Here is a 144179-nt window from a genome sequence, read left to right on the forward strand (position 1 = left end):
CCTCTTTTTTTTCTTGATCAGTCTCATTAGAGGCCTTTTTCCTTAATAATTTTTTTTGAAGAACTAAATATTTGGGTTTGTTGTCCTTCTCTTTTTTGTTCTTTCTTTTTTATTGACTTCTTCTCTGAAACCTATATCCCTTGAAGTACATGTGTGATGAGTTATTTAGAACATTTAATTCTGCTATAGAAGACAAAGAAAGTAAATGAGAAGTATGAATAATAAGTAGATTAGTAACCTGTGAGCTATATTAGATGTAGAATAATTTGAATGGAGCATATGTGTGTTTAACATAGACTATAAGATATGGAGGGACGACAAGGCACCAAGTATTTAAGATCACTAAAGATACCAAGGCATACAAACCCCAGTATTAGTGATACTGTACATATACATTAGGCTTCTAAGACATTCAGTGGTCATGAGATTAAATATGCCATCAATGGTGACATCTATTGTAGTTCCTGTTGTCCTCTGCCCAAGAAATGAAGATAAAACCCATAGCTGTTAATTATGGTAATTGGCAAGCTACAATTGTAGCCATGAGTACTTAGTCTTGCATCTGTCTGGTGGATCAAGTACCATATGTTGGCTCTAGGCATCTTTCCTATTCTGTGCCTCACTGCTCAAACCTCAACTCTGGTCTTCATATCTATGGGAATATATGGCCCAGAGAAGAAATGCAAACACTAAGGATTCAGGTAGTATGGTTAGTCTATTTTGCTGTACTCTATTCTAAGATCTTCTTCTCTAAATTTCTCATTGAGTGTTTTCAGCTGATTAAAAAAAACTGCATGATTTGAGCAATCTTAATTTGGCCTATAAACCTTTGTGGGGCATGAATTCTGAGATATCTTGCCTGATAGAGTATATGGAAAATACCATTGCCTCAAGGGACTTTCTCACATAACATTTTCTTCTTATGTTGTTTTGCTTTCATTCTGTAGCTCACCCTCTTATTTCTTCTTGGATAAATGTGTCTAAAGTTTAAGTGTCCTTCCCATTACCCAGTGGGGACCACAGCACTGGTTTGGACCATGACTCTGCACACGGGCTAGAAAAGTATATGGGACCTTATGCTCACCTTCCTTACTTGTATCAAATGATGACCAATGTACTGATCATCCATCCCTTTGCTCAAGGAAGGAGGTGGCTTAAATAACTAATTTAGGTTGGGAAAAAAAAAAAAGTCTAAGTGTCCTTCAAAGAACTGCTTTAGGTATGTCTCATAAATTTAAAAGTAATATGATACTAATATAAGTCAGTCACCATTCTATAATTTTTAAGACGTTATAGTAAAATATTTATTATTTCCAACATCAGACTCCTCAACCTATAACTTTGTTATTAATTTCTAATTATATTGCTTTATGGTCTGAGATCTTCTGAATGGTATTAATCATTTGGAATAAATACAGATTTTCTTTATGATCTTAAAGATGGCTATTTTTTGTAAACATTCTGTCTATACTCAAAAAGAATTCAGGTTTCCTGTTTGTTGAGCATAGCTAATATATTTTCAATAGGTTGAGTTTGGGTAGTTATATTTTCCAGATATTTTTGTAACACTTGTAATATTTGCTTTACCTATCAGATTCTGAAGCAGGTGTGTTAAAATTATCAACTACAACTGGTAAATTGCCTATTTCTTCCTGAAGTTCTTTCAGTATTGATGTATTTTGAAGCTGTATTTTAGGGTACATATGAGTTTATGATGGTTATAATCTTCTTGTGCAATTATTTCTTTTATTAGTACATAATTTTCTTTCTGTTCTTTATGATTTTTTTGTTTTGAATTCTATTTAGTCTGATATTAAGAGATGACCCCACATTTCTCTGGGTTTATATTTCCCTAGCATAACTTTTCCCACCCATTTCCAAACTTTTGTTTTCTTTTTGTCTTGTGTGTGTCACATTGTGGGGCTTTATTTTTTTAAATCTAATATGAGATTCTCTGTTATTAATTGGTGACCACAACCACTTTATTATAATGTTATATTATGACTATTTCATACATTTAGAGACCCATACTCATGTTTATTTACCCATATTGCGTTCTTAATTATCCCAATCTTTATCCTCCCTGCCCCTTCACAGAGCACCAATAAAAGAAAAAAAGCTTTAGCTTGTTTGATTATCATGTTGATCTTGTCCCAATCTTGTCAACATCAATACGGATTTTAGTGTGGGGTATTTATTTGTTAATATTTAACTTTTCTTATCTGAGTCTCTTATCTTTCTTTAATTCTGGAGAATTAAAAAAAAATATTTTTTCAAGTATTTCCTCTTCCCCATTATATGTTTTTGGTCTCCTTCTGGGATTCCTGTTGTCTAACATTGGCACTTCTACCTCTGTATCTCAGTTTTTCTTTTCTATTTTCTATCTCTTTATTCTTTACTGCATCCTTTGGGGGAGATTCCTAGTCAGATCCTCTTACTTACTAATGTCCATCTTACTAATTAACTGTTATTCATTTCAATTATTGCACGTAGAGTTATTTATTTCAGCTATTGCATTTTTCATAAATAGTATTCCCCTGGGTTCTTTTATATTATTTCTTGTTTCTTTCTGTATTGCTAATAATTTTTATTTATGCCCATCAATATATGTTTTCAAGCTTATTTGGAATTTTTCATCAGCATTTCCTAATCACTCTGTATACTATTGTATCTCTATTGTATACTTTGTTCAGTTTGTTGGCCTTCCTTTGGAATGGTTGTATTTCTGAGATGTCTAATTGTCTTGGCCGAGGAGTTCCTGTTTTTGGAGTAAATAGTCTCTAATGTCTTTTGGGGAGTAGCCAAAGACCAAGTCATGGCTTTGTGGATCCTGGTGAATTTAAGGAGAATGGAGGGAGTGAGCCCCAGGGTAAAGATCTAGTCACCTTGGAGTATCCTAGATACTTTCCTGTGCTGCTACTCTACCTGGACAACTTATACCTGGTCACTGCCCCTCATCCCACCCCACCCCCGTGTTATAACCTGCCAGTCTTGTGGTGTTGGAGAAGAAGGAAGGGCAGGAGTGAATGCCCAGTTTGGCTGCTTAGTGCATACTTATTTGTTTTCATGAACTCCTTACTCCTTTAGGGCTTTTGTGCTGCCCTGAGAGTGTTCTGTGGACACTGGTACCAGCAGGGGGCCTATTGCTGTAGGTGATGTCCCAGAGCGATGAGAAGTTGAAGACCAGAACATAATAAAACTCTTTCCTCTATCCTATTCTTTATTGCAGTGGCCTCCAGCTGTTCTCTAGACTGCTCTCCCCCCCTTCCTCAAAATATACACTCATTTGAGAAGCCTAGAGTTTCATTTTTATTTTTTTTTTCCTTTTCCTTTTTCTCCCCCCACCATTAAATACTAATTCCTGAAATGCATGTGTCCCCTCTGTTTCTGTAGCTTCTCCAGGGTTGATGTCTGGAGTTGGAGCTAGCAGCCCCCCTAACTAGTTTGCCCTCTTGGCTGACCCTATAGTTCCCCATGCCTCTATCTTCCCCACTCTTTGCCTCCCTTCATCACCTAGCACTGAGTTCTATGGGTGAATGTATGTTCATGGTCTTTACTGTCCTGTCAGTTCAGGCCTCCATTCTTGAAAATCAGTACATGGAAGTCTGCCTACAAACAGTCTGCAGACCTCAAGTTAGGCCTGGTGTGTCACTGAGAGTTTCCCAAAGCATGTTTTGTCTCCCAAATATCTGAAATGGAAAAGCACCAAACCAGCACTGTATGTGAAAAAATCTCTGGATAGAAAAAGAAGTCATCACTATAGAAAGAAACCCTTTAAACTATAGAAATATGCACTTCATCTAAAATCCACTCATATTTGAAGGAATCTGTGGACCATGAATTAATTTTGGACCAAAGAAGATACATATTGTGAACTGTTTCCATCCTCTCAATCAACAGGAGACAACAATCTGGTAGAGTTAAGAGGGAAAGAGTCTTACTTTGGTAAGTGTAGGATGGTGCAGTAGGGCCAACCAAGACGACCATTTAAAAAGCAAAGGCACTGCGCACTCTGGATTCAGATCCTAGCCTGGCCACTTAGTAATCAGGTGACTGTGGTGGATGCATGATTTAACTTCTTTTTCACTTAGCTTTCTCATCACTAAAATGGGGTTAAAAACAGGTTCAGTTGTTACAAAGAGTAGGTACGCTAATGTCTGTAAGTCTATTCTTTTTTTTTTTTTTTGAGAGAGAGAGAGCGTGTGTGTGTGTGTGTGTGTGTGCGCACGAGCAGGGGTGGGGAAGAGAGAGGGAGAGAGTGAGAATCCCAAGCAAGCCCCATGCTGTCAGCACAGAGCCTATCACAGGGCTTTGATCCCACGAACTGTGAGGTCATGACCTGAGTTGAAATCAAGAGTTGGACACTCAACCTACTGAGCCACTCAGGCACCCCATAAATCTATTCATATTGACTATAGTTTTTCAGTGATTGGTGTTCCTTTCTTTTCTTCTTGTTCTTGTCCTTCTTCTTCTTTTTCTTTTTTTTTTTTTTTTTTTTCATTTTATTTATTTGAGAGAGAGAGAGACCGTGTGAGCAGGGAGGGGCAGAGGGAGACAGAGAATCTCAAGCAGGCTCCATGCTCAGTGTGGAGCCCAACATGGGGCTCAGTCCCACAACCCTGGGATCATGACCTGAGCCAAAATCAAAAGGTGGATGCTCAACTGAATGAGCTCAACTGACCAAGCCACCCAGCCTCCGCTCTTTATTCTTTTCTTCTTAAATCATCTCTATGCAAGGAATGTTCTCTATAACATTAAGCCCCCATGACAATAACCCTCTTGTGATGACAGCATGCAGAAGCTGTAATGCATGGGCACAGCAGGGAAATGCTTGCAGCCCTGGGAGTAACCACCCACCCTGCTGTACACACATTTCAAGAGTTTGCAGCTGGGTGTATGTTTAGGTGCAGGGTCTCTGTGTGAGACTGGTGCACTAGTTTTGATTAGCCAGTCTGGCAGGAGTGGATGGAGACAGATTTCCTGACATTATATTTTGAACATATTTTTCCCCTCCCCTCATTAAAGACATCTCAACTGGTTTTACTGAATTTCTATTCAGCGCTTCACTTGTAATACTCTGAGATTTTATTTGGCAGCAATTTCTCCAAATAAAATAGGAAGTCTCTTCAGTAAAGGAGATTACAGGGACATGCAGTGGCATTGCTGGTCAGTCAGCCAAGAGCTGGGGCACAGTTTGAGTCTCAGTGAAAGCATTTCTGGAAAGTTAGAGAGAAGGCATTGAATTTCTGTGAGGGGAGGAAATGGACACTATTCAGTGACCTAAGAGACTGGCCAATGAGACTGGTCAATGCTTAAGATAATAAAAAATCTCTGAAATCTTTCAGAGATGCTCACTAATCTCAATGGGGCAATAATATATGATGTTAGAAAATCTTCCCAAGTTGAACTGTGTTTTCTCTCCTTTGAGGCTTCATACTATTCATAAGTATTAAACACATGTAAATTCTATATCCAGAAGAACAGACATAATCAGAAAGATAGTTCTTCATTTTCAAATGTCGGTTTTCTACCTTGCTTGACTCTCACAAGCACACATTATCATTCTTTCTTTTATGCTTCTAGTTATTGTTACCCCATGTTTGCCCCACTGCTGCACATACACACAAGGTATCTATGGATTAGTTCAGTAAAATCAATTTTATGTAAACTTAAACTAGGAGGGAGGCATCTTGTCTACTCTTTCAAAATAACAAATGGACCTTCCTTCTGAGTTTATCTGCTTGCTTTTCTAAATATGGCTTCTGATTTTCTCTCTTCATGAATATGCTTATTTGAAAGTCTGAAGTGTTAACTCCCCGATAATAAGTCTAGCCAATGGAAGAATCACTGTTTTAGACCTGGTTCTTGAGAAAATGAGTCCTTGCTAGGTATTTATGCAGAGATCTTGTTCTGAGAATGTTTCTTGTAACTTGAGCTGTCCTGCCCAGTACTAATAAGGAGGAAAGGTCACATTCAGCTACCAGTTCCAACCACATTTGTCCCATTGTTCTCCCACCCCAAAGATATCCATGGTTATGGTTTTAGGGTCATGGTTGACTTGGCAGGTTTTGATACATACCATTGACCCAGGAAAGAAGCAGTCACCACTGCAAAGAAACTTTGCCCTGATAACTATGATAAATAAATATTTGTCATAGAGTTAAATGGAAGGTGTGTGAAATGCCTGTTGAATCAATGATAATGAATGAAGGAATGAATGAGAAAGTCTGGAGCCTCATGACAATAGCATTTCTGTTATTTCTTTCTCAACATCTTTCCTCTTTTAAGAACCATGATATCTATGTGTACCCAAAGGCCTATTTGGGATCTTTTTGTAGTAGGGATCAAAGCAGGTGGGCAGCTGACCACCTGAGTTCAGGTTGCCTGCTGAAGAATCAGGTTTTATGGTATGATGGAAAATTCCTTTTGTTTTTCAGGATCTCAAGGGTAATAATATTCATCTGTATTGCCTATTGGGACACAAAGAGTAAGATATAGCCCTTATGTATCTTTTCTGAAAAAGTTCTCCAGCTCTTATGAGGACAATAGTTGAACTGCACAGAACCTACAGATGGCTCCTGTCCCCCATTATTAGTCTGTCACAGTTCTAATTTCATCCTCATCTTTCCATTTCATGCTTTCCAGATATGAAAACCTTTCCAGTGGTGGCCTTTATGCATTCTAATGACATGTAGTTAGTTGCCTTTTATCCTGCCTTAGTCTCTCTCCAAAACTATATTAAAAATCAATGATCGTAACAATTCTAATGATCTGATGTGATATTGGACAGTTTCAAGTCTCGTCCCAGAATAATGAAAAAAAAAAGTCAAGAACAATAAAAGGATTTGATACTTTTTGCCCTAGATTTCTTTGCTGTGCTTCCCAAACTTATGCAATATAGATCAAAGGTTGTGTGTGGTTTTTGTATTATCAAGGGAATGAGAGCTGTACTTTGGAGTTTATAGTCAAATTGAAGATGTTAGATGATCACACTGACAAAGGCAATAATCTCGATGTTTTTGCACATAAGTTTTCTAACCTATGCTTTTGGATTATCTTTCCCCCTCTTGTAACACAAACTAAATGGGATGTTAGCAGCCCATGGCTGAAATGAAAAACAAACAAACAAAAAAACAAAAAAACCCACAAAACTGAACATGGAATGAGCAGGAGACAAGATGAATGTAATGAAAGATGAAGAATATATTTCTTTAGAAAAATAGGCACATATACATCTTTTTGCTTTTAACATACTCTGTATTAATTTATAGATATACATAGCGTAAGCATTTCACATCATTTTGGCACTGTGTACAATTCTACGGAAAGCTGTGTTGTTTTTCAGCCCGTACTATAATAGCACAATAATGTCTAGAATATTTAGCAATATATTATCACATTTGTACTAGAGCTGCCTCAAATACTCTGTTTTCCATGTTTGTAAACGAAAATAGGAACACCACTACATAAACACTGTGATTGAAAAAATACCTTCTTTTCAGTTCCTCCTTTACATTCAGTAAAGGAGGCTTAAGCCACTTTAGTATCCAAAATACATTTTCACTGAAGGAATATAATTTTTCTTCGGGTGCACTAAATATGTAACCAGAACAAATCAACTTTTTGTTTTCCCACAACTAGATCACCTCTGAAAGGCAGTGGCATCAAGGACATAGATGAGACTTGAGATTTGGAGGGTTTTGGTGGATCTCTTCATTTAGCACAAAACTAAATGATGGTGACTCGGATTACTGTTGCAAATTCACAAATGAATTTCAGGTGCCAGCAATGATAACTGGTTTATTCAGGGATTTTTAAGGATTTTATACTGAGGAAGTGAAGAGAGACGTGGGAATATAATATTGGGTTTTCAGAAGAACCTCTACTTTCATTTTAAATGAACTGGTAGATGGTCAAACTTGTAGCAGTTACTTTTCCTCCTCCTGTCTTGCTAATAGTAGCAAACAAGAGGTCAACTACAAACTGATTTCTAATTAGCCCTACTGAATCTTCCCGGAAAAGTCGGAGATCTTGTTAAGCTTTGAAGCTGGGTGGAAGGCAGTTAATGGATTTATATGGAGTCTTTTAATTACCAGTCTTAAACAAATTTATCTTTTACTGCTAGATAGCACCCAAGGGCAAGAGGTAATCTGCTTTATAAACCTTAGAGTGATTTGCTTTATAAATCCTGGAGCTTAGGAAAGTGGAAAACTCTCTTTAAAGAGAATATTCTCTTCCACTAGAAATTATATTTTTGGCAGTTTTGTGAAAAATTTAGTGATGGATTCTTTGTGACCTCCCAGTGGATAAATGTCAAGGACCAAAGCATATTCAACATGAAGGCCAGCTCCTTCAGCAGTTAGACCTGTTCGGTGGACAAGATTATCCAAAACCAAACTGAGTGTATGATATTAATAAACCAATTAACAAGGTGGCCCATCTAATGTTTTGAGCAAATTGACTCTAAACTTCTTTTTCATTCAGAGCATTACACCTTCCTGCCAAATGCAAGTCTGTCCCCCGACATTCTTAGTCATCTCTATATTAGAAAGCCACTCGGTCTTGCAGAGGTCATGTAATTTGTGCGGTTTACATTGTGTGGATGGTAAAACATCTGAGTAATATTGGAATTGGTTGAAATAAAAAAATTAAAAATCAGATCCATAGCCAAATACGGAAATATTCTAATTCAAAGTCTAGAGTTAAAAAGAAAAGTAGTGACCGTGATTTTGATTTTTCAAAGTTATAAATGGCTCAAGATTAACAAGGAGCACCCTGTTTCTGAACTAGGTCAATTTAGTTGTGTTTCTCTTGGATACTTTGCTTGCATTACTATGACATCTGCATCTCGGTCCTAGATGAAAGATGGAGATCACAAGTGATGCAGTGGGAGACCCCATTCCTAGACTGTCTCCCACAGCAATAGTACCAAGGATAACTTTCTCCAGATTTACTATGGACAAATTCACTTAATAATTCTTCACGAATGATATGCTCAGCTCCTGGGAGGATGGGGATCACTTTAAACACATGGTCTGTCTGTCTCCCAGGAAATGAAGGCTCAGTGATCACGATGTAAGCTTCACATTCAAGCGGATGACTCTTGCTCAATGATCTCCAAAGCGATGACCTCTGCACCCTCCTCGCCCAGGTTGTTGGCGGCTTCGTTCCTGGGCTCCTGATGGCAGATGTAAACCGGGATGTCGCCGGCTTCAGCTGCGGCTGCGGCAGCGGCTGCAGCAGCGGCTGCAGCGTTGGCAGCAGAGCGGCGGGGGTTCCTGCTCCCCCAGCGCTGATCCCACTGGGTTTTGAATTGGGCCCAGTGGCGCTTCACGGTGGTTTGGACCTGGAAGAGAAGAGGTGACCTTGTTTTCGTATAATTGTCAGAAAGGACCTGAGCTGTTTATGAGTGAGCACAATTCTAGGAGCTCATCAGAGGTTAAAGGAGATCGAATCGTAATTCTGATCCAAAGGACTGTGCAGGATGTGCTCTGGTTGGGGAACATACCATCTTGGCAGAAGAATTTACAAACTGGAGAAGTGAGTTGCTTGCCTAAGCTACCACTGGCAAGGTCATTTGCTCTTTTGAGTAAAAGTCTGTTCTTTAGCTCTTCTACCCAATCAATGAAATTTGACTTGGTTTCATACCCAATATGGTATACATGTCATATCAGAGGAAAAGATTTTGAGAAGTTTTTATCTGCTACCACCTCTGGTAAGGCAGAAACTTTCATCTAAACCTACACATTATTGGTCATGATGGAAACCATTGCACAGTTCTGGGTTTTATGATAATGACTTCATACTGTTGATTTTCCTTTCTCCAACATGGCTTGAGAGCGGATGTGCGAGGTAAAACTCTGGTTAATGGAGTGACAAGCTTTTAAGAATAAAATTTCAATCTCTTTCTATTGAGAAACTTCTAGTACGTAAATAAACTCATCAAACATACTTTATAAATATGATAAACTCTATCTTGAGCACAAGGGAGAAGATGCTAAAGTCAGAAAGTTCTAAATTTGAAAATTACAGTAAGCATAGCTGAAAACAACACAGACGATAATGTTGCTTCCCTAGCTCTGCATTCTACAGAACTGAATTCAATTTAGTAGTTAAGTTAATCTTTTCTGTTGTCTTCTAGCATACAGTGTTTACACATATGCTCCAAAGACTGTGCTCTTTGGGTTTGAGTTCCAGTTTGTTGACTCCATGGTTGTTGTTGTTGTTTTTTTCTTTCTTAGGCTTTTCTCCTTTTTAAAAAGGAGATCATGACACTAATTCAGAGTTATGAGTAAGATTTATTGGGGTTATTTAAATCACCTAGTATGGTGCTGGTGCATAGCAGCAGTAATTCCCTACTTTTTCTCCTGTTCTGTCCCCACGTTGACTCCTCTCCTATACCCACCATCTCCAAGGATTTCCCAGACAATGTGGCTGGATTTGAGAGAGTCAAGTGTCTCTCTTAATATTATCTAGCACTTAATAAAGACCTAGCTCTTTATTAAGGCTATTTGCTGGTTGAAAACTGATTCATGTAAGTGTTTTGCCTCCTATGGTTGTAAGCAAATCAGTAGAAGAGGTACAAATGTCAGCTGTAATATATATATAGAGAGAAAAGGATGGATTGGAGCCATGGAAGAGGTACAGGTGAGGAAGAACAGAACAGTAAAGAAGAAAAGCAGTTAGGACAGTGCTGAATAACTGAGTATTGACTAGTTTGTTAACCCTCTGAGACATTTCTGTCTAGAGGTCAAGACACAAAGAGAAGACGAAGCCTGAAAGATTAGGTCCGTTTATTTCTAATTGAAACCATATACTCCTTCACACACTATGGTTTCCTGCACTCAGCTAGTGCCATTCAAAATAGCAGTAGGGAGACATGCTCCAGATAGGCTGAACTTGATCACGGTTATTCTTTTCAGAAGGAATTCAGTCCACACCCTAGGTGACCTGAAATCTTGGCCTCATGGGTTTGTCCTTTAGCTATTTACCAAAAATGCCTCCATTTCAGTCACTCGGCCAGGCACAGATAGAAGGGATTCGGGTCCCGTAAGAGCACTCAGACGCCAGGAACAGAGCTGCCATCAGGCAGAAGTGGAAGATTCCCATCCATCATTCTACTGCGTTTGCCTGAGTTGGCTCATCTCTCTGCCAAAGTGGTTTTAAGCCACTTATTGCTTTGACCCTGATTCTCCAATATTAACAAACTGCTGGTCTCTCTCCACCAGCTATATGGTTTCTTCCCATCAGGCCTCTATTCACTGTGTTCCCTCTGACTGGAATGCCCCTCCCCCCACCCTTCACTAACACCAAAACTTGTGTTTTCAGGACTCAATTCTGTTTCCCTGGAAACTTTTCTTAACCTTCTAATACAGAGTTAGGAGTCTCTTCTGTGCTCTTGTTGCACTCATTCTCCATTCATTATTGCTCTTGCGACATTATATTATAATGCTTGGTATGTCTCCCTCTCCTCCTGTGTGTGTGTGTGTGCATGTGTGTGTGTAGTGTCTATTAAGTCTAGGTCCTTAAATGTTTTAAATGCCAGGTTCATAATCTAGGAACCATCAAATGCCCTGTTGAGGAAATAGGAAATACATTGTTTCAGCATATTTTTGGAGAAGCGATGTCCCCAGACAAAGGGAACTGATAGTTTCTGTGGATTCAGCATCTCTCAAATACCAACATTGTCTTTATAACTAAAACTTACACCAATATTTAGAAGTATCCAAGGCAGACAGTGTAAGTTTAGAGTGAGTTTGTAAAAGTGCCAGCAGACAAAAAAAAAAGTCTTTGTTTTTTCTCACCTGTTCTTTTAAAATAATCCCCTTTGGAGTGCCCATGCATTTTAATGAAGTACCCTGTGTAAATGAGGCCAAAGGGTTTGAGACCTATTTCATGTTTTTAATATTATTATTACAGAAATGTTCATAGCCTTCTATAATTGCATTCCTGAATTATAAACCTGTTCTTTTGTGTGAAGATGACAATCTGCTTCAATTTGTAAACCACACATATAAGAATAGGCCCTTAACAGGATGTAAAAGACACTTGAATAATTATAGTTTAATAGGGCAATTATCTCCTACAATACCACAGGTTAGGCTTGATGCTGCTTTGATCACATGAATAAGGGCATTGAATCTGATTGAAAAAAACAGGGAGACTTTTCATTGCTCCTGAAAAGCATCAGAAATGTTAGAAGAGGCCAATGGGATAAATATACAAAGTTTGAATTGTATAAATTCATCACTCATTCTAAAAGCAATTAACACAGATCACTTTACATTTTCCCTAATTATATCAATTTATTTATTGCCACCTTTAAAAATAGAGCCCTGGACTGAGGGTTTGAAGACATAATTATTGCACCTGGCTCTACTATTAACCATCTATATAAGGCTGGTACATTTGGGCCTCAGTTTCTACATTTGTGAAAAAGAAAATCAGGTTGCAATCTTCATGGTTGGACTTAAATGCTTTTATCCTTGGCCTTGGTTTTGCTTAAATTCAGTATAAGCACCAGCAGTTATATACTGTTGAATGGAAGGTGGGATTTCTCCCAGGGAGTTTTGATTCAATGGATGAAAAGATTTTCAAAATTCCTCCCTCATGCCTTCCCTTGTTGATGCCACAACTGAATAGACCTGCTGCCATCTAAATTTAAGATTAAAAATCATGAGTTTTAAAAACACTTTAAATCCACTGGGAAGTTAAAAAGTAACTATATGCTTTAAATGCTTTTATATGACTTTTTGAAGCTGGATCTCTATTAACTCCTGTTAATTAGATGCTGAGGGGGACTTCTGAATATTATTCATAAAGTTGCCACTGATATTTTTTTCATCCTTTGGGAGCATTATCTTTACTAGTCTTTATCTTACAGAATTTACATGTTTTACAGTTTGAGGTAATTGGGTACTGCAAGATTATAAGATCAAGGTTTTCTAATTCCCTTTCACTACCTACTTTCCTATGTTTGGGGAAGCTTTCCTGTTCTAGAAGGCAAAAATAAATAAATATCATCTATAATAAGGTTAATATTTTTGAAAATATTTAACTATTGTGTTTCTTAAATAACATTACCCTACAACCCTCTCATTCATTAAGTGAAGGTCATTCATTGCTTGAAGAACAAATTAGATTTTGTTTAGAGTAGGTTCACCAAGTGTATTCTCTGATCAGCAGCATCAGCATCACCTGGAAAATGGTTATAAATGCAAATTCTCAGGCCCCATTCTTGTCCTACTAAATAGGAAACTCTTCTGGTTGGGGCCAACCACTCTGTGTTTTAACAAATTTTCCAGGTGATTCTGATGCACACTTAAGTTTGAGAACACTGGTCTGGAACAACAACAAGAAAAATCATTGCTTAGCTTTGAGTCTCCAAGCTGACTTTCTTGAGTCTCTAGAAGGACAAGCTTTGAAAACCAGGTTTTATGGAGTGAGAATTTCTAAATAGAAAAGCTTACCTTTGCATTGAAGTGAAAGCCTTACTTCTCTGAAAACAGAATTTTACTAAAAGCCATAGTACAGAGAACACACAGGATGTGACATAGGGAGAGTTCCTTGCAGACAGGAAGGGGAGTGGGGAGCCCAAAACCCTTCTAAGCCCCAGAGGAAGAGAAGAGAGAAATACAGAGACACAAAGGACCTTGCATTTCCCCTTCATGGGGGAAATACCTGGGGACATGGGGAGAAGAAAGAAAGCAGGAATAACAGAAACACCCCAATATAATAAATCTTGCTCTTATGATTTTGAAAGCACAGTTCTAGAAATTGATAGCCCCATAAAGAAGTCCCACATTTGGCTTGGTACCATGTCCAACTTGGTGCCTGAGCAGTGGCTATGACATTAGCTGAAGACAGATTCACAGGCCCTTCTCAGTGTGAAGAAAGGAGGCTGACTTCCCAGGCTCCTCAGGTGGCTCCTCAGAAAACTGGTGTAATCAGAACAGGGGCAGGGCCTGGTCAAGGAGACTACAGAGTAAAATGATCTCTAGGGTCCTCAGTAGTGAGGGGAGCCACCATGAGTTTCAACAGGGGGTGCTAGCATAATGTCAGTTTTCGCACACTCCAATCTTAAACTGAAATCTTCCTCATCATGCTAGTTTGATCTACAAACTATTTTAGCCATAATGCATGGACAATAGCAAGAAACATGAAAAAGGGAGAACATTCACTGTGTTGTTAGTGCTCTCTCAATTTTTAAGCTGTGGCTTGGAAACATTTGAGTATCTTTATAGCTGTGATCATCTTTTTGAGGTCCCTTAGATAGTTAATAATTTATTGAAATTGGATGGTCAATGTCCACACTCTTGGAAGACTTGTAGGAACTATTTGATCCATAAGCACGCTCTCATGGTTACCTCCTGATTCCTACTACTGTAATTCTCCAAATTCCTTTCCTGCTTCTAGTCTTTTCATCCTATCTGATCCATTTGCATAACAGGAATCGCTGATAACATACAGATAAAAAATAAAAACAAAAACTTCAATCTTCACAATCTAACTGACATATTAACCCCGGAAATCTCTTAACATTCTGGTAGGCAAAGCCCAATCCCAACTCTGTCTCAGATGCAGCTGCAAGAATTTCCTGCAGGTTCAAGTGCCCTGCCTGTGTTTCAGGTTGTTCACAGAGGGCCTTGCTGAGATCCACAGGCCTAAAATTCATGGGGCTGTGACATTACATTTGACACAGTAAACAATTTCTATCTTATTAGAAATGTCACACTTGTAGCTTCTCCTGGTAAGAGAATCTTAATTAAAATGGAGACAGTTTCTTTACTTCAAAAAGCAGAGATAACATACTCAAATGAACTAGAAACATTCAATTGTTCAGGAGCACTCCTCAGCTTGCTTTCTATGCCTGACACTCCCAAGACAGCATCATGGTTAAAACATAGTAAGTACTGAGGTATTTTTACAAACTAGAGGATTTTGCAATCCTCTAATGTTTTCAAGGCATGCCCCTTCTGAATATGGTTTTTATATTAGCCCTATATGGGTATTGCTTTAGATGGGAAAATTTATTTTGTATGGCACCTGTAACAACTCAGAAGACAGAGACATACATTCACAGAAACTGATTAAAGATAAGGTGACATACATTCACAGAAACTGATTAAAGATAAGGTGACCTAAGCCCTATTTATTTTTTTATTAGTTTTTGCTATTCTTCAAACAAATGAACAACAAAACAAAACAAAACAAAACAAAAAACAAAGGAAGAGAGACACTTTAACAGCTGGCAGCAGAAAGATGTCTTTTCATTTCTATCCCAGGCCTTCAGTCTAGCCCACAGCAATAGTGAATACATAATATATTTTTGTTGAATGAAGGAATGAGTTTATGGATGAATGGACGAAGGGAGGAATAAAATGTACCAATTAAAAAGGAGAATGAGAATGACAAAAATCCCACGATGCAATGTCGAGGTTGGAGATAAATAATAGGTCACAAAACAGCAAAATATTATAGGTGCTCACTATTTAACTGAAGAAATAAAGAATGGAGAATCAATTAAATGTTAATTGATTATGGTTAGAAAACCATTCTCGTTTGTAATAGAAAAATAATATTTTTGTTTATCTCTTAACAAAATCTGATTTGCCTTGGTATAGAATTATTCTTAATAGGAATTAATGTAAAATTATAAAAAATAATTGTGCATTAAAATTCATGTGGTATATAACTAGAGAACATACGCCAACAAATCTCCAGGGAGGAATCATGGACATATTATAGAGCAGTGGAAGAGGCAGTTCATTTAATTAAGAATCAGGAAATTTGGGTTCTAGTCACCGTTATACAATATACAACTATGACTGTGACATTGTGCGAGTCACATGTTCTTCCTGGAGTGTAGACTTCTCACCTAAAAAATGAGGCAGCTTACAAACCATGTTTCTTGAAGCCCTGGATATTCTGTGGTACAAGTTTAAGCAGCTCCACTTTTTTTTAAATTCAAGTATAATTAACATATGTGTTGGCAGGATTTCATTCTTTTTTATGGCTGAGTAATATTCCATTGTATGTATATGCCAGATCTTCTTTATCCATTCATCCATCAATGGATACTCAGGCTGCTTCCATATCTTGGCTATTGTAAATAATGCTGCTATAAACTTAAGGTTGGACTTATCTCTTTGAATTAGTGTTTTCATTTTCTTTGGGTAAATAGCCAGTAGTAGAATTACTGGATTATATGATATTTATATTTTTAATTTTCCAAGGAGCCACCATACTGTTTTTCCACAGTGGTTCCACCAGTTTGCTTTCCCAGGGACAGTAAGCAGGGGCATTTTTATGCTTTACAGTTGGGGTCCCAGGAGAGATTTCATTGGAAGAAAGGGAACTCTGACTAACTCCCCCCACCCCTGAAAACACTGGCCATATGGATCTCTAGATTTTACTGATCTAAATATTCAGATAATAAATTACTTATTTGAGAATGCTTTTTGAGTCTTAACTTCAGGGTTGTTTTCAAAATGTTGAATAAGTGATATGACACCGGCACCAAACAATGGGAAAAAAAAAAGTGACGAAGCAGGACAAATTGGCTGGATATTGGTTTTGCTTTAGTGAGCAGTTGGGTTTTCCAAAGGAATGGGAGCATGACTTCTCCTACTATGGGAATCCAGAATAGCTTTCACGATTCCTGCTCAAGGAACTGACTAACTTAAGGTGCCATCCAAGGAAATCAGAACTTAGCTGCCTGTCTGGATAGTATCTGCAATTGTACCATAGAAACACAGATAAGATGCAGCTTCAAGTAATGGAAAAAACATGATTCCTCAAGTCATGAAACCCTGCGAGGTCAACTATAGAAGTGAGAGCAAATGAAATGTGTACAGAAATCCTTTGGGAACTGTAAAGTGCTGGCTTTATATAAATGAGTGATGGTATTATGTGAAATGCATGCTTACCTCGTTGTTGCAGAAGCAGTAAATCACGGCAACGAAGAATCCCTTAAAAAAGGAGGAAAAATAGAATTGAAGTTATTTTTCTGTGCATTATGTTATTTAGGAATCAATATAAATAGCCTGGAGAGGAACATTTCACTGTTTCAACAGCAAGTGAAGGCTCAAGAAAAGATAATTACAGCACTCATATTCAGTGTTTTATTACAAGAATATTCCATTTTAAAGGGATATAGCTTCCAGCTTGGGGTCCAGTGGAGGCATTTCATACTGATATAAACATGTGCTTCTCTACCCTGTGTTTTCTTGGCATTGGGGACTATGATGATAGAAATCCAGGTTGGGAAACTGACTGACATTGGTGATGTTGATCTTCAAAACTCCCCTTCATGAAGGAAAAACAAATGTGGCCCTCAAAATACTGGAGAGGGGAAGGAAAGGTTGAAAGGATGGTGGGAATAGAAGTTCTGTCCTCAGTACTGTGCAGTGGGCCCATCCCTGGACAAATGTTTGTCCTTAGGAAGATTTGTTCTCAAAGCTCATACTCCCCCTATTTCCTTCTTCAGTTTTGGGATTCAAAAAAAGGGGAAACAGGCAGTGAGAAAGACAGAAGCTGTATCCCTTCCAGGTTGCATATATTTGAAAAGGTCCTTCTAATCATATATGAGGCCTAGAAAAGGGTTCACCTTATGTCAACTAGCTGAGCAAGTAGTTGAATAAATACACTATTGGCTTCTTTACCTGGAAATGGATCAGAGAGTGCATCAGGTAATCATAGATCTTCCCAAGCATCTTGTTGGATGGCCTCCAGGGAAAGACGACAAACTGGATTCCCAGCAGGGGCACCAGGATCAGGGTGGCCCTCACAGCCTTCAGGTACATGTGCGATTCTGCCTCTTGGGTTTCCCTTAGTTTGCTCACAAGCACGCGGACAATGTTGAGCAGGAAGAAGAAATTGACCTGCAAAGATATGATGTTTTGAGGAAATCATCTATGTCAGTACTACTGAAGGGTGCCCACTTTCCTCAGTTCTTGTTTATTCCTGGGAGCAGATGTGACCTCTGCAGGACATGAGGGATGGCTTGTGACATGGTGTAATTTGCTAAGCATTGCTGGGAACATCAGTATGACCAGACCCTTTCAGACCTGAATTAACATTTCTTTTTTTTTTTTTCCAAATGATAAAATATTATTCCTGCATATGTAAATATATTAGGTTCAATTCTAAGGAGGGTGGTTTATTCTTTACTTTGATTTTTACGTTTTTACAAAGGAGCATCATAGATGACACTTTTCGATCTTCCTTTTTGGTCATTGCATTATGAAGATTTTCCCTGTAGGCAAGACTACTTAACCAAGGCTGAAATGAGGACCGAGACATTTATTTGTAAAGTATTTGTAGTGGAGACAGCGAACCCAGCCTTCTTTTCTCTTTCATAACATCTTTTTAAAGACAATCACTTCATTGAGGTATAATGCACATTCAGTAAAATGGAGATTTTTAAGTTTACATTCCAAAAGTTTAGAGAAAGGTATGCACCTGTGTAACAACCACTCCAAACAAGAAAAGAGCATTTTCATCACCCCAGAAAGTTCTCTCCTGCTCCTTTGTGGTCAACAACCCCTCCCCTCCACCTCAAGCAACCACCAATTTCTATTACCATAGAAGTGGAGTATTATATAGTATGTACTTTTTTTGTGTGTGTCTGGCTTCTTTGCTTTGACATATTATCGGTGAGATTCATGCATGTTGGATATATTAACATTTCATTCATTTTTATTGCTGACTAGTACTCTATTATATGGGTAATACAGATAATTTATTAATTCTACTGTTGATGGAAATTGGCATGGTTTCCACAATTTGACTATTATGAATAAGCATGCAATGAATATTTTCATACAAGTCTTTGTGTGGACATATGTTTTCGGTTCTCTTGAACAAGTACCCAGGAGGAGAACTGCCTGTTGACATGGTAAGCATGTATTTAACTTTATAAGAAACTGCCAAACTATTTTTCAAAGAGGTGGCTTCATTATATGTTCCCTCCAGCACTAGATGAGAATTCCAGTTCTCCACCCTTGCCAACACTTGGTATGGTCACTCTTTTTAATATTAGCCATTCTAGTGGCTGCCAAACTACTTTTGGCTATGATGATTAGTTTTGAAACCAAAGTTGTTTTTAAAATTTAATTGATGATTTATTTTTAAATGATTAGAATGATTCTTCAACCTGGAAGAGAAGTAACATGATTACCCCAAAAAAATTCAGTAAAGGAGAGAGACCTTTATTAACAAATAAACTCTTACGAGGTGTTGGAAATATTCAAGACCTACATCGGTGGGTCTTTGTGAGGACTGTCAGGCTGGTAAGTACATCACTGCTCTGGAGGAGGGCAGAAGAAATTGGCTTTGGACTGGAGACACTGGTTACTAATGAATACTTCTTCAGTATGGGAGCAGAACATGGTGTATGACTCAGACTGTTTTTATTTTTCTCATTCGTACCCCAGGAAAATACTGTCTTTGAGGTTGGTGGGAAAACTAATGTCTAAATATTAAATTTGGTGGTTCTGACACTGGTCACCATATAGTAAACGTTGGGTAGAAACAAAGAGCTTGGAAATAGATGCGGATGGTCATATTCTCCACTACCCTAACTTCTTACTAGCCTAGGTGATTTGGGGTGAGTTTACTTGAATCTTTGGGTCTAGTTTTCCTACTGAGTAAGGGTTGCTTTTTGAAGGGTTGCTGTTAGAAACAGCATGGCAGCGTATGAGAAGTGCCTGAAATACGTTAAGTGTCTGCTGAGAGGGAGTTCCAACGATGGCTCATGTACCAAAGATGAAATGAAAGATGGTTTTGTTTGGCAGAGACCAGGGGAAAAGGTGCAGATGGACTCTGCGGTTTTTCACTTTCTTTATCAGAAACATTTTTTATCATTCCTCAGCCCCTTGATCTTTACTTTTAACTAGAAGCATTTAGTTATAGAATTGTTTAAAGCAAAGTTGTAGCATTAAAAACTATATTTTTGTTATTGTGGGTGTAAAAATGAACTTATGCCCTTTCCCCAGTTGTGTTAAATGTTATTTTTTTCATTTGAAGACCCTCAAATAAAGTTGTTACAGATTATCTCACTATAGATTATCATTAAATTAGCCTAATTTTGAAGTTCGAATACACATGCTACATAGATCCGTCTTTACAGAAATCCTCTCAAAGAGGTAACACTTAATAATGGATTTAAAAAGCAATTCTCAACAACAATAACAAAATAAATAAAAAAGCAATTCTCACCACCAGTGCTGCCATGACGGGGCCGTGGATGATGTAAAGCAAATGGGTTTCCACACTCAGCCAGCAGCTAAAAAAAATAAAAAATAAAAAAATAAGGAGGGAGGGAATACATGAATATAAATGCATTTTATTTACAAATATGTTCACTTAAAAACCATCAAAATACTTACTTGTCATTGAAGTACAGCGCCCGAGTAATAGCATGGATAGTGGTCGGAACCAGTGGGAACCCTAAAAATGTGAGAAAGCAGAAATCACACCTAGTGTCTTGTCATAAGCTACAAGTAGGGTTGCATGGAAAATGGTAGTTTATCTTCAAAAACAGTGGCAAATTTTAATGTCTCTGTCAAAAGATTTCCCTGATGTTTTTGCACAAAGTATTGTTGGTCAAACCAGATAAAAATGCTCTTGGTTAGAACATCATGTGTTTTCAGAATTTGGTTAAGAGCATTTCTAGGTAATTAAAAACCTTGTATGAATTATCCAAGATGGTAGGTACATTATTACTCTCACTATGACTATTGTATCATTGTTGTCTGTGGTGGTGGTGATGATGATGACAACTATTAGCTGAGACCAGAAAGCTCTTCACTGAGTGTGAACTGGATTCTGCTATAGAGAGGAGTTGGGTCACCATGGAGGGAAGTGACCTGGGACAGCTTATGGAGGCAATCACCTGAGTGCTCTGAATGCCTCGATGATGTTCATAGTGTTTTTTGTAGGTTTCTTGTGTTTTTGTCTGTTTATATCACATGCATTGATCATGTTTTCTTTCTGTAAGAATACTTCAGAGCAGTACTGCATTCCCTACCCTCTGTAAGTTCTAGCTGCAGAACCCTTATTAAGGCAGCTTACCATCCACTTCCCTGAATAAACTTGAAGGGCTAATAAAAAACAACTTTGAATTTATAAATGGAACAATGGAGGTCGTGACTGGCAATGCATTCTGTCAGGGTACATGTTTTCAAAATTATTTTTCATTCTATCAGTGTAATCTAGAATAAAGTTGTAATTCTTGTAAAACAAAATTTTTTTTTCCTCAGAGGTACCCCTGCCCAACAGAATATTGTTTGATTTGGTTGAGACATTTGTGGGAAGACTTTTTAAAATTATCATCAGATTAAGAAATGTATCTGAGAAGTGGGTTAGACCTCCACACTTTTTTTAATTTTTAAAGAATGCTTGTTTTTGAGGGAGAGAGACAAGAGTGTGGCCAGGGGAGAGGCAGAGAGAGAGAGACAGACAGACAGACAGACAGACAGAATCCAAAGCAGGCTCCAGGCTCTGAGCTGTCAGCACAGAGCCCAATATGGGGCTCAAACTCAGGAACTGCGAGATCATGACCTGAACTGAAGTCGGATGCTCAACCGACCAAGCCACCCAGGTGCCCCTAGACCTCCACACTTATTTTCTGTGAGTTATATGCAAAAACAGCCTCAGCTTCTTAACCCATGAAGCATATAATTCAATAGGGCTACTGATTAAATGCTTGGCCTGGGAGAACTTTGAGTTAGACTATTTGCACAAAATATAGTTGTATTTTATTCACAGCAGTTCTAACATAGCATTTCCCCACTTGGGTTTTAAAAACAGAAATTCATTCTCTGGATTTATTCTGAAACTTACGTTTTAGAATTAAACAGCAGAAGAAGCATATGGAGATCTCACTCTCACCACATAATTTTGGAGAGAGGAAAATGTGTTCCTTAGTGTACAGAGGAGCATAGACCCCATATCTGCTGATTCCTGGTGCTCTTTGCCTTGCTCTAGCCACTGATGTCTCTTTTATGCAGTTTGTTTTCTCCTTCCTCTTCCTCTCATCCCCCGGGCCCCAAGAGCTGTAACAACCCTTCCTTCCACTAAAGTTGGTGAGAGTAAAAATAATCCTTTCTCCCTAGGATTCTTTTTCTAGGGAACTAGATAAATTCTGTGTGTTCATTGTAAAAGTCCATGGGGGGAATTCCTTCTTTGATTTATAACAAGAGGAGAACCAGCAAGGCGAAGAATCAATTTGAAGAGGGTTGTAAAATAAGTGACTTTTCTGAGAGCTAAACTTCACTATTTGAAACTGCTTCAATTTGAGAGAAGTCAACTAGTAAGTGGTCCTGTGCAGATTTGTAAGGGAGTAACCACCAAAAGAAGCATTCTTTCACTTTCTCTTGTAGAGAACTGAACGACCAGGTACTTTTGTCCCAGAGGGTGATGTTCATTATGTCTCTTATGATTTTTAGGATCTGTTCCAGATCCTGGAGTGGTAATATTATTCACAGCTGAAATGAATGGATGGGGTGTGCGTCACCTGGAAACAAAGTTAGGTCTGAGGACATAGCTTTCTTGGGCTAAATCTTCGCTGTTCCACTTTCATACTCTTTTCGAAGCACAGGTTATGCCTTATTTCATGGCATTGTAAAATTTGGGATCTATCATACTGTTTAGGTGTGAAATAATTTCAAAAGGACAATAAAAGTAATATCCAGTGGAAATGCCTTCTCTGCTCCATTAAATTCTTTAAAGATTCTGTGACACTATTTTTCTTGAGAAGTCATTTCAGTTGCACTTTTACTTGTTTTACCCCGACCAAAGATAATACTTGCCTAAAGTTCTAAGACAGAACTATTGCTTTAAAATGCATCATCATGGTTGTCTTTCAGTTTTGTTCTTAGAGATGGTGAAGAGTTTGGTGGAATTATGGAGTGTGTGTGTATGTGTGTGTGTGTAGGGGGAGAGAAAGATAGATTTATGTCTGGCATGCTAAAAAATAATTACATTTTAGAACTTTATTGGTTGACTATCTGTCTTTCCAAACATCTATCTATGGGGAAGTGCAAATCCTCATGCTTTTAAATTGATGATTCTATGCTTACCTTACTGAGTGCAATGTTCCTTAGGATTCCACTTCAATCATTCTGATAAAGTTTTAAGTATTTTCTGATTAAGAAAGGTTAAGGTATTCCATAAACATTTTACTTATATTTATTCCTTTCTTTTTGATACAGCTGAACAGCTTGTTCCTTTTTCCCCTTGAATTGTTTATGCATGTTAAGCAGATGTCTTCATCAAGCTGTCTCTGATGATGTCAAAAGTTTTATAACTAATTCACAATGCATCAGTATGGAAAGAGTAGTTATAAATTGTTCCTTCCAGGGTGCCCTCATCTCTGCTGAATGTCATGGGCAAGAATAAATTTATAGCCTTTTGCTTCCATGGAAAATTTTCTGAGTATGGCAGATAGATGTTTTTGAATAGTCAAAACCAGTACAAGAAATATGCCATAAATTTTATTTCATTGGAAATAAGTAAAATACATCAGACAGAAATGGTCTGCGTGCGTGCGTGTGTGTGTGTGTGTGTGGCAGGCTGGGAGTATAATGTTATTCTCAGGTCTTCAGTTGGAAGTCATCTATCTGACCAGCACCAATCATTACTATTGTGATGATCAGAATTACTATTGGGGGCATTAAACTGTATCCAGTTGATTCCTGGTATGATCATCTTTGGAGGACTAGAAATCTCTGACAAGGTATGTGTGAGGCTGAGAAGGTCAGGGAAAGGTAAGGTCAGCCTTCTGTGGAAGGACACAGCTAAAAGAAAAACATAATAAAAGGCTATTTTGACCTTTGTATTCTGACCTGTTTTGAGGACAAGGAAGAGTAAGAGAACCTAGCACTTGATGTGGGACTGGCAGGATAGTCACAAACTTTCTTTCTAATCTTTCTGGATTTTGTAAGTCACAGAATGAGGGGAGCATGAAGGAGTAGCCCACAAGATGAGGTGGTTTGGGGTGTATTCTATATGGGCTTTCTAGTGCAAAAAAACCCCTCTCCCATTTTTTCTGGATGGGTCACCATCCCCAGACATGTCTGCACTATGTGATTAATATCCCTTTCAAAGTCTTTGACCATGGTTTATTGAACCATGGCTGGCCCCCTAACTTCAGCTGAACCAATCAGATTTTCTTGTCCTGCTATTCACAATTGGGACTTAGAGACGAACATGTATCTAGTGTTTCTGTGTACCTGGAACAGAAAAATGCGAGCTCGGGAAAATTTGGGGTGGCTTGTGTTTACCATGAGGACTGGGGGAGCAGAGATCTTGTGATCTATGTTCTGTAGACAAAGAGAAGTGTTAAAACATATACTTAGAAAAAAAGAGACAAAAGATAGAGGGAGAGTGTTCCCGGTCTTCTGGTCTTAGTGTATAGTTCGTTCAGTAGCTGAGCTGTGTTTCAGATCTTGACTTCTATGAGGTACTCTAGATTCTGATAATTTTTCTCTTTTTGTTTAAATTAGAAAATTGTATTCTCTGTTACTTGCAACCAAAGTGTCATAGCATTATTAGCTCAACAATGAGACTGCCCAAATATCTGCCCTACTAATTCACCATTATAGACTTATTCCATTGGTTTTGGGTCATGTGTTTTGTTAAAGTCCATATACTCCTATTGGGGAGGGTGTTATAGAAACAAATATTGCATAGGGCCAGTCCTGGTGTAGATTATAGAAGATTTTAGGTCACTTATATGACTTCCCAGACACATTTCCATACATTGGTGACAATGCCTGTTGAGTAGGGGTTTAAATACAAAGGGTCATGTTTTTAGAAAGCCTTTGGATTATCTTCTCTCCTCATTAAATTTTTCCTCTCTTATCAATATTTTTAGGGGTCCCCCAAAATGCTGCATTAAAGGGCAGGTTTAATTGAGGACAATCCACAGCCCCTGCTCCAAGAGCCATCGTCACCCTATTAGTGGAGAATAAGAGTAAGCCTTTAGCTCTACAGTCAGGATCCTCCTCTGGTCTGGGAGGTTCACAGGATGTGTCTTTTTTTGATAGCACTGCATGAGTTTTTGTCCCAAAGCTTTTTCCCTCTTCCTGCCTCACTACCTACCCAGTTTCCTTCCACCAGAGTGAGTCATACCTTAGCATACTTGGTGAAGGGGAGAAATTTTAGAGTAGCCTCATGGACCTCAGCACCCTTAGTCAATATGTACAGAAGTGACCATGGTTTAAGCAATCAACCAGAGGCTTTTCAAAGTCATTGCCATGCACTGGTGTCAGGTGGCTCCCCTTGGAGTCCCATGAAATTATTTGTGTCTATTGTTCAGTGGGGCTCTTCTACCTGACTTTTCACTGGAGGAGTTGTTGATGGATTGCTAAGAAGGAATGTTTTTGAGGAAGGGGAGTGGTGCCTGGATGGAGGAGATACAGAATTCAAAATGTGAGACTCTCTACAAACAGGTGATAAATAAAACTGAAGGGAGGATCTAATCATATCTCTCAATCAGAGCATGTTTGTCTGTCTGTTAGCTGGTCTGTTCCCACAGAAACACATAATCATACTCTTCCTTCTCTGCACTGACCCCTGTGCTGGCCACAGTCCATATGAACTTGTTGATGGGCTTCTACCGAGCTCTCTTGGAGACTGAACTCCTGCCCCCACCCGTGTCCCACCATTCCTCACAAGACCTAGGCCCCTGACTCTTCTCTGAGACCAAGAGTAGAAGATTGTAAATATGCAGACAGAAGGGAAGGTGGCTGGAAAAAATACATACCCCAGCCCAAGAGATAATACCAACGCAGGTGTTGCTCCTCAGTGAACACAGCCACCACGATGAGTGTGTGCAGGTAGATTCCCTCACAGAGCATCCAGAAGTAGTTGCATGCCATCATGTACTGGTGAAAAAAGTGCAAAATCTTGCAGCTCAGCTGTCAGAAAGAAATGGAGAAAGTCAGTGGAAGACACTGGCAACGGTCTGACAGTGAACAGAGGGTAAATGCGAAAATGAGCCAAAGTATTAACATTCAGTCTGCAGGGCGTCTCCCCAAGGATCTGTGGACACGCGCCACCTCTATATCCACAAGTCAGAATGATAGTGTGCAGAGCAGTAGTATTACAGGTAAACAGCCATCCAGGGCGATGGAAGCCTACTCCTCAAAATGCTCTTTTCCTATTACATTCTGGTGACTTATATAGACTAGAGAGGTTGATTTCCCTGCAATGTTTCTGAGGCCTATAATTTTTGAGAGCATCCAAGGATTTTTCACGTGGCATTTATGGCCCTTTTTCTGTGGCCAATGAGGCAAATAACCCAGAACTTGTTAGTGATGTTCCTAAAGTTCACTGATCTGTTGGTGAGGTCTCGTTAACAATACAGAGGAGAGAACCAAGTGATACATTTCTCAAAAATGAGCCAGGAGCTATGCTGAACCCAATTGATGTGAGTGATTTTGTTTTCATATGGGAGGCTTAGCTTCTATATTGAGATCCAAATGTTTGGTGCACAGAGATTAGGATAGCAATCTTATTTAGTACTCAGTGCAGATGTAGGAGCCATACCTCTGGGGGAATCAGAGCAGCTACATAGTGTTTTCTGTAGAGAAATAATCATTGCTTCAACTGAATAACAGAATACCCTAAATTATTTCATAGTCACCTTTAGAATAGGGCTTTTCATCTTGGCACCACAGATATTCTGGACTGGATGATTTTTGGTTGTGCTGGCGCTGTCCTATGCGTTATTTGGGTATTTAGCAGTATTCCTGACCTCTGTCCGCTAGATGCCAGTAGCATCCTCCACCCATTCATGAAATCAAAAATGTCTCCAGACATTACCAAATAGAGGAAAATGCCCCTGGTTGAGGAACACTACCCTAGATACCTAAATACCTAGAGTATTTAGTGGTGTTTAACTCTAATAACAATGGCAACAACAACATTTAGCATTTAAGACTTGGGGCATTAGAGATGATTATCTGCATTATTATCTTACCAAATGCCCTGCTTTACATATCACATTTTGAATCTGACCAATTTTGGGCCTTTTTTCACTAAGGAAGGTAGTCATAGCATGACTGTCAGTACTATAGTAACCTTCTTAGGACTACACATTTCTATTTAATGCATAGCAGTAATAATTTATTTACTGACAATCCAATGTGCTCAGTCCTTTTGGGACTCATAGAACATAGGGAAAAGCCAGCTGGGTCCACAAAAAGGCAGATATTGCATTTTCAGAGATAGAAGCAACTTCTGATTCTGTCCAAAGTGGAACAGTAATGCAGAGAATTCAAAACATCAGGTAACCCAAAAGTAATTAATATTTGGCTTAGGAAGGCACTGACTTTTTTTTTTCCATCTGAATGGCTTCCTGATTGGAATTGTTTGATTTAATTTTATATCAGTTTGTATTTGCTACGCAAATACTTGCTATATGCACACGAGACTCAAACATATATTTGAAATAAGAAATTCAGTTGACTCTCACTACTCTTATTTAAAAGCCCTATACCTTCTGGGTCAAGAATTCCAGTGGAGATGTTTTGCCAGCCACCACTTGTGGAGGAAGGGAGAGGAAGAGAATGAATATGACAGCCCTGTGCAAAGATGTGGTTCTGTGTCATCCACAGCAGCTTTGGCTTCAGGTTTTACATACAATCAATTCTCATTACTCACAGTTAGTTATGTTCTATAAAATTGCTGCAAAAACTGATTTAGCAAATGCTGAGCCATTGCTCCTAGGGGAAACAGAGGGTTAGGTTCCTATAAGCCTCTGGTCAAAATATTTTAATCAGCCAATCAATATCTAACTTTGTTTTATATGTTTCTGTTTAAAGACACCTTATTTAATATATATTCTTGATTTGTTAACATTGAACTTATGACCAACAGCACTATAACTTCTGCCTGAGGGAAACTCATCTAGCATACCTATTTTTTCTGTAAGGTGTATCACAGCCAACTTGTACTTAGGAACATGACAACACTTTGGCACTATGCTTGGGGGCTATTTTAAGCAGTGAAATCACCCAACAAAAGCAACAAAGTATGAAAAACATGGCATTTAAATAGACCATGAAAAGGACATTTATGCTATGAGAGATGAAATAAGAAGACAGAGTGTTGCCTTGTTCAACCTCAGCTGGGAATGTGTACGTCAAGTGACTCAGTGTTTTTTTGCTACTTCGTGCATATCTGTAAATGGCCATGGAAGCACTGAGAATATGGATTTTGGACTTATAAATAAATTTTAGCAAGTAGACAAATTTGCAAATATGGATCTGTCAATAATGAGGATCAATTATATTTGGGTTCAGGGTAAGATATTCTTTGGAGGGCAAATGGCTCAAAAGTTCACAAAAATTCTGAAAATGACCAGTCTATTATTTCCCTCCCCCAATTTATCATGGACATGATTGGATATATCTAGATGATGAAATTGATTATTAAAATTTTATAAAATTGGTTACCACTTAGGTCAGTGGTTCATAACTAGGGTTGTTTATCTGTATCACCTGGGGGACACTTACAAAATATGCATAACCAGACCTCATCTCCCTTCTGTATTTTCAAAATATTTTAGGAGTTTCTAATGTAAGTTCCTACTGAAGAATCATGTGCCTGAGATATTCAAGGTCATTCTGTTGCATTCCACAAACATTTACAGAGCACCTAATATGAGCCAGGAACTATACTAACTCTTTGAATATCAAGATGAATAAAGTGTAGTCATATTATCTCTGACTTGATCATAACCTTTCCCTCAAGGATGGGGTGAACCAGGTATTCAACAGACAGACAGGGCTTCTGCTGAGGGTTAGTGCTTCACATCATTCTGGGATAGTTTTCTGCTTAGCAGAATGAGGTATTAAAAGATTCACTCTGAGCTCAAATAAGCTAAATAGCTTTTTGGCTATTTTTCCAGGCTGTGGTCACAATACTATAATTTTGGTTAGAGTAATGATTTCCAAAACTGCAAGACATAATCTATATTCAAATATAACTAGATCACTCCCAAGTAATACAACAAATGTTCCAAGCCAGAAATGTGTGGAATTTGTGAATTATTTTCTATTTTATTTTCTTCATTAATATGGACTACAAAGAGATAATTCTACTGTGAATGATATGCATTCTAAGAAATAAAAGCAATAGTATCTGCTTTGGCTTCAGATAAACCGTTATCACCATTTAGTGTCATTATCTGCTCATAATTCAATAGAACATAAAATTTGTTGAGCAATAATGTCACTATCAAGGGAACAGATCCTACAGTTTTCTTAATTGGGTATACTCATCAGACAAATCTATGTTTCCCATCAAATAGCATGAAGATATTTTATAGTACTGTGATTAAAAATGGAATTGGAATTGCAGAGCAGAAATTTTCTTTAGTCTAATAAATTAAGTCAGCCTCAAAATCCTATAGAAGATACTCAATTGTGGATTTTATTCCAATTGTATCTTTCTTTTTTTATGTTTATTTATTCTGAGAGAGAGAGAGAGAGAGAGAGAGAGAAAGAAAGAAAGAAAGAAAGAGAATCCCAAGTAGGCTCCATGCTGTCAGTGCAGAGGCTGACCGCAGGGCTCTGTCCCATGAGCAGAGAGATCATGACCTGAGCCGAAACCAAGAATCAGAGGCTTAACCCACTGAGCCACTCACGCGCTCCTCCAATTTTATCTTTCAACACACTTAAGAAAATTCTTCCCATATGTACAGCCTGGGAAATATTGTGTGTCAGTGTGTTTAAGAACCATTCAACGGGGGAAAGAATGCCTCCATATGAAAACTGCTTTGGAATTTTTTGTTGTTGTTTTAGAAAAGACCAACCTTACAACAGGTAGTCAGTGTTTTTGAGATGTTCTATTGTGCTGGGACAGGGGAAGGGCTTTGGGTTGAGAAGTAGAAAGGAAATCAGCTATTGCTCCATGGAAGCAATGTAAGCAACAGTGGGTCACAACCTATATCCTACCTTTAAGCCATTGAAAAATCTACCACGAATGAAGAAATCAGGAGACTATAGATGCTGGAGAGGATGTGGAGAAACAGGAACCCTCTTGCACTGTTGGTGGGAATGCAAATTGGTGCAGCCGCTCTGGAAAGCAGTGTGGAGGTTCCTCAGAAAATTAAAAATAGACCTACCCTATGACCCAGCAATAGCACTGCTAGGAATTTATCCAGGGGATACAGGAGTACTGATGCATAGGGGCACCTGTACCCCAATGTTTATAGCGGCACTCTCAACAATAGCCAAATTATGGAAAGAGCCTAAATGTCCATCAACTGATGAATGGATAAAGAAATTGTGGTTTATATACACAATGGAATACTACGTGGCAATGAGAAAAAATGAAATATGGCCTTTTGTAGCAACATGGATGGAACTGGAGAGTGTGATGCTAAGTGAAATAAGCCATACAGAGAAAGACAGATACCATATGGTTTCACTCTTATGTGGATCCTGAGAAACATAACAGAAACCCATGGGGGAGGGGAAGGGAAAAAAAAAAAAATAGGTTAGAGTGGGAGAGAGCCAAAGCATAAGAGACTGTTAAAAACTGAGAACAAACTGAGGGTTGATGGGGGGTGGGAGGGAGGGCAGGGTGGGAGGGAGGGTAGGGTGGGTGATGGGTATTGAGGAGGGAACCTTTTGGGATGAGCACTGGGTGTTGTATGGAAACCAATTTGACAGTAAATTTCATATATTAAAAAAAAAATAAATAAACAAAAAAAAATAAATAAATAAAATAAACAATATAAAAAAAAAAAAAAGAAAAATCTACCACGAACCATTCCTGATACCATTTGCCCTATGGGTATGTTACCAGGTCTAAAAGGGAGCTAGGGAATATCATCTTGCCTCTGAGAACTTATTCCACCATCTTCATGATGTCTGAAATGCCACATAATTTCATTTCTTTAGCTTACGATTGTTTTCCTTATTAAAATGTCACACCTCTGGAAAGGATTGCACATTTTAATCCTATCATTCATAGAAAATTTAGAGTAGAAGAATTGAAGAAATGAAAGGGAAGGAGGGTGGAGGATACTAGGAGGTGCAGATTTGGAATGTGGCATAACAAATGCTTATTACTCTTGTGCTGGAGGAAGGCATTAGGCTGGAAGATTACAGCTGTCAAACATAGATCCTACTTCCAAGAAACTTAGTGTCTTGAAGGGCCAGGGAAGGGCTGCCAAAGGTAAGATTTGTCCACTGGAAACCTTTGGCAAGGGCCAAGCCAACGCATACTTCATTCTCATAATACATTTTATATGTGACCAAAAACTCTCCTCTTTTACAAAAAAAAATACTTGCAATTTCTCTCTTTCATTGATAAAATGGAATATCAGGTGAATAGGTTCAGCTTCTATATTAACTCTATCAAGTCGAAGTTGGCAAGTTTATTCCTAAGTCGTGTTTTAAAGTAGAAATAAAGTTTTGCAGTAGGTTCAGAGTGATTTTGAGTGATTAAGCATGATTATTTATATTTCCCTGAAGCTTCTAAAAATGTTTTCTCATCAGTTCATTTTAGCACAGAAGGAAGGGTGCAAAGTTATATTTACTTGAGCCAGGGAAGAGGAATCGATAAGCAATCTCTAGATAATTTGCTTGAAGGAAAAGACATTAAAAAAAAACAAACCCTGAATAAGAAGGATTTGTGGCCTATATTGGTTAAATTTACCAGGTTAATCTTTTATTAAATTTTACTCAGTGGTCATTTAGATTACATATTGAGTAAACATGTAATTACTGTTAAATATGTGTCTGCCTGATCATCTTTTTGTCTCTGCTGTTTTTTCTATCTCTACCCACAGGATTTAAACCCAGTGATACTTATACAGTAGGTGAGCAGTAGGTGCTAATTAAATCTAAATGAATATGGCTTTGGGTAGTGTTTATAATGTTGTTCATCTGAAAGTATTTTAATTCCTAATTTATTTCTCAACTGCCCAAACAAGAGCTGCTTAATCAAGATTTAACAAATAAATTCCAGGGTCCTTTTTTCCTAACAGACCTATGGTTCTTGCAAATGTCTGCAGGGGTCAGGCTATTGATACCAATAGAAAACTTACAATGCTGGGTGGGATCCCTGGCGGGGTGTGGGGTGCCCTCCTGAACCTGTGATGTTCTTCAAAGTTTTGGGATTTTTAGAAGGTAGCATCCCCAAGGTCAACTATTCCCTGTCATTTATACCCATTAGCCCTGGTACAACAGAGATCTTCAAACTGGGCACAAAAATTCTTTCTGAAAACGCTACCTTTCATCACGATTTGCAGTTTATCTTAATATGTTCCCAGTCTTGAGATAATGTTTCAATAATGTATTTAAAAATACAGTCACCTATAAATGCGGTAGTTTAGTTTTGGTAATATACCTGCTTGTTACTCTTTAACAATGGTTCACCATTTTCAATTATCTACACTACATGTAAATCATCCAGAACTTTTCAAGGCCTTTGAGCTTATTAAAATCCATAGTCACTTGTTTTTCTCATAAGGGAGAAATGCAAGACTTATTTATCAGCTAAATTGAGTTGCATGTGACATTAAGAGGGATGCTCTCCATTGAAGTACTATTTATGGATGCAATTGAAACATTTTTCTACAATGGCCATCTTTCTATGAGACCTATTTAAAAGTATGTCTTTTGCTGCTTCCCTTATCATTTCAATTAAAAGAAAACAGGCTTTTGTCTGAGTCAAATATACTCAGTCTTTTCTCCCCACCCCACCATTCCAAACAGCATTTCTTTAGAAAACACAAAATCAAGAGAAAACATGCTCTCAAATGATTGAAAAAGGTCCTACTTTATGGGCACTTCATCAGTCTACCCCCAACTTTGAGAAAGAATTTTGATTTCAGGATAGTTTTATTATTTTTATTTTTTTATTATTAAAAAAAATTTGGGAGGGCGCCTGGGTGGCTCAGTCTGTTAAGCGTCCGACTTCAGCTCAGGTCATGATCTAATGGTTCGTGGGTTCAAGCCCCGCATCGGGCTCTGTGCTGATGGCTCAGAGCCTGGAGCCTGCTTTGGATTCTGTGTCTCCCTCTCTCTGGCCCTCCCCCACTCACACTCTGTCTCACTCTCTCTCTCAAAAAATAAAGCATTACAAAATTTTTAAAAAAATTTTTTTGACGTTTATTTATGTTTTGAGAGACAGAGCGCAAGTAGGGGAGGAGCAGAGAGAGAGAGGGAGACACAGCATCTGAAGCAGACTCCAGGCTCTGAGCTGTTAGCACAGAGCCCGACACGAGGCTCAAACTCACCAACAGTGAGATCATGACCTGAGCCAAAGTTGGATGCTCAACCAACTGAACCACCCAGGGACCCCTGATTTCAGGATAGTTTTAAAGTATTATTATTGAAGAAGGGTTTTCATAATTAGCTTTTAGTTTTATGTGAAAAAATTTACAAATGTTCCCATTCTCTGTGTTATGATTGGAGGTATGTGTTTATTTCTCATTCATTGTAAACATTATTTTACCCAGTTATAGGACCAAAACAAAATGGGAGATATTGGATCTGATGAGATGAGGGATGTCGAGAAGCATTTTATTTCCCTTACTTAATCATTTGAAGTTGTGGATTGTGTGTTGAGACATATTATGGGAGAATGAGATATGTGAATGTTTTGGTATATAATCAAAGAAAGGTAAATTATTTTACATTTTTAGAGTCAAGGACTTACTTTTTCATCTTTCCTATTGCTCTTCTTTCCTTCTAAAGCAATATCAGTGCTATAAAGTTTCCAAAAAGGCTTAGCGGAAAATTAGTGATGTTATTTATCACTGCCATTGTCTCCCTTTTGTAAGTGGTCCCTTATCATTCTGGAAGCTATTTTTAAGCAAGGAATGAGTTCCCAGCAGAGAAAGACGACCAGAAAAACAACCCAAAGTGTCCTCAAACTTTCATGTGCATAAGCATTTCTGTACAGGAACGTATGTTGTACTTGACAGATGAATTAAGGGATTTTGGAGCATAATTTGATGATTTGCGAATTTTATTTTAATAGGCTAATGTTAATACCCAACACCCCTACTATGATACAACTCCACTATACTGCTTCTCTCTTTAGGCTTTCATTTTAAGGAGAATAATTTGTAAATCTCTAAGTAAAACTTCGTATTCTTTAAATCAATTTCTTTATTAGGTGACTGATTATTTTGTGCTATTAGACATGTCTTCTGTTTCCCCAACCTATCAACCATGGAATTGCATTCCAAATGTGCAAAATTTAGAGGGAGAAATGAGAATGTGTCTCTAGAATGTGATATAAATTATTTATTTTATTTTATTTATTTTTTTTTTAATTTTTTTTTTCAACGTTTTTTATTTTTATTTTTTTGGGGACAGAGAGAGACAGAGCATGAATGGGGGAGGGGCAGAGAGAGAGGGAGACACAGAATCGGAAACAGGCTCCAGGCTCCGAGCCATCAGCCCAGAGCCTGACGCGGGGCTCGAACTCACGGACCGCGAGATCGTGACCTGGCTGAAGTCGGACGCTTAACCGACTGCGCCACCCAGGCGCCCCTAAATTATTTATTTTAAAGGTAGCTTACATCTGGCCTGACCCCTCATGTCTTCAAATTTCAGGTTTCAGTGAAGATTTTCACCTTCTTGTTTTTACCTGAGGTTTTTCCTGCCTATAATATGTCTGCTTTTCAAACTAGCATTTACTTTGCTCTATCACAGGAGTGCAAATTTTCTTTTCTGAGGTGTTTTCATTTCTTTTTTTTAAACAATGTTTATTTATTTATTTTTATTTTTGAGAGAGAGAGAGAAAGAGAGAGAAAGAGAGAGAGAGAGAGGGAGGGAGGGAGAGAGGGAAGGAGAGAATGAGAGTAGGGGAAGGGCAGAGAGAGAAGGACAGAGGATCCAAAGCAGGCTCCATGCTAACAGCACAGAGCCCAACGTGGGACTCAAACTCACATATTGCGACATCAGGACCTGAGCTGAAGTTGGACGCTTAACCGACTGAGTCACTCAGGAGACCCAGGTATTTTTATTTCTAAATGATATTTCTAAATAGTCAAGGTCTCAGTATCTTCCCATGAGGGTGATTTTTGATTACTTTTTTCAGGGCAACTTCTCTGTAGAACTTTTTGTGTAGCTGCAATAGACCTACTCCAAAGAAATGTTTTGTGTCATTTGAGGGTGTGTTTGGATGTGTGGATCAGGAAATACTGGAAAGGTCTGCTTCTGGTTTCTCCGGGGAAACATGTCATATTGGGCCCAGGGCCATTGAAAGAGGGATTTTATACTTTCAGAGTCAATGTGGGGCTTCCTTGGGAGACAGGAGTCAGACCTGTAGGGGCAATGCAGTCTCCTGTGAATGGCTCCCTGGATTAGAACTTTGTCTGTGTTCTAGCCACTTCCACACAGACAGCCAGAACTGTTCACAGATGAAAACTGGGGTGAAACCATCCAGAAGAAGTAGGAGATGGGAAGGAGTGATGAGTAAAAATGCAGAGAAGAAAATCTTTGTAGGAGAGAAATAGGCTAACCACATCTAAAAGCCAAAACAAAAAGGACTCTGATCTTCTAGTTAATTTTGTTGGAGTCTGATAGGTTTCTAGAAATCACATTTCTGTTCTTCTCTGAATGTTCCAGGAAGAGCTGGCCAACATATATATGTACGTCAACAGGGCACCAGCCGGCACTGCATCTCTGGCTTGTTCTGCCTCTTGTAGATCATTCTGTCTTGTGTGGGCACAAACTTTTGGGAAATGGAGGCTCATCTCCCTGATCTTCCCTGAATTATTTGGAACTGGAGTGAACAGTGCTGTGAATTTGTGGGCAAAGTTTTGTTTGTCTACCAGGGAGGATGGATCAAATAAGACTGACATTCGTTTAAGCTGGTAATTTTCCCAGCTCTCTTCTCTTGAAGTGAGAGGGTGATTTTGATACATGGAGAACTAGAAAAGGAATATTGCTTAATTTTTCCTCTTTATCCCTTCATATATCTTACAAGCTTGAAAATTCCCTCTAATCTACTCCTTGATATTGAAGTCGAAAAGGTATGGGTATGAGTTCCTGAAAGCCTCTTATAGTGTACCCCTCCAAAATAGGTTCAGTTCAAATGTAATAACAAAAGAGTATACAGTGGTGATCTTCCTATGGGGGTGATTTTCTCAAATTTTAGCATGCATCAAAAAGCACTGGGAGGGGTTGTTAAAACGCATGTTGTTGGGCCCTACTAATAGAGATTATGATTCCGAGGGTCTAACATAGGACCTGAGATTCTGCATTTCTATCAAGTATCTGGGGATCCTGATGCTGTTTTTCCATGGGCCCCTCTTTGAGTGGATTTAGGGTATAGATGTAATTTCCTCAGTATCTGACTCCTGTTTTAGTTACTTGCTGGCCTTCCAGTGCCGATAATCCTAATTATCTATGTTCCAGGAGACTCACAATGCGGTGGGAGAAGTCCCGACTTTGAGTCACATGTATACTAAAACCTCATGAGGAGAAATTACAGTACTTTTTGTCAAGATGCCAGTGCAGTTGATAAATGGAGGAGCAAAAAGGCACTCATATCAACTTGAAAACTGTCAACTTGTACAGTCTTTAAAGCTAGCTGAATGAAGGAGAAGAATCCCCCAGTCAGAAAGTCAGCATTAAATAACTTTGTAAGGAAGTACCACAATCTTTCTGCAGAGGAATTTCAGGATGTAACATTCTCAATTAAATGCGAGTCTGTCATGCAATTCTGAGCTGATTTCTGATAAAGCTTCAGAGAAAATGAGCTTGAATCTGTGGAACTATAGTCATGATTCAGTGTGTTTAGGGGGGAAAAAGCACTGGAGATAAAAGTCCCATCTAAGATAAGTACATTGGAAGATGACCCACACATTGGCAAAGGAAGTGCTCTGGAAGTATTCAGAAAACAAAGCCATAGTAAACAGAAAAGCAGGATACACACATGATGGAAAAAAAAAAAAAGCCTGTTAGGAATGTGACGAAGGAAAACAAATTAACAACTTGCTACGCTCAAGGGTCTTTCTCTATATGATATAATGAGGATATTATGTCACTCTTCACTAGAAGTTCTCAAGCCATGACTGAGTTAGTTTTATTTTCTCAGACCACCGCTCTTTTGGTTATTTCTGACTTACTAACCTCTAAGTATTTTTTGCATTTGGCTTTTACACTTAGTCCTTTTGGATTTAAGCAAAATTTACAAATGCTCTGTGTTTCCAATCTCCTATGCTATATAACACAGAAATGAAACTAGGTGCACAGTTAGAAAATGACAAGTACTTAAGGCCTCATGGCTGTGGTAACAACTATAATATAAGTAATAATAGATAACATTTGACAGTTGTTATGTGCCAGCCTGGTTTTGAGCATTTTAAGTGTATCAGTTCATTTAACCCTCACACACAACTCTATGAGGAAGGTGCTATCATTATCTCCACTTTACACATTAGGAAAGTGGGTTTCAGTAAATTGCTCAACATTACAGAATAATCTCTAAGTAAGTAGAAGAACTACAGGATTTGAGATCCTCTAAGATCAGCAAGACCAATTTGGAGCAATCCAGCTAAGCACAGCGATTATAGCGATGAACCAACAGGGTTGGTTCAATGTACAAACTCCTTCATACAACCAACAGAGTGGTTCTATCTCAACTAAAAGCTTTTGAGAATAAAATCTATAAGCAGTTCTGCATAAAATGCATGATAACCTTCTCAAAGCAGGGGAAACTAGCTGTAAACGTTGACATGAAGCCTTGCTACACAAACCACATCACAAGGTACCATTTGTAAGTCACTGATTTCCTGTGCAGAGGAACCACCCAGATTGGCCAGATGAGAGAAACTGGAGGTTGGGTTGATGTTTATAGCCATTTTAGTAGTAAATGCTTCAAACCCATATGGGAAACCATATAATCTTGGTTAAAATATCATTTATTGATTTGATGTGTAAGTAAAACAAAATGGCATAAATGACCAGAGTAGGATATTTCATTTCATTACCACATCTTGGCAACATGCTCTCTGCATCATCCCTCAAATCCATCATACTTTTTCATTCCCAATCTAATTTCTTCCACAGGCTACTAAACTGGATAATTCCAATCTAGTTTTACCTGCATTGACCTCTCATCTCAAAAACTCTGCTGTCCCTGTCACCTCTCTCACATGGAGATGCCCTCCCTTGCACCAGTCTCCTCTGGGCTGGGTAGGAGGGTTCTAGTTTCCACCCTGGCTTTCAGCTGTCTCTGGTGCCTTAGATCTCAGCAATCATTCCAAACCTATCTTTCTGTGACTATGATGAAGTTCTGACATAGTCTGGTGGCTCAGCTGTCCTGAACAAATTAGAATTAGAAGAAATCCACTTTGTTTTTCAGACTTTGCTTATATAAGAGGCTATAGAAAATGTGTCTCGATTATTTTGGCTTTTGAAGTGCAAAATGCCCAGATTCCCAGTAAAAACTAATCTCCCTGTATTGTCCCTTTCAGACCCAGATAAAAAGTTCAGAGAGACATTTCTTCCTAGAAAATGACAAGTATGCTGCCAGCTTCCTTTAGATGCAGTAAGAACAATGCTTTTAATTCTGCCTCCTGACTCTACATGAAGATCATCAAATAAGCAGATGGAACAAGAAAATGAAATTTTAGGTATTATGGAAATGAAATACTCAAATGACACAAATGACAATGGGCAATTTTCACATCACTCAATAAACTGAGGCTCTATTCAGCCCTTATTTGTGCCATGAGTTATTTTGAGTTTAACTTTTAAAAAAAGAATGTCAAGGAATGAAATTCTCACCCTTGGTTTTACAGGAGAGAATCTGCCTAACCAAAAAAATTCCAAGGAAAGAAACTAGCTACTTTGATGGGAAAGGGGCTGCAAGTCCGTAGGGATTCCCTACTGAGGAGTGAGAACATTGTTTGCTTTTGCCCCCCAACGAAATAAACTCTTCTAGAAGTAGTGCAACAGCATTTGGGATGATGCAGCCTCCTTTTACAAGAAATAACTTTCTTTTTAATATATTCCCTTGGGCACTGGGAAGGAAAATCTTTTTGCCTCTTAACTGCTGATTCGGTGACCTGAGAATTGGGTCAGAATGAAAAAATAATCTACAACTCTGCTTTTAGTTTGCTTAAGAGAAAAAGTGGGTTTAAAAATTACATATTTTGTTGTTGTTGTTGTTTTTTTAAAGGAGACATACACCTGAATCACAGATAAATGGAATGCTGGCAAATATACTTTAATTTATGACTGTGGTTATTTTTTTATGTTAGTTGTAATTTCAATAGATATATGTAATTGACAATGTCCAATGACTTCTTTTTTTCAAAAATTTCTTGTGCTTTTAAAAATTTTTTTTGGGGGGGTCTATTCTTGGGCTTTTATTATCTCCAGTCTTCTTGGCTATGGAGAACCATAATCTAGTGTTTTCTGGAATGTCACTCTTTCAAGAAAAATGCAATATTTCAAATGATTCATTTAAAGTAACATTTAAATATACAATTTTGCATGTGACTTACTAATATATTGATGACCTGATTCTCGGTGTTTGGATGCTATTTTTTCTGCCTTTTTAAGCAGTGAAGAACTTTACTCTTAGGAAAGATGGGACTTTCCTAGTCAAACTTCTCCTAGTTCTTGTTTATCCCCTGTAAATGTAAATATATCACAATAGGGAAAATTTCTCCCTTCTCAATTCCAGAATTTATAGCTTCAACTGCAATTCAATTTCATTGTCTTTGGATGGGAAACGATACTTAAGAAATTGGGCTTCTCTGAGTGCATTAATGACGGAATATGTGTTTTCAAGGTGAGGTACAGCACAGATTTCAAGACTGTTGTCTCTCTTGGAAATACTAAATAAGCAGTTTCAAGGATGAATAAATAACATAGAAGACATGTCTACTTGAAGGTTGTTTCTTGCCCTTTCTTGAACTTTGCTTAGACAGAGCAGCCCCAAGTTTTGCATACAGAGAGTTGGAGAAAAGATTTAACAAGATCTCACTGGAAAACAATGACTATTTTCAAACAGAAAACATACTAAAACCAAATGACCTAGTTTTTGGTGGGGGGGCAAGTGTATGCTTCACAATTTACAAACATGAATTAATTTTTGTTGTTGTAGTCATTTGTGTTTAGTCAACACTATTTATATATATTTGGTAAAAGGCATGAATTTCCAAATTTTGTTTTATGGAAGAAACAGACTTTTGGAAATGTGAAAGAGGGCACATTGTGTTCACACATTATGACGTTCCCTGTTTCCCACTGTCAGTGGCTTGTTATTGGTGGCTTATTCTCATTTTGTCTAACCTCAGAGGAGAGGAGGCTTCTTTTTCACCCAGACTTTTTGCTCCTGTGTTCTCCGTTAAGAAACCCCACAAACACTTGGAAATAGGTAAACAAAGGACTGAACCCCACATGTTTGGTTGCAATACAACAGCAATGGCTGTTTCCATATGAGGCTTAGTCTATTCGTAGGCATTGTGAAGAAGACGTCATAAATAGCCATCTTCCCCCAATTCTATGAATGTAGTTCAGCTTGAAGACTAAAATTCGAGTTTTGGGTGATCGACAACACTTGATTGATTGGATTAAATTCTGCCTTTCAAGATTTTACAATTTTTCCCTAGGAAGTTTATTCTTGCATAGCTAAAAATAACAAGTCTGTTAGGTTAACAATATATTGATTGGCAGAACCAGGTGCTAGTCATGTCATAAAGATAAACTTCTTTCCATTTTTCAAACTTATGTCATTTTGAGATTGCCTAATGTGTGCAACAGAGCCACCCTCACTCCTCCATACCAGAAGAAAGCTTCCTGTTAATTTCTCTGGCTCTCCTATGCTCACACATTCTCCCAGGAGATGAGCTGTTGAACTGGGTCCCTAAACATCTGCTTATAGGCTTTATTATAGGTTTCTAGGCAAGAGAGAAGCTGCAAGGCAGAGCTGGGCTGACTTGTTGGCTAGGAGGCAGCCTATGCATGGTAACTGGCAGAGCAGATAGACATGTGTGCCCCTAAAGTAGCCTATGAAAGTGAAAACATCCACTGTTAAGAGCCATGAATAGACTAATAAATGGACCAGGGAAGCCAAGTGCAGAGACCTAGGAAGTCAGTTATAGGGCAAGAGTTAGCAGCAACTGTGTGAGCGATCATTTGCAATACTGTGCCTTTGGGAATTTTTAAAAGTTTTCTGCTTCGGGGCATCTTGGTGGATCAGTCAATTGAGCATCTGACTCTTGATTTAGGTTCAGGTCATCATCTCACAGTTCATGGGATCAAGCCCTGTGTTTGGCTCTGTGCTGACAGCATGGAGCCTGCTTGGGATTCTCTCCCTCTCTTTCTGTCCCTTCCATGCTCATGTGCGCATGTGTGCTCTCTCTCCACCCCCCACCCCCCACTCTTGAAATGAAGAAAATAAAGCTTAAAAAATTAAAGCTTTGTGCTACTTTTGGGACTCCAGGACAAGTTCTTGGAAGTAAGCAGGGCAGTTTTTATTTTTCTCGTTGATGGATAAGGTTAAATGGCTTCTGTAATTCAATAGTGAATCCAGAAAAATCCTGAATTTAGACTATTTCAGGAAGATAATAGGTTTAGTATGATTTCACAATGGATGAGAAGCCCCCTACACCCTAGGAGCCAGAGAGAGGGATGGTGGAATGATACAGGGGTATGAAACCCTCACAAGAGAGATGGGACAGAGGTTACTCAAGAATTTACAATACTTCATAACGTGACTGAGTGTTGCTCCCATGATTATTTAGTGACTAAAGTGCCATTTCCAGGCCTACTCCATACAGACTGTAATTTGTCAGGATTTCCACACTTAATGTTGTATGGGAAACCAAAAATTTGAGCCTTTTCTGATGAGAGATGCTTAGTTAATTGCTTTTACATTTTAGTAGGTGTCAGCTTCCCTAATGAAACATAGTATACATGCCCAATTATGGGCAATTACCACTTGGGAATGGCTGAGACTATTTCTTTAAGAACACATCTTCTTAAGGAAATTAATCAAGAGCTCCATGTGGTATATAGGAGAGAGGATGGGATTTGTGTGAGACAGGTCTGGGTTTGAATCCCATCTCTAACTAACCACAGTACAGAGGACACGTCCCTTCACTGAGCCTCAATTTATTCAGTTAATAATGAGAATAATATCCACCCTTTCCTGGGGTCTTGGGAAGACTAAAGGAAATGAAATTATGTTTATTAAAATCAGTTGACATTCAAAAAGTAAACTCATCAAGATGAACCCATTGGGTCACATTCTGTAGGTAAGATAAGACTCTCAGATAACAGATGCCATGATCTTAAGAGATGGACCATCATACCTTTCTGGATATATTCGCACTGCAAAAATTATTAACACTGTGGATTCATTAGAAGCCAAATTAAGCTGCTTTCCCATGCCATGCCACTGTCACACAGGATGCATGCTCTGGGCAGATTTCACGCATTTTTGTCTTTGGGTTGGCAGAACTGTCAAATGCCACTTTTGAAAGATGAGGCTATCTACAGATGCTTGCATAACACAGTTAAGCAGAGAAACAAAAATAAAAATATCCCTTGGTCATTTACTGTGGGCTGAATAGCTTCTGTTCATGCTCTCAAATGCACTCTCCACCCTGCTCCCACTGCCCTGGGCCCAGAGAAACACATCTGTACAACTCCATCCTGGCCTCCTTGCCTTCTGGTTTACGGCTGAGCTCTGTTAATAGGGATCGGCGGCAGAGATTGGGAGCTGAGAGTGAGTGAGTTAGGGGTATTTAAACCCTTTTCACGTTATGCAGACATAGAATATGACAGTATTTATGTGGGTTACTAGAGTAAATGCATAGCAACCCATAGCTAAATTGACTGGCGCAAGCCCAGCCTGGTGTCAGGATGCTAAGGGGAATTACTTTTAAGGACACCTGTAACCCATTAGTGACACACTGGGGCATTGCCTTAGTACACCTCAAATTGCCCATGTTCACAAGATGGGCTCAGTAAACTTCCCACAGATGTGAATGAATTTTTAATTCATAGTAAAAACTCAAGATTTGTTGTATAATTCTTGTTTGGTTATGACTGAATTATTCCCAGCCCTTTACTACTGCATATAGCAATTACTTCCAATAACTATATAGAAGTGATATGTCATGGTTGATGCGAAACTCAACTGTAAAAGTAAATATGATCACACATGTAAACAGTTGCTTCAGTTAAACACAATAGCACCATGTTCACTCTTCATGTGTACTACATCCTTAAGAACAAATCAAAAGCAAATCATGCAGTGTTTACCGGGTCCCTTCTCACAAGCTCTCCGTTGGGTACTACTTCAACCAGGTGGATGATGATAATCATAGAATTCAGAATATAAGTCAGAAACATGTTCTTGTGCAGAGTTACCCTTTGGCAGCCAAGGTTCCTGGAGGAAAAAGTAACAGAAAGCATTAACCGGTGCCAAAAATATTGACATACCTGGAAAAAATTTTTTTTGGTAATATTTGTATTATTTCCTTTAGCAATAGATGAGAGACATATAGAAATAAGTGAGGCTGGTCCCATCTTTAAGACTCATTACTACTTTTCTGCCTGATTTTTAAGAACAGTTTTCTAGTCACGGTAGCTCATAGTTTTCAGTCCTCAGGGTGACTTCATACAATAACTGAAAGAGTGAGTGATAAAATCACTTTTAATTATACCAAATGTCATGAAATTAATTAAGAGAAGGACTCTTACAAGAGAAACCATTAGGGTTTGGAGTGTGCTTCAGATGAAAAGTCGAATATTCATTGATGTAACCAGGCAGAAATTGTGTGGCAAATGGGATAACAGAGCATGAAGTCAGAACCAAGGCTGCCCTTGACAAAGTACTGAATCTGTGTCCTTGACCCATCACAGACACAGACTTTATTAAGTCTCCGTCATTCTTCTCTTTTGCTATTTTTTCCAACGTCTTCGTATTTCTCATATTCCAACTGGAATCAACTCTGTGGTTCTCCCTTTCCACATCCTCCTGATGGTGGAGCTCAGACACAGGCACAGAATTCTACATAGGCTCAAATTTGATCTCATTATAAGGCATATTGTGGTTTGGATCTGATGAAACCCATCCACGTGCCACTGCTTGTTGGCATAGCCATTTCCCACCTTTTGGACACTAAAGAATTTGTTGGAATTTTCATTCCTTTCTCCTCCATTTCATAAGCTTGTACATACGTATTTGTGTGAAGATCACATAAATAAACATTAGTTTGGATATCCTATTCCGCTTTTTGATGCAAATGGAGAGAGTCCTGCAGGATGGCTGTAACAAAATTGGAATGATTATCCAAGAGGAATAAAAATCTTGCATTTACCATAACTGATCCAGTCAAAAAACATTTAGCATAATGTGAAAATCTAAAACATTCAATTAATGATGCCAATGACTGATCATAGTAATTATTCCTAATTCATGGAATAAAGTTAGGATTCCAGGAATTTTGAAAAGGAAATTCTGGGGAAAGATGGAATATGAGAATGGTCTGGCTTTACTTTAACAATGCTTTCCTAAATTTCGAATCAAAAGAAAATGCAATTATCTGTTGTAAAAAGTCGATTTAAGTAATAAGGGCATCTGTTAAAACATATTTTGATTATTGTAACTACATCTTTCAACATTCAGGAAGCACAACCATTAGTAAGTAGTTAACACAGGATATCTTAAATTTTTCAACTTGCTGAGCAGGGATAGAATGCAGAACTTTATATCCAGGAAGGGTTTAGAGAAGAACTGAAACACACGCATGTGCACACACACACACACACACACACACACACACACACAAACACACCCCTGTACTACTTTATTTGACAGCAGAAAACTCTGTTAAATAAACCAAACATAACTTGTTCTATAATAGTACTATAAAAGTAGGTTGCAAATTTAAGGCTTTAAAAAGAAAAAATTACTTATGGGAAACATCATACCCATTTATACTGCATAAACTCTTCAATATTGCAACTGGTACATTAAACCTGTGACCTGCCATTTTGCATATAGTCATAATAGCATTTCATAATTCTTCTCACTGGGGGGCAAATATCTGTGGCCTCATTACTGGATTCTGCCTGCCTTAAACCAACGACACTTGGCATTATCCAGAACTAAAGAGTATGGATAAATGCATCACACAGTGCCGCTGTTCTCATGCCTGGTTTTCTTCTGATCGGGTAGAGTTCAATAATCTGCTGATATACAACATTAGTTTAAAGGACTGGTTAATGCTCAATCTTCTGTGTAAACCAAAAATCGACTTCTTCTACTTCTAGCTTATTACTCCCTGGCCCTTTTATCCTTACTTTATTATTTTTTTCTCTTAAGACCACCTTCTGACATATCATATATTTGTTGATTGCCTGTTATTTTCTCCGTTTCTTTCACTAGAGTGAGAGTGCTAAAGGATTTGTTTTGTGCACCTAGAACAGTGTTTGACACCTTGTAGGCTTGATACTCATGTTTTTTAATTAAAAATCTTTACATAAGAGCAATTTCCTTCTTCAAGCAGTGGCCAGTAGTTTTCCATTATATCAGAGAATTACATTAAGTGCTAGATTGTGTAATATCTTATACTTTGAATCATACTGAACATTTGCCAAGTTCTTACTATAGGTATTAACTACCTAATATTGGACATTATGCTGTTGTTCAACAGTAGCTAAAACCTGTATGTGGTACGGTGTTAATTATATAATGAGAAAATGAAGGTTTAAAGCTGGATAAACTATTAGACTCCAAAGGAAGAATATGACTAGTATATAATAAGAGTTTGTGTCTTAAAGTTTCAATATAATTTCTGCTTATTGAGTTTAAAAAAATTTTATTACACTTACTTGACAACATTTAAACTCAGCTTTTTGAAGCAAGTTAGAGTTACTTTAAATTTATTAAAATTCCTTCAGTAATCTAACACATATCACTGTGTACCCATTTAAAAATCCAACACACATTACCATATGGTTCAGACCTTTGGTAGATACTAGGGATATATGGATGAACAAAACAGCCTCTGCCTTCAGAGACCTTATATGCTAAATAACTGTTTATTTACTCTTATTATGATTACTGCTCTGAAGGAGAGGTATAGGATGCTAAAGAGGGTAACTGAACTTAACATGAGTAATTATGCGCTCAATTGTTCTCAATGCAAATATCTTGTTGCTTGAATGAACATGATCTGTCAGATCTGAAAGGTCTTAAGTAGAAAATAGCACAACCCTGATGTTAGCTATACTTCGTTCCTCTTGATTAAAAGAAACAGTTATTTAGATAGACAGAACATTGCTTACTCTTTGCAAGACAAGGAACCCTAAGTACTATAGATTCTCTAATAGCAGGAGGATAAGAGAACATGATTGACATCTGTCTTGGCCCAAAGTGTCACTCAAATGTGAGGAAGAGATAATGATTTACCTAGGTATGAATCTCAAGATGTCATACTTTAAGACTAAAGCTAGATGTTATTTTCATGGTTTTAGCTTACTTGGGGTAAATCTGCCACACTATTTGTTTCAAATAATTGGGACCCTATGTATGTATGTGTGTGCTCTTGGGGAGCTTGTAGTCATATGAGAAAGCATTTATATTTGCCTTGAGTTTTGCATATTGCATAAAACAGTCTGATATCAGAGGATAAGGAAGAGCAGTGTTCAGTCCTTTATAAGACAGTGTAATTATAGTCACATTCAAAGTAAATGAGGAAAGACGCAAGCAATGAAAAAAGTAAAAGTTGTTTTGAATTTACTGATGCATGAGAAAATGTGCATTGGAATAACTGTTGTGATTAGTACAAGGAGTCATATCTTTCAGTGTAATGCTAAATTTTTCTTTACCTGGCTATCATATTTTGTTCACAATAGACCAGACAAGTGAGGAGAAGGGGAGGGAATCATGGAATGGACTGCATTAAAACTCCTAGAAGAATTTGAAACCCAATACTCTTTATATCTTTCCCCTCTGACAAGAGACTTTATACCTTTGGATTTAGCACAAAATCTTTATCCTTAAGGAACTCCCTTTTGATCATAATTCTTGCTTCTTTTCCTACTACCACTATTCTATGAGTGAACAGTTTACCAAGATATGACTGGCAGTTATCTTTTGTGTCCTGTTGTGTCAAGGGTGGGTTGGGAGAAAGGAGGTTATCTTTGGTGCCATTGATTTAGTGGTTTCTTTGGAGCAATAGGAAGGCAGCTGGAGATGTATTATAGTGGATGCTATAGAAGATAAAGTGTTATCTATCCATCCACTATGTAGATGTGACAGAATAATAGTGAATGCTGATGAGTAGAGAGGAATCAGTATTGCTTCTGGAAGGTCCCAGTGGAAAACCTCCTTTTGTGCTGATATGGCCAATGTAATGTAATGTAGACAATGTAATGCAATAAAGACACCCCCCCCCCATCTTCCAACATATATCTCTATTAACTTTCAGGCAAGAGTAATTAATATTCAAAATTTAACAGTAAGTAAGGCATGAGTATCAAGCAGTTAAAATGGATGATAATGAATGTTCTATTACTGTGCTTTCCTGAGAAAAAAGAGTTAGATATTTAGTAATTTAGGATTCTTCCACAGAAATGTCAATTGATAATTCTAACTGGAACTGATGGGATAAGTGAATTTTATTGCAAACTTGCTTAAAATGGTCAGGAAATGCACACAAATAAATGTCCACTTATGTGGCTTTCTCAAGCCTGTCTCCCCTCGGGGTATCTTCATCTTAACTCTCTTGTTGACATTTACTATTGGCATGTAGTAGTGAGGAGTCTTGCTGAATAAATTTGATGTTTCTATTTAATCCCTCTCCATACTGTTGCTCCTAACTATTTTTCCTGCAAAGAAAATGAGTATATATGAGTAATTTCCCAGATTTTTAGCAGCTACGTATTGGCAGTTCCACAGCCTCCCGTGTATTTAGTGACATTAAATTCCTCTGCAGGCTTTCTTAGCCTGCTGGTTTGAGGAGGACACCTGCAGGGTTATTCCTTTTTATAGATCCTATAAGGCACATTTGATGAGTTGAGAGTGAGTTTCAATGGGATGATTATGAATGGGGCATTAGGTCTGAAAAGTGGGGCTGGGTGTAACTTCTCATTTTGGTTTCATGAAATTTTTATGAAATTGATTGTTTGGATTTTGCAAAATAACTCAACCCTGGGAATGTGGAATTAAGCAAGGGAATTATGATTTTTTTTTTTTTTTTGCTCAGGTTTACACAGATGATGCATCTTAAACTCATAAATCATAGAAGCTTCCACTGTAATATGAAGTAGAGACCTTAAGGGTGATGTTGAACATTGAGAACAATTTGGGGAAAATGTTGCTAATTAAAAGATAAAATCCAATGATAGATCAGAATTACCTTCTTTTAATATTTATGAAATGCAAATGTAAAGAAAAAAATCTGAAGATTCAGAAACATACTTTAATTTTAAGAAAAAACACAAATGCCCTGGATATTTTTAGTTTGAGCAGGTTTAAGATAAAATTAAGAACAAGTATAAAAATCATGTGTGACTGCTTTTAGATCTGAATATTTGATATCTCAGCATGTGTGTTTTTCATATCCTATTTGTCTCTTGTTGTATGTGCTTTGGAGAACAAGCTATTTCGGTTTATGTCTCCCCATTATCACACTCAGATTATAAATCCATAAGAGCTGGTTTTCCTCCCAAGATTAAAGTTGCTGTTTGGTAGGCTTTTGGAACTGAGAGATAGTAGGACAATATTAGGTGCTTTCTAATCAATCTGCCCCCAAATTCTCTCATGGGTTCAGCCAGATTAATTGTGTTCTGGGTCTAACTGGAGTTGAGAAATATTTTACTTTACTTATGTGCTGTACTTTTAAACACCCATCTTCAGTGGCTTAATACAGCAATGAGTGTTGAAAGAATACTGCTATTTTCTTTGCTGATTTGGCTCTCACATCCTATCACTTATTTAAGTGACTGGAGAAATGTTCCCTGGACATTTTTTATCTTTAAACTCCTGAATACACTTATTAGTTTCACCATTACAAACTTGGGGGCTTTTTCTTTCAATTTTTTTATGGTTACATTAAAAATTTTAAAGGTGAGACTTTTAGTTACAGACTTTTTAATCAAAGTTGTATGGGAGCCATGATGATGTATTTATTCACCGTGGTCAAGTGCAGTTGAAAAATGAATAGACATTCCAAGATTAATCATGCTGTGTGTTTACTCTGTTGTATTCTGATCATTATAATTGAAAATACTCGTCTATTCTAATTCTAGTAATTGATCCCTTATGTCTTATTGCTTTGTTTATATCTTTCTCCTGTTAAACCATATATGGAAAGAGCTCATTCTGTTTATTTAATTTATTATTTATTTATTGTTATTTAATTATTATTATGCAGTTAACAAAAAATTGCTATTCAATTACGTTCCTTTGTCAGAATAAGAATCTTGACTATATAAGATATAGACATAATATGATAATGGTATAAGATAAAGGCAAAGATTAAAAAGGATCAAGGAAAAAAATAATAGTAGTTGTGTTAAGGGTGTGTTTACAGGTGATTCCCCCCCTTGGGTTAGGCTTCTTTAGTATTATCATGATAATATTTTAACAAAAAATCAAATTAAGATTCTGTTATACTATATATGAATCACTGTATATTTAGTTACATAATCACATCTGTAAAGTGTGGAGGATTATTTGTAGTCTGAGCCTATGAAGGAGCTTTTCTTTACCATTTATATAATACCACTGCAACTAAAAGAAGTATTAGTTGAAGGAGACAGCCCTGTAATGTAGAAATTAGAATTCTCATGAAAGGGTAACGTAGCGCCTCCTGCCTTTGATTTAAAGGAACTACACTAAATTTAGGATGTTTCTAGAACTGACTTTAACTTACGTTACTATCTCACGTGCATTATGAAGTCATTCCTGAAAAAAACAGATTTAAAGTTTCAAATTCTCCATTAATACAAAATCAGTAGTTATACCAATGTTTTGTCATATATAATGCAATCAAGTACATAGACACAGCCTTGGAATAGAAACCTCATTGGGATTTTACTCCTCACAGTGTCTTAGGAGATAACTGTGGTGGATGATGCCAGGTTTGCAAGGGCAAAATACTGACACTTGACTCTTCTTCCAGAGATTCTCCTTGGTCTTGGATGAGTGAGTCAAGGCCAGAAGGGAGCCTTACCTTCCTTCTCTGACTAAACACTATCATGGCCTCAGTAGCCACACTTCTCCACCGGCCAAATCCACTTGTGATACAGCTCATAATTAGGCAAGGTGCATTTGAACTTCTGGCCATGACCTCCATATTTTAGGATGGGGGTAAAAGAAGGAAGAAGAGCCTCTCCTCAATACTTCCTGCAACCTTAGCGATGGTAAGTGGAGCCTTTAACATGTTAACAGGATACCTATGGGCTCACAGGACTGTTTCATTTTGGGAAAGGCATATTGCCTTTGAGAATTATACGATTCCACCTTATTTTTCTCAGAGATAGGATTAAAAATGGTTTTAATTAATTTTATTTTCCTTGCTACTTCATGACTCTTGGTGGTGCATTTCTCTTGTGATTTGCAGAAGATCACCCTTCCCCCAACTCTTGCAGAGTTAACCATTTATTTCAGTACCTTAAATAAGAAAATAAAAAGCAGATGCTATGAGGGTACTTACTTGAAAAACACGAAAATCCCCAGCGAAATCACCAAGGTGAAAATCGACAAAGAATGACCCACAATAGCCAAGTAGTACAGGACATATGCGCTCTGCAACAAGAGCAACAACAATGAAACAGTTATAAAAATAAACAGGCAAATAAGTGATAATAGAGGAGGGAAAATAGTTTCTATTTTTAATATAAGTGTAATTCAACAATTGTTCTCCTTTAAAAAAATCTAAAATTATAACATATTTCAGAGAAATTATATTGAATTATAATATTTGGGGTTAACAAGTTAAATGACATAAGATTATCAGTTATACTAGAATTTGCATGATGTGGTGGGAAGAATGTAAGACTGGATTCATCAGAGCTGTTCTTTACTCAGAGATTAAGTCTTTGTGTGACTCTCATAAGTCAGCCACTTCACCCCTCTAGATCTCAGTAGTTTTTATCTGTAAAATAATTTGGTCAAACTAAATGATTTTTAAAATAATTACATACTACTTATAAGAAACATAATTAAATACTGGGATACAGAAATACTGGACATAAAAGGATGGGGAGATGATGATCTAGGTAAACACTAACCACAAGAAAATGGGTGTAATATCATATAGGTCCAGAGCTCAAGTCAGAGAGATAAAACAATTTGTAATTTCTATTCACCTAATAATATCAGTTCAAACCACATAAACATAAAGCAAACGCTGACACCACTTAGTAATCAATAGAACACACAATACAAATGCAGTATAAATAAGTTGGATAATTTCTGTGAAGTTTTTTAATTCCTGGTAGAATGTGGCATTTATGTACAAATCATGACCCTTCTGCATTTGATTCTTGTCACTTTACTCGTGAAGAGCCTGATATTGAAGTACTGATTCCACTAACAGGCTCTCAAAGCATGCAGAGTCCTTTGTTTGGTTAAATGCATTATTGCTGAACAGAAGCAAATATTGCTTTTCTAGGAGTTTGAATTTCAAAATGAACTAATCAACATCTCCTGAATTGTGGCTGTTCACCACTTGACCGGGTATTTGCATATTATTTGCCATTTTCATTGATACTACTCTCCTAACAGAATGCTTTTTATCTTTGCAGAAATGATAATTAAGGTTGGAGTCGTTGGTTTATATCTAGAACTTATGATAAAGACTTCAAAATAGCCTATAAGCCCCTTCTTAGGAAGTATTTAGGAATCTTTGCAAAAAAACAGATACTCAGCTGCTGTCTTTTCTCCCACCAATTCATTTTCTGGCTATTTTGTTCACTTTACCACTAGACAAAACCAGGAGTGGCATTTTCTAAGAGTTCTTCCTTTTAAATAGTTCACCATGTAGAATCCCCTTGTCATTGAAAGTACTGTTTTTAATTTAGATATATGCTCATGACCCATCCTCTGTCACTATTTTATTTTTATCTCTGTATATTTTTATTTCTTTTTTTTTTTTCTTTTTTTTTTTTTTTCAACGTTTTTTATTTATTTTTGGGACAGAGAGAGACAGAGCATGAACGGGGGAGGGGCAGAGAGAGAGGGAGACACAGAATCGGAAACAGGCTCCAGGCTCCGAGCCATCAGCCCAGAGCCTGACGCGGGGCTCGAACTCACGGACCGCGAGATCGTGACCTGGCTGAAGTCGGACGCTTAACCGACTGCGCCACCCAGGCGCCCCTGTATATTTTTATTTCTAAGAAAATTTTATATAATTGATTTTCTTTCCGTTGCCTCCAGACTACTTTAAAAAATATTTATTCTTTTGAAATAAAGTTGTCTAAATGTGTAAGCTTAAACCAACAGCTCATAATTTAGTTGCCATTCTTGGTGTCATTCTTAAGACTGAGAAGTGCTTTTTTTTTTTTTTTAATAAATTCTAAGATTCTTTCTTCAAAACAAAAAAAAATTTTTTTGCCTGTATATAGATGGAAGATTTGTTCAAAGAATTTCAATCATTATGTTAGGTGCCTAGAGGGGAACATTTACTCTTAAAATCCTTTCTTTCTATCTCAGATGTGGTTAGAATGAGAAGGTCAAATATGGCAGCCTGAAGAACTACTTACTTGGATATGTACTCCTGATAACAATTGAGTTAACAGGATTACAGTTTTTTCATGTAAAATCATAATTAACACTCATTCAGGTATTCCTTACTTGGTGACATGTCATCTCAGTCAGACCTTATTACGTAAATAGCTCTCCATTAGGATGTAGACATGCATCTAATTCTCAGAGGTGACTATGCAATTTGTAAAGCGGTAACCAGCGTTGGTGCCCCCAGCCTACGCCTGTGACAAGATGTCCTTCTGGTCTCTAGTCAACTGGTCTCAAGGCTACCTGTTCATCTTGTTTGTTTTTTGCTGTTGTTTTGTTTTTAATAAAAGGAAAATTTTCTATACTCCTAAATCTTCACTGTAGCAAACAGAAGCACTGATGAGCTTTTAGCTTCCAACTCAGTAATTATTTAGCATGCAGGCCTATCTTTGAAGGAAACAAAAGGTTTCTACTGCTGTGTGGTTAAACACTGACTGTTTCTCCCAGCTCAGTGGGAAAGAGGAGGCTGATTGTGGGTTTAGTGATTTTTTTTTTTTTTTTCAGATTTCTCATGCATTTGGAGAGTAAGTATCTGGGTTTTTCCCATTGGCTTAAATGTATCCAAGCAGAGATGATACTAAAAATATTTAACAGGCAGTAAGACAAAAGTACTTCCACTGAAAATAACCTAAACTGCCACACCTGTATCTACAGGCTGATGGGCAGCCCCATTCTAAGGGTTCCTTCAAGCCCTGATAGTAAAACTCTAACTGGCATCTTGGGGGCAGGGAAGAGGGGAAACTGTCACTTTGTGGCTTGAGGAAAAATCTCTAATTTTGGAATTTTTCTCACAGAAGAGACATCTTAGAGAGTCCCTGGAAATGCTGCCTAATGTCTGAATGGGGAATCCCATCATCTTTCCCATGGACACTATTTGCCTCATTATAAATGGCCTGATTCTATATGTTCATGGAACTCTTTGACACCAGGTGCCAAAACAAGAAGTAGAATGTCATTTTTTTCTAATACTACTTCATAGAGTCCCTAGAAACTTACAGGCCATTATCTGATTTCCTTCTATAAAATAGGTTGGCTTCTTGGTAGCAGGTGTTTCATAGTGATGCATATATTTCTGTGTAAAAATAATGGCATTCTCACCCAATACAGAAATTTGAAATAGAACCTACCTTCAGTTTCTCAGGAGTGAAAGCATTACACATAGTATAGTTGGACCAGGTTCGATTGTTCTCAGGATGTTTATACCAAACCCCTTTCTCATCACAGTATTTTGTAACCTTTTCTGTTAAGGAAACACAATTATTACATTATTATCTCAAACTACCAAGAAGGAAAAATAAAGCTTAAAAGCCATGCCACAGTGTTAATCACTTTATATAACTTGAATGTGAATATAGGTCAATGGAGACCATCATGAAGATGTATTGTGCACAATGTTTTAGCATGCGTTGTCTCATTTTATCATCAGCGAAGCCATGTAAAACGGATGTTGCTATATCTCCATTTTGTAAACAGGAAGCAGAGAGTGAGAGAGGTTATAGAGTTTGAAAAGTCACTGGATAGTGGGTCAGCTAGGATTTCATGTCCGGTCGGTTGCACTAAAAAGTGCTACCTATACTGTACCTCATATTTTTTTAAAACCACATTACATTTCTGATTTTAGATAGAAACTATATGAGAAGAGCAAGACCACATCTTCATTTATATGCAATATTTATTTATTAGGTTGACTGTATGAAACCACAGTTTTTGTGAGTCAGATGGTCAAATATTGGCAATTTCATACAGTTAAATCCAAGAGAACAAAGAAGTCCAAAACTAAGAGGTGTATCAAGAAATAATTTTTGTGCTTCTCAAAAATATTTCATTTAAATCATCTCTTTATCCCACAGAGGGCATACTAGGGGTGTATAGATTTAGCCTTCGCTATTTATTTCTTTAACCATCTCTCAGGTGATAGTGAAATTTGCTGATTTGGCTGGATTGGCATTTTAAAGATCTCCACCTTGCTATGGGCCAGGCACTGTGCTAAGCACTTTGCAGAATTATTTTCTTAAATGTTAATAATGACCCTTTAAGATGGGTATTGGTCTTCCCATTGTACACATGAGGAAACTGAGGCTCAGATAGATTGAGTAAATTCCCCATCTATGGCTAGCAAGTAGGAAGGCCAGGGGTCAAATCCAGGTCTGGTCTGCTTGATTCCAAAGCTATTGTGCAGCTAGTTAACTCTGTATTAAGGCTCATAGTTCTGTGGGCAAGTTATCTACACTCCATTCAGTGACCCAAAGAATCATAAATAATTTGTTGACTGTAAGATAGTATTTAAAATCTAATCTGATTGGCTATACAAATGGAAGAAAAAATTATATTGAGTTAAATAAAATAGAAAATAATGAACAAATGCACATTGAAATGAATGCACTTGCCAAATTTAATCTGAGTTATTCTGACTTCCTCTAGTTCTCCAGAGTACCTCTACAATGCACTTATTGCCTTAGATATCATAAAGCAACCTCAAATTGGTATAATATGCAAATAGGTTTTACCAGTGTATTTAGAACCCTTACAAAATTTTGATTTTTGATAATTTCCTGGGAAAAATATTTTTGAAGCATTTTTCTTCATTGGCAAAGGCAAAGAGCTGTCCCACCTGTGGATAGACCTTTTATTGTATCACTTTTGGGGTTTTTTTTTTTTTAGCTCAGGATGTGGGAGTCTGAATCACATACTAATATTTGGAGGAAACTGTTATTGTTTTAAATACTAAGAAAACAATTCATGTAAAAAAAAAACCTTATTTGTCTAAAACATCACTGAGATCTCATAATATTTAAAATAATTTTCTATCAGTATTTATGGTTAGTCAATCAATATGCTAAGAGCTAGTATGAGAATTCTTTTATCTTTGGCAGATTTTAAGGGAAATTAAAAATTTTTAATTATAGAACTGAAACAGGTGCTATCAAATTAAACACAAGATTCAAGCTTAAAACTGTAGATTTGTTTGTATGTCTACTCTAACAATTATTTCAAGTGGATGAAAAAACACATTCTGCAAGCAAAAGATGTTTTCAAGCAACCTATGAGACTCATCATTGCTTAATGTAAATTTGTTAGAAAGTTAAATGGAAAAATTTTTAATTGTAGATTTGCTGAGATAGCCATTGGACAAAAACTATATAAAGAATCACCACTGAGGGGTGCCTGGGTGGCTCAGTTGGTTAAGTGTCCAAGTTCTGCTCAGGTCATGATCTCATGGTTTGTGAGTTTGAGCCCCGTGTTGGGCTCTGTGCTGACAGCTCAGAGTTGGCTTTGGATTCTGTGTCTACCTCTCTCTCTGCCCCTGCCCTCCTCATTTTCTCTCTCTCTAAAAAATAAATAAGCATTCAAAAAAAAAAAAAAAAAGAATCACCACTGGACACCAACAATATTTCAAAAAAGGGTTAGCACTAATCAGCATAGAAAAATTGATATTGACAATTGGTCAATGATTTTGCTAATGCTATTTGTTGAAGCTTCTTGCAATTTTTAGAAAAGTGGCTTGCAGTGCAGCATCTTATCTTTATTATATTGTCAGAAACTAGCTTATTACTTTATCAAAATGAATACAATCTGTTTTAACAACATTATTTAGCTATGTAAGGCAAAATATATTCTATGGAGGAGGGAGGGGTGTTCCTCCTCAAGAAGTCCATTCCAATCATGGACAAGACTGTAGGAAATATTATTTTGTTTTGATGTCACTAAAGTCTGGATCTAAGCATTTCTTGTTTCTACCTGTTACAGCTATAAGAACTTGTCCTCCCCACCTGGCAAGTCTTTCAATATTCAAAGAAAGGATATGTCTACTCTAACTTCCCTTTCCAAACCAAACATCCCTATTTACTCACACTACACAGTTTGCTGTCCCTTCATAGTCTGGAGCCACTCTGCATGTGCTCTGATACTGGTATTTCCCTAAAATATTTTAAATTTGGACTGCCCCATGAAGAGGGCAGCATGCTTATTTCACTTTAGATTCATATGGAGGTTTTACAGATGCTCAGCTCCAATCTCCAGAGATTCAAATTTGATTAACTGGAGAGGTAACCAGGCATTAGCATTTTTTAAAAAGCTCACCAATTCCAAAGGGTATCAGGGTTGAGAATCATTGTCCTAAACCATGTTGACCATCTTGGCGCTGTGCCATTAATGTTGACTGAGTGACATTAAGATCAGGGCCTTAAGCACCTCCTTATAAATCTGCTTTTTACATTCTAGCATATTCCTTCAGGCCACCAGCCTCTTTTGAATTTCAGTGCTGTTATTCACTCTCTCATGACCTGTCTTTTACCAAGCACTTTGTCTAAAATGAAATCTCTGTCATTTCATGAAACTGTTTTGTTTATCATCAAGGTGTAGCTTTGGGTCAATGGTAAAATCCTAAAGAATTTACGTTTGGTGAAATAGGTATTTTTAACATGTGTTTTTCTTTTGAAGTGGATTTGTCCCCCCATTGAGAGGGTTCTTTCTACAAACCAGGCTGATAAGATGGATCTATGCCTGGAAATCCCTGTTTTGCTGACCAAAAACTTGCCTTTTAGTCAGTAAGTATAGCCATTTTGGCAAGAGCCCATTGCTGCTTTGGAACTGGCCTTGTAGTCTCAGTTGCAGAAAAGCTCTTTGTGCCAATCAAGTTACTTCTAATGTAGTTGTCAAGTCAAGATTAATGAAGCATCATTTACTGGGAAGAGTCAATAAAAGATGGAAAGATTATCATCAAATAGCATTTAGTTAGAGTTTACAGGAATGTAGTGCTGAGCAGGGGCAGAGCACTAAGCCCTTCCTCTTTTCACAATGAGAATTTTCAGCAGTGGCTGGCCTGAACTGGTTTTTAAAGTAGTCCCCTGTAATCTCATTTTCACTATCTCTGTCTTACTGGGGTGGAACTTTGGATCTCATCCTTGCTAGATGCACGAAAAGCATCTCTCAAACATTGATACAGGGACAGACTAATTTCTCTGCTCTAATCTGGATTCCAGAGACTTTCTTGACTAGATTTTACCATTTGACTATTGTTTCTATCTTAACTGATGATCTCACTTTCGGTCTGTGCAGCAGTAAACTCTTGCCATTCATTATCAGTGAGTAAAGGGAAACAGATGGGCTGGTTGATCCCAAAAGATGGTAGAAACTCTGACCAAACAACTCTTGGAAAAATTTGAAAGTTAAGGTTGGTTTTTTCATACATAATCTCTTAAGCATGAAACAAACACTGATTCCTCTTCAAAATGCTAGTTCAATGAAGATCCTTCCTGTCAGGACCTTGGCATTCCCTTCCACTCACTGAATATTCCAACTCTCTTCCACTGAACCACTCCCAAAAGGACACTGAGGAAAATTGGCACTGTGAGGTGCGGAGGGATTACTGTGTTCTGTTATATCACATCTTGTTAAAAGGGATCAGGAGCTTGAGATGGAATGAACTGACTACCTGGGGCCCTGACTCCCAGCCAGCCAGTTCAACACCTAGAGCCACTTAAACACAGTCAGCAGACTGGGACTCAGGCACACCCAGGCACACTCTGCTCTCAGGCACAAACCTCACCTGTTAACTGGGATTTAAATCGTGTGTCTGTAGCTTAGTTTCAGCATATGGGTCTCTTTTATAACTAAGATTTATACTCCCTTTTCAGTATGTTAATCCCATATAGTATTTCATTAGGGCAGATTTTCTATCTAGTGTTTTGGAACAGAATTTTTCTGGCCCCAACACCTGCAGTCCCTGAAGCTGGGTGGCTACTGCTTTTTACTCCTCTGGTACAGTCTCGTTGGATACTGGGCTCTCCCTCCCATGGGCACAGCTACTTAGTGTATTGGTTGAGCTTTCCTGGTACCAGCCACTTTCTTAACTGGACTCTCTTTATTATTTAACACATTTTCATCTTGGCTATACATTTAATCACAAGCAGAACTTTAAAAGATCATGCCCAGGTTATGCTCCAAACTAATTATTTAAGAATATCTGGGGTGGTACCAGGCATCAGGATTTTTTTAAGTTTCCTAGGTTCTTAGCTAAGTTGAGAATCACTCATTGCTAACACCTACCCAAATCCATTCCCCTGATCCCCACGTAGCTAGTCTCTGGATTGAGGCTGTTATACAAACTCAAACATCTCTTTACACATTCCTTGCACTGCTCCTGACCACTAACTACCAGAGCATCTTGGATTCCAGATCTCCAATTTATTTGGATAGCTGACAGTTCAGAGATACATCTTGTCAGCCCTCTGGCTTCTCACTCCACTTGGTAGCTGGTACTCCTCGACCTTTATCCTGCCTAAGCATCCTGACCCAACTTCCAGTTACACCAGTGTGGCTAGATTAAGGCCTGAAGGAAAAACATGTCTTCCTTAGAAGGTTCTAAAGGTACTTCAATCTGCACAAGTTTGTATGGAGACTTAGAAATATTGCTTCCCAAATGCTTTTCCAAGACTGTTGCACTTACTTATATGTATTATATATATATAAGAGAGAGGGAGACACAGAATCTGAAGCAGACTCCAGGCTCAGAGGTTTTAGCACAGAGCCTGACATGGGGCTCAAACCCACAAACTGTGAGATCATCACCTGAGCTGAAGTCAGATGCTTAACCTACTGAGCCACCCAGGTGCCCCTGCATTTACTTACAAAGAGAGGGTTAGGTAAGAGCTCTAGGGACTTGGTACACTTGCAATTTTGTGTCAAATATTGTGTGAGTATAAAATGAGATAATATATATGAAAATGTTTTGAAAAGTTAAAAATGACACTCAATGAAAAGTATTCCTGTGTTACTTTTATAACTAAAATGAATTTGGTGTCACTCATTTACTTAACACACATTTATTGACTGCTTATGTTGTGCAGGGCATGGAGCTGGGTATTAGTATGATCCATTATAACAGCATTAGTCTTATTTACTGAACATATTTTAATAATCTACTGTTGGAACAGAAATCTAGTAGATGTCTAGAGTTACCACCTTCTGGTTTATTTTCCTTTAGACATGACAGTTTTATATAACTCTCTTTTTTTAAATTTTTTTAATGTTTATTTATTTTTGAGACAGAGAGAGAGAGAGAGCAGGGGAGGGGCAAAGAGAGAAGGAGACACAGAATCTGAAGCAGGCTCCAGGCTCTGAGCTGTCAGCACAGAGCCTGACATGGGGCTTGAACTCACGAACCGTGAGATCATGACCTGAGCAGAACTCGGACACTTAACCGACTGAGCCATCAGATGCCCCTATATAACTTTCAGTGTTATATAAAATTTCCATTATGCATGCTATATCAGCCCAGTAGACCCGAACTCTAGACCAAGCATTTGCATAAGTTGCTAAATGTGACACAATTGAAAACTTAAGAACAACCACATTTAAGTAAAACTTCACGGTTTAAAAAAATTAATTTAGGGGTGCCTGGGTGGCTTGGTCGGTTAAGCGTCTGACTTCGGCTCAGGTCATGATCTCACAGTCCGTGAGTTCGAGCCCCGCGTCGGGCTCTGTGCTGACAGCTCAGAGCCTGGAGCCTATTTCAGATTCTGTGTCTCCCTCTCTCTCTGCTCCTCCCCTGTTCATGCTCTGTCTCTCTCTGTCTCAAAAATGAATAAATGTTAAAAAAAAAAAATTAAAAAAAATTAATTTAAAATTTTACTAAAATTTAATAACAAATATTTAAAATATATAAAAATTTAACTTTTATTTAGAATTTAAGACCTAATGTACACAACTGACCAGTAATGCCACTTAAAAAATAAGGAGAGCTTGTAATATTTGTGCAACTGGGTAATATTTCAAGTAAGAAAATTCTTCAGAAAATGCTGAAACACAGAGTATGATTAGATAGATATCTTTTATATCTTATTTTCTTTTCAGAACCATGAAAATTCTAAAAGCGAAGCAAGATGTGAAATAAAAAGAAATATTTTACCTGATGGATCAAAGTCTGGAAAATAATCTGGGCAGTATTGATGGGACAGTACTCCAGCCGGTGTATCATCCCAGCACAGCCATCCATCCCAGGTACGGTTGCAATACGGACCTGATTATTCAGAAAGAAATTAACACTGTATTTGGAAAAAGTTGCAGAATCATCAGCAGGGATTTGACAGTGTTAAACAGGATCTATCTATTTAATAGATGGTTATTTTGGAGCTCTGGACATGCATATGGAAATATTAAAAAGAACAGCAACAACAACAAAATAAAGATATTCACTTTACCAACTCTTAATAGAGTTTACATTTTTAGAGGGTTTTCTCCATTTGCTCCTCAAAAGACATACGTGTCATCTGTATGGAATCTTTCCTCTAAAATCTTTCCTTGAAAATGTCTCCAGAAATGCTGCAAAGAAATCTTGTGAAAGGTATATGCAGTATCACCCCTGGATCAGAGGCTTACCTTGAAAAAACTATATGTTTTTGTAACATATGGATCCTACTAGCCATTAACCTTCAAAGGGGTTGCCTTGAATAGTTCTATTCTTAATCCAAGGGTTTAAAATTCAATTGTTCAAAATTCCTGTGGGAGATGCATTTGTCCACAGTAAACAGGTCACACAGAAATCTAGTCTTATTATTTTAGAATCACACTTTGTTAGTAGCTAAAATAATGCTCAGTTTGAGTAGTTTATGTATTTATCAGCATTGGGTCTTAGTGGTGTCTCACTGCTTTCAAAATTTAATGTACCCTAAAATGTGAAGATTGACCTCTATAAAGCTATTCAAAAGAATAAGCCTCAGGCTTTGAAGGCAGTCCAAGAACAAAAAAAAAGGAAGGAAGGAGGAAAAAAGGAACGAAGGAAAGAAAGAAAAGAAGGAAGGAAAAGAAAAAAGAAAAAGAAAAAAAACAGAAAAAAGAAAAGAAATGATCATAGCACAAAAGTTCAGCCTCCCAAAATGATTAAGACTGAAGTGAATGAAGGAGTCTGCTCTCGCTTGGTCTCTGAAAATAAATGTGTTTCTATTGTTTCACTTGCTTCAGAAGAAATGATTTCTTCTTTGGGCAGAGATGCATCTAATGACTTTTCAGTTTCTTAAAAAACACTGAAACTACTGGAGACCGAAGAATAACATGTATCTATCTTTCTACTGTCTTGAGTTTTGTTTAAAAGAAATATTCTAAAAATAGGAAGTAGAAATTAAGTAGAAATTTAACTATTTAAAGGCAAACCATGTGTAGTAATAGAATATAGTTAACTGATATTCCCCCTCACCCCCAACACACACACCAAGCAGTGTTATCTTAGAATATACAAGGGTGTACAAGATCTTGTTGGGTCTTTTCAAATGTTTTAGGGGACAGGGAAGAGAACTGAAATGGATGTAGTAATGCTTGGCCATCACATAGCCCTCTATGGCTAAAAGAATAGGCTTGGCCCTGAAAATATTTGAACAGTCACATAGAGCATTCTAGAGAAGGTGACAGATAAACAATGCCTGCCTAGGAGATAGCTTTTTTCTAATTTCTCTGGGAACTGGGGCTAGAAAAGGAGAAGGAATAGCAATAGTTGCCAACGAATTGAAGTTAAGGGAAGATACTGCCTAATTAACCCAAAACAAGACAGGATTTTGACAGGATTCACCTGAGGCAAATTCTCTGCCCACCATTTTCCCATTCCCTTCCTATCATTTTCCAATTCTTCTCCCTCACTTCGTCCTGCATTGTCCCTCTTTGCCAGGTGTGAATACTGAGTTATTGTAGTAATTTTGTCATAAGTGTAGATGTTAGCCCAAAACCAGTTGGGTGGACTTGAGCAAAGAAAGTAGGCATGTGTCCAGCATGAAATATACAAGCATACTATAGTTTGAAAACCACCGTTAAAACTGCTGGCATATTAAAACTAGTCAACACATATTTACCCACTGAAGCAAAAAACCTTTAATGTTGTTTGAAACATATTTGCATACATCTTTCTTCTTACCTTCTCCTTGGTATGGGGGTAACTGCTGCATGCGGTCATAGCATTTGTACTGCGCATCCGTCATTTTCTTACGTCCTAGGACGTAGAGAAATGGCTCGGACTTCATATTTGGAGGATAGGTGTCATTTGAAGTGGCAGGAAGAATTGGGGTTGGGTGCTGTATTAAAAAGAAAAATCAGTCACTTATAGAGAGCAGGAGCCGGTGTATACAGAAATAAATGAGACAGTCAAAAAGTTTGAAAACATTTTCCTTCCACGAGCAACAATTATATATGGTCTCCAAGTGGAATATTTTTCTTCATAACTGAAAAGTGTATTTATATTTCATCTACAAATTCTACCTACAGATTTCATATATGCATTCTTTCCATTCACTACTGAAAATGTATAGCCCCCACTCAAACTCATGCACCTCTTTATCATATAAGATTGTTTTAATTTTGTTATCACTGTTAAGTTTAGAGGTAAACAAAACAAATAACCTGATTTCCAAAAAATACCAATATTAAATCAACTTTGCCTTCTTTGGAACTTCTAATAATCATGAATCATGTTATTAAAAATAGATATATTAGTGCAATAAGTAAACTTTTATATTAGATTCTTTCAGCTGATTTTTATTTCTGCTTAGATTACGTGCACTGCCAAAAATTCACTCCAGATAGTCACAGAACAAACAAAATCTGTTCCTCTGAGATACTCTGCATTGGATAATTGGCTTTAATATCTTTAAATAGGCTTCTTCAGCAGGTGACCTACACAGGATAATTTATTTTCACTGCTGGAAATCAGTGCAAATCTTAAATATTTCTCTTAGTGCTTCTGCACTTTTGGTACAGGCTGTCACTGGTCATGATCACAGACTGACAAATTATCCTAAGTCATGTTTATATAGATTTCAATTTCTTTTGTGGCCATGATGTTTTTGGTGGTGCTTGAATCTGTGATTCTATACCCATGTTCTGCATAGAGACTTGTTCAGAGAAGACTGTAAGCTTCAGCTTGCACTGGCTTTTTCTTCTTCTGAAGTTAGAAAGTTGCTCTCTTTCTATCACACCTGTTAAACACATTTTTTTATTTGGCCTTATTCTGTCTAAATTATTCTAGGATTGAAGTTTCCCCAGCTGTATTCATGCCAGAAACAGTGTTGCATACTTTTCTCTATTCCTCACAGTCTCTAAGGCAAACTCATTTTTATTAAGTTGACCTGTATACCTCAGGCTACTCAGAGTGTAACCACACTGTTTCCCAGTGTATGTCATTGTGTGGATGTGGCATGCTTTCCTATCAGATAGCATATCACTAGATGCTAAATTGTACAATGCATAATACAATAAAAATTCAGAGTGTACAGAGGGCATGGTGCAAGAATAGTCAGTTACCATTACAGATACAAGGTAGAATTTCAACTGGACTTTGAGTATATGCAGTGTCTACATAGGCAGAGAGGAGAGGGAAGGCTTTCTGAATGAAGGGAAAGGAATGCGTATAGGTCCCAAAGGTAGGAAATGGCACGTATGAGACACAGTAAGGAAACCATTGTTCCTGGAGAGAAGCATATTTGGGGGTTAGTAAGAAATGGAGTCAAGGAAAATAAGATAATATAGAGCCCTGAGAAAACAAATCCAAAGTGCCTGGTGCAATGAAAGGCTCAATACATTTTAGCTAATATCATTAAAACATGACAATAAATTAAAGATGTACTGTAGGCTTTTGACCAGTGAAGTTTGTGAAAGGAAAATGTTAGTAAAATTCATGTGGTGGGCATCAGATGTTCACAGATCAGAGCTGGGGAGGGAGCCAGGAAGCTGAAGGCATGGACTAGAGCACTGCGTGAGGGAACAGGGAAGCACAACCCTCAGCACTTTCTCAGATAATAAAAACATATATTTGAATATAAGGACCGGAGAACAGTAATAGTCAAATAGCTCAGGTATTTTAACCTACATAATGGACAAGAATGGGAATACCTGAGAAGGGAGAAGTTACTAGGGGGAAGAACGTAAGTTCTCTTTTGTTCTTGTTTTGAAGGTGCCAGCAAGGCATCTGAGTAGAAATTGCTTGCAAACAGAAGAGGGTGAATACTTATTACATACTGTGATAACTCTAGATGGACACTTACTGTGGGTATAGTTGATACTACTCTTTAAATATTAGGATTGTTTCTAATTTTAATGCTTCTTGAATGTATGACAGAAAAAAAAGAGACATTAATGAACTCACAGAAATTATTTCAAATGTACAAATCCTTTACCAACATAGTTGAACACCATTCTGTTGTCATATGATCCTTCCCTACTGGTTTTAAGATCAACCAATCAGCAAATAGTCATTGAACTTTATCAGCCAAGCATTATGCTAGTGCTGAGTAAAATAAACATAGATCCTGCCCTCATGGAGCTTACAGTCTAGCAAGAAAGATCAACATAAAATATTTCCTGACACCAGGAACTGTGAAATGTAAAGAATCATTAATAATTGAATGCTCAGTATTCCTTCAGGAATTGGAATGTGGTTTGGGAGTAAAAAATACATATTTTTAATAGATTTCATGTTAAAGGCTTCGTTGTGGATTATACTAGCCTACATTTGTATGAATGCATGTGGCTGTGTGTGTTTTAACAATCTGACTAAAGATCATAACCATGGTCTTTAATAGATCATTGTATCTCCACAATAAGAGATATCAATTATAGGTTAACTTTATGCATCTATTTTAGATTCTTTGTAGCTCTATTCTTAGAATCTTTAATTGATGTGAGAATTATCATTTGATATATTATTTATTTATGGGTAATTTTCTCACCATATTCAAATGAAATTAGAAGCTGGAATGTGATGTCCAATATAAATATTTTCTGTCATTTATACTAGGTGTTTTAGATGTTAGGGAGCATCCTGTTTAAGTTTGGCATTCTTTCCAAAAGTAACATTCTGAATTCTATCTTTAATGGACTGGGTAACCAATTAATAAATGTTCCTGCACTAGTTGGAAATTCTTGTAAGCCGTGGGGAGTCATTATGTGCAAGGATACCAAGAGGAAAGCCTGGTACTTGTGTTTTCAATTACAGCATAATTTGTTTTAATGAAGTTTTAACATCAATAACAGTGTAGATATGACCATCTGAAAGAGCATGTGTATTTCATGTAGATGATAGGAGCATCAATCTTACCATTCTTGCAATATTGAAACAAACTCCAGTGAACTTGGTTTGGAGCCTGGTTCTATAGAGATTGTTTCAACACTGAAGGAATGAGAAATTAGAACTTCTGTCATAGATAAGACATAGTAATCTGAGTCCACTCCTTGTCTGGTTGGTGTGTGAGCAATGACTAGAATGTTTGCAGTGGTAACTGAATGTTTCAGTGACTTTCTTCTGAAAATAACATATATTTGAGGCATTCTGTCATATATGTATATATAACACATATGAAGATATAGACAGATAACGATTATATATATGATTCTAATAATGGAATTACTACTGCTTAAAAATAATACATATACAAATTTCATAAAGCTCATGAACATAGAAAGGTTTTGCTGGTGATTTTGTACCAATAAAAATGGCTAGTGAGGTGGCATAATTTTCAGCAATATAGAGACAAACAAGAAGCAGTAGTGATTATATAAGACTACCAAGCAATGTGAAACACTTAAAAATATTTTAGTTATCATAAGTATTATGTTTATATTATACATTTTGGCACATAAATATTTTATGCTCAAATGAAGATAGAGATGAGATATTAAGGGCACATTGATGTTCTGGATAAGGATTCATGTTCAAAGTTTTTCATACAAGCCATCTTATATGATTCTCCCAAAGCAAAACAAAAAACAACCTCTTAATTGTTGTCCTATGCAGCAGTTTAGCCGCCGTATATGTGATGTCACTCCTAAAGGTTCAAGTAAATGGCGCCACACATACGACCACCAAGCTGCCACCAATACCTGCAGTCCGTAGCTGAAACACCGTTGTTCTTTCAGTTAATAAGTACTTTGCTTCCCCCATGCCAGTTACTGTTCTAGGTACTGGAGATTCAGCAGTGAACAAGACTGGCAAGGTCCCTGCCCCCATGGGGCTCACATTCTAGGAGGTTTTGTGCACACTAATCATGGAGTCCGGTGGAAAGCAATCTGGTTTGAGTGGACATGTACTCAAGCAATTCCTACTTTGATGTAAGACAATCTTCCTACTTCTTGGTTTCTAGAAGCACAGAGACAAAACAATTACAGGACCATTCTGTGTAGAGCTTTAAGAAATGGTGCATCACTGCAGTGGTTCAAACGTAACGAATATGGGAACTCATGCTACAGTGCTGAAGGGAGAGATTCCTATTGATTTCCACAGACAGAATTTGTCTAAAAGGAACATGATTCCAGAATCCACAACTTGATATAACCAGCAGGGTTTTGACGTCACCATCCTTAATACTGACAATGTACATGTTGGAATTGTTTGTAGTTTTCAGTTACTTATACTTTTCAAAATAATAAAGGATAAAACAGAGCTTTGTAAAGTGTTAACCTGGTTCTTCCAGGTAGGATCAGATGGTTGGTATCCTATGTTTTTTCTACTTAAGCATTATTTAAACAACAAAACTGCTCCATAATGATAAATTCCAAGCAAATAGGGGAATACAGATAAGTTACCAACAACGAATGCTTCTCAGAAGAATATAGTTTTTCTGTGTCTTCATCATTGTTGCTATAATTATCATCATCACTACCTTTTTTTTTTTAGAACTCACTATGTGCCAAGCACTGTTCTAAGCCAATTGCACTATTACAGATAAGGGAGAGGAAATGAGTAGGTGGTTTTGCTTGATGTAAATTGAGGCTCATGGAATGTGGTGACCCAAACTGATACTTTAAAGACCGTTTGGAAATCAGGTTGGTAGAATTCAACAAATATACTGACAGTGATTTTTCACAATAATGTATAAAAAAGTAATATTTTATAGTAATTAAAATCAGTACCACTTTTTAAAATAATTTACTTTTCTTGAAGGAGTATCAGTGTGGAACACAATGTGTGTTTTAGAAGGAAACTCACATATCAAAACTTTTTTTATGGAAGAATCCTCCAAATCAAATATATGATCCAAATACAAGACAGAGAAGCAAATTTCTGTTTATCACAGGAAAGAGAGCACAAAGCCATTTAAGTGCCCTGTACAGTATGTTTACTAGTAAAGAGATGCCCACAAACCATAAAATATTTCTGCCCATGGCTCAAATATATGAAATTATTTTAATCTTTGAATTTTGTAAAAGTTTTGAATAGAATTGATCTACTTTAGTTTTTTAGCACACCACAAATTATCTGTAGTCTTTATAATAAAAAAGGTGGAAACACTCAAACTGTCTTATATCTAGTTAAAGTTACTTTAGTTTTTCTTCTGTCAATGTTTAATATAATTATATACTTTATAAAATAAAATTATTTAGAGATATTTACATACAACTGATCACATAGGATTTAATTTAAGCTATAAAAATAACAATATCAATCATGAATAGAATATACCAATATTTCTGTAGCTATAGAATCTCATATAAAGCTTGATCATTTACAGACAAAATAAAATGTGCTAATAATTTCTACAATATTCTTGTTCCAGTGTTTTTATTATATTTACAATGGCATGAAGTTACCTGCATTTCCAAATAACAGATTACTTTTAGCAAACTATGTTGTATTTTATCTAAAGATTATAACATGATACTTTTACATAATAAAATAGACTATACTTAATATCCAAGTAGATGCAAAAGGACTACATTGACAATCATACCCATAAACCACTTATTTGATGTATAACATTACAAAATAAAAATTTCCTTAAAAATAAGATTTATGTTTATGGAATATTAGTGATATTTTCCCCTGAATAATGTTAAGAGAAACAGTTTATACAAACTTGTAAGCCCATGACTACACATTAATTAACAATGTAAATCCTGGAACCCTGGACTAGTTTTGTTTGCCTGAGTATAATAGGATCAGTTATTGACTGAATTTTATTGCCAGGTATCATTCATTGGCCAGGATAAGGATCAATACAACTCCCAATTTGTTTATGTAAAATTTACTCATCTCTCTTTCATGTGCTATGGAAGTTGATGTGATGGGGAGTTAACAAAGTTAACACAAATAAATAGGCAGGCACTGGTAGTATTTTCTAAGATAATTGCAGTTCTGACTACTTGCTAACCATTTAGGAAAAAAACAATATAAAATTACAGAAATTGGGCATGATTTACAAGGCTAGAGAAAGAGTTATGGAATGACATTGGTATGTTAAGACCTAAGATTCTTAGTTTTTTAAAAAATTTTTTTTATCAGAAATGCATTTAAAATCAATAGCCAGACTGAAAGAGTTCAGATGTTTGAAAAAGACAGAAGCCTAGAAACTGGTTCAGATCCACATGTTTAAGATGAAAAACATTTTATCGAAGGACATTATTAGCCTTCGATGTTAATTTCCAAGATAATGTGGAGATGTCTCAAGTTAACGCTAAATTTTTATAAACAAAGCTCACATTTTTCAGTGAACTATAACACAAATCTAAATTGTGAAAGTTGGGGGGGGGGGATCTGTTAACACAGTATCAAGGAAATGATAGTTTTGGCTTGTGGAATGTAGTTTTGGCAAGACCTCTCCCTGTGTGAGTGTCTACTCAATCACATGCTCTGTGTCAGCATTCTTGATTAACGTGGCTTAAATAATGTTTTACTTACATTTAGGAAGATGAAGAGTACCAAGCACCGGCGGGTCAGTGTGAACTTCATTTTTGGTTTTTGAAGACGATCTTCTAAGTCCTAGAAAAATATAAAAGTAACAAAGACATTTACATTAATATAGGTTTAATACTGACTACAGTCAATTTCCTTTTCTTGTCTTTCAGTTTGACTTGGAGAGGATCATGTCCCAAGACATTCTAAATAAATTCATGTAAGTAAACAATATGCTTGTGATGCAAATGCAGTTGCATGTTCCATTGCCCTTCCTTTCAGCCAGGAAGGACTGGTGTCTGGTTGTTGTCTAAAGTCCTCCTATTAAGAAATTCCAGAGCCACCTATACATATCAGGATCAAAATAAAGGATTCAGAGAAATCAAGAGCAATCAATGTGGGCTTCAGTTAACATGTGGTGTCAGTAGAACTGTTGAAAATTTCAATGGAAACGTCCAGAAAGAAATCATTTCATTAGACATGAACAAATACAATCAATGATTTGTAAAGGATCACCTAGGTAATTTAAGGCAACTTTTATTTAAGCAGTCTTATTTAGAGCCTTGAGTATTTTCCTTTCCTACAGAATTTTCTACAAGCTTCAAGTTGCTATTAAGAATAAATTTCCTCAATAGCAAGGATAGAATATGTCAAAATATTTTTCTTTCCTACAAAATTTTCTACAAGCTTCAAGCTGCTATTAAAAATAAATTTCTTCCACAGCAAGGATTGAGTATGTCACCTAACAGCTCACCATTCCTACCCAAAAGCATGTAATCGTCAGAAACATGCTGCTGTCACAAATATCAGTTTTTCATGACTGCCGATAATTTTACACAAGGAAAGATAATAAAAGAGCAAAAAAGTATATATGTATATTTTTCATCAGTGGGATTTGCGTGAAAACTGTATTTCACCTAGGGGTGAGTGGCTATGATCACATCATATATCTTACACTTACATATTCTGCTAGGTATGTTAGTATCTGCACTGTCTACCTAATACACTTGCTCCCCAAAGAGCAAAAGTTGTATTCCATTTACATATCAGTACTACAGGAAACTGAGAATGTAAAGTATAATTTTCAAGTGTCATCCTATATGCGGATTATTATTTATGGCTTGTGATTTACCTCAAGTCCACTAGTAAATTAAAAACACACGTGGGTGAGCTGGATTAGACATGGTCCCATTACAAGAAACTGAGCATTGGGGTGTCTGTGCAATACACTAGGTATGAATGATACAAGACATGTGCTAACACAACTATAACATAAAATGGGTAAAATGATAAAAAAAAAATGGTACAAATACAGACCTTCATAAAAGGGAGAGCTTCTGAATAGGGGAACCAGGGCAGGATTTGTATTTTGACTGAATAGGATTTTGAAAAGCAAGACCTATAGGCAGTGAAAGCAGATGAAAACAAGATATGAAGATAGGCAAATTTAGGGGTAGCTGAAGAATAAGGAATACAATAGTTTAATTTAGCTGGAGCTTAGAGCTCCTCAGGAAGTGAAAATACACCTAGAAAATTAGGGTCTGAATACCTAGGAAATTTATTACCCAAACCATCCTTTCGGCACTTTATATGTCAGCTATACGTTTTCATCTAGATACATACATAACCTGACAACCTTGCCTGATGCTAAACCCCTTTCAGATAAGAATTACGTTTTAGCTATCTTTATCTCTCACACTTCACATAATCACTTACACATGATTATTATTATTATTGATAATGATGGGGGTTAGTGGTCCAATGAATCAAAGGAAGCATAGAACTCTGTGATTTTTAAAAACTGCATCTTCTCTACATGACCACATTAACAAATCTGAATACTGTATATCCTTTTCCCTCTCCAATTCCTTGCCTTCCCGTGTCAGTGACTTGCATAATTATCCATGAATTGTCCAAAGGAGAAACCCAAATCATCCTTGATTCTGCGCACTTCCTCGTACCCAACATCTAGTCTCCAGGACTCCAATTCTATCTGTGTTGGGTATCTTTTCAGACATGTCCACCCTTCTCCACTGCCTTAATACAGGACTCTGTCTTTCTCATCAGGACCCCAAAACAGCCTCAGGATGTTTCCCTACTTTAAGTCTTGATCTCTCCAACCCATTGTCTATATTAAAATGAGTGTAATTGTATCTTCTTTCAGTGATTCCCTACAAACTTTAAGTAAATGAATAAAACCCTCAACTAGGACTAAAATATAGGGCCCTATTATAGCAAGAAGCACCAATATGATTGTGCTGAGAAATAAAGAAGAAGAAACTAAAGTTGTCTCTCAGATTGCTAGCTTGGATACAAAGTTAGATAATGAAGAAATTCAGGAAGGGGAAATAGGTGAAAGAAAAAGAACTTTTGATTTGTATTCTCCTTTAATTAAAAATATTACTACCAGAATCTTGGATGAGTCTTATTTCCTGGGCTGAAAGGCAGGACTTTTGAAATGTACTGTGTGTACTCATGAAATTAACGCAGCTTTGCTTAACTAGATCCTGCTTTTTTTTTTAAGAAGGAAATCATAGACATACATTGATTTTTTAAAGTCTGCTATTAATGGTAGCCCTATGATTTGGCCTCTGAGAGAAAAGATGTGTGAGTGCCAGAATTAAAAGTCAGATCTCTTCTTCAGATGAAAGTCCTACTCATTAATTCTAAATGTGAGAGCTACGCACAGTGAGAAGCCAGCTTCTCTATGAAGGTGAATATGGGGTGATTAGGCAGTTAATTGGCTTGTTCTATCCATGTCATATATTTGATGTCATTTGATATGTTATAAAGTATAAGTTGCTAGGTTTTCGCTCAACAGTATCATTACCATGAGGAGCATTAGAGGCTGTGGGAGAACTGTCCCCCGGAAGGTGAATGAGGCTGCACATTTTGCTGTAGGAAAGGGGAGCCCCATGGTTTCAAAGCCCCACACACTGCTTTTACGATTGTCCCACGACCAACTAAAGCAAACGAAAATAGTAAGGACATGGATCTGAGAGTGAATGTTCGGAAATGACAGAGGGGTTTAACCAAGAAACAAAGTCCTTTCCTTTCTCCTATTAATTGGACATGTCTATAATTTTAAATACTCTTGCATTATTGTGGACTATAACAAATTTCTCATGTGCAACTTTATAGCAGATCTGGACTGTACCGAATCTGCCTCTAGTCAGGAAAGATCACTTGTAATTGTTCAAGGTTAAACAGTACTTTGTAGATATGCCTCTCTTTGAGAGAAGTATTTCATGATGATGTGTGAAGAGGAGAGAAATAACATATAAGTAGAGTTGTGAAGAAAGACAGGGATTTATGAATTTAAGGGAGAAAAACATGGCAAAGAAGAGCAGAATCAGAATAAAAAATGAAGTAATTCAGCTTTGCTGAGATTCTTCCAAGGGAAGAGAGAGACAGAGAGAGACAGAGAGAGAGAGAGAGAGAATGAAGAGGAGTTAAAAAGAATGATGGATGTGGAAAACCTAAGTCTATAGCTTAGTTGAATAGATGATTAAAGGATGGATAGATTGCAGGGTGGAATCTAGGGAAGGACTAATGTGGAATTTCCAAAAGGCAGGATTCAGAATTCAGTGACCGTGAGGAAAACAGTTTTGACCTAAGGCTTAGAGAGTTAAACCTGCACCCAAACAGGAAAGGACAAAATCAGGCAAACAGCAGCTAATGGAGATAAAAATGCAACTTGGGAACGTTTAATTTGGAATGGGTACAGATGAGACAGGTAACCTGTGATCAGACAGGTAACCTGTGATCTGGTATACCTGGAAGATGACTCAGAGAAAACCAGAACAAAGCTTAACTTTGACATTATATTATTGATTTGTTTACTTCTTAATGTTTTCCCTATTCCTTCTGTACAGCAAGGACTTTACTCATTTTTGTAACCCAAGAACCTAGAAAGGAATCAGGAACATTGTAAGTGCTCAGTAAATGTTGGTTGCTTAGTTTAAGGGATGAAATTTTACCAGATTTTGGTAAGGTAGGAAGCATTATTATCTCCCCAAAGAGCCCTAGTTGGAGAACCAAGAGATTCTAATTTCTGCTTTTAATTTTTTTTATGTTTCTTTTTAAAAATTTTTTTAAATGTTTTATTTATTTTTCAGAGACAGAGAGACAGAGTGTGAGTGGGGGAGGGGCAGAGAGAGAGGGAGACACAGAATCTGAAGCAGGCTCCAGGCGCTGAGCTATCAGCACAGAGCCTGACACAGGGCTCGAACTCACGAACCGTGAGATCATGACCTGAGCTGAAATAGGAAGCTTAACTGACTGAGTCACCCAGGCGCCCCTAATATTTCTTTAGTGATTTAGAGAGAGAGGGAGAATGCAGGGTAGAGGCAGAGAGAGAGGGAGAGACAGAATCCCAAGCAGGGCTTGATCTCACAAACTGTGAGATCATGATCTGAGCCGAAACTAAGAGATGTTTAACCAACTGAGCCACCCAGGGGCCCTAATTTTACTTTTATTATTTCTTTTGTTTTGGGCAAGGAGCTTCATCTCTATGTCAGTTTCCTGTCTATAGAAAGACTCCTTAGCCAATCCTCCTTGACTAGGAGAAGAACACACTCTCATATGTGAAGCTTATGGATTCCACTGGATCTGTCCAGCAGTCTTCTTAGGATAATGGTTTCCAACATGTCTTTTAACCACTTTTTTTTTTTAACAAAAGCTCTTGTGGGAGCCCCATATATAAACCAGATGAATGTGGAGTCTAAAAGCTTGATTGTGGAGCTGGACTTAGAACATGTATATGAAATAACCCTGGACACTGGTTCAATTAATGGGTGAGACAATACAATCTGCACTACTTTGAATCCACAAATGAACACTCAACACTAATCTCTTCTCTAGAAGACTGTATTCCTTTGTTGCAGGGATGAGTTGGTCAGTGGAAACCACTTCTATTAATACACAGAGTCTAAATCACTAATTCAATGATGGTGATTGAATAGAATAATCTTCATTTAAGGAGAACGAATTTCCTTGACATGTAAAGTTTTTTTATTTTTATTTATTTTTTATATTTTTATTTATTTTTATTTATTTATTTTTTTGTGGAAAGAATATGAAATGTCACTGTCTGAAAATAATGTGTCTATTCTCATAGATCAGCATTTCCAAAAGTGTATTCCATAGAATAGCAGTAATCCCATGAGAAGCAGCATAAAATAAAGTTTCCATGGCCAAAAATGTTTAGGGAAATTAAGCATTTCCTATATTATTCTTAGAGATCTACCATAGACATTAGCACTTTAAAGTACCTAATTTTCTTGTACCAAAAACACTAGTCTGACTTTCCGTCTTCATTCTCCAAACTCATTTGACTATGAAAAAAATGTTTTTGGCAATAACAATTATTAACCCATCTACAGCATATACTTTGGAAAATGCTCTTTTGGCTCAATGGCAATTTCTAACCCACCATAGTCTATTAAGTTTGCAAGTCATGAGAAAGAGCTGCCCTTTTACTTAAAATTTTCTTTTTTTCTTCTCCATGGAGCAAAAGTGGAATTTCTGAGGTCTTAAATATTCCCCAGCCTTGGTACAAAGCCCAAAGCTATAAAAGGCATCTCAGAGGCAATTGCTCCTTTGGAGCATTATTTGTTAAGAACCTCTCCTCTAATACCCTGGCTATGAGAACAAGTAGTATGAGGGTATGGGCATACAGCAGGAAAGAGAAGAGACAGACACTGCTTATCTCAAAATAGCTGTAGCCTTTTGTCACCCAAGGCCTAGAATCTGCTTCAAATTTGAAATTTGACATTTCTTTTGAAAAAAGATCTATCTAATATGTTTATGTAGATATAGTCCAAGTGAACAGGTAAAAAAGTTTTGTGAAACCACAGGGTATACTGGTTTGTTGCCTCAGCAATGCCTTCTGTTTGGATAACTCCTTTATTATGTGATCTACTGGAAAATCATTCTTTATTACTCTAGGCAGCTTGCCAAGACATAGTGTTGTCACTATGTCATTCCTTCATGTCATTATTTATGTTGACATATTCAGCAAAACAGACTGACTTCTTGCTCTTCATCATGAGTTTAAAGTGCTCATCTAACTCTAAGCTCCAAGTTTAAGTAGTAAAAACTGGCATTCTCTGCAGTGGAGCTGTTTTTGGTAAACTGGTTGGCACATCATGCAAAAGCATCTAGATGAGAAGGGAAGCAGAATAAAAATGATGTCACATTGAAAAAAAATGACTTTATCTTTCACTCTTGTCAACGATCTGACATAATAAGTGTTCAATAAGCATATATTGAATGAAAAAGATAGATTGCCTCTAAGCAGTTGGCTAGGCAACACTAATCAGTGGGAAATCTTGGAGAAATGGTTCAAAATCACGTGCAGTTCAAAAGTGTGCCATTACTCAAATGGATGTTATTAATGAATAATCAGGCAGGATTTGGTTAATTAAGACTAATTTGAGGAAATGGCATTGTGACCTCATGGTACTGGATCTCCAATGGCAGTCATGATAGAGAAAGGAGAGATAAGAACTGACTGGTTCAAATCAACTTAGTTAAAAACACATCATGCACTTATTATGTGTGTCTTAATACCATCTCAAGATAAAGTTTAACTTCAATATGTGAGAGGTTGGAAGAAAAACAGTCCAGTCTAAAGCGTCAGCATGAGCAAAGACAAGGATGTGGGAATCATTGAATGTATTGAGGAAACTCTAATTGGGCTGATTGTGAAGTTCATGTTCTTGGTCGTTACCTATGTACTGCCATCTGAGATGAAAGGAATAAACTCAGCTTTGGACAAATGAAATTGGAGTTGTCAGCAGGGTCTTCTATATGGAGAACCTAAAATGCACCTGGTTGTAATTAATATATTCACTGCTTCTGTATAAGCTCATAACTTTATAGTCTTATGGGTTCTGTGAGATCACCTATGGTGAATATGGGAAGAGGAGTCAGTACAGTGTAATGGAAAAAAGATCTTGGGCTAATGAATAAGGAATCCATAGTCTAATCCTAGAATAACCTCAAACTCATCATGTGACTCTTAAGCATGTTACTGCACCTGTCTGGACATAAATTTCATTATCTATAAATTAGACAATAGAGCTATAATTAAGGGTTCTTCTCACTCCAACAGTGGCTCTAAGTTGAGCTACAACAAAATATAAAAAATATATTTTGAAGAAAGAGAAAGCATAGTAATTAGATACATATTGGGTCTATTTGACTGTCCAATAGAAAATAAACAAAAACAGCATTTTCCACTTTGTGTTCTCCAAAATATGATACCTGTGACCACTCATTTAATAATGAAAAAGGGAAAGAGTAATTCACTAGGACAAAGTTGGAGAAATGTGGAATATTATGTGCTCTTTTCTGGAAAAAGCATTATGTTGATGTTAGGATACTAAAGGTTCTGAGAAGTCCTGCATCATTTAACTAAATTCATTTAAGTTAGCTCTTGTTACTAATTACATTTATCAATAATAATGTGCAGTTAACACTCTAGGACTGAACAGGCAAGCTTAGCTATTAGTTGACTTCCACTAATTTCAGTGAATGAAAGGTGTGTTTCTCTTTTTTATTACCAGAAGACTTATTAGCATTTCTTTATTATATTGGAATAGAAATGACAGGACTTTGCCACAACTTGTCTGGATTACTGCAACTCACCTGAATAGATGACTGAGTTAAGTATATTGGTGCTATTATAGCATGGGGAATATAGTCAACTAAAAAAATATGTTGGTGCTTTTTTTGAAAGTGCATTTTCACAACTACTGATATATGAAAAGTATCCTCTCTTATCCAGGAGACATCCTGAGAGGCACTGCACTGGTCGATTCAAATTACAAACTCTTTTAAGTCAAACTTTAAAATATTTATATAGAATCTGGGGCGCCTGGGTGGCTCAGCTGGTTAAGCGTCCGACTTTGGCTCAGGCCATGATCTCACAGTTTGTGAGTTCAAGCCCCGCGTTGGGCTCTGTGCTCACAGCTCAGAGCCTGGAGCCTGCTTCAGATTCTGTGACTCCCTCTCTCTCTGCCCCTCCCCTGCTTGTGCTCTCTCTGTCTTAAAAATAAATAAAACATTAAAAAATATTTATGTAGAATTCAATGTCGTACACACATCAAACTATTCTATAAATACCAATAGGAATTCAAACTTGTGGGTTTATGATTTAGTCTGTACATATACCTTATTGGGCCCTTATACACACACTTTTGACCAAATCTTCTTTCAGAAGAAGATAAACCTGATTTCATTGGATGCTAGAACTGAAAGAGATTCTGGAATTTAAATTTTCCAAACCTCTCATTGTACAGGTGAGCTCATGAAAACCTACTGAAAGAAGGTTAGTGGAAAAGGTCTAGTTAAACCCTTATCATATTCCCAGACTAGTGTGTGCTCAAAACTACTACCTTGCCTCACACCAAAGGTTTTCCCTTGTTGGTTTCAACCTTCTGCCCATGAAGCCTGTAAGGCCTAGTCTCACTGGGATAGAAGTAAACAACAACCACAATCATCCTCTTGATCAGTTTGGTTTCTCTTAATCACCTTCAGGAATTCTGTTTGGTTCTGATTTCAAGGATATCTTAGGGTAGAAGATGTTTAGGCCTGAATAAAGTGGGTTATATAAAGGAATATCTATCCTGTGGTGTTATTCAAAATGCATAACAATGGCTGCCACTTAAACATCCACTGATCAGAACATTTGCTCGCTGTTAACCGCAGACTCTGTTGTGCCAGTGCTCACCAGCCCTGGAGTTGTCCACTTTCTTCCCCTCTGCATAACCTTGGTGTTCATTATACATGTGTCTCTGTATGTTTGTTTTTACAGAAATGGAGGTGAAGTGGAATGAGGCAGAGAGCACTTAGTTATAAATTCACTCATTAAATATATGAGTCAGATGCATTTTGCTCTTATGAGCCATTATGTACTACAGAGAATGCCTGAGTGGAAGCTACTCTTATGTACCCCTTTTATTTATACATGTTTCCCAATCCTCTCACCATTTCTGAGATTCCACACAAAGATATTTCACTGAGAATCTTACAAGGGGCAAGCCTGCTCCTGTTTTTCCAATTCCAGTAGCATATATTTACTAACAGAGAAAAGTACTATCAAATATAATTTAATCATTACAAAGCTTTCTTTTTCTTCCTATTAAATTATTTAAGGGTCCATTTCCCTGAAATTTGAGTGCCTAGGAAATTATCTTTTTTGCATTGCATGGCTGTGTAAGCAGTTCAAAAGTTTCTGTAAAATTAGCTGGATTCCCTTGAAAAACAGCGATTAAGTGGGATTAATGACATCAGGGATGGTCAGCCAAGCTGGAACCCTCAATGTCAGCCATGATGATGCAGATAGTCTTCATTATAGCAGTTGTTTCCCACCATGACCCTAACAGCTAACATTCAAGGCCCTGATCTAAGGGATTTTTGTCTAAAATTATGGTGTCAAAGTCAATTTCAATGTGGCAATTTAATATTTCAGAAGAAGCCAACATTTTGCAACCTGCTTTATTGAAGAAAGAATGGTCCTTTCTTTACTTGCATACGATTCACTTTGCCAATTCATTTTTTAAAAATTATACATGTAAAGAAATTATGGTCCATGAAATAAGACTTAGCCGATCATACATTTAATTAGGAACGCCAAAGAAGTGTCTTAATGCATGTGATTTGATTTGGGGATATAGATGGGATGATAACTGAGAATCATGGAGACAAGTTCAGTGAATTCAGAATGTGTCTGGGAGATATCTAGATAATCTCTATCCATAAGTAATCCCTATTTGTATTTTCCCAATCTCTTACTGAATTTCTATGACAGCTCTTTGTACTTCCTGCTGCCCTTTGGTGGTTTGCATTCAGTGAGAGTAGCTAAAGGAAGCACTGCAAAGATATAGAGGGAACCTAAAGTTTATCAAGAAAAAGTTTTTAAAATTTTTTTAAAGTTTATTTATTTTGAGTAAGATAGAGACAGCATGAGTAGGGGAGGGGCAGAGAGAGAGGGAGAGAAAGAGAATTCCGAGCCAGCTCCGCATTGCCAGCACAGAGCCCGATGTGGGGACCTAACTCATGAAACTGTGAGATCATGACCTAAGCCGAAACTGAGAGTCGGACACTTACTTAACCGACCGAGTCACCCAGGCGCCCCAGTCAAGAAAAACTTTTATCCTCAGGGGCTTGTTGATACATATATAGTAGTCTTTAGCTAAATTAAAACATGTCTTAAAATGGACTTTTTTTTTTTTTTTTTTTTTTTTTAAGAAAGAACTGGAGGTTGGGAAAGGAAGGAAGGAAACTAAAATGAATTGAGTGCATACGAAGAGCCAGGTAATTCTATTTATTACATTATCCTCACATTAAATGCAAATAAGCGTTATCTCCGCTTTATGCATAAGGAAACAAAGGTTTGCTGGTGTTAGGTGACTATATTATGATCTCATAGTCAATGAGGGGCAAAGACAAAAATTTGAAAACGCTTCTTCGAACTATGTTCTTTCCATATTTCACACTGGTTCTAGAAATACGTACATTTAAAATCAATATTAGGCAATGGCACTTTGAAAATAAGTTGTCAGTAATTTTTCTTTTTATATTTTTAAATGTGTATTTTGATTTTTATAATGGCTAATATGTATTGAAAAAAAATTTTTTAAATTTACATCCAAATTAGTTAGCATATAGTGCAACGATTTCAGAGTAGATTCCTTAGTGCCCCTTACCCATTTAGCCCAACCCCCCTCCCACAAACCCTCCAGTAACCCTCAGAATGTGTATTTATTTTTGAGACAGAGAGAGAGAGCATGAGCAGGGGAGGGGCAGAGAGAGAGGGGGACAGAAGATTCTAAGAGGGCCCTGTGCTGACAGCAGATAACCTGATGCAGGGCTCAACCTCATGAACCACGAGATCATGACCTGAGCCGAAGTTGGGATGCTTAACCGACTGAGCCACTCAGGTGCCCCTCAACAATTTTTCTTTTTAAAGGAGAATTCTCTGTGCTTTAAAAAGTATGTAAAGTTTTACTTTGGAAAAAAATATAGAAGTTTGGTAAAGATTTATTGTCTCTTAAATGAACAATTTGAAGAGTGTTAAACATGTTAAATATATTTCATTCTTTCTCTTGGTTAATACGTATTTTACTTTGTATTTTTATAGAATTCTAATTTATCATACATTTTTTTATAATTAATTCCAAATAATGACAATACATTTCCATGTAGGGTCTCTTCATGAACATTCCTTGTTGAAGGGTTATGGGCCAATGAGGATTCTGAGCTTTCGTTAGCAATCCATTATAACCACCAAAAGCTTCCAACAAGGACCAAATCTAAAAGGCATTAAGAGATTTATGACTATTCATTTTAAAAACATTAGACAAATGTTATTTTCTTAGGTCGACTGTATTGACTATATTGAATTTTATCTAAATCATGCATGTAAAATAATAATCATACTTTGAAATGATTGTTGCTTAAAGACAGATGTAAATTATTTATATTCTTTTTTCTAACTTAACTGTATTGAAGCAATTATTCACAAGTGCTTCAATGTCAGTTTCAAAGTTGCTCTCTGTGGAATTGTGCTAATTCTGGAGTTGGCCACCAAGGTGAATACTGGGCTAGATTACAACTAATACTCCTTGATTAACTGCTTCAATATGCCTACAATAGGTAATTTAAAAATGCAGTGCTATATTTTTCTCCTTCTGTTAGAATTAAATGCAGAGTCTATACAACCAAAGATAATTAAGATCAAAACCAAAATACTCAATTCATCAAGGATCTTCTTAACCCAGTATCAGTGGTGAGGCTAATGTTGATCCCTGGGCTCTCCTAAACCAAAGAACTGTGGGAAATAGAGCCAGCCAAATGTTTCCATCTGGTCCATATCAACTGCTGTTTTAGAGTCAGCTTAATTAAGCATTGGCAAGTAAAATACTGAAATAATTTAGAAAGGTGTAAACAGAAGCCCATTAAAACAAACACATAACAAAGGAATTTTCAAACATAAAAAGTAATACTTTTATGAGTAGTTTGCTTATATTGTCATCAGTTAATACTTTGTTAAATGCCATGGATGTTCATAGTTCATGGCGCTGGTTTAACTGCAGTTCAATTCTAATTTGTCTCCCTAGAGCAGAGATGCTTCTCATGGAGTTTTGTGTATATAACAAATTCACCACTTGAAATGGGTAGCAAACATCACTGTAAAGTGCACAAGCCCACCCACCACACTCATCAATACATACATATACCTAGTTGACACAAAGGTAAACCACATGAGCCCATGGGCTGACAATATTTACCAGAACAGGAAACAAAATCAATAGCACAAATGGAAACATAGCCTAGGAATTGTTTCCTTGATTTATACTTAAGACCAGGATATTTATCACAGTCATTCAGAAATGTCTTTAAAGTTATTTTTTAATTAAAACTCAGTGTTTCTTGGGGCTTCTGGGTGGCTCAGTCGTTAAGCATCTGACTCTTGGGTTCAGGTCAGGTCAGGGTCTCACAGTTGGTGGGATCAGGCCCCACGTTGGGTTCAGCACTGACAGCACGGAACCTGCTTGGAATCCTCTCTTTTTCTGACTCTCCCCCTCTTGTGCTCTCTCTCTCTCAAAATAAATAAATAAACTAAAAAAAATCAGTGTTTCTTGAAAAATAAAATAACAAAAGTCCTATTTTATTAAAAGAAAACAGTATAGAAGAATTTGATTGTCATATATATGAGTCCTATGGCAAAATGTGCCTTGCTATTTTTATACAATACTATCAAAGACATAAAATTCAACAGCACCTGGTTTAAGAGCAATGATAATATCATGCTCAGACAGCACATTTTTTCCTTGTATCAACATAAATATTAGATACTTAGAGAACAAGTCAGAATATGTATTTTTTTGGCTAAAATAATTCAGTAGAAGTAGGAAAAAATACGGCAACATAAGGGTTCATGCATTTTAACATAATTTCTTGATGGGATTTTACCACAGTAAATCTTAAATACTATAAGCATTATAGTAATAGGGAAATATAACTATCTTCCAGCAAAATTCTGCTTTATTAACTGCATAAGTTTGTAAACTTAAACAGTTTTGCAGTATGTGTCAAAATCCTTAAAACATATAGACCCTTTGACAGGGTTTTTTTTTTTTTTTCTTCTCAAGATATAATCATAAATTGGCTCAAATTTGAGCCCCTAGGTGGTTCAGTAGGTTAAGCATCAAACTTCAGTTCAGGTAATGATCTCATAGTCTGTGGGTTCAATCCCTGTGTCAGGCTCTGTGCTGACATCTCAGAGCCTGGAGCCTACTTCAGATTCTGTGCCTCCCTCTCTTTCTGCCCCTCCCCCACTTGTCTGTGCTCTCTCTCTCTCAAAAATAAGCATTAAAAGAAAATTAAAAAATAAATTGACTCAAATTTAATTATAGAAATATTCATTATAATGTTGTCTACTGTAGTGGAATTTGGAAGTAATCTAAATGCTCGAAATAATGGATTCGTGAAATAAACTTTGGTCCATCTACCCTATGGAACACCACACAGACATTAAAAATTGTGTATTAGAATATTTAATTATCTTATTAGAATATTTAATTATCTTATTACACAGATAGGTATTTATTACATTAACACTTTAAGAAAGGACTACAGATTAAATGCCCAGTATCATCTTATTTTTGTAAATATATATATGTGCACAGAAAAAAAGGCTTGAAGAATTGAAGAATACAATAAAATTAATTTTCTGAATTCCTTTATGCAGAAAGCACTATCAATGTATTATCTTCCTGAGTCCTTTCAGTTGCCTTAGATATTATCATTGTTACTGTAATCCTGTAGCTATGGAAACTGAGTCTTAGGGGGCTTGGTAAAATATTAGTCAGATTTGCTGTGTAACAACCAACCCTCAAATCTTAGTGGCTGGAGAGGTCAGATCTTTATTTTTTGCTCAAGTGACATGGAGCTACCGGGCAGCTGAACCTCCCTCTGTGGATCTGTGTCACATGACTTGTTTTCCTGTGACCAAGACTGAAGGAGCAGCACTAATCTGGAGCATGCTGTTCTCCTGGCAGGGGGTTGTCTTGCCAGAGGAGTCAAACTACAAAATGGCATTTCAAGCTTTGCTTAGGTGGGGGAAGACACAACACTCACTCACATCCCATTGACCTAAGCAAGTCACAACATGAAGCCTGAATTCAATGTATCAGGAACAAACAATTCTTTCCTGAGTAAAGAGAAAGTGAATAGTTAGAAACATACATACACACACGTACCCACGAAAACTGCACAAATTTCCACAGCTGAGTAAGTGGCAAAGATGATACTAAAACCTCTCCAGGAGGTGGGATTGCAGGTGATTTTCTTTTGCTTATATGCATCTTCTAATGTTTACAATATATAGGAATTGTTTTTGAAATATAGAAAAGGGAAAAAAAGAAGAGACAGAATAAACCAACTTGCCTTTGTTCCGGGTTTTATTTGGTATTGCTAATAGGAACGTTCCCTGTGGTGTAGCTTTGGAGCATAGAATAAGAAAGCCTTACAGAAGGGGAGGGAAAGTTATATTCCTCTCACCTTAATTGTGTGGCCCTGCTTTTAATCTGTCTTCCGGTAACTGGAAGAATACTTAAAAAAATGTTTGACAATAATCCCCAATAAGGAATACCCCACAGATTAAAAGAGGGCACTTAAAACAAGAGAGTGCCATTTCAGAGAGGTCCATTTTCTATAATTAAAGCTTCATTCATGATATCAACAGCAAGTTGCAATAAAAAAAATGAGTTAGTACTAAATTAGCAATACGTTTAAGACAGAATGTCTGATGGTCTTTCTAATTACATCTCTTAAGAGTACCCTGGTGGTGATTAGCTGTTAAAAATATATTTCACAAATGTAATTACTAAACTATAAAGGGAAATGAATCTCAGTGGCCAATGAAGAACAGTCATAATATACCCATAAAAACAACTCCCAACAAAATACACACAAAGATGGAACATGTTCAGTGATATTATAGAAAACTGTCCAAGTTTTCCATTTTACTTCTTATTGCTGTTTTGCTTCTTTGGAATTCCCACCAGCAGGGGAAAAAAACAACATATCCTATCTCACATTTCGTAATTGCCTTTCCTAATAAACACTATGATAACATTACTTAAATGTAGCTAAAAATAGTTAAAATTTGCAACATCTGCGCTTGAAATAAAGGTACCACCCAGCTGTAGAGTAATAGACCATAAGATAGTTACAATATCTAACCTCAGCAATATCTGGTACTCAAAGAATGCCAGCAGGAATTCTTTAACCACATATTATTTTCTCTGTTCAGCAATATCTTTTCCTTTCTCCCACTGTGTGTGAAATCTGTGATCTGCCATTTTGGGCAGACACTCAAATAATACTTGTAAATAAGATAGGCCTCTATATCTACCACAATCTTTATGGGTTTAAGACCAAAGAAGAGAGAAAAATGTTCAATGACTAGGCTTGTGATATATATTTGACCAAAAAAATATGCCCCCTCGGCAACTCTGTAAATTCCACCCCTGCTATATCTTCAAATGGCATTTTTTTAGTGTGACATTTCTCAGGAAGAGAGAGGTGTTGTATAATTTATAAAAAAAACTACCCCCCCCCATCAAAAAACCTCAAGGACACCACAAAAAAAACTACATTAAAAAATAAGCAAAAGACCTGAATACAAATGTCTCCAAAGAAAAAATGCAAATGGCCACTAAGCATATGAAAAGATGCTCAACATCATTAACCAAGAGGGAAATGCAAATCAAAACCATCTCAGTGGGAATGGGGGCAGGTGGGGAGGTTACTGTTCAATGGGCACACAGCTTCAGTTGTGCAGGATAATAAAACTTCTGGGGATGGATAGTGGTGATGGTTATACAAGATGAACGTACTAATTGCCACTGAACTGTGTACTTAAAAATGGTCAAGATGGTGAATTTTATGTTTTGTGTATTTTACCACAATGAAAAATAAAAAATAGTAAAAAGACACCAGAAAGAAAAAAAAAGAAGCTCTGAATGACTGGTATCATTTAGAGTTCATCACTGACATGGTGGAGAAGGATAAAGTAACTGGCTGGGGTGGGGCTGCCGGGAAATAACAAGTGCCAGTTTGGAGATATGGATTCAAGTCCCAGCCCTGCTGTTGGCTACTTATGGGAATATGGTGAAATAAGGACCAGGGCTGTGTAAAATGAGAAAGTGCACTATAAGCTCTCTAAGTCCAATAACCCTACAACTCTATGAAGGAGGAGAATGATGAATAGAGAATCGAGTATTAAGCATGGCAGTACTCAGCAATCAGAGATGAAAGAAGGAGGGAACAGATTGCTTATGCTTAAACAGAGATTTTTTTCAAATGTTTTCTTTTCTTTTTTATATATTTACTTCTGCTTGAATTTTTTTAAATATGAAATTTATTGTCAAATTGGTTTCCATACAATACCCAGTGTTCATCCCAACAAGTGCCCTCCTCAATGCCCATCACCTACCCTCCCCTCCCTCCCACCCCCATCAACCCTCAATTTATTCCCAGTTTTTAAGAGTCTCTTATGGTTTGGCTCCCTCCCTCTCTAACTTTCTTTCTTTTTTTTTTTTCCTTCCCCTTCCCCATGGTCTTCTGTTAAGTTTCTCAGGATCCACATAAGAGTGAAAACATATGGTATCTGTCTTTCTCTGTATGGCTTACTTCACTTAGCATAACACTCTCCAGTTCCATCCATGTTGCTACAAAAGGCCATATTTTATTCTTTCTCATTGCCAAGTAGTATTCCATTGTGTATATAAACCACAATTTCTTTAGAAAACTCCTGTGGTCCAAACAGTCGTCAGGATCATAGGGCCTAGAGGATACACATTTCATCCTTGTCTCTCTCCCTTTGGGGCAAGATTACTTCTTCCCTCTGGAGGGCAGCAAGCCAAACAATGAAAACTCAGTCTAATGACACTGCTTAGAGAGAAGCAGATGCCCTTATTTCATTACAGAATTGTTTGGAATGAATCATGAGGACATCCATTCCTGGATAGCTCCAGAATGTGGCCAAGAAATAGAGGATGTTGAATCAGGGCTATTTGCTATTTTAATAGCTCTTCTCTTTTCCTTGTCTACGTTGTGAGGTTCCTCATGAAAGTGCAGTGACAGCTGCCTTGAACTACCATCACAAACAGTGCTGCGCCATTGAAATGCTTCACTGGGGTGCTTTTGCCCACTTAATAAGCATATCACTGGTGAGTGCTGAAATTATCATAAAAAGGCAAAAAGAAAAAGCATAAAACAAAACTGAATCATAAGCTAAGACAAACAAATAATAAGATTTTCAACAGAAACAAGTCAAATGGCCAGAGGTCACAAATAACCTTACCAACAATTATTACAGATGTATTGCTAGTGTGGGAACTAAATAAAGTGTATCATTATGGGGCAGATACCAGATTTTGGTCACAACTAGAGATTTCTTTGTTAAGTCTTTGATTTCTTAGGATTTTAGAAAGTCTGAAAGGTACATCATTTCCTTATGCTGATTTTGTTTGCTTGGTCATTTGTGTTTGTGAACACAGTAAATTCTGGGAGTCATTTCAACCAAACAAAAAATTGTACTTGTTGAGCTTTTATATTTTGTGCCAAATCATGTGCTAGACCTTGGAAATACAGTAAACAAAAATATATGAGATCCTTACCAACATGAAACTTGAAGTGAAGTTGAGGTAACAGACAATAAGAGGATTGGGAGAATAAATGCACCTAGCATGGGTAACAGAAGATTCCTGAAATAATGTAGGTTGAATTAGTTGTGACAGAAGAGTGGGAGTTTACCAAGCAGAGGAAGGAAGAGCTCTCAGACTAAAGCAATATGTGGAGTCCTATCATGTGGGGGAATGTGATGAATTTGACTCCTGTGAGCTACAGGGAGACATGGGGCTGGAAAACTGAGTTGGGATTAGATTACACAAAACACACACATCATGGGGCCAAACTGTGTCCCCCTAAGATGCTTATGTTGAAGTTCTAACCCCTAGTGCTCCAGAATGTGACTATATTTGGAGCTAGGCCTTTTAATAAGGTAATTAAAATTTCATGAGGCCATTAGGCTCCTTGCTGTCAGCACAGAGCCTGACATGGGGCTCAAACTCACAAACCGCGAGATCATGACCTGAGCTGAAGTCGCTCAACCGACTGAGCCACCCAGGCGCCCCCAATTTCCCAGTTTCTTATCCATATTCTCCTAGAGACGTGTTTCTTGGGGGCACACTTAGGGCTATATACCAACTCATAGTGGCTTTAAGAGCAGTTACAGAGGGGGGCACCTGGGTGGCTCAGTCGGTTGAGCATCTGACTTTGGCTCAGGTGATGATCTTGCAGTTTGTGAGTTCGAGCCCCGCATCGGGCTCTGTGCTGGAAGCTCAGAGCCTGGAGCCTGCTTCAGATTCTGTGTCTCCCTCTTTCTCTGCCCCTCCCGCACTCATGCTCTGTCCCTGTCTCTCAATAATATAATAAACAAATGTTAAAAAAAAAATTGAATAAATCTCTGCACTACAGAAGAAAATTGCTAAATAGCCCAGTAGAAAAGAAACAGGACTCTGTTGTTATGACTACATGCTACCAAATATCCAGCGAGCTCAGCTGTTTGTTAAATCACTTGGCCAAAGAGTTGTCTATGGTGATTGGTTTTTCCCACTTTAGTTCAAGTTTGAGGTGTAAGGTCTGGAGAGTCTCAGCATCCTAGCTTTATCTCCTAGGCAAGAACTTCTCCTCCAGGATGTGGCTAATAATTAGAAAAGTATAAAGTCCCAATGAGCCAAATTAGGGTTAATTTAGTGAGAATGAAGAGTAAGCAGCCTTAGTGTAATTAGAGGGAAAGCAGAACACTTCTTTGTCGAACACACATAGTGAATATACTAATGGTGTGAGGAAGTGGTAGAAAGGGGGCACATTAAGCTGTTATAAGTTGACTGAGAAATTAGTAATGTAACAGCAGCATTCCAAAAGGACAACCAGCTGGCAGGGCAGTGGGTGGGAGGTAGTAAGCCAGGATTAAAAGGGTCAGGGGACACAGTCAGGTAAGGTGGCCTCTTTTGGGGCCTTAATATTGGGGTTTTTTAGACAGCCTGAAAGTTGGGAATCAGGTCACAAGAAAAGGAACAACTACTGAGAAACAAAAGTGGAAGAAACCAAAGAAACCATCCCCTACACCATTGTACAGGACTGGAATCAGGTTGATAGAGTCTGCATTCCCTTGTGCAATTGTTCACATAGACAAGATGAGGCTGACTACCTCTTCTCACTTTTCATGTACAAAAATTGATGTTCCCAAGCTACCAAATCTTGAATTTCTGGTTAACTCGTGCTTGCCAGGAGCCAGTCTACAATATGTCATAAGATACCCTCATAGAATCTTATGGAAGCATTGATACTACATATAGTTAAAACCTGGATTGTCATGTGGTATATACACAAAGATAGGTGTACATGTACTGCACAAATATAGACATAAGAGAATTATGACATATATATTGGGTATTTTACCAAGAGCAAATCTCCAATGTAATTAGTTAATAAAAGAGAGGAAAAAAATCAAAGCAAAATGTAATATACTTTCTGGTTGGATATACTGGAAGTGTGACTGTTAGAAGGTAGGTGGATGGACAAAGGAGGGTGGCCTTTTTTAACTCCAATTAAAATGGACAAAATTAAAGCATTAAGTGCAAGTGTTTTTGACACAATTTAACTGAATTTAAATCTTAATTCTGATTCTATGGACAGTGAGTTTTCATGTAGCAATAAAACAAAATAAAAGTCATGACTATAAATAGTAGTTGAATGGTCTAGTGGGTAGGGTCATTGAAATATTTTTAATTAACCCAATATGAAATGAAAAGTCCATCCAGTGCATTACAGGTAGAGTGCTGCCCTTGTGATGAGCTATTTGTAAGATAATAACTGTGTGCCTAGAGCAGTGCTCAAAGTAGTTATTCTCATCACCTAAATTAATCCACTCAACAGCCCTAAAAGGGGAGGTTTGCAGGTGAGGAAGTGGCAGATCTGGGATTCAATATCAGATCTTTCAGATCTTACAGTCCCTGTACCCAGTGACTATGTCTCCCTGATTTTAATTTCCACAGAGCTGGGTTAAAGGTTGAGAATTTGGGTTCCTCTTTCCTGCTCCCTTGCTCAAAATTAAACAAACTAGGTACTCAATACAGAAAAAAACTGGCTATGGCTTTTCTACTTTCATTACCCACAAAATGACTGACATAACCTGTGCACTCAGCAGTTAGGCATATTTGGAGAATTAATTTCAAATAGACTGCAACTATATTATGCCAAAATAGGTGCCAGGAGAGATTAAATCAATTAGTGAAGGGAAAATTTCAGACAAACTAGGAATTAGATATTACATGGATAGGTGGTTCTCACATTTTCAGTTTATGGATAACTTGAGTGGTGAACAAGTTTAAGAATAATGTCCCACCATTTATGCCTTGCACTGCATGTATGTGTATGTGTACTCATTATATACTGACAGGAAAAGTATGTCATTAGTTCATGCTAGGAATGAAAGTGCAGGCGGTGATTATAGACCAAAAGTTCATAGGCATCAATGCTACAAGAAAGAAGTTCATGAACCATCTAAAAAGCCTTGTGATCTTCATTTATAGACGAACAACACTAGATATTTTCCCAAACAGGCCACTAAAATTTAAATACACCATAATTATAGGGAACTCTGATAAATAGGTGAGAAGAAACATTTGATATGATCCAAGATTTTCATTTTTATAGGATATAATATTTAAGTTATCATGATTGAGTAACATAAATCTTTCAACATTGTCTTTATAATATTATAACATCAAGAAAAACTTATACATGTACTTCTTTGGGGATGTATTTCAGAATTAAGTTAGTTTTAAAGGGCTCTTCAGTTGGGGTTTGACTTAAGTGTTATTCAGTTAATTATACTTGAATCAAGGACTCTGTCCCAGCTTCATTTTTAATTCAAGGACTATGTTTTAAATTCTAAAAATGCTAGAAAATGATTTCCAAAGTAAATTAATAGAACTTTCAAAAAGGACTTAGACCACCTACTTGTTTAGTGGTTAGAAAGGATGAATTAATAAGGATGTTCTTCCTTTGAGACCTATACAACAAAATAACTTTGACATTAAATTGAAAGGATTAGAGAGGTTTTTCATCTTATTTTTTAATACTGTCTTTATGCATGTATTTAAGTTATTATATGTAGTATGAGAGATAGTTAGCAGTGGCTCCCTGAGTCAGTAACTAAGATTGGTAATAGCATGTAAAAAGTATTTGAATCTACTAAACTATGTTGATATTTGCCCAACTATATCAGCAACAGTCAGGCTGAAAAAAACAGACTATTTTCAAAAACAAGGTGTCATTGTGGTAAGTTTAAAAAATAAAAAGTAAGACTAAGGTTTTCTATCATGAAATCAAATTTTAGATGATTTAAAATGTTTTAACTTTTCCGGTTATTTTGCATTAATCACAGTGGAAAATAATATCCTATTGGGTTTCGAGTTTGTCAATGATTCTTATCTTTCAACATTCAGATATATATTTTTAATATTCTAAAGTAATGAGAGATTTTTCTAATATACCTTTATATAATAAGTTTCTTGTGGGTTTGGACTATGAACTTACTTATTCATATTGGAAATAAACCCAGTAAAATTCTACTTCTCTCCCATGAATAAACAGTAGGAAAAATTACAATGATAATAAAAAGAAGTCTTGATATTTTTCAGCATGTACACACTCTGTAATGTTTCTGATGAAAGATTAAATGATTCAATATATATATTGACATATATATGTTGACATATATCAACATACATACATATTGTGCTAAGGGCTATGCTGGCACTAGAAATGCAACTGTGAGTGAGAAAGGCACAAGCAATTCCCTCTCAGAGCTACATTCCATATAAAGATACAGAGAAGGAAAGAGGAAGTTGTAAAATATATGCTTGGGAGGGGAAAGTTCTAGGCTCCAGGAGACATTTAGTTGCCTTACTCCACTCAATTGCCCAGATATATTGTAATTTTTTCCTGACTTCTTGAGAGTCCGTATATGGGACTGAAGTCCCTCTAATTTTCCAAGTGCTGTGGAAAATAATAAAGAGAAAATTTGTTCATTGTCTTACTACCATCACGTACACAGCATTAATAAGCCAGAGCATGAAGCTAGAGCATAAAATCAGAACACTAATTGTAGGAGGTATATATAGTGTGTATGTGGGTTTTTTAAGGGGATATATTGTTTAAGCATGATTTGCTTTAGGCTTTTCAGAGATACATTCTTGATGGAGTTGTGTTCTCTTGCCTTATTTATATAAAAAGTGATAGCCATGGTTTTCAACTTGTACCAGGCTCCCATAAATAATCTCTGACTTGAGGCAGATTGTTTTCTCCCAAAGATGGTGGCTCTGATAGGTATATAATCCCACATTATCTTCTTACAATGTGATGTGGACACTCTTCCAAGAGGTGGGGGGGCTATAGTCCCTCCTCTTGAATCTGGGTACCACAGTAACTGACCTGACCTTCAGAGTGTGGCAGAATAACTCTTTATGACTATCCAACTCAGCTATTTTCCCTTGGCTCTCTCTTTTTATTGAGCCACTTTCTCTTGGACCCAGACACCATGTTGTAAGGAACCCAGGCCATAACACATAGAAGGGCCAAGTATGGGTGTTCTGATCAACAGTATGAGCATCAGCTGCCATACATGTAAGGAAATAACCTTCAGATGAGTCTAGCCCCCTACCTATAAATCTTCCACTAAAGCCCCAAACATCAAGGAGCAAAGTCAAGTTGTTCCCACTATGCCTGGTCTAAATTACTAGCCCAGAGAAATGGTGAGATAAAACAAATTACTTTTATTGTTTTAAGCTACTAAATGTTAGAGTAATTTTTTGTGCAACAGTAGATAGCCATATTAAAATATGACTCAAGGACTTCAGGTATAAGATTAAGTAAGAGTATTTGTGTTTATTTTTAGCTATGCCACTAACTAAATGTTTTAGTCTAGTGTAACTAGTCTTGAATAAGTTACAGTACCCTCTGGGTCTCAGTTTTTCCATATTCTAGTTGGGAAAATCAGAATAGATCCCTTTTAGCCTTAGCATCCAAGATTCTGTGATGGAGGCATTCTAAATAAGGGAGTATCAAGAGATATATACCCAATGGATATTTGTTGAATGAATGGATTTTATTTTAAAAATAAAATTATATAATAGCCATTATCTAAATACTTTAGTACTTAGTAACTGTGACAGAGTGAGTGGACGGGAATCAATATATTATTCACCCTAAACACAATGGTGCACATTTACAACATCCTCAAACAGAACAAAATGCTATATGGAAGGTAAATGTTTTTGCTTGTGGTATTCATTGTGAAAAACAAAAAATAGACCAGTCATCATTACTCACCACCTTCAGATAAAAAAAGAACAGTATAGACAATATTAAAAGTCACACAAGTAATATGTAGTAGCAAATGCAAGGTGTGGGGGACAAAAGAAGTATTCAATATTGTTTTGTGATCAGAAACTCCAGGGCTTCTCAAGCCTGGATACAGATTGGAATCACACGGGGGAACTTTAAAAGCACACTAGTTTCCTGGCCTCTCCTTCAAGGCTCTGATACACTGGGGGGTGGCCCAGGTGTGGCAAGGAAACATACCCTTAAGTTCCTGGGGAGAAGTCTGGCTAGATCTAAATTTAACTTGTAGCTCCTCATTCTACTCTTCTCTTTTCACTCTTCCTGAGATCTCTACCTGACGAGAAACAGAAGAAGGAAAAGGGAACTTCTCTGTCAGGAGGCATTTGGTATCTTTTTTATTTTTAGAAACAAAATGATCCTTAAATGAAGGAACTAGTTAATTTAAGGGAAGAAAATTATGTGAAAATCATATGATTCCTCTTTCTTGATCACAGAAAACCCCACTTCTATGTTAAAAATCCTGTGTGGCAGAAATGAACTATGACACTAAAGAAAATACCACGCTGTGAGGCTGTGACTCAGCTAAACCATAATGAAGATCTATGCCAGGTAAGTGGGCATCAATTTGTCATTCTCAGAACCACCAGCCCAGGAAATATGACCTTCATCAAATTAGACTGAATGTTTTTGCTTAAAAGAAAACCTGGTTTTAGTGAGAGAGAATAAAGTTTTGGTTCTAGGAGTTGGACTGGCCCTTGGGAGATGTGAGACTGAGGTCAGGGCAGAGCAAGGCACAATGGTACCCTGTTGGTTCAGATTAAAGCATGGCAGAGAGGAATCCTATAAGATGCCTAGGCAAAATTCTTTTCCCCAAATCTCTTAAATTGTCCCAATAATATTCATTTTCAGGTAGGAAATCATGAAGTCTTATCTTGCACATTTCTGAAGATCTAATATGGGGAGCCATTCTCTCAAGAGTTGCTGGCAACTCTGAGACTCAAGTTATTAGAAATATGATAATGTTATCAGGGTAAGAGAAGATCCTAATAGTGTATTTAAGAGCTAACAGGATTCCTAACCTCATATCATATAAATAAACTAACACCCTAGGTCCTTTTGGACCTTTCTGTACATATGACAAAAACAAAACAAAATGAAAAAACTTTCAAGACAACTCAGCAAAAAATTCCAATTTAGAATCAATCTAAAACTTTGGAGGTCAACTGCTTTCAAAGCAGAAACTGGCTTTTCTAAAGACTTTGGTCAAAGCAACATTTGGAATACTCACATTTGGAGATTAACTTTCTGCCAAATACAGAAGTTCCCAGTCTATTTCCTCAATGGAAATCATCCCATCAAGTGAATCTTATTTAGTCTAGGAACAGTGTTACATTTGTAGACTATGTTCCTAAGGACTCAGCATCAAGTAAATTATGTATATGACATCAGTATATAATGAAAGTTTAAATACAAAACTAAAAAATCTCTAAGATAAAAGTAGTAATATTAAATTCTAATTAGAAAATGTGAATACATATAGGCTGAATACATAAAAATATAGTTTCCCTACATCACTTGTTTGACTTAAAGCCTCCCTATAATCATATTAATGCGGCATTGTATTTATAATACTTTTACTAATTTTTTAATATAGAAGGGGTTTTCAGAGATGCATTAGAATGATCTAGATCTTAAAACAAACAAAACCAAATCAAAAATCTTTTCTAAAGTCTTTTGAGTTGTTTTTTTCTCCCTATAAATTTCCCTGTCTGTAAGCAAGGGCATTTTTTAAATATTACTTCAGTCATCATAGTGGAACTCAAAGTAGAGTCATGAGTATTCATAGTTATTTACATGGATGATATAAAAATGTGTCTTCCCCTGAAAATATATTTTGACTTCAGAGTAGGTCTGCATTTCTCTGCTCCACATTTTCCATGAGTTAAGACCTTCCAATAGGAGGCATCCATCAAGAGTAGCAGGGCTTTCCCAAGGGAGCTGTGATCAGTCTTTTCAGAAAAGTTAGGAATCACACTGCAGGTTGCTTATGTTGCATGAACCCTTCATCTCTAAGCCCGGACCAAGAGAACTGGGGAGCCACTAGAGTGTCAACTGGGAAAGTGACAAGGTTCTATTTTCAGACAATGAGTTGGGGAAAGGCAATTTTAGCGGCAGGGACAGTCAGGGTGGAGCCTGGGGGTTGGGGGAAACTTCATGGAGGAGGTGACCTTAAGCTGAGAAGAGTAAGTGTAAAAATATGTGAAGCAAAAGAAAATTTTTATTGCTTAAGGACACAAACACATGTGATTAAGAAAATCATGGAAATAATAAGTAGACATTTTAGAAAAAAAATAATAGTTGCTTCTGAGTGGGAAGGGAATGGAGTGAGATTGGGGAGGAGTTATAGGGTACTGCAAATGATCACCTTAAACTCAAAATCGCTTGAGACCTAATATGGACAGGCATTATGCTAATTACCTCCCCAACAACCCTGTTTGGCCATGGCATCTTCATTTTATTGAGGAAGAAACTGCATCCCAGAGAGATTAAGAGGTTTGTTCAAAGTCTTCCATTTAGTAAGAGACATAGTCTAAGTTCAAACTTAAGTTTTTCTGACTCTACAGGCCCATGTTTTCATTTTTACCATACCTCACAATGGTTTCATTTTAAAAAAGCATTTCTTTTGTTTTATGACACCACAATTTGTAATAAAAGTAATCCAGAGCCTTAAAAGTATACATGACATGAGACTTTTTGTGAAATTTACATGGGATTGACAACCATTTGGTAGTATAAACATGGAGGTACCCTCTTGCTTAATTAAATCCAGCTGGAGATCCAAAAATATTTAAGATAATTATATTTTTGATGGTATGAATTACTATGACTTATACAGACAACATGAAAAGTCTAATTAAAAAGCAGCTCTCAGAGTGGAAAAGGCTCTTCAGCAATTCTTAAAGGGCTCCATGCAGTTTGGCAGCACCTGCCCCTTACATACACAAGAGTATCATAGGATTCCAGAGAATCACAGGATTCCAGAGAATCATAGGATTCCAGAGAATCATAGGAGTATCATAGGATTCCAGAGAAAATTATCCGGTTCTAAATAGCGCTCATAAAAATTTTTTTCCTTGATAAATGATAACACTGACATAATTTATGATAACTGCTTTCATTCCAACATATGATTGCTGCACTTAGGAACTGGCATCTAACTGTAATCAGGCAGTAAAAACTGCCATGTAACAAACAAAATATTTAAGGCAAATCAGAGGATCCATGGAGGCCAGGAGTGACCATTACTGCTCTCCAAATACATGTCCATTCCCAAATCCAGACACAGAAGCTGCTCCCCCACAATGCTCTGTGCTCCAGAAAACCCCAAGACTTTCCTTCACGTGCATATGTATCCTGACTCCCCACCTTCTGAGTGGTGCTTCTGAGATGGTGTTAAAGTAGTACTGCTTTCAGGGAAATTGGGGTATGAGTAATCCCAAAAGACCATTAGAAGTCTCAGATATTCCACAGAAGATGTGAAAAAATTATTTACTTTCAAGAAAGAACAAACTGATCATTCATGTTAATACATGTTAAATGGAAAAAAAAATCTTTGTAACCACATCTGCTCAGTGTAAAAGTATATATGTATTTATTTGCTGGGATACTCTGTTGAATACTGCAATATAGAATCACAGGTTTCTTACAGAACAGCTGGTTTAAAAGCTATTTCTTTTTATATTTCTATTCATTTGAATTGCTCACTTACATTTTATTCTTAATATTTCTATATATGTAGAAGGTAGTATTAAAAGGTAATATTTTCTGGAATGTTGTTTTTTCAATAAAACTTTTCAAAATTTCTGCATGGCATCATGAAATGATCAAGCTAGGGTTGAATCTTTGCTATGGCATTTATGAGCTGTGTGACCTTGGGAAAGTCAGTCAATCTCTCTGAGGCTCCATTTTCTTATTTGAAAAATGGGGCTCATAATGCCTGTCTTGCAGTGTTAATGTGAACTTCAAGGAGGTTGGGTCCATAAAACATTTGACATGCAATAAGCATTCAGTATATAGACACATTTTTATTGTGACCTGAGCCTGTTTCATTTCTCTTTGAGAATAAACTATAATTTAAGAATGTAGCCTCTAGAAAGCCTAATAAGTCAGGGAGAAAAGGCCCAGATATAGTCAGAGAAGTAGAAAGTCCTTAGAAAGCATATAAAATTGAGATAATAATCTTTATCTCTTTGTGCAGTAAGATTATTATTTTTTAAATGTTTATTTATTTTTGAGACAGAGAGAGACAGAGCATGAATGGGGGAGGGTCAGAGAGAGAGGGAGACACAGAATCCGAAACAGGCTCCAGTCTCTGAGCTGTCAGCACAGAGCCTGACGCAGGGCTCGAACTCACAAACCGCGAGATCATGACCTGAGCCGAAGTCGACCGCTTAACCGACTGAGCCACCCAGGCGCCCCTGTGCAGTAAGATTATTAGGAGAGATTAACACATTTACAGAATTGTTTTTACATATTCCTAGTAAATTTTTTCCTTTCATAGCTGAATGTAAAACTTTACACATTAAAAAGAAAAGTTCTGTTCATAAACATACTATCCTTTATACCATCTTATGTCATTGTAATGATAAGGAGCAAATTTCAATGGGATCTTAAAATTATTCTACAGTTAGATCAGCCTTTTAAACTAATCTCAGATATTCTATTGAGGCTATATAGCCAGATTTTTCCATGTGCCTTATGAATCGCTCTCCTACCTTAAAAAGTGGGTTGAGTCTCTGACTCTTGATTTCAGCTCAGGTCATAATCTCTAAGTTCATGAGATCAAGCCCTGCATTGGGCTCTGTGCTAACAGTGTGGAGCTTGCTTGGGATTCTCTCTCCCTCTATCTCTGCCCCTAGCCCCCCTCAAAATAAATAAACAAGATTTTTAAAAAAGTGGTATCTTACACTGAAGAAAGGATTTAGCAAATAACAATAACAATGGTGAAAATAATAGCTAATGTTACTAGCATTTGCTATGTGTTAACAATGTTCAAAATTTGCATATGTTGTCTCATTTACTTCTCACAGTAATCGATGGGGTAGGTACTACCGCACTCCTATTTTGCAGATTTTTAAAAAATGAGGCACAGAGAGATTAAGAAGAGAAGAAGGAGTAATTGACATGGTATGTCCTGAGAACATCAATATTAAGGCATGTTGCTCTAGACATCCTCAAAGCAAATGAGCAAAGACCTTTCAAGTTAAAGATAAGGAGAAATAAAGAATTAATGAAAACCATGGAATCACAGCATTCCTATCCCTCTTCTTCCTCTCTATGGAAAGCTTCCTTTGAGTGTATAATCCATATGTGGAACCAGTTCTATATCCTGGGCAGATGGAGAAAGCATTTTAGGGAGGGCCCTAAGTACTCATGAAGTAGTATTTATAAGTAAAATTAGAAGGCACCTTAAAAAGTATAAATAATTACTGGAATTACAAATATTGATATGCAAGTGATATTACTGATCCATACTCTTGTCCTGGTTTTACCACTTACTCTACCTATACCATCTCAGGCCAATAAATACACTGTTCTTGTTTCTCATCTATAAAATGAAAGGGCTTGATTAGCTGATATCTAAGGTTCCTTGAAATTTGACATTCTCTAGTTCTTATAACAGCTTAGGAAACTTCATCCTAGTCGTTTATATGATGTTCTGATCTTTAATATATTTTGAGACCAAGGTCCTTATCAAATTGCACTTGACCTCTACCCACAAGGTCAGCTTCTTCTCTTAGTCATTGAAACTAAGGCATGAGAGATTTCATTTGCCTTGAAAACAGAGAAAATGATACTGACATCTTATAGATCTAATCTGTTCCACTCTGTTTGCTGACTGCATTGTTTCTGCTGTGATACTGGCCTAATAAAAAAATTAGTAAGTTCCAGTTGTGGCCAAGACAAAAAGGACCTATCTTAGGGGAGTTATGCCTACCTTTGACATGATGAGAATAAACTATTGGTTAACTTATAGTGCAAGGGAAGGGATGGAAAACTTCTTTGTTATTATATGTTATGATGGAATTTTTATTTTAAAGGCCCAATGTTTCTGTGGAATAATTAACACATTTGCTTGTGCCAATCTCAATAATTTTATGTACCAAGAGTAAATCCTTCACATCAACAGAGACCAGAAAGGTACAAACAGGATTCATATGAAGATTAGCATCCCTAAGAATGCATTGCTCTGAATCTTTGAATCTTACACATTTTATTTTGCAACTGATTTCTACATACATGATCTTAATTGTACTTCACAACACTTAATGGGGACAGCAAATGGGAATATAATTATTGTATAGATAAGAAAATGAGGCTTAGATAAATGGAAATTGCTCCTGTTTTACCATATATATAAAGGCTAAATATAGCCATTATTGCCCAACTTATAAATGCCAAAGACAGTACTAAAACCTAGATCTTTCCACTCGAAGGCCTATTTTCTTTTTGTTCTTCATACACATATATATGTGTGTGGATACACAAAGATTAAGATTGTTTATCTCTTATTAAAGAAGGATGGGTGAAATTTCCCATAATGTACCTATTTTCCAAAAGGAACTATATATTTATTTTATAGCAAAAAAGTAATAATCAATTACCAGAAGTCTTTCATAAAGTATAAATGGCCCCAAATGTTGCATCACTCTTAAATTATCATGGGTTTCTGGAGACCACTTTAACATGCAGAGCTGTAAAATGATAGCATTGATAATAAAAAGGAATTTGGAATCAGAGCAGGTGAGTAAGTCCAAGGAGGACAGGCTTGGGCAGGACATGGGGATGTCTTCTGCCCATTAGAATCAGGAGAACATTAAATGGCTGGTGTTTGAGAAGAGGATACTAAAAACTTGCCAAGAGGGTATCAAGATAAGCCATTATTCACAGCTTTGCCTCTGCCTAGCTTATAAGGGGCTGCACACGTCATTCTACCTTCACATGGGAAGACAGAACTGAAGGTTTTTCTCTACCACCCAATGCCTTATCATAGTGCCAGGCACAAAGGTCAAACTCTGAAAATGCTTCTAACCTTGGAAAATTTGAAGTACTGGAAAGAGCTTTGTATTATTACTCTGAAAAGATCTGGGTTTGATTTGAGATCTCTTTTTGTTATTTGCTAGCCACATATAGTTAATGGGTTAATGACTTGTATCTCTAAGACAGGTCTCAATCCTATAAAATTCAGATGATATTAATAATTATCATGCCTCTTCACATAACTGGGGAGATTAAATAATGATATATTATAAACTATGAATGATTACTGTACATACATTATTACTATTTCTATTTTTCAAAAAGACTTTTTAAATATAGTCTAATAATTCATAACAATGCTGCCATCTTTTTAGAATTCTGAAAGATTACATGATGAAGAACTAAGAACAGATGAAACTATATGGCGAAAAGCCAACTTTAAATTATTCTTCTATTCAAGCTACTAACACTTTAAGGATTTGAGATATAAAACACACACACACCATACTTCTCTGTACATAGTTATTGTGAAGGCAGCCTGACTCATCGACCTCTTAGGATTACCTTCTATCTTATAGCTATAATGAGGATATATTTTCTATCCAAGATAAGGAAACCTTGTTGAGTAAAATACTGACCCAAGGAGAACTTTAAAAGGGATTTGTTCAGTCTAACTATATAGGATACCCAGAAATAAGCCCAGCTTCTCATGGGAATTTATTATAGGGTAAAGGTGGCATGTTATTTGGTAGGGAAAAGATGGATTACTTCATAAATGGCGCTGGAACCACTGCAAAGCCATTGGGGGGGAAAAACACTGGGTTTCTTCTTTATTCCCTATATCTAAATAAATTTTAGATAAATAAAACAAGTAAAGCTAAAAACATGAAACATTGAAAATAGTAGTTAAAAATACAAATATTTTTATAATCATGGAATAGGAAAAACCCTCCAAACATATCAAACTCAGGAGGCATAAAAAATAAGACTGGTAATTCGGACAAGATAGAAATTTAAAATTTCTTTATAACACCACATATACACAGCAAAGCATAAATAAGCAACTCATAAATCAGGAACTGGGGAAAATATTCACAACATATGTGATAGAAAATAATCTAAACCTTTAACAAAAACAAAGAACAAAATGAATAAGACGAAAAACTCAATAAAAATGGACAAAATAGAATATAAATGACCAACTCAAATATGGTAAAACTCCACTCATAATTAAAGAAACACTTAACTCATTAGTAATTCATTAACTTCATTCATAATTAAATAAGTGCAAATGAATGTGAAGAATTTTCTCACCTTTAGTTCAGCAAAAACTAAAATGCCTTATTATCCAGCATTGGTATTATCCGACACTTTTCTTAGTTGGTGGGAGTGTAGGGGTGCAATATTTTTGAAGGGCAATAACTATAAAAATTCAATCCATCTAGTTTCAGGAATTCTTCTGTAGGGTTAACCACTTCAAGAAATACACTAGCATGTGTAGAGCATACAAGGATGTTTGGTTACAGCAGTTTTTGAAACAGATGAGTTTGGAAACAGTCTAGAATAGTTGTTTTTCATCCATGAAATGGAGCATTAACTATCAAAAAGAAGGAGATCACTCTCTATGGGATAATATGGAAAGATCCTCAAGATGCACTAAACTAAAAAAAAAAAATCTATATAACAGTGTTTTTATTTGATCTCATTTAGCATAAACATATATTTGCATTTACCAAAAAAAGTATCCGGAAGGATACAAGGCAGGAATCGCTTGCAGTGGATTGTTCTGGGGAGCTGAGTTATAGAATTGAGAGAAATAATACTTTTATTTTTTATGTAAATCCTTAGTATTATTTAACTTTTATATTTTAATTTTTAATTAATTAATTAATTAATTAATTAATTTTTAAATGTTTATTTTTGAAAGAGAGAGAGAGAGAGGCAGAGCGCAAGTAGGGGCAGAGCAATGAGAAAGGGAGACACAGAATCTGAAACAGTCTTCAGGCTTAAGCTGTTAGCACAGAGCCAGACACAGGGCTCAAACCCATGAACCGTGAGACCATGACCTGAGTTGAAGTTGGCCGGTTAGATGACTGAGCCACCCAGGTGCCCCTTATTTTTTTATTTTTAATGTTTGTTTATTTTTGAGAGAGTGCAAGTCGGGAGAGGCAGAGAAAGGAGAACAGAGGATCTGATGTGGGCTCTGTGCTGACAGGCTGACAGCAGAAAGCCCAGTGTGGGGCTCAAACTCACTAACTGCGAGATCATGACGTGAACCAAAGTCAGATGCTCAACTGACTGAGCCACCCAGGTGCCCTTGTATTATTTAACTTTTAGATAATGATCATGCTGATTTTATAATAAAAAGCTTAAATCATGCTAAATAAATAGTGATTTATGCTCATTAACTGCTACTCATAATCTTGTAGGTGTTTTAGAGTCTTACATGAAGACCTTCTCTATAGACTTTAAAGACTTTCAGTCTTCACTCATACATACCAATCTTTTCCTCTGTTCTATGAATTTAAGCTCTATAAATGTGGTTGTCATATTATCTAGAATTCTTTATATTGTCATAATCATCTGATTGCTTTAATATAAATTAGCTTAATTTAAAAAATTGGTATCTATCACCAATATAATTTTATTGTTTTTATTTTTTATAGTTTTATTATTTTTAAGCTTATTGTTTTTTAATTTATTTTATGAGAGAGATACAGAACAAGTTGGGGAGGGGCAGAGAGAGAGGGAGACAGAATCCCAAGCAGGCTCCAGGCTGTCAGCGCAAAGCCCGATGCTGGACTTGAACTCACGAACCATGAGATCATGACTTGAGCTGAAACCAAGAGTCTAATGCTTAACTGACTGAGCCACCCAGATGCCCCATAAAATGACCGTCTAGGGCAATGATTCTAGAATTAGACTTTCTGGATTAGTCTATCCAGTTACCCAGCCTCCATACAACACGGAGTACTTAGTGAGAAGATTTATGTCTGGTAGAGTAGCAATCAACCACCATATCCTCTGGACATGAGCAAAGAGTAGACTGTTCAGATCCTACTGGTAAGTAGGAGAAATGTCAATTTCATATGTAAAAAGCAATAGGCCATGTATCAACATATGTGTATCTGCATTTCTCAATTTTTAAAAACATAACCACAAAAAGCTAAGGCACCAAAAAAGTAAATCCCCTAATCAGAAAGTGAGGAAGAGAATCTGTTGCTGACAAGTCAAAATTAGGGGGCTGCATATTTCTTTTCACCCTAGATTCTAGATTGTTTTCCAGCCTATTCTTTTTGTATCCACATAAATTCATTGTTGGGAACTCTTTCCCACCTAGAACTGTGCAGAACCACAGATATTAAGATGTATAGATATCTCCAAACCTATTACATACATATCTATTATATGCTCTATTATACAGTCACCTCAAATCTGCATTATCACAACTCTATCAAACTTCTGAAGGGTGCAATAGTCTGATTGCTAAATTTGTGTCATGTGACTAGGCTCTGACCTTATAGTACCAACTTGGAGAAATCAGAAAGCCGTAAGTACATTCCTGGAGTTTATAAATTTCAGCGAATTCTGCCTCTCTTACCTCAATAGTTTTTTTTTTTAATTTTTATTTTATTTTTTTTTTTTTTATTTATTTTTTTTTATTTATTTTTGAGACAGAGAGAGACAGAGCGTGAACAGGGGAGGGGCAGAGAGAGAGGGAGACACAGAATCTGAAACAGGCTCCAGGCTCTGAGCTATCAGCACAGAGCCCGACGCGGGGCTCGAACTCCCGGACCGTGAGATCATGACCTGAGCCAAAGTCGGACACTTAACCGACTGAGCCACCCAGGCGCCCCTTTTTTTAATTTTTAGATAATAGTTCCAAGATAATGTCCCAAGTATATCAATGGGACATTGTATGTTTGTAGTGCATATCTGAGCAGGGATTTTTTTTTAAGTGGCACAAAGCATAACACTCATATTATGGAGGAAGCCAGATACCTCATCAACTTAAAAACTGAAGTATATAATTCTCTAGGTGGTAGATCTAGCAAATAAAAAGAAAATAACTTTAAACCTCTTGATGCTGCTATTCATTTATTGATTTGTAAAGCGTTTAAAACTACACAAGATTTATTGTCTTTCACTGAACTGGATAAAACATGACTGTTTACTTTAGATAATGTGTGAATATGAAGTATTTATCTCCTTCAGTTTTTTTTTTTCCCCACCCTCTGGGTCCTTCAAGGACTCTCACAACTGGAGATTGGGAGTGTTCGTGTGAGTACACACACACACACACACACACACACACACACACAGTATTCCCCGAGTTAGTGAAGATATCTGTAAATACCTGCTCTTCTTTTCATTTCAGAACCTACAGTATTGATAAAATATTAATGATTTTTCAAACAGAAAATCTTGCAGTCTGTCCATGCGAACAAAAGTGCAGTTTTCTGGAATGACATACTAAGTCATTTTCAAAATTCATCAGAAACTTTTCAAACTCTGCTTTGAACAATACAAAAACAGATCTCATCGGGGCACCTGGGTGGCTCAATAGGTTAAGCATCCAACTTCAGCTCAGGTCATAATCTCACGGTTCTGGGTTCAAGTCCCACGTCAGGCTCTGTGCTGACAGCTCAGAGCCTGAAGCCTGCTTCGGATTCTGTGTCTCCCTCTCTCTGTACTCCTCCCCCACTCATGATCTGTCTCTCTCTGTCTCTCAAAAATGAATAAACATTAAAAAAAAATTTTAAGTGTTAAAAAAACAGATCTCAAGTCCAAGTCGTTAAAAAGAGTCAAGACAGATTATTGATCATTAAGTTGACATGTATATACCAAGGGACCTTGAGGAAATAGTACAACTAGGTATTTGCACTTTGATGAATTATCAAAACTTTGGAGATTTAACTAAACACGGTGGCATTCACTGAAAGCATTTAAAAACTGACATCAGAAGGCTTAAATTTTCTTTGAGGAGATATTCCAAGCATTACAAGAAATGAGAAAATAGAACATGCATCAGAAATAAGCCTCAAATATGTTTATGGCTTTGTTTTTACTGATATATATGCATGTGTGTATGTATTTATATGTGAAAGATGTGTGTGTACATGTAGAGACTGAAAGGCAGAAAGAGAAAGAGCAACAGAGATAGAAAGATAAAGAGGGAAGGAGAGAGTTAAGGAGGGAAAGACTGTTGCCCTTTTCAAGTAAATTTTTGGTAGTCGAAGATATACCTTATGAAACTGAAGTATTATAAAGCAGAAGGGCAATTCTTTTTACAATTTCCTTCAGATTTTCCCATTTTGAAGCTGAGTGAACTGAGTCACAAGGAGATTGAGAGGTCTGAGCAAGATCACATGTTGACCTAAGGCCTAGCCAGAAAGAGCCCTGAAGCTGCCTGAGGCCAACGCTTCTTTTAACTCCAACATCTTACCTTGTTTTGTGCTCTCCTGTGGTTGTGAAGATGCGAGTGATTAAGAAAAGGGACCAGTATTTAAGTAAATATCAGCAAACTTTTAAAAAAGTGTGCTTTCTTATGCTACTTGCAAAACTTTTGGAGGCAAAAAACAAAGGATAGAGCATCATCAACTTATTTTTAATTAGCTTATTCTTGTTTTGTTTGTGTAAAATAGGTTAAGAAAATGGAGATGACTCAGTCATTACATTATTAATGTTAATGTTTTAAATTAGCATTACTAAAAATGTTGCTTCCCAGTAGTGATCTCTTTGAAATGTAATAGAACATGGCAATTTAAAAGTTATTTGTTAAAATGAATGCTAGAGAATACTTCATCCATGAATGTGCCCCCGGCTTAATCAGGTTCTTAATCTATATCCTTTTTTATCACTTAAAATCTAGAAAAACTGCTTTGAATTTTCTCTCCAATAGTTTCAAATACAAACAGTTGCCTACTTCATTCTACACAGTAAATTTCCCTCCATATGGACTTAATTTTGACATGGTTCTATAGCCCTCACTTTTGTTTTTGTTGTTGTTTTGGTGCTGCACGAAGAGTGCTTAGTGAAAGCTTTAAAAATGAACTAGAAATAAAAGGATGGATAAATGAGTATATTTGTCTCATAATCACTGGATTTCTCATCTAGCTCCTCTAAGTGACTATGATGTTATTTACGGCAGAGACTGCATCCTGTTGACCACTGTATCCCATTACCTCCTAGGTACTCAATATTGTTTGCCGAATGAACCGATGAATCCAAGTCTATCACTCTATATCTTCAATTTTTTTTTTTTCAACTTTTATGTGGGTATATGTCTCATGACTTCAACTATACTGGGAGCTCTTTGAGTGTAGGACACATATTTTACTGGTTGTGGCAAGCCCCAATTAGGGATTAGCAGAGTGCCTTGCATGAAGCAACACTTCAAAAATCAATGGGCGAAACATTCCCTTTGATTGCTTTTTTAAACCTAGAGATTGTGCCTGTATTTTTAAGCCGAAACCACAACAGTGAAATAAAATTTAGATCAATATAAAGAAGTTTTCAATAAGTAGGTATTAAAAATCCAGTATCTAGCTCCAGTACCTAATATTTTGATAATGAGGTAGGTTTCCTTTTGAAGTAGTTTGTTTCTAAGATCTCAAATCTAACAAATATGCATATTAATACCTAGAAATTTCTGTAATGGATGCCCTTATTTTATAGAAATTTATTTTAGATAATATATTTATACCTCTAAGACTGTCTGATTATAGCAACCTGTAATTACATTTCATATTTTCATACTTGAATGTCTTTCATCGTAGAGGAAACAATCATCCATTAAACAAAATGGAAAATATATGTAGAATGAAGAAAATTGGCTAGAGTCCCACCACCCCAGTACAACCACCTACCATATTTTGGTCTATTTTTTCTAATTTAGTTTTTGAACACATATTTATAATTTCCTCTTCCAAGTTATCAAATTACATCTTATATATTTTATTTATTAAGTTTATTTCTGCTTAAGGAAAAAAATGCTTTCTAGTACTAAGTAAGCAAATTTACTTCCAAGTCATTCCCCAAACTTACTGATTGTGTTCTCCTCTCCCAAGGAGCTCATATATGCAATTGGTCTCACAGAATTATCAAACTATTAGACAAACAAAATTTAAATAAATGAAAATAAGGTATGTGTGTGAGAGCATGTATAATTTTTATAGATAGCTGTATCTTTAACACACTATCCCTAAGTAGATAATGAGACTACGTGCTTTTTTTAGAAAATTAATTCCAAAGGCACTCACAGTAAAGTATATTTTAAATAAAGTGAATTTTGTGTCCCTATTGGTTTCCACTATAAAACTGAAATTTTTAGGGCAAGTCATATTAACCTCTGCATCAGTCTCATCATCTTTAAAAATAAAAGTCTAATATAAACATTCACCGTATAGGGTTGTTTGGAAAATTAAAAGAATTAATGCTTGTAGAGAAGTGTCCAAACACATAGAAAGTGCTTCGTGTATGTTAATTATAATTATCATTTCTGGGAAAATTTTGTGGCCAAATAGTAATCTCAGATTTTGAGGCTGAAGTTTTTTCTTTTCTTGGCTTCAATTAAGTAGAAAATTCTAATTTTTTTGTCATAATAATCTTTTAGAAATCACTTAAATATTTCTATCTTTTTCATTCTATACATTCCTATCTTCTAAATTTGACCAATTGAAAAAATATTGAAAAACATGACCTTTTAACACTGACTCTCTGCTCTACTTTTCTCCAGTTATTTGACTTTCTGTTTTAATTTTTTTAATTAAAAAAATGTTTGTAACATTTATTCAATTTTGAGGGACAGAGCTTGAGCGGGGAAGGGTCACAGAGAGAGGGAGACACAAAATTTGAAGCAGACTCCAGGCTCTGAGCTGTCAGCACAGAGCCCAGTGTGGGCCCGAATCCACAAACCATGAGATCACAACCTGAGCCGAAGTCAGATGCTTAACCAACTAAGCCACCCAGGTGCCCCTCTGGTTATTTGACTTTCTTACAGAGTCTGGATTTAGTATAATAGAAATTGCTAGGCTACTAGGGATTTGTAAGCTATCTCAGAAGCTACCTGGTTGGATTTCTCAGAACTATATTCAAACTAATAACATGAAATTAGTATCCTATCAAAGGTAGAGAGCTTTTCAAATTAAGGTTCAGACCAAAAGATGATGTAGAAACAGATCATAGTGTGTTTGCCAGACACGAAGCAAGAGGAACCAGGAACCAGGAACCAGGAACTCAAGTTTTGGGTCTGCTTTGCCAGATGGCAAGTTATCTCTTCTGTTATGAGTACCACATTATACTCATTGATACCAAGGCTTTGATTTAAGTCAACAAGCTTGTTAATTTGAAAGTTTAGGAATTTAGGCCAGTAAGGAATTAGACTGACAATAGTCAATCAGTGTTAATCCTTAGGTTGTTTTCCTTCCTTCCTTTCTCCTTTCCTGCCTCCCTCCCTCCCTCCCTCCCTCCCTTCCTTCCTACCTTCCTTCCTTCCTTCCTTCCTTCCTTCCTTCCTTCCTTCCTCAGAAACATCTTTATTACAAGTGTTTTTAAACACTTCTTTACATGCACTGCAGAATGAGTATCAACTTCCTTTCAGATTATTTCTTTGACTATAGAATATTTCCTTAGTGGTTACAATATTTCTTTTGGATAATTTTTTTTTTATGTTTTAGAGACTTGTTTCATATTAAGTTAATTTAAAAGTGAATGAGTGCTGGGGTGCCTGGGTGGCTCAGTTGGTTAAGAATCCAACTTCAGCTCAGGTCATGATCTGAGCCTGTGTTGGGCTCTGTGCTGACAACTCAGAGCCTGGAGCCTACTTCGAATTCTGTCTCCCTCTTTCTCTGCCCCTCTCCCACTCACATTCTGTCTCTCTCTCTCTTTCAAAAATAAATAAACATTTAAAAAATTAAAATAAAATAAAAGTGACTGAATGCTCTTTGGAAAAGAATTATTGTGTATACAAAAAAAATCAGTGCTTAATCTTAGTGGAACATGTAAGCAAACTTGGAATTCACTTTTTTGCTTTCATTGTCAATTCTAGACATAGGAAATAAACTAGGGCAGATAAAATGTGATTAGAATCAATGTATATTTCTCAATGAACTATTTTGATGAGGAGTCAATATAAAGATTATAAACCACCATTCCAAAAAGATTCACTGGCAGTAAAACACAGAAAGAGCCTTTAGCATATGTCTATGTGAATTGGATTGTTTTTTGTTTGGTTAGATGAGAAAACATGGACCCTGAGTGATGAAGCAATTTTCCCCAAGATGACACTGGTAAACAATAGCAGAGCATGGTAGAGACACCACCTCCTATAGCATTTATTCTTTTGTTTGTATCAATTCATCACACTATCATTGTCCTTTAGAAATAAATGATCAGTACTTTACAGAACAGTGTAAAGAAGGGGAAAAAATAAAGTGTTACTGATATTGACTCAAAGACAAGATAAAGAAAAATTAGGTTGTGATTTATAATGAATATTTTGAATCAGTTAGATTTGTGTATGGGTTATTTAAGAATGGTCATAAAGAATGTTAATAAGAATTTCAGGATATCTAGAGGATACAAAATAATGTAAGATGATAACTTATTAAAATCTATTTCAATTAGGCAGATCATATAGTTTAAACAGCAAATTATTCCAAAAAGAAATAAAATTATTCCACGTATTTGTCAATAGATAATACAAGATGTTAGTTCTTATAACTATGTGAGTTTTAGAAGTTTATTCAACAACATAGTTCCTTATGACTTAAACAAAACTTTTTCTAAAGAGTAGACAGAGAGTCTCTGTTTGACAGTATAAATTTATGAACAAGCATAAGATACCAAAATTCTAGCTTGGGTCATTCATTCCCAGAATACATCTTTTGTATTTGTTAGATATCTTTTGATACAAGATGAACTAAATTGCTACAAAATCATAAAACTATGAATCAGAATAAAAGAGTTTTGAGAAAAATATCTATTATTCATGACTGCTCTCTTTTTCCCAAATTTGGGTTTGTATTATGAAATATATTTTTATTATAAGGAGTGGCCATATACAAAAGTAGCTCTAAAGCTGTTAGCAGAACTTCACATTCACACAATAACATATCTTCCTTATTCTGTCAAATAGCTGGCTTGGCAAATTTTAAAATTTATGATGTAATAGAAATACGTTCTAAAATAGTATTCTCAGTATAAATATATCAAAACTGATTGTTTTCTTTGAAAAGATCTAATGGGAAAAGAATTAGAAATGTATTTTACTCATATTTAGCCCTTAACAAATTAAACCCTAAGGAAAAGCTACACTGAAACATTCTATCCGGAGTTCTATAATACTAATGTTTTATTTTACCCTAAAATACTTGCCCTGAATAAGGCTTCTGATTTACCCTCACTTAAGTCGCTAACTTAGCCTGAAACTGATATGCGGTATTTAACCAACTTTACTGAAGAGTTTGTGAAATAGGAATGTTTGACTTTATTTCTGTAGAAAACCATGATCTTCAATTCCTCGTGGAGTAATGTTGTGTTTCATAGTTGTAGGCACTGGCCTGGAATATGATTATAGGAAAATTAGTTTATTTTAATGCCTATTGCATGCATGGATGACTCTATTAAGTGAATAAAATTTGATAAGTAGATATATGATAAAGATATGAGTATGATTTCACAGAGTTTCAAAGTAAAGCAACAATTTGAAGAACAACAAAACTTCACATTTGATCTGATTTTTCATGTATTTTTAAATCAGCCCATAAATGCCAGGTATCTTCATGTGTCTAATTTCTTTTAACTTCATGTTTGAATATTTTGTATATGGGACATATATAACTTTGATTAAAACATAGGGTCAAGGCACAGATCCAACCACAGTTCAGAGAGAACGCTAGGTATTTGTTTAATGAATGAATGAATCTGCGGAAAAAAGATGAAGGTGTGGGCAAAGTCAGTGATTACCACACTAAAATACTTAGTCATTGTAAAGACAGTACAATAAAATTAACATTAATATATATGAAGATAAAATTTTCCTCTAAGTTTAGATCAACAGTTCAATATATACTTCCATTATAATAGCAAAACCCTATACATGTAAAACATAGTTCTTTTTTTTTCTTTCACTACTCTCTATCAGTACTCTTGTTTTACAGCATGAACTTTCACGTAAATTGGTTAATCAAATTGAACAAAGATACAGTAATAAGTACTTTGACCATTATTTATATTCTAGAAAGTTCTAGAAAGGAGCTTTTTTCTATTAAAAGTGTTCTCACAAAACTATGGAGCAGGTCAACATAATTTTCCCTCATTATGTAACTGGGGAAATACAGTGATCCTCAATGGCAGTCAGTGGCAGACAGAAGTTGTAAATTTATAAATCAAAATATTCAGATTTTTGCTTAGTTTAAGCTATGACCAATTCCATTTTCATAGAAACATTAGATATGTGCTTTCCTGCCAGCGGGGAATACTCCCCAGTCCCTAACTGCTATACCAAATGGGAGACTCAGCAGGTGGACCAGGTTTTTCATTCTAGAAACTTGTGTAGATTATGTAACTATAGACTTTATTCCCACCTTTTAATTAACTTTAATGCCACATCACATAAAAGAGTTGGCTCAGTTTCATTTCTTTGGATTCATATAATACATTAGACAGGAGGTCCATAATTTCCTTGACATAAAAAGTGCTTAAGATCATCCACAAGCAGTGCATTTTGAAATTCATTAAAGATCTCTGACATGTTCTTCTATTAGCAAGGTTCCAGAGAGCACAGATGGCAATTAGTCACACAGGTGTTTGGTGGTTAACTTCTTTGATTGAGGAGAGCAGCACCATCTATGAAAAGAACCTCTGAATCTCCAGAAACATAGTATTAGATGCTATTCAGAGGATCTCCTATCAGTACTCTAACTTTACTCTATTCTTATATAAATTCTTTGCTCGTTAATTAACATATTATCCATGTTAAACTTATACGATGTTATATGTCAATTATATCTCAATAAAGCTGGGAAAAAATAAAGTCTTTACTCATATGAGAGCTTTCAAAATGGCTGATTGATGGAAAATCCAATCCTGGCAGGATGGATGGTTCTTTTAGCCAGTGGTTCTTCAAGTGTAGTCCCTGGACCAGCATTATCTGCATCACTTGGGAGCTTGTTAGAAATGCAAATTCTTTGGCCCCACCCCAGACCTACTGAGCCAGAAACTGGTGATGAGGCCTAGCAATTAGTGCTTTTATAAACCTTCCAGATGATTCCCATACAAGTGAAAATTTGAGAACCCCTGCTGTAAGCTCATTGGAGGTGCCTGGATAAAGGGCTCTCCAGAGAGAACACAGTGGAATGTAAAAATTCAAGTATTATTACAATTTGTATTATATTTAAATTATAAAACACTATTTGGTCATGGACAGGATGTTTAATTCTTATTTTTAATTTCTTCATTTTGAATTCATTAGAATTAATGTATTTGAATTAATAATTTATAGACGTAGCACTATATGGATGGTAATATGACTTTACTGTATGAGGAATTTGCTGTAGGCAATGGTGGGATGGAAGTTAGTGTGGGAACCTAGATGGAGTTGCTTTTGCAATGTGCTTTGCAAATTGGAAGGGATCTGAGATGCCAAATTATCACCTTTGGTGTTCCATGTGTCCTTCTCGCATGTCCTATGACTTCAGGGTATTTCCTCCAATCACACATTACCTTTACACATCACAAAATAGAAGTGAAGAAAAAAACCCAACATCTTGAAAGATGGAGACATTAGCAAATTACCAATCTAGGGAGGCAATGTGGAAAATATTTCTTTTCCTTGAGTTTATTTTCATATACTCTTCAAAGCAATTCCAGAACTGGCAGTATGAAATATGTGTGTCCGTACAATTATATTTATATTCTCTTAATCCTTATTTCTTTTATTCTGTTCATTCTTTATACTGGTTTCCAGGTCAACAGTGCCAACTGTGAAAGCCACTGCTATTGGAAGCTTAAAAACAAACAGAAAAAAGGACTCCTCTAGTTTTAGGATAATTGAAACAACTCCAAAATATGGTGGCCAAAGTGTTAATCAAAATTCAATGTGTAGCTAAAATTTTAATCTGATGAAATCATCATCAACAAATTACCACAGAAGTTTTTAAATTAATAGCTGAGGGCTATTTAATACACTGAATAAATAAATCAACAAAATTCATAATGCTGTTAACACTCACACCAAATTAAAAATATCATTATTTCTGAGATGTTAAAAAATAACTTATATGAATTATAAGAAGAATATGAGTTTTGTTGGTATGGTCACTATTAAATATTCTCAATATCATCTCTGTAGATAGCCATGTAGAAATAATTATCACAACTGTGTGATATGAATAAAATAAAGTAGCGGTAAAATAACCAATGTTCTCATTACTTCGAAACGTCCCTCCTCACTTTCAGGACAGATACCGCATGATTAAGTCTATCTAAAGCCACGTGCAGGCTCTGTAATAAATAGCCTTCCCCACAAGCCCTGAAGAGATTATGTGTGTGTTGGATGGGTTTAGCTCCAAGGTTGGGTTGTTGCTGAAGACAGGAAGGGAACTCTTGTTAGTTTTTCACAGACGCTTCCATTATCCACTGGTCACTAATCTATCTTTATAAGTCCTTCTGTTGCATATGTTGCTATTTGCTGCGTCTCCTTTTACTTTAGGCAGAATAGAATAATATTCAGGAAGCTAGGTTAAAAAAGACCCCAAGCAGCAGAGAATGTAGTTTATTGACAGGACGCTTTACAGATGGATAATGATAGTAATGAAAAAGCTGTGTAATTGCTCTTTGTGGTGGGCCAAAACCTCAGTCAATGGCTGATACACATGGAACAAAATTATTAAGGCACTTTATTTGAGAGCTGGAATGGTTCCCAAATTAGAACAGACCCGCTAACAGTCCATCTGGCTACGTTTTGGAATGGTAGACAGATTGTGGCCTATGGACGCAATTCTTTAGAATAAAAACAAACGGCAGAGGTGCTTCTTTGCCAAAAGACCCAAAGGATTTCGCAGGAATTTTATCCATATCACAGAGCCTTGATTGCTCATCTCCAAAGCAGAAAAATCTCAGGAAAGATAGGAGTATTCAATGTCATTGGTGTGAAAGATAATTTCCCATTTCCTGGTAAATGCAGAAATACTTGGCAAACTAGATGTGAGATCAATTTATTTGGCTGGTATGCTTTACAAAAGATCAACATACTGCCAAACCAGTGGGAAAAATGGCACTCTGGCTTTCCTTCATATGACTCTGGTATATACAAGAGCCACAGAGAACCAAGACTTGTTTGGATCATGGTTAAAATTAGGACTGGCCTTAAATTTAGGAAGAACATGATCATACGTTCCAGTTGGATAACTATCAACTCCTTTAGTTAGTTTTGCCAATTTCAAATAGTACCTTTCTGCTCAAAGAAAGATTACAGAATAAAAGCCTCCAAAGGGAGAAGAACTTTGGTGTTTTTGTTGTTGTTGCTGTTGTTTCTCTTTCTTAGGGACATGCAATCTAACCCACAGGGGTATCACCCAGTATAGACTAGGGCTCCTGAGCTTTGTGGGTACAATGCAAATTGGAGAAACCAAAGCCCATTCCCTCTTTGGTCAACTCATGGCATTAGTGTAATGAAGGTTGTATAATCCCTTTTGCTCTGCCATACCAAGGCCAGACAGAGATGAAAGCCTGCAATAACAATGAGGGAGGCCAAGCAGCACTGAATGGTAGGTGACCTGGCTCACAATAGGCATTCAGTAAACAGTCCACTGAATAAGATAAATTAATTCTAGCCTCAGTTCTGCTGATAACTACCTATTCAACCTTAACTACTTTTCTTTTCTGAGGTTTCACAAAACAAGGATGATAATGGTGCTCCCAGGACAAGTATGAAGTGGGATAATACCTGGAAACACGTCTTAAGAAATCTGAGGGATTATAGATGATACTTCTCTAAATGTCACCCAGGAACTAACATTTTAGAGGATAAAAGTAGTGCTGATTTTCTCATTTTTATTCTTATTTTATTAAAATAGGTAATCTAAATTGAAGAATACTTTTTTCCCATGGGACTCAGTTATGTGATTTTCATTTTGAATAAGCCAAAAGTATGTCTGATAGACATTTTCATTTTTCCCAAATTAACCAAAATGCCCAAGAGATCGCTTGGCACCAATTATCCAATATGACTTCATTTTTGCAGGAAGTTCTAATCATCTTCCTAATCTGCCACCCTTTCCTCCAAAAGCCTGACATTTTTTTTAAACAAATTATGCTTCATGTTTTCAATTGAAATATTGGCCTTTGACTTCTCTTGAAATGCAAAGCCCAGCGTGCTAAAAAGCATTAAGCTGCTCTTGGTTTTTAGGTTTTTTGTGTTAATGAAACATCAGAGGTAAGGTTTCAATGGGGGAGGATACTGAAAAAAAGATAAAAAAGACTTGGCATTGTTGGATGCTTAAACATGTATTGGGAAGTCAGAGTGGGTAGATACACTGAAATGAAGAACTGTTCATTTCATCCTTTCACTGTGGGTTTACTCTGATTGAAGGAGAGTGGAAAGATAGAGTCCTTTGCTCACAGGTTAAGTGGCCAAGTACATCTGGAATTGTGTACAAAGATAAGCTATTAGCATTTTAGAGTCTTTTTCCTCCTTGCCCAGTAAAGTCAGAAAATTCTTTCTCTTTTGTTTTGCTATGTTATTTCTTTGAGAAATAAATCTGGAGGTCATGGCTCACGAGTTCAGGAGCAGTCTGCTTTGACCTACCTGATGTTTATTTAACTGCTGGTATACTCTTATCTTCCTAGAGACCTGCTTTCAAGTAGAAAACAAATCAAGTACCACGGGTGAACAAAAGATCCCTTTATCTAACAGAGGGATGACTTTGAAGATGCTACTTTTAAAAGAATGATATAAAAGAAAAAGCTAACTATGAACATTTTGTCAAGGTCATAAAATTATGTATCAAAATAGCTAAAAATAAAACCAAGAAACATGATTTACTAGACACCTATCAAATGTTTGGCACATGTTGCAAAATACCTCTAATATTTTCCACAGCCCTAAAAGGTATAAATTAGTAGTTTCTGTTGAAAGAGTAGAAAGCAAAGCTGAGCATAGTTAAAAAGCATGCTCCAAGTTGCACAGGGAGTAAATGGATGAACTGGGATTTGTAAACTAGGGGAATCTACCTCCAAAGCCCATTTGCTTCCCACTAACCCATGCTGCCTCATATGATATGATCTGTTTGGTCCCAAGTGCACAGATTTGCTCAGAGATTGCAAACCTAACTCATTCAAAAATAACTATCATTCTTTAGGAGCACCTGGGTGGCTCAGTGGATTAAGCATCTGGCTCTTGGTTTTGGCTCAGGTCATGGTCTCACAGTTCATGACGTTGAGCCCAGCATTGGGCTCTGCACTGACTGTGTGGATCCTGCTTGAGATTTTCTCTCCCTTTCTCTCTGCCCCTCCCCTGCTTGTTGCCAGCACACTCATGCATGTGCTCTCTCTCTCTCAAAAATAAATAAACATTAAAAAATAACTATCATTCTTTTGAATAAAGATGCAAATGTAGGTAGACATTATTTCTGTTTCCATCCATGTTAGCATCCCTCCCAACAAAACTCCAAAGTTTTACAAATTATGGTATAAAAAAACATTTCTTATGAAAAGTTTGAATTTCTTAGAGTGATAATGAGGAAGTATTAAACTCAAATGTAACAGTGGTTGCAGAACGGAGGATAATATTTTTGTGAAACAAGTTTCATTATATTGTCTCTTCCTCCCTCATTTTTCAGTAAAATTATATCAGAAGGCTTTACTGAAGACAGATACAGACATTACAAGAAATATTTACCTTTATCCAAGTCCAGAGAGAATACAGTGTTTAGAAATATATAAATAACCCCATATAGAACTGTTTGGATACTCATACAAAAGAGATAACATTTACTGAGTTATACTAGGTATTTTATACATAGTGTCTCAATCTATATAAAAACCAAGGGAGAGACTGTTTACTACCCCTATCTTACAGATGAGAAGACAGAATCAGAGAATTAAAAACTTGCCCAATATTACTAACTCAGTCAATGATAGAGCTGTTACGCTAATCCTAACTCGGTAAACTATATTGCTGCTCAACATTACTTACAGATTATTTTATGGCTATTCACAATAATTCTCCCATAATTATTCATGTGAATATTCAGGAAAATGAGTGTAAACTTCACTATCATTGAATCTTTCTGACCTATAATTTTTAACTCTGTACTTATGCTCTATTTTTCTAAGTATGATCAGCATTTCTTCTAATCATAATATATGACTTATATGAGACCCGGGTAACAGTTGTATAACTGAAATCTACTAGATAATTCATACCAAACAACTTTGAAGTGCAAATTTTATTCTTTATATTTAATGAAAATTCCATCTAGCTGAGTATTTTACCTGAAACCTTGAATTCCCTAAGTGCACAGGGCTGTCTTGTTTAACATTTTATTTTGTAAGCACTTAAGCAGTTTCTTGTGAAATGGAGACATTGAGAACCTTTGTCTTATAGCAGTAAGTATGAGGATCATTTGACATTATGTATGCTAAAAGTCTTATAAACTGAAAACTAATATACAGATAACTATTATCTTGCTGCTGCTTCCATCAGTAAGCTAAAGTCTACAGCTTTTGAATGAGTGAATGACTGAATTAATGTTCTCACAAAGACCAAAAAGTATCCCTCTTTGGCTCAGTAGTTTTCACTTGAGATATACAGAAAATTGCCAAAGAATTTCAAAATGGAAAGAATTTCATATTGAAAACCAGAAGTAAATAAACTTGGCTTATCTACTCAGGGCTGTAAATACTATTTAAGCACTTGCTCTTGGCCTAAGAGGCAGTGTGATCATTTCTCCGACCTAATTATGAAGTTCAGTGCAGACTGAGCTACAGTATGGCCCTTTTGGAACTACCAAAACAGCCTGAACTCTGTTCAGCTAGCACTCATGTTAGCATTTTTCTATTCTATCTAAGAAGGAATGAGTTAATTGGTGAGGCTATCCAGAAGTTTTTTCTCACTTCTAGTCATCGATTTTAAGCTGTGAGTGCACGGAAGAAGTATAAGAGCATTTTTAAAGTGCAAAATAAATCCTGATAGCTGTTTTCTGCACTAAATGCTTTCTGCCCCCAGACAGACACATGCTATTTCATGGAAGTGAGTGGCATACTTTGTCACCAGTCCTGGGCATTAATTTTGTTCCTGCTCTATTGATCAGCTTAAAGAAGTCTATCTTATTATGCCATGCATTTCTATTTAAAAAAGGTTAATGTTTGCTGGTTAACTGGTTTTGGAGAGAAAAACCAGAGACCTTATAGAAAAGTTTGAGCTCTTATTCCATTATGGAAAAAGTGACATCTCTAAAAATTTTAGAGAATGGAAAAGAGCATCATCTTTTCTCTCTTTTTTTTTTTCCTAAGAGGAAAGCCTTAAAAAATAAGTTTATTGACTTCTTTATGTTTTAGTATATTTTCATAAAGTTTCTTTTGGGTCATTCTTGATATTAAAAATTAGTAATGGAATTTAAATATGGACTGTGGATTAAATAATAGTATTGTTAAATAAATGCCATTTTTTAAAGTTTTAAAATTTATTTTGAGAGAGACAGAGACAGTGCAAGTGGAGAAGGGGCAGAGAGAGAGAGAGAGAGAGAATCCCAAGCAGGCTCTGCACTGTCAGCACAGACTCTCATGTGGGGCTCGAACCCACAAAGCCGTGAGATCATGATCTGAGCTGAAACCAAGAATCGGATGCTTAACCGAATGAGCCACCCAAGGTGACTTTGTGACTTTTTTGTAAGTTTGAAGGTCTATTGAAATAAGTGAGAGAAATACACTGATATTAAGAAAATGCTGTGAAATAATTTTCTTCATTTCAAATGAACATTTATAAAACATTTTTTAAGCCGTAAGTAATGCAAAGCTCAGTGAGGTAAAAAAAGATCTTTCCTCTTAAGTTCTGTTCCATGTTTTAGGCTAAAATGAATTTCCCTCATTGACAACACCTTCTAATATGTTTAGTGCTTTGGAGAAGAAAACTGTAACTGGGCACTTTGAAGGGGAAAGTGCTCATTGGGTTACTCAATAGAACCACAGTGTATCAGAACAGATGAAGACAAACAGATGAAGACTTCTACTGGTGGTGGAAGTCAGAGTAGAACTCAAGTTGCACCATGAGTTATTATTGCCCCTTTGCTATGCTGCAGTGGATAGGGTCCTGGGTGTTTGTGTATCATCGAGTATAGGGTTTTATTAGTCTAGTTCTATATCAGACATTTTCCACTTTTCATTCCAGTTTTCAACTTCTCTCTTTGATATTAATACAGTTAAATGAAATTACATTTCAAACATTCTAAAGCATAAATGAAAACTTATAGATATAACTATACATCCCTTATCCTTTTCTTAAACTCTGTAGAATTCTATAGCTTTTCATTTTAACAGTGACAATATCTTCTCCATTTTTTTTTCCTACTACGAGCTTAAGGTTAGTCTACTAAGAAGGTAATTAGCTTATTATTTGATCATTGTTTTAGTAATTTTATTTTAAAAATTAACAAAAATAATTCTAATATCAATCATGAAACTTTATCATTCTATGAATCACTTTTTAAAATATATATATTTAAATCATCTGAATGAAAAATCAATATTTTTATTCTCTTGCATAAGGGCAAACAACATGTTTGATAAATTTTATTCTTACCAAATTAATGGAGTTGACTAGTTATTATGGGACTGTTTTAGCCAAAGCCCAAGACACTTTATAGTATGCCACTGATAAATGTACACTTACTTTATTTAGAATGGGTGCTATTGAATATAAAACTTTTCCCATCTTTTTCTAGTAGAAAATTAGCCAGGCGATATATGCCCAACACATGCCTTTTAAAATATCACTAACTGATCCACTAAATTGTAGCAGTGATCATTTTGCTATGATAATGGATAATTAATGAAGGACACAGAAAATATAATAAGAGACTGACTTAAAATTTAATTTTTAATAAACCTAAACATTCAAAATACCTTAAAAGTCATAAAGTCTCTCCCTTTATTAGGACCATTGTGGTTACTGTGATAACAAAAGGAGCCAAAAATGCATAATTCTATTTTCTGTTGAAAAAGCAGACAGACCCAAATCATCAATCTTTTAGTGTGTCTGACTTTCTGGATGGGCGACTATCTAGTTTATACCCCTACCCTCTGGGGTATTCCCAGCATTTTAAGCGTGAAAAGTGTTTATTTCCTGTCTCAATTCCTCTTGTATTATGATACTTATTCTTCTTCAATAGAGGTGGTGAGCATGTGGTCAGCATTATCATCCATTTAAGATCGTTGCATGCTAAGATCCACCCTGAGGTTAGTGTTCTATCCTGGGCTAGACAGTTCTGATCCCCTTCACATGGAAAACATCCTGTTTCTCTTTCTTTAAAATGACTTATCCCTCTTTCCTGTATTCTAGTGATTCTTAATATTTTTTTTGATCAGAGACCCTTTTGAGAATCTGAAGGCAGCCAAGGAGCTTCACGCCAGGCAGATAGGCACAAGTGTTCACGACTTTGTGTGCTGTTTCAGGATATGCTCTGCCTCATAGCCTGTATGCACACCCTTCAGGAGAGCAGTTATTGAGATAAGAATGTACTCAGGTTGTTCAAATAGTGGGTTCTTCGGACCAACTCTCTAAGATATTCTTTTTTTTTTTTAAAGTAGGCTTCATGCTCAGTGTGGAGTCCAATATGGAGCTTGAACTCATGACCCTGAGATCAAGCCCTGAGGTACAATCAAGAGTTGGACACATAACCAACTGAGCATCCAAGTGCCACCCAACTCTCTCCGATGTTAACTGAGTACAACTGAGAAGAGATTTAGTATTTGCATTTTAACAAACTCTAAGTGACACAGATGTATGAAGAGTGTACCACACTCTGAAAAAGACTCCTTGAGAGTCTGGGATCCTCAGATGAAGACTCTCCACTCTGTGCCTTCTCCAGGTTTTATGTTTCTTAGTTCCTAGAAGAATTTGAACTTACAGACCTTACATACTTTATTTAGTTTACAAGTTACAACATGTTGTTGTGTTATAAAGACTCCCTAGATAATTATCTTTTATATATAAAATGTTCATTTAAATCCCCAGCATAAGGATTTATGAAAACCCAATCACTTGCATCAAAGTCCCATTGTTTTTCTAAAGTGTTCTGTGAAATTTTTACTTCATAATGATCTACATTTATTGATTGTACCACCTGTTTGGCAAGTGTATTATGTTTAGTTATTCAAGATCTTAATTGCTATTTAGGGGAGGCATATGGTTATCTTATTTCTCCCATTTTTAACTGAGATATAATTGATATATAACATTATATTAACTTCAACAGCATAGTGATTTAATATTTGTATACATTGTGAAATAATCACCACAATGTCTAGTTAACATGTATAGCCATTCATAGTTACCATTTCTTTTTCTTCTGAAAAAAACTCTTCTGTTTTTTTCTGAACTTTTAAGTTCAGAACGTAAAGGGAACTTTTAAGATTTACCCTCAGCAATATGGTAAACATAGTTAATAATATTGTTGTATATTATATTTCATATTTTGATCATGAGCTTTTGAGGACAAGGAGCTAGTACAGATCTATATAACTACTGATTGCTCAGCCCAGTGTCCCAGGAAGTAAGGAACTTAATAAATCTTTACTGGTTGATAATTTCATGATTAAAGAAAGAAATGTTCCTCTGAAATCAGTAATTCTCCTTAAAAGTCTATGACAATGTACTCTTTCACTCTCTCACATCCAGTGAGTCATTTCTTCATGGCACAGGTCTCTGGGATCAAACATCTTACGTAGGATTACATCTCAACTCTGATACTCGCTTGTTGTGTGTTCTTGGGCAAGTTAGTGAATGCCTCTAAAAGGCTCAGCTTTCTTATATGTAAAACAAGAGTAATAAGAGAATTTCCTCCATAGAATTGTTGCTTCAAAATGAGTTAACAGAAAAAAATGCATAGAATAATGCTGGAATATAGCAAGTACTCAGAGTTAATTATTTGATTTCTTGGTAGTGTTGGCCCCTTGTGGCATGTTGTAGGCAAAACTCTAAGATGACCCCCAAGAATCTTGCCCCCCTGGTGTACTGTCCTACTGTCTCACTAGAATACATGCCCTTTAAGTGTGAGTGGGACTGTGAATATATTCTAATCCACTCCCATGATCAGACTGTGTTATATGACAGGAGTGAAGAGTTTTTGCAAATATAAGGAAGGTTTCAAATCTGCTGACTTTGATTTAATCAAATGGAAGATTTCCTGGGTGGGCCTGAGTTATTCAGAAGAGTCTTTAAAGGAACTGGGCCCTTCCTGAAATCAGAAAGTGTAAGAGTACAAGGGCTGAAGACAGGGGCCACATGGCAGGGAACTTCTGGCAGCCTCTAGGAGTAAAGAGGCATCCCTGGCCTATAACTAGCAAGAAAGTCAGGAATTCAATCCTATAACCACTGAGAAAACAGGAATCCTTATCCTACAATACCAGGAAATTAAATTCTTCCAACAACCTTGAAACAACCTTGGGAGAGGACCCCCAACTCCAATGAGATCAGAGTGGGACGGATACCATGATTTCAACCTTGGAGGACCATGAGCAGAGTAGAAAGCTAGCAGTAGAAAGGTGGTAACATTGCATAACAAAGTTATGAATGCTGATTAAAGTTGGATAAACCACAAATTATGCCTGGAAGTTTTCAAATCTGAAAAAAAACTTACATATAATAGAAAGAAATAGGTAAATGGGCCACTTTCTGTTTTTGTATGCCACTTTAAGATTTCTATTATGATTTGGCATTATAAGCTGGTCTTCCTATTGCCACAACTGAGTACATGTTACTCATTTATTGTATACAACAATATCATAGTGTTCCATTAGGAAACAATTTATGGTCACCTTTTTCTGTGGCACATAAATAAATTTTGAAACATTTTTGTATGTTTAATATGTTTTCATGACTTTCAGAATCAAACATATTTCTGAAAACACTTCTATAATGGAATCATGACATTTCTTAGCCGTGTGGACACAGTCTGTACTTAAAAGGTTCCATTCTTTTTCAATGTATTACAGTTAATAAATTTTCTAAGTATACGTCATTACATATTATTAACCATGAAAACCAAACTCAGGGTTAAATTCTTGCTTTGCCATCTCAGTGATTTGCATTTAAAGGGAGAAAAATAATCAGCCAAACAGGACAGCCAAGAGTTTGTCTTCCACATTAAACTGAAATAAATTAAGGTTGGGAAGTGTTGATTAAGCTTGCACCGACCTTTATGAAGCTTTCTGAGAAGCCATCATCTTTTAGAAGGGAGACAAGAAGCAAGGAAATGTTAGAATGTATAGCAGAATGCCTGATGTTTAGTGAAATGTCTCTGGGTTCTTTGCCCATGTAAATTAAGGTGTCACCCCCAAAGTAGAATAGCTGCAATTTTAACTGAGTCTTTTGAAAAGATAGAGTATATAGGTGTAATTTAGAGCTCTGGCTAAATATTTTGGCCATTACTAACTTAAAAATCCCTTTCAGTGCAGCAGAGGAAAGCATTTACTATGTTTGACTTTACTGAAGTGCAACATCACAGTGCACTGACAAGTACCTCCCCAGGGAGCTTAATGTATAGTTAGGCTACAACTGAGGTATAGAGTTACACCTTCATTCTATTTGCTCCTGCCTTATCAGATATCGCATGCACACCAAAAGAATGCAAAGAATGTCATCAAAGAAAGACCACAGAATGGGGCACCCAGCTGCATCAGTCAGTGGAACATGTGACTCTTGGTCCCAAGGTAGTGAGTTCAAGCCCCATGCTGGGTACAGAGATTACTTAAAAATAAAATCTTAAATAAAAAAAGAAAGAAAGACCACAGAACCCCTAAGAATTTCACTATGTCTTTTAATTCTAATTATGAAGAAAAACAAAAAACAGGGTATCTATGTCCTTTATATAATTAAGCTAGAATAGTTTTGTATGACTCAATTTGAGCCTCCAATTCAGCTCAGTTTTAATTCTGACCATTTTAAGTGTCTGAATTGGTATCATTTTCTTTGTTTTCACTTGTAACTGACAACTGTCATTTTAGGGTATTTCTCAAATATTTTTGCCAAGATTTAATTATTAGATATAACAAAACATTGTGGTCTTTTATTTTTTTTATCATCGGGCAATATTTTTTTCCAAAAAATGCAACTGATCATTGATAGTGAATGGTCACAAACAATCCCAGATGTCACTAAAATCTCATGGAGGAACAATAAGGGGAAATGATAGGAATTTCATTGATAAAGAAAAATATTACACAGGATACACATAGAGCTATGAATAATATCTATGTTTTTAAAAAGTATAATTAGCTATAATCCTGAAAGTAATATTATTATTTGTATTCAAGTGTTTTATAGGAAAAGTTATCACTTAGCTGAGGTATGTTAGACTTAGCTTTAAAAATTTGACAGACATTGGCTCAGGTATTATTAAAAATATATTATTTGTCCAGATTAGATGCAGAGACTACATCCTGAATTAGAATTTTACTAAAACAAGTAAAGGCAGCAGATGTGGCTAATCATAATGATATGGAAACCTTGTATGAAAAGAAGGAAAAAAATCAGTAATCAATCTCAAGAACATATGTATGAGATTGAAAGAAAAATTTAAGAGCATTTCCTTTAAGTTATCTCTTTATAATTTTTTTAATGTTTATTTATTTTTGAGACAAGAGACAGCGCACGAGTGGGGGGAGGGGCAGAGAAAGAGGGAGACACAGAATCTGAAGCAGGCTCTGAGCTGTCAGCACAGAACCCCATGCAGGGCTCGAACCCACAAACCATGAGATCATGACCTGAGCCGAAGTCGGACACTTAACCGCCTGAGCCACCCAGGCGCCCCGCTATCTCCTTATATAAATAATTTGAGAGCATTTACTATCCAGAGAAATAAAACGGCCAGCCTTCAATAAGGCCACTGCAGTTCTCATTACCATCTTGAGCTGAATTCTATAGCTCCAGGATTCCATTCAGCTCATTCCACTCTATTAGAACCTCAAAGATTTTAAACATTTCACTAGGTGTTTCTGCATATCCACAGAAACAGAATGTGCAACAGCCAATTCAATTGTTTCCAGCACCTTCCAAATTGAATCCTGGGGACTGGCAAAGTAGCATAAATGTCTGAATCTGGCCTGATGTAAGTGTGGAGTGTGGAGTGCTGCCCTGCCTAATATATTACCTTTTACAAAAAGATAATCAAAACCTCTACCAAACAAAATGTGCCTGCAGCCAAATCTAGTGTGCAGATTACTAATTGTTCCCTTCTGTTCTACCACCTTTTGAATTGGGGGGGGGGGTGTTGATCTCATTTTCTATCATGGCCACTCTTCTAGTTCACGTTCTCAGTGTTTTCAGGGACACTGGCCTTCTTTCAATTCTTTAAATGTACTATAGAGCTGGTACGTATTCTAAGTCCTTTGGATCAGAACCCTGACTTCTTGTTCTTCTGAGAACTCAGTTGAAATAACACTTCCTCAGGTAGACGTTCTTTGACCACCTGAGCTCCTCCTATTATTCTTATCTTATTGCTTTCCTCTATTGTATTTATCATAAGGCATACTTATATATTCCTCATAGACTATAAGCTCCATGAAGGAAGAGACCAGGATTTATCCAGTACCCAGTGCTGTGTGACACATAGTAGGTACTCAGTAAATATTTGTTGAATGAATGAATGAATGAATGAATGGTCTAAGAAGTAAGGGAGGAGGTAGAGGAAATGATTTTTAAGTTGAAAACCCAAGGATACCTGAGAGTTAGCAAGGCAAAGCATCCTGAGTGAGGAAAAGGGGGAGCAGTTCCATGGCAAAGACTATAATAGGGAGAGAGCATGGTGTGCTCTGGGAACTGAAAGCTGCCTTCCTATGACAAGATTCTAGAGAGTAAGAAGAAAGAGGCAGTCTATATCTTTTCATGGCCTGAAATGGAAGCCCCATGTCAAAGAAGGATCTGTGGAAGCACTACTAGGCATTTATCCACAGGATACAGATGTGCTGTTTTGAAGGGACACATGCACCCCCATGTTTATAGCAGCACTATCAACAATAGCCAAAGTTTGGAAGAAGCCCACACGTCCATTGATGGATGAAATGGATAAAGAAAATGTACACACACACACACACACACACACACACACACACACACCATGGAGTATTACTCGGCAATCAAAAAGAATGAAATCTTGCCATTTGCAACTACGTGGATGGAACTAGAGGGTATTATGCTAAGTGAAATTAGTCAGTCAGAGAAAGATAAACATCATATAACTTCACTCATACGAGGACCTTAAGAAACAGAACAGATGAACACAAGGAAAGGGAAGCAAAAATCATAAAAAACAGGAAGGGGACAAAACATAAGAGACTCTTAAATATGGAGAACAAACTGAGGGTTACGGGAGGGGTTGTGGGAGGGGGGACGGGCTAAATGGGTAAGGGGCACTAAGGAATCTACTCCTGAAATTATTGTTGCACTACATGCTAATTTGGATGTAAATTAAAAAAAAAAAGGGATCCGTGGGACAACTGTCTTCTGCCATGGACATCACAGATTTACAGTGAAATGAAGCAGATGAGCAGAGAGCAGCAGAGATGAGAGCTAGATAGAAAGTACTGCCAGGCTTCTTCAAAGCTTTCAATGCCTAGTTTCATCCCTAGAGTGAGGGGGAAAGGCGGGATTATTCTCTAGTAGCTGCTTTCAGTTTCTCTAAGCTGCCCTATGATCCTTCCAACAAAATACTCCTTGTTAAGGTGACTGCAAATGAGTCTGTTGTGTGAAATAAAAACACTGATTAATTCAACAGGATTTGAGGGGCAGGTAGCTCAATTTTGGACTTGGTGAGTCTTCAGTACCTGTGAAAAAGCTACATGAGTACATTAAGTAGGAACACAGGAGTCAACTGTTAGGATATGGTTATGGTTCTCTTATACGAAGGTTCTACTTAAATACAGTCACTCTATCTTTGATAAAGTCAGTTGAAAGTATTTTGTGCTGATGCCTAACATTTTTCATACATGGGTAACATGATCAAATTTTGTTTGAATTGAGATCCAGTAAATAGTTTATCTTGGTCAATGTATTTCCTAAGTAGTTTAGTCTTTATGTAACTCAGTGTGTTTCTTTATTTGTATTTACTTACAGGAAAATTGGATGCAAATTTAGTACCCAATGGTAATCAATTTATTTTAAATGCCCAGTAAACTCTACTTTTTCTTGTTCCTTTTAAACAATTTGTATTGTTTTATCCCCAACTGTCCTGTTTTCAAACTATGCTCAAACTTTAAGACAACTCTAAAGATGTATGTATTCATTATATTTAAGTGGTATAACAGAGAATAGGAATATATAAATATTAGCATTTCTCTATAAATCAATTTAGTTCAACTTCTCTTTCTCCATTTATAATCAATCAGGAAGGATTCAATAAAAAATAGTTCAATACTGGTAGCAAAAAATTCTATTTCATTAAGAAAAATGACAAGTGATTTGGCATTAAAACTCACTGTAGCCTTATATAGACTGTAAAATTTCAGATGTGTTTTGAGTTTATAATTTGTACCTATGATTGCCATGCAAATTCACTCCAGTGGGCTGAACAATAGATACAAATTGGATTATAAACTCCAAAGTAAGAAAACCAAATTATGGCTTTGTAAATGAAACACGAAACTGAGCACTGAATTCTTTTCAAGATAAAAGAGCAATAGAATTGGGGCGCCTGGGTGGCGCAGTCGGTTAAGCGTCCGACTTCAGCCAGGTCACGATCTCGCGGTCCGTGAGTTCGAGCCCCGCGTCAGGCTCTGGGCTGATGGCTCGGAGCCTGGAGCCTGTTTCCGATTCTGTGTCTCCCTCTCTCTCTGCCCCTCCCCCGTTCATGCTCTGTCTCTCTCTGTCCCAAAAATAAAAATAAAAAACGTTGAAAAAAAAAAAATTAAAAAAAAAAAAAAAAGAGCAATAGAATTGAAATTAAGTGATAGAAACTGGGGAAGATACATTCACTGCTTCATTTGCATTAAATATTGACTTCAGAACAATATATCACAGTTTTGTAATTAAAAAATCAGCTGCTGGAGTGTTTTGTTTTATGTTCTTTTGGTATATGTTAGATAATCTACGGGCTACAGGACATCTCAGGGTTGTGCTTTGTATGCTAACATACGAGAACAGCTTGGCAGATTGCAGGACAAGTTCCATTCCATCCATTTGTCCATCCACAAATATCAAGCTTAATGTGTGGCTGGAACTAGCCATCCTTCTTAAAGGGCTTGGCTTAGGGGCACCTGAGTGGCTCAGTTGGTTAAGCATCCAATTTTGGCTCAGGTCATGATCTCAAGGATCCTGGGTTCAAGCCCAGTGTCGGGCTCTGTGCTGACAGTTCAGAGCCTGGAGCCTGTTTCAGATTCTGTCTCTGTCTCTCTCTGCCCCTCCTCTGCTTGTGCCCCTGTCTCTCTCTCTCAAATAAAAATTTTAAAAAAATATATTTTAAAAAATAATTAAAAAATAATTTTAAAAAATAAAGGGCTTGGCTTGGACCATGCATTGTAAACTGGGTCTCTGGACTTCTAATTAATCCTGATAATCTGTATTAGAAGAGTTTCTGTTGTTTTAACTTTATAAGAAGTTCAGTGATAAGCAATTTAAAATTCACTTTAGTGGTTATTTTGGGATTATAAATATAGTATGAACTCATTACATGTATTTGGAAAAGTTTTCTAAATGTAGTAGAGAAAAAATATCCATAACTGATAAATAGGTGACAATCATTGTTATCATTTTGATGTATTCATCTCTCACTCTCTTTTATATAAACAGTATAATATCTATACACACATAAAAATTTGGGATCATACTCTATTAGTTTTTTTGTCAAGTTTTGATTATATTGTGAGATTTTTTTATGCCAAAATTAAAAAAATGTTAATAATTACAAAATATTCTATCAAATTGTTAAACCTACTATATTTAGTATTTTTTATTATTGGTTATTTTTTTCTGTTAGTGGTTTATCATTATCACAATTAGCAATTCGTAATATTTACATGTGATAATAATTGCTATATGACTTCCAAATTTTAAATTTTGATAGGAATTAAAACTAAACAAAACATAGGCTGCATAACAACAACAACAAAAAGAAACAGCAGAATAGAGGGAAACTGGAAAATTTATAGCAAAATTTATGATCAATCATGCCAATTATGACAATAAAACATAGTTATATTTCTCCATTAAAAAAGACTAACTTTTTACTTGGTTATCAAATCCAATTATATCCTGCTTACATTGATAATAAACTAAATAAAACGATGCAGAAATGAGTAAGTAAAGTAGATCAATAAAGTATGGTCTGATACCACATAAAATGCAAGAAGGGTTGAAAACTGAAATCTGATGGTATAGAATCTCCCCTGTTCACATCCCAGTTAAGGCTGGATGTTATAATTTTTAAAAAACTGTTCCAGTTTTATGGGCAAGTATGGCACACATATTTCTTATATTAATTTACATACCTCTCATTAGTGAATTTCACATACTTTAAGACATTTCCCCCTGTTTGATGATTTGCTTTCCCTTGTTTTGCATATTTTCATCAGTTTAACTCCTTTTTGAAAGAATTTTGAAACACTTTATATAGTTATATTGCTAATAATTTGTCATACAGATTTCAATTTTGCCTTTATTTTTCTATATAAATTTTTGTTTATGGAGTTTTTTTTTTTTAACACATAGAAGATCTCAAGACTTTGTTGTCCAACATACCTATCAGTTTTATAGTTTGTGATTATTTTTCTTGTGTTCTTTTCCTTAGGATGGCTTGAGATAAGTGTTCACCTTTCTCTAATTCTTTTTCACGAGTCTTTTAGCTGGAAGTTGGGATGACTCCTCAAGCTCCCTGGTAACAGTGTGCCCCGAATGACCATTTCTTCATAAAGGCAGGCTTGGCCAGGAGGAGCTTGTGGTAAATCTTCCCACAGCCTTCCTCCAACTGCGAAACAGCAAAGATATTTATGTCACTGTGAATCTCTACACCTGTGGTCAGTGATTTCATGCCGCTCATGGCTCATTTCATGCGGAGCAGCAGGAAAGGCTGCTGTGCAGCTTTCCCAGGGCTGAACATGAACTCATCTTCTCGCGAGCTGTCCCACACTGTCCCTGGGCTGCCAGAGAAGGGCTGAAAACATGCTGTGTGATACTGCTGTCTGTGCTTTCTCTTTAGGCTGGTCCGTGCACAAGGCTGGACCTGCTGCGTGTTAAATTGGTGGAACTGAAAGAATAAAATGCCCATGAGATAATGTATTTTGGCTTACTTTGTAAACTGGGAGGCCCTGATATTATTACCAAGAAGAAAGGAACCTATTAGGCCCCTCAGTAAAATGTGACTTTCATGTATGCTGTTGCTTTTTATGTCACATAACTAGATATCCTGTCCTCTTGCCAAGTGGAGAGTGCCAGCTTGTTAAATTTAGATTTAGAAGGGTGAGGTAATTTTGATGGTTAGTATTAAAAGAATTTGAACTATGAAATGTAAAGTCTGCTTCTAGATGTGCAGGCTCAAACGGGGCAATGTTTGGTTAAGAAATTGCATTTGACAGACACTTAATGTGGTATCTCCTAGTATGGGGATTATCCTGAACTGAGAAATCCAGGTCTGAAGACCTTGCCTGCTCAATTTTGATGATGTTTTGCCAAAGAAATGATGGAAGCCCCATCTTTGAGGCAGCTGATGCTAGGCTGGCCAGGACCTTGAGAACATGTTTTTAAAAGACCCTATGCTGGCAAGAGGTATAGAGATGACTTCATGGGACTTCTGAGTCTGGAATTTTTTTGCCTCTATTACCAATTATTTTTGCTAGATTTTTGACACAGTGTTTTTAATTTTTAAAATCTAAATAAAAATAACTGTCAACTTCCTGAAACTAAGCCTCAGTCCTGCTGCTGGTGTGGGACCGACCTCGTATCACCCCTCTTTCATCATCAGACAAGGGTGTGGATTGGAACAAACACAAGGAGCCTCCTTGCTACACTCTATGCTTGTATTTCTCTTGCAAAAAGTGAGAGTAGGGGCTAAATAAGTGAAACAATGGTAAGGAACCCTCCTAAACATATACATTTGAGCACACTTTCTTTCCCTTTGTTGAAACAAAACAAAACAAAACAAAACACTGCTGCAAAAGAACAAACTCTGAAAATACTAATATGGAAGAAAATGCCATATTCTCAGATATTTTTTGACCCTAATCCCTCAGGCAATTTAGTAGTACATATTAATAGTGTATTCTAAGAAGACATCAGGCATCATGCTAGGGGTTTTATGATAGAGCAACCCCCTACATTCTGGATTTCCCAGCAAAGTCCTGGTTTATTCCTATTGTCCTGATGTAATTATTAATAACATCCCTGTTCACTCACAAAAGTGTACCAGTTTGAGTGATAGTTTATATAGTCATATTATTTATGTGACTTATTATCTTTTCTCTTGTAAGAACCATGAGACAGATGTTATTATTATGATCTCCATTTTGCAGATGAGTTACTGATTTATAGAAAAGCTAAGTAATTTATCTGAAGCCACACACTTTTTAAATGGCAGAGGCTGGAAATCAACCCAGGCAGTCTGGCCGCAGATCTTGTCAGGGTGGGTCCCCAGGATTTGTCCTGAAGCTGAGTGACTTCTAATGTACAGTATACTCCTAGAGTGGAGCAGAATTGGATTCAGATTTGGGTTCTCTCCATCAGGATAAGCTTGTATGCATGCTTTCATGCTCTTGGCTCACAGAGCGGTAAAATGAGCTCTTGGAAGCACAAGTCTGCTAGCCCCCAGAGAAGAAAGTGCCGAACGGGGATGGAAATTCTCCCATTTGACTTTAGCAACTTCCAGGATGCAAGGAAAAAGGCCCCGATCTCATGGTACAGACCCCTCAGGAATGGTTATGTGGCTTAGGGGAACTCTACTCTTGAGGCATTAGCGGGCCAAAGTGGCTTAAAAGGATGAGTTTGCATACTCTGGCTGGCAGGTATGGCACACAGCTAGTGCAACATGAGGACGGTGTGTGTTAACTTATGGAACATACTTCCTTTTGAAGTTCCTGTTTTATCCAGTAGGATAGATAGCACTACTTCTTTGTTGATCTCTAACCCCTGAATGCAGAAAACTCTTTGGGTATAGAAAGAAATAGATGGAGTGTACTAAGTAAATTGCATTTTTAAAATGTCAGCTCTGGGGTGCCTGGGTGGCTCCGTGGGTTAAGTGACTTCGGCTCAGGTCATGATCTTGCAGTTCGTGGGTTTGGGCCCCAGGTTAGGCTCTGTGCTGACAGCTCAGAGCCTGGAGCCTGCTTCAGATTCTGTGTCTCCCTCTCTCTGTGCCCGTCTCCTGCTCGCACTTTGTCTCTCTACCTCTGTGTCTCCCTCTCTCTCTCTCTGTCAAAAATAAATAAACATTAAAACATTTTTTAAAATGTCAGTTATTACCATGTTAACTAGCTTACTTTTTTCATCCTTAAAACTACCAGTGCCTTAAATCATGTTTCATTATATTTGAAAAGTCACCCCTTAGTATTCAAAGCAAGTAACTGGTCCCAATAACTTAATGAGTTGGAATCAGCCATTTCTGGATCCATTTGACCTCTGTCCTGTGGGTTCTCAGGTGTACCATCTTATCAAGGCCTTACAACACTATGTGAGGGAAAATTTGCTTCTACAAAAGGAGTTTGTGGAATTGCCCTGATGGCTAAGTTTGAGAACAAATGGCTATTTCATGGGCATATTCCTCCGGCTCTAGAACATTGCTCATCCTGAGGCTTCTCTAAGTGGTCTTCAAATGACTACACACATAACTTGGTGATGGGAACACTTCCCAAGGTAGAGCGCCTACAAGCAACTGAGTGCAAATTTCTACATTCTCAATCTCTACATGAACTCTTTCCTAAGACCAGTAGGCCTTCGAATTTGTCTTATGTGTGCCAAGTTTTTTCTCTAACCTCTTTTCATAAACAGCCTTCTCCCACTTTACAAAAGAGTAAAAGAACAAACAAAACACAAAGGCCACCTGACACCCATCTCTTGTGCATCTTTTGGGATATAAAGAACCTTCCTGGCTCCAAATATTGGTGTGGTGTTGGTAGAGCGAATGGCTATAACTAACCATTAGGTACAGTGATTGACTAACAAATCTTTTTGCAAGTCAGGTGGAATCCTTAGCTTTCCACAAAGTTGTAAGAGGATCTAAATAAGTAAAGCTGAAAAATTATTAGACATAATTCTTAATTTAACGATCAATTATCATGTGATTTTTGACTTATAACTGGGAAGAATTCAAAGAAATAAGGGACCTAACTATAGTAAAACTCCTCTAGCCCATCTGCTTTCTAATGTAAATAAATTTTCTCAGCACTTCAATTAGAAAAACCAAAAATACAAATAGAACTGATGCTGAAATCTGTATACTTCTATCAATATATAATCTTTACCCATGGATATATGAAATAATTAGAAAAACAAAAAAACAGAAAAATGAAATCCCACAAAGTACTTCATCCATCTCATAAAGAGAGGCATTTTCAATACTTTACTTTAGATATTTAGTAATTATTAAAATTCATGATATATTCATGTTGTCTTGTACAACTGTAAACTGATAATAATTATAATGATAATTCAATCCAGAAGAAATTATTTTCATGTGTGTATATTAAATTTTTATTCCCCAGGACTCTTATTAAGATTTAAATTTGTACATGTTTTTTTTCCTTCTTCAGAGAATCATAATGATGTGATTATCAAAATTTTCAAGTAAAAATTATTTTCAAGTAAAAAAAAAGTGTTACTTTTTTTTGGGTTTGAATTATTTCCTTAATTTTAGAAAGTGAAATGGAAATATGAGTTAAAGCATATGACAAACATAAATGATGCAGAAGTTCCACTTGTTAAATTTCTACCTATATACAAGGAAGAATGACAGGCTGATCACTTGGTCTTTTTGTGCCTTCATTTTTTCATGTTCACAATGAAGGGGTTAGATGAAATTCATTTATTATTTTAGCTGTTTAGCTCTTTATTCAGATGGAATTTCATGTGGAGGATAAAAGGCTGAGTTGCTTTGGTAGAAGTTGGCTAGAGCTAAGGCCTGGGCCATTCCCTCGCTGCCATAGTAAACTTTGAAGAGCACTTGAAGAATTCATATGGTAAAGGACTCCACTTGGGAGACCAGGAGTTCAAAGAGGTCCTTCCTGACTCAAAACCTGTAACTAAAAAGAAACAAATAATCTAGCCTTCAACCTCATGTGGTGGTACAGTCTTAGAACTTGTTTATGTAATAATTGGTGGTATGATCAGCCCTTTTATTTGATATGCAAGAACAAGAAGGATTTAGTAGACTCTGGGGTGGGAAGTTTGCTCCAGGGGGCAGCAGATATTCTAAATGTTTAGACCACTTTGGAGTCTTCTTCTACCTAGGGAACACAAGGCTTGCTTTTGGTAAACCTTACCACATTTGCCAATGATTCATTATAAGAAATGTGCAGTTTGATGTAACCAATTTAATGTCTAAAACATTTACAATAATATCATCCAGCCAAAAAGTTACTTTTAATATTCTAACTTTAATTAAACTACCTGCTGCTCTGTCTCCAGTGTACAATGAGGAAAGACATGAGCACTATGATTCACCTGGAGATTTACATCAGTGTTAGAGACTGAATGATGATAAAATACTCTCAGACCTCCTGTTCTTTAGTTTAAGGGCAATAACTTTTTTTAGGTAATTCTCATAACTCTCTTGTTCTATGCCCCTTTCAACTAGGAAAGGTGGAGAGAGAAAAGGGGAAATCTGGTAGAAAAGAATGATATCTTCTCAATGACTGAATTTTTCAGTTTGTTTCTTAAGCGTTCTCAGCTTGTGGACCATTTAAAATACCCAGCTCAGGAAACTGACATTAGATAATATGAAGATAATTACTCTGAAGGCTGAAGGTATCCACTATTTGTCATAGAAAGTTTCCCAGGAGAATAATTTTAGGTCAAGATTTGTGGTTAGGGTATTAAGATGAAAAGATCAAAGTAAAAAAATTAAGAGGTTGATCTTAGAATTCATTCAGACCATCTGACTAGATAAACCCTCTGCAGATTGAAGGCTTGCTGAAGACCTTATTAAGTCAAGTTAATGGGAAATGCAAAGCTAATGCAGTTATATTTGTAACTCAATTGAGACGTAAAGACCATGAGCAGTGTTTAAATATTATTACAATGACAAGTACATTCAAGAGGGTCTATCTGGGAACTAATCTGTCCCAAACTTCCACATGCTGCTGATGGAACAGTGCTTTAAATAGGGCAAATAGGCAATTCAGTTTTAATCACTAAAAATCTTATCTACTGGAAAGATCGGACTGGCAACATAATTAAATTCAATGATTTGCTTCAGAACACAATTATAGAGTTCATCATTTGTTGCACTTTAGCTAAATACAGCAATATGTCAAAATGTGTGGTGAAAACTTTTTTATTTTTCCCAGTACAGAACATTTAATCAGCTTTGTTCCTCAAAATAATGACTTGGTTAGACAGGGTTTCCTAAATAGTGTACCATGTGGTTTTATTTTCTCTTTAAAGACAAATTAGTGTAGAAATTTGTCAATTTGATCAGGGTTGGTGGATTTTCATATCTTTAGAATTTATATTTATTGTAATCAAGAATTTCCATTTGGGTTAAATACACATGAGAAAATGAGATATGGGACCTGGGACAACTGGGAAAGGGTATTTAAGTAAGTATAATATCTGGATGGATTAAAGATGGCAAAAAACCTACTTGAAATATTTACAAAATCCATTTTCAACCTGTATCTGATTCTAATTATTTCTAATGAAAAATAATTAGAAGTGTATATTATAAATATTTGGAGGAGGAAGGTATAATGAATGAGTATAAAGTTAACAAACACACCCCAAACATGATACATAAGCTCAAAAATTATTTTAATCTTGAAATGTGTCCCAAAAATGAAATAAATATTGTGCATGTATGTTTTAACATCATAAATATAAAGCAAGTCCTCTCTGAGATTGTTTCTCAACCAAATTTAAGATAATTTCTTTCAACACGAAATGCCATTAACAGAGTGTTAACACTCTGCCACCTACTGGACAACTTGTTGACTCCCAAGAAATGTGCTCACGAGCTTGAAATGTGTATTTCAGCAGTAAGGCTTCTGAAATTCTTTGGCAGGAATAAAGCTCTGGGATATATGCAGGCAAACTTTTCCAACTCATTTGACAACAAGATACCTTCCCATTTGTTGCTGAAGGCTGTTTTGCTAATGTGATTCCTACACTCAGAATCAGTCCTTTAATGTTCAAACAACAACAACAACAACAACAACAACAACAACAACAACACAGTAACTTCTGCAGTGACTTTTTGGTGCCAGCTAGTTTAGGATCCATTCCCACATAAACAATAACAACTTTATTTTTAGGCATCAGGCCAAAAGTGACAGTGAAAGTGGAGCTTGGCAAAAGGTTGTAGGCACTTCTATCCATGCCCCCCCACCCCCCGCCCTAACTCCCCTTTGGGAAAACAAATACTGGACCATCCTTGTGGAATGGCATCTCCTGGATGGAGGGCACAGAAGGTGCCAGCACCTCTGCTTTCAGCAAAGTGTACCAGTAGCTTGAAGCTGCAGGTGTCAAATTCTACAATATTTAACTTTATTTTACAGATATAACAAAGGTAAAATTAAATCATGATGATATGGTATATTTAGCCAACTCAAATAGAAATTACATAAAATTACATAATATGCTTGAAATAAATGTTTAATACAGATAATACAAATTAAGAAAAAGGCCAGCTAGCAGTGAAGTGGATAAAAATAACAATAGAATAGGACATCATATTTAAATATTTATACTAAAATCAAAGAATGTCAAAGTTACAAAGGATATAGAGAGCACACAGACCTCACGTCTTTAAAGAAGTAAACTAAGACGCAGGAGGTTAAGTGATGGAAACAGTTCAATGTAGAAAATGGCTGTGTCAAACCCTAGCTTTGTCATTTTTCCAGCTGGATGATCTTGGCCATTGTTAATTAGCCTCTTGGGGTTTTAATTCCCTCATTTGTACAGAGTAAATGTATTACCTAACTTACAAAATGGCTATGAAGATTACCTGAGATAAAATACCCAGCTCAATTTCTCAAAGCCAAACAGGTGCTCAATAAGCATGTTACCCAAAGTCACAAAACCTATTGGCAGAACGAACTAGAACCCAGGTGTCCTGATTGTTGATTTGATTCCCTGTGCAAGACTGCACTGTTTCAGGGTTTACATATAAGTAATTTTAAAACTAAGATTCAGCTCCGTTGGTATGTATGTGAACAGGCATGTGAGTATGACTTCAACAAAACCAACGTCAAGGTTTGACCTTTGTGAATCAATTGATTAGCTATATTTCATTCAGCCCTATCTTTAGAAAGTCACTTTCATGGCCTGAAGTATGGGTCGATCAGATTTGATATTAATTCTTTATACTAAGCCGCATCTTTGTAATTATCTCTGTTTCCATCCTCTTAGAAGGACATAACTACATTAATTTCAAAGTTAATCTTTGATAATTAGCATTATTTTCATACATGTAGTAAAGCACATGAATAGTTTTTTATATCAAAAAGAATCTGCGACTCTCATACAACAAGCAATTGAGGGACATCATAAGAAGGAATGCTTGAGTAGAGCTCCCCTCCCTAGATAGCACCCCACCCCCAATAAAAAAGGGATTACTTTTGTCCAGTTGGACATGGTGGATCATATTCAGTGGAATATCACAACTTTGGGAAAAACCAAAAAAGTTCCATTTCTCTGGTAATAGCAAAAAGTGTCCACCATTTTTAGCTACTGAGTAGAAATATAAACTTTAACCACCTTCTTCTTGTTTTGAAATGTACAGTATTGGTTTAGAGGGAGAAAGCTTTTAAATAAAATGGACTTTCACTAAATTATGGGTTGTTTTTAAAGTTTGCCTCTTTGCTTATCAAATTGCACTCACTCATGGTGGAGAGACTTCACTGACAAGATGTTGACTGCCATTCTGTGGAAGAGTGTGTAGATTGGTTTGTTTGCTCCATAGAGAACACAAGTAGGGTCAAAGGTGTGACTCCCAGGGAAGGTTTTGGCTCAATATATCAAAGAGTTTGGGGAACTGTTCAGTAAGGGAAGAACACGGAGATACTGAGAGAGGACTGGGTCCTAGGGACTGGATCTTTTAACAGGTGGGAGTTAGTCCAGATAACCAGTAAGATCTCTTCCCACACTGAGATTCTATGATGCTAAGGTTACAAAATTCATGATGTAGAAAGATGTTTATGAAAATTTACTAGTATTTTTTGCACAAAAAAGCTTTGGAGGCATATTAATATAGTAATAAGGACAGAGTGTGGAAGCAGACTTCCTGACAGCGTTGCCAATGAGTTTTGCTCATTATTAGCTGCATTGTGGGCAAATTACTGATGTTTTTCTGTGCCTCAGTGTCCCCGTTTGTAAAATGGAGTTAATAGCAGAATGTACTTTTTGGGCTATTGTATTAGGTCAATGAGTGAATACAATGTGAAGTGTTTTGAATATTGCCTGGTCCAGAATCATTGTTGCCCCGCCCCCCCAATGTCAGTGCAGCCTCCCTTTCTAGAAAATGACACCATACCTTGACTACACAAAGGAAATATATGTATGATCCAAAATCAAGCAGGTAACTAGGAGATACAAATGTGGTAACTATGTGGTACAAATCCTATCACTTTCCACTCCTACAGCCATGACAGACATTAATCTTCTAGCATGACACTCAGTGCCACTGTGCCTAGATGGTACCTCAGCATCCTTTTCAACACAGAGCTCTAGAGCAGACAAGTGAGAATAAACCTATTTTGTTCATGTTTTCATGATGTTTGAATCTAAACTTTACCTGTAAAACTTGTGAGGATCCAAAGACAAACCAGTTTGACACATCCACTCCACTTGCTGCTTTAGTGTGATATTTTTCATGGTGGCTTTGGCAAATTGCCACAAGATTTTGGTTTCATTTCTTTATTTTTCATATGCAAAGATGTGCATTTTTAATAAACCATTATTAATATTAGTATATAAAATGTGTTTTTGTGCTTTGTGAGAGGCATCAATTCTACTACAGTTTGGCAGTATATTTATTTCTCGTGATATTCTATTTTTTAGGGATTGGAAAGAAAGGTTTTCAACACTTGCTAGAAGAGACCTGTTCCTATTCTTTAGAAATGAAAAAACCATCTTACGGAGGCAAACTTTCCTCAAGCAAACAAAATCAAAATACAAAGAGATCAAAAGAGATCCAAGTTAGATGCCGTGAGTGGTCTAAATTATTGAAGATGACCCTGTCATGATTTGTTTCCAAAAGGAGATTGAGCTTTATCATTGACCTGTTCTAAGAACAAGATAGCCAAACCTAGGGGAGTGAGGGTTGTGAGAGAACGATAGTTTGTTGGGAAGAGCAGAAAGTTTAGCCATTCTGTCCTCTCTGCCCCGAGAGGAATAATCCCATATAGGTCCCAGTCCCCGCCAGTTATTGCAGCTAAGAAACACTTTATGGAAGAGCAGAAAGTTTAAGACCAAGTAGCAGCAAGCTATTTCTAGCATAGCTAAGCAGTCTGTTCCAAAGGGAAGTCTCAGCTGCAGGGATAGGGCAAGTGGCAGAATTCTGAAGGCAGAGCTAGTGAATAGTCCAATTGCCGGGCCAAATATATTAGAGGGGTACATGTCATTTTATAAAATACATGATATCATTAATATTTGAGCATTTATTCTGTACCAGGCACTGTGCTAAGAGCCTTGCTCACTCAGTCTTTATTGACACAATAACTCTGAGAGGTAGGAATTAATGTCCCTATTAAATGAATGAAAAAAACGAGGTATAGGAAGGTTAAATTGTCTGCCTCAGGCCATGTTGCCAGGAACAGGCAAAGATAGGACTTGATCTTAGAATGATTGACTCCAGAGTCTCTGTACTTAACTGTGCTGAGGGGCCTTGTGGTTATGGATAACTTCCAGGTCCCGCCTTGTTAGGTCTCAAGGGCTAGTGGGAACTTCTGTGCAGGCAGGTCCTAGCCAGATGGGCAGAGAATGCCAAATAGAACTGTTACCCAGGTGTCAATACTCTGCATGGGGCTAGAGAAACTTCTGAATGAATAGAAGGTCAGGAACTTGACAGAGAGGATTTTGATTTGATTAGGCTCCAGCAATGCCCCATACCCTCCGTGCTCCAAAGCAAAGCAGACATCGTTAACTCAGGGCCCTTGGGGACTGTGGGTGGGCTACGGAAAGACCGATTTATTATCCTCAAACTGGTTGTGAAGAAGAAATGACAGGCCTGCATACTCCTGGGGTCATTTGGAATAGCCAAGATGGGACTAGGGCTGTAGCCCCAAATAAATTTGATAGTGGTTTAAACAGCAAAAATCACTTATGGAGCACATGAAACGCAAGTGTTTAGAATAATGTCTCCCTTTGGGGGGTTTTGAAGGGATAGACATTTATCAAACGGGAAATACTGTATTCCAAACTTGTTAAATAGTTTGATACAGGTCAATGATTATACCAAAGTGGCACAGATTAAGCATAGCATTGAGCTTATCATAGGTTTATTAAAATAGGTAGAAACTCAAGCTAACTCAAGCTAACAACAAATCTGAAATCTTAGCTTTAAAAATGGGCCTTAATAAATACGAACTGGACAGCAAAGAGACAAACTGAAGGCCTACTGGTAGACAGAGGAGTTTTATCTCATTTATGAGTGAACAAATATTTCTGCTCAATTTTAATCTAATTAAAATATCCTGTACTCACTGAGGTCCTTTTCACCAATCGTGAGAAGAACAATATTGATCTGTGAAACAGAAGTGACCAAATACTAGGAGCCTATATTTCATACTGCATAGCTTACCTTAAGCAAATACTACATCTTGCAAACAATTAAAAAATGAACATGGGCACATAATTCTTTCTGAATCCATTAAGACTATCCTTAAGTCACCAAGATATTTGGGGGTACTTAAATTAGTTGTTGTTTTTTCTTTCAGGGTAAGTTTTTGCTTTAAAACGGCAGAGTAGGGATAAAGGATGCACATGCAAATGGAATTTGGATGGCTTTTATTATCAGTGGCTTGAAAAAGTATGAAAGTAAAGCGTGGCACTCAAGGGTATTGAAATCCTTGAGTCAGATACAAATGGGAAATATTTTCTTTGCATTCAGACATCCTGTACAAGAAGAAATGGTCTATGTTGTTTTACTTGGAATGTCTTTGATATGTTCTTTACTTACAAAAATTATTTTAGAGAGCATGAGAGAAGGAGAGAGGCAGAGGGAGAGAGACAATCCTAAGCAGTCTCCATACTTAACACAAAGCCTGACATGGGACTTGATCCCACAACCCTGGGATCACGACCTGAGCAGAAATCAAGAGATGGACGCTCAGTTGACTGGGCCACCCAGATAACCCTGTTCTTCACTTTTTAATTAAAATTTGTTTTTAAAATATGTAAGTTAAAGTTCTCCCTCATAACTATCCTAATTTTCCAACATGCTGGCTCAGATGTAGAAACCATTAACAATTTGAAGTTTATAATTCTGGATACTTTTCTGTGCACAAAGATGTGAGTAAAATGTATAATCTTACAAAACAGGATCTATTTATGTATCTAGATATATTCTCTTGAAACTTCTTTTTTTTTTTTTTAGTATATGATGAACACTTTCCATGTCAGTGCATATAAATCTACTTCATTATTTTTTAACGGCTATATTATATAGCACTGCATAATGTAGGTATGCCATAATACATTTAATTATTCCCTATGGATTGGTATTTAGGGAGTACCAACCTTTGAAGTATTACAAATACTGCAAAGAACATTACAGAAATACTGAAGGAAATGTTCAGAAAGATCCTCATTTCTCTATGGTAGATAATAAATAGAAATGCTGGGCCAAAGCATATGAGCATTTGTAATTTTGACAAGTAATACTAAATCACCTGCTTTTCCTTGAATGCCTTATTATAATGACTTCCATTGGTTCATCTTCCATGGATTTATAACCTATTGTCATTTTTAAAAAATTGAGTTATCTTTTTTTTTTCTTTTAGGTTTATAGGAGCTCTTTGTATCTCAATGTTTAGTAACAAACTCTGGAGTAAAGGAGATCTGAATTTAAGTTTCAGTTTTGTTTCCTTCTTACTAGATGATGTTGACGTTTTGTCTAAAGTCTTCAATTTTCAGTCTGTTTATATGTAAAATGAGGGTAATAAGACTACATACATGATAAGTCTTTCTTGAGTCTTAAAAATAATACAATGTTTATTAACTTTTAAGATGGTGCTTGGTACAGTGTGCATACAATAAATATCATTTGTTTCCTATGTTGCAAATACTTTTTCCATGTTATTAGCTGACTTATAATTTTATTCTCAGAAATTACCACTTTATGGAAATTTTGTATTTAGATATAGTAAAATCTTTCACCCTCTCCTGTTTTGGGGCTTTTGGGTTTTGTATAATGATTAGCAATACCTAGATTATGAGCAAATATATCCTCTTTAATTCCTCTAAGTACATTTACAGTTTTAATGTTTACACTTAGACCTGAAATACATCAGTATTTGCTTCAGAGCATGGTGCAAAGTGTTATGTATTTTGAATTTCTCATCATTTCACCACTGAATTGAAATGCAGATGTCATCATCCACCAAATTCCAGGGTATTTCTGCACTCTTTATTCTATTCCATTTACCTATCTATCCTTTTCCATATCAACACCATCATATTTTAGCTGCTTGTTTCATGGTACGTTTTGACCCTTGGTAAGGCCAAGACCCTAACTCTTTTTAATCTTTTGGTTATATTTATTTATCATTTATCTTCTGCATTAGAATGCTTTCAGAGAGGCATGGCCTTGTTTTTCACTTCTGTATCTTCTTTGACTGAAACAACACCTAGCCCAGGGTAGGCACTCAATATGTGTGATTTGAACAAACAAACTTAAATCTAGTAGTCTTTTTTACACCTATTCATTTTTTATGCCTTTTTAAAAAACTTTTGTATTGTTAAATACAAAAAACATAAAACAAAAATATAAACACCTTTGTAACTACTGTCCTATATCTAATTTTTAGAAATAAATAAAGCAATTCTGACTTTCCATGTAATTATTGTACCAGCTATAGTAGTTTTAAAAGCAGTTATATTGGTAGGATCTTTATTTCTTTGTATACCAAGGTTTGGCAATTGTTTATTTATTTGTACTAGTTAAAAGGACATGATTTACTCTGCTATTTGTTTTAGGAAAAACAAACAGCTACTTCCTGGAACTTTCACCGTTAGTGAGCTAGAAGACTGCCATTTGAAATAAATAGAGCTTCAGGTTCTTTCTGTATCTCTCAAAGACTCTGGAGAGATGTTCAGAGGGGAGGGCAGATTTCATATGTCCTTCTGTTCTTGATAATCTTTTAAATAAAGATGGTTATCTTTATTACATTAATCAACATTTAGCTGGAATAAAGAAAAATAAGTGAGAAAACAACTCATTTTTCCTATTCACCCAGGTGTTTCTGATATGAATTTGGAAATACTGGACAGAAAGTACTGGAAATATTAGAAGGAAGAAAATATTAAAAACATGGGCAGCAAAGAGGCAAAGCATCTGAAATGCTTCCCTCAAAATACAACTGCATATTGTTGGTGCTTTGCTGACAGTGAGTGGCCAGGGAAATGCTCAGGCTGATGTAGGGCCAGATAGACACGGGCATGAAGTACTCAAACTGAAAACTCTAGAACTGTACAAGGGATGGGGAGGAGAGTCTATTGCAATGGATACCTGAGAGGTGTTTGTGAGCTTGATAGCTAGACCAACAGTATCAGTATCATCCGGCAACTTTCTAGAAATGCAAATTTGGGGGCCCCATTGTAGACTGAATCAGAAACTCTGGGGTGGGGCCAGCAATCTGTGTTTTAGCAAGCCCTCCCAAGTGA

General features: G+C 36.6%; 1 protein-coding gene across 1 annotated transcript; it reads right to left on the reverse strand.

Moving 5' to 3' along the window:
* Positions 1-9034: 9034 nt before the first annotated feature.
* On the reverse strand, positions 9035-69463 carry CALCR (calcitonin receptor). Its single transcript, XM_042927578.1, has 12 exons — positions 69413-69463; positions 62663-62819; positions 60671-60781; positions 53889-54001; positions 50681-50772; positions 43272-43398; positions 25772-25925; positions 20391-20451; positions 20221-20287; positions 17664-17882; positions 16929-16970; positions 9035-9346 (listed from the first exon to the last, which is right to left on the reverse strand). The coding sequence occupies exons 1-12, from the start codon at positions 69461-69463 to the stop codon at positions 9089-9091; spliced, it is 1452 nt and encodes a 483-aa protein (XP_042783512.1). The 3' UTR covers positions 9035-9088.
* Positions 69464-144179: the final 74716 nt, after the last annotated feature.

This window comes from Panthera leo, chromosome A2 (assembly GCF_018350215.1).
Source record: "Panthera leo isolate Ple1 chromosome A2, P.leo_Ple1_pat1.1, whole genome shotgun sequence".
NCBI classification, from domain to species: domain Eukaryota; kingdom Metazoa; phylum Chordata; class Mammalia; order Carnivora; family Felidae; genus Panthera; species Panthera leo.

Excerpts from the sequence above, each read along its gene's own strand:
- CALCR (XM_042927578.1), bottom strand. The coding sequence starts at position 69,463 with ATGAAGTTCACACTGACCCGCCGGTGCTTGGTACTCTTCATCTTCCTA. Across the intron at positions 50,773-53,888 it reads TCACTCCTGAGAAACTGAAG|AGCGCATATGTCCTGTACTA; the intron begins GTAGGTTCTATT and ends CTCTTGTTGCAG. Across the intron at positions 20,288-20,390 it reads GCGCTGTACTTCAATGACAA|CTGCTGGCTGAGTGTGGAAA; the intron begins GTAAGTATTTTG and ends TATTTTTTTTAG.